Raw genomic sequence first — 144,179 nt, forward strand, 5'->3', positions numbered from 1 at the left:
GTCAGTGACCTTGTATGAGGTGCCTACTTAAGGACCTCTTTCTTCTTCATTCTATAAGCAAGTATTCTGAGTTTGTGTCCACTCTACTCTTTCTTTTCAGTATTCCAACACTTGTTAGATCTCAGGAATTAGAATATGGCAATTGGGATTCCGAAGCTATAGTTTCTTGGAAAAGTTTGTGAAGCATGCTATTTCGGCAAACAAAAGTGAACCAACTTTGCCAGAAGTACCTCTTGTGCATGAGGTATTCTTGATTTGATACAAACAAATGTATGGGGTTATGCTCAGACCCGGAGCATCAATGGTTCACTTTACTACTTGACTTTCATCAACGACTACAGTAGATATTGTTGGGTCTATTTTTTGAAAGAAAAATTTGAAGTGTTTTCCAAACTTCAAGAATTCAAAGCCATGGTAGAAAACCAGATAGGCAGAAATATTAAGGTCATGAGATCAGATAGAGGAGGTGAATACATGTCTTCAGCATTCACGAACTTTTGCAGAAATCCTGGCATTCGAAGACAATTCACATGTGCAGATACTCCTCAGCAAAATGCAAGAGCTGAAAGGAAGAATGGGACTTTAGCAGATAGTGCTAGAGCAATGCTTAGTGAAAAGCATCTTCTGTCAGTGTTGGGCAGAAGCAATAGCTATAGCAAACTATTTGCTTAATCGGCTTCCTATCGAACCGATAAAGGATATGACTCCTTATGAAGCATTCACTAGACACAAGCCACACATTGCGCATCTCTGCATATTTGGTTGCATAGCATATAACCGCAAGGTCATTATCTCTAGAGATGTAATCTTTGATGAGGAATCAGAATGGAAAACCTCACCTACACAGGAGATAGAAGCATCGACTTCACAGTCATCTACAGAACATGTTGATGAAGAAGAGCAAGAATTGCCAACAACACCCCAAGCAGCGCCACAGCAGCTCACACGGTCTACTAGGGAAACCAGACCACCAGCCAGATTGACATATGCTCAGAAAGGTAAAGCAATTCAAGTGGAAACCACCAACTATGCTCTTATGACTACCATCATGGCTACAGAAGAGCCAGTGTACTTCGAAGACATAGTAGACAAGCCAGAATGGCAAACTACTATGAATGAAGAAATGGATGCTTTGTATAAGAATAATACTTGGGAATTATGTGACCTTTCACCAGGAAAGAAGGCCATCGCAAACAAATGGGTATACAAAGTGAAGTACAATCTAGATGGAAGTATTCAAAGATACAAAGCCAGACTAGTTGCAAAAGGATTTGCACAGCAATATGGTCAAGACTATGATGAGACTTATGCTCCACTAGCAAAGATGGATTCCATAAGGTTCTTGATATGACTAGCGACACTCAGCAGATGGAATGTGTACCAACTCGATGTCAAGAATGCATTTCTCAATGGTTATCTAGATGAGGAAGTCTACATGCAACAACTAGCAGGTTATGTTGAACCAGGAAAGAAGAATAAGCTTTGCCATCTCAAGAAGAGTCTCTATAGCTTAAAGCAAGCACCCAAAAGTTGGTACAGTAGAATTGACAAGTATTTTGCTGATTTGGGATACATGAAGTCCAATGTAGATCATAATCTCTACTACAAAGTTCAAGGGGAAGACATTACTATTGCACTTTTGTACGTAGATGATCTGATTGTGATAGGAAGCAAGGATAGCTTCATCAGAAAGCTAAAACAAGACTTATCTGCAGAGTTTGACATGAAAGATCTTGGACTTATGCACTATTGTCTTGGAATTGAGTTCTGGAGAGATTCAGATAGCACATTCATGAGTTAGCTTAAGTATGTTGATAGTCTCTTGAAGAAATTTCATATGGCAAATTGCAAGATTGCAGCCACTCCCATGGAACAAATTTTGAAACTTACTAAAGATTCAGAAAAGCCTACAGTCAATGACAGATACTACAAGCAACTCATCGGATCTCTTATATATCTGACTATCACACTTCTAGATATTTGTTATGCAGTAAGCTCACTAGCACAGTTTATGGCAAATCCAAAACAGTCTCACTGGAATGCAGCCAAGTTGGATGCTCTCACCAACTTCGAGCCAACTTCACTAGGTTGGTACAGGAGGTGAATGTGAAGGAGCGACAAATAGTCTATCAAGGTTAGAAGATTACCATCATTGAAAGCATGATTGAATATGCGCTAGGCACTCCTGGAGGCAATTTGCAAGCACACTTCTCTGAGAATCAATGGAAGAGAGAGGATATTCTAGATGTATACCCCAACCCTCAGATTAGTAAAGATGGTGGAGTCAAGCTTTCTAACTTGCTAACAAACCTCTTGGAGGTGCTAAAGAAGACAATGCACTTCTTTCCTGATACGAGAGGAACCATGAAGTTCTGGTAGGTTTAAGCAATAGTAGAGCAACTAAGGACGTGATATCTCTTTCTCAAGGGCGATATCCAAGATCATAATAACCAACTTGAAGAATTGCATGGATGGAAAATCCAAAATCTTCAAAATCCCACATGGAGAATGGAACTAGTGCCATTCTCCTAAGGAAAGATGGACTCACATCATGGAGAATCCATTCTCCACAATCCCACATGGAGAATGGCACTGGTGCCATTCTTCCCCACTACAAGGACATCTTTTTGGGTCTTATGAAATTCTCTACTTGTAGTTTGTTCATAGTAATTTTTTTGTAATCGTAATGAGAGGGGATGGCTATCAGATGTAGGGACAAGGTCATGATGATAGTGGAAACAATTCATGCTTTAGAAAAAGTTTTATCAAATTACCAAAATTTTTAGGGGAATAATTCATCCTTTCATGAAAATTTTGTATAGACCCATTCATGGATTCTGGGGATTGGCACCAATGCCATTCTCTAAAAAACCACTAGGGGATTGGCATCAGTGCCATTTCTCTATTGGGTTTGGGGAGAATGGCACTGATGCCATTCTCCATAAACCCACATGGAGATCGGCACTCGTGCCATTGTCCATAGGAAAGCTAGACTCATATGGAGAATGGCAATGGTGCCATTTTCCCCAAAACCACATAGAGAAATGGAAATATCCCCCAACTACAAGGACATCTTTGTTGGTTTTATGAAATTTTTCACAATCCCACATGGAGAATGGCACTGGTGCCATTCTCCCTAGGAAAGCTGGACTCACATGGAGAATGGCACCAGTGCCATTCGCCACAGTCCCACATGGAGAATGGAATTAGTGCCATTCTCCCCTGCTACTACAAGGACATCTGAAATTCTTTGGTTGTAGTTTTTTCACAATTAATTTCCTATAACTGTAACGAGAGGGGATGGCTATCAGATGCAGGAACAAGGTCATGACGATGGTGAAAATAATTCATGCTTTAGAAAAAAAATTATCAAATTACCAAAATTTGTAGGGAAATAATTCATGCTTTCACAAAAAAATTGTATAGACTCATTCATGGATTCTAGAGATTGGCACCAGTGCCATTCTTCCCCACTATAAGGACATCTTTGTTGGTCTTATGAAATTATGAAATTCGTTGGTTTTAGTTTGTTCATAATTAATTCTTTGTAATCGTAATGATAGGGATGGCTATCAAAAGCAAGGACAAGGTCATGATGATGGATTCAACAAGTATTAACGATTGACATGATGTAAAAAATTTATATTTGTGCAGTGCTCAAAGATGTCTACTATCAAAATAGAAATGCCAAAGATATTAGAAAAAATGTTAGCAACCAATCTAGAGAAATCAGTCGATAAAATAGTAGCTCTCAATTCAGCCAATGTAAGAACAGAAACTAGCTAGGTAATTCCAAGTAATAAAACACAAAAGAGAGGCTTTTGAACTGCAAGTTATAATGATAAAAGAAATAATTCCAAACATGTAGAGAGTCCTACAAGGGCATGTTTTTAAATTGTTATGGAACGTATGATAAAAATAAAAACTCATCGTATCCCAACATAAGAGTAGACTTAACAGGCAAAGATGGTCTCACTCTATGATTACATTGCAACTAGATAAGGACCTCATTGCTAAACATGAGGAATTAATTAGGCCAGGGAGCTACATAAGGATTGAGAATTTTTTGATTTCTAAGAATTAGGCCAAATGGGACAAAGGTTATTGAAGCTCTACCCTAAAAATAACAGGCAACATGCTTATCATGCTATTGCGAGTGTGAGCAATTGAGTTGAGCTTTTATGAAAATGTGTCAATAGCAGAGCTGTTGTAAAATCTGGACCTAACACACCACAACCACGTAGAAAAGCAAGCTATTGACATCTCAATACCCCATGCTCAAAATAGGCTTAAAAAATAAATGCCTACTTCTTTTCAATTCCTACAACCTACAGAAAAGCTAATATCAGAAGAAGAACATTGGTCACAGATATGGTCGCTAAACCCAAAGCAACGGCATATATTTGATGACATAATATGGAAGAAAAAGAACAACCATAACAAGCCAATCTACATATTCCTAAAAGGGGGGCTGTAACTAGAAAAACAAATGTTGTGCATGCTCTCAATCAAGAGCTCCTACATTGGTATAACAAAACTTCAAAAATTGGATCCACTAAAGTCCAAAATATTAAAAATAGCATACATAGGAGAGCTGCATACAACATTAAGCAATGCAACTCTGCATTCAACATTAGGCATACTATTAAACTGCAAAGAAATGCCACAGTTACCCACTGATGAGAGATTAGACAAACTCACAAAATAATACATAGAAGTTCAAACAGTAATTGTCAGCAAAATATCACTAATTGTTGAGAGGATGTTCAGCTTTGTCAACAACACCTACGTGCCATTAAACATGTTGTTCAGTCGCTTGGATGTCATAATAATAGGTGACTTATACCAATTTCCACTTGTGTGTGACAAGTGGGTTTTCCAAGAAGAAAACCCTTTGAAGCAAAGTTTCTGGAAAGAATACCTAAGATGTTACCAGCTCAACACCATTATGCGACATGGTGATTTCTTCTTTACTAGCATTCTAAACACATTCCGAAAAAACATGTAACAACCAGAGGACATTAGCACAATCAACTCTGCATGCTTCCGCAAGGTGCCACTAGCCTTGATATTGCCTTACTTGTTTTGTACAAACAAGTTAGTCTGCGTGCTTGATGAATACATATTCCAGCACATCGATGATGATGTTTACATTTTCCTTGCCATAGACAAGAAAAGTAGCAACTATCCTTATCCAGTGTCTCTCTCATATGATCCCAATAACACTACTTGGCTCCATAAAGTAATAAAACTAAAATACCCAACTCATCATTAAGGCTCTATTCTGAGCCACTGGATTCACCATCCACATAAGAGTGATCTGCATTCACATCAACCATGGTCTGATCTACTTTCTCTTATCCTTTTTGTGATACTTGGATACCACTATCTACATTGCTTTGAGGAGATCCTCTTGATCTCAAAGATTGCAATACTTCCAATTACAAAATAAATTCAAATAGGAAATAATACAAACCGTATTGTGACATGAACACAATATGCAATTCAACCATCCTCAGCAAGAATAGTACATCGTGCACAAGGTTCAACGCTAGTAGGCCATAGCATAGCATCACCTACATAGCACTTTCAAGGGTCCATGCCAAAGAACATCTCTATCTCATAAAACCCTTAAAGAGTACTCACTTTTGCGTAGATCCTACTGTTGTAATAGAAATGCAAAAACTTCTTACAACAGCTGTAGCTTGGCAATTCGATATACCACTCCTTAAAAATTGGACTCAAACACATGTTATCTTACAAACATTGAACACATATTAATTGCAATTACATGCGGCCAATTTAAATGTAGATTATAATCTCCAAGCACGTGATTTGCTTTATCTCACTAAAACTAGAACTGCACATCCAACAAACTACATAGACAAACAAAAGTATGCTGTAATCACCACATTCCAAGGGGTGGGTACATCACTGTTGTACAAGCACAAACTTTTATTGTCCTCACATAGAATGTTCATAGCCCTTGGCCTCGAAATGATTATGAAAAATTTCCAACCAAATCCAAGGAAATCAATGGTTCTTATTTCAATATACTGCACAATGCATGCCACCTCCACACTTTCTTAGATCACTTATCGAAAGCATTATTCACAAAACCCTCGGGTTACCCGACTTTTGTTTTAGGAGATTTCAACATTGACATGCTTGAACGTTCACAAAAGCAAATGCAATTAGCAAATCTCATGGAACAACATCATTTGCACTTAGCAAACAGGGACTTGATAACAATCTAAGGATCTCAAATTGATCATGTTTGTACAAACGCCCCTTACCAATAGCTATATTGGGACAACTCATGCATATTGGACTAACCATAGTCCTGTTTACATTGTGTTTCAATTCCCACCTCACTCACCACCATTTGTAGGACCTTAGAATTTCTGAGGAGAAAAGTTAGCAAGGTTCAAGCAAACACACCAATTTCCTTAATGTGGCTAATGTTTGGGGTGCATGTGTGGATTATAGGCTAGGAATTTCCCAAGCTCACAGTTTATTAAACAAATAAAAAACCCCAAAAAATGCAAATTAATTTTGTTTTTAATCTATTTAAAAACATACTATTCAAGCAAGGCTCTAACTGGAAAAGCTATTTTGCAAAGAGTAGGGAAAACACCACAAAAACAAGGTTGGCAAAAAAAAAAAGGGAGAATACTTTATTTCCCCAAAAACATTTTTGCAAAAGATATTCTATCAATTATCTTACAAACTTGCATATTGACATGCTTGCTGCCATTCCAAGTATTAGCTATTGTTTGTTCTTATTCTTTGCATATTCTCTTGCTTCCCTACAAATATTGGGTTTTAACCTTCTATTTGGAATGTATGCTCCCATGCTTGCAGAAAGTCAAAAAAATGTACAAGCCTGGAATATGCAAAATTTTAATTTCTCAAATTGCAACACAAATATGACTATTTACACTCGTGTTACATACCGGTGTTCTATCTATTCATAATACTAGTTTGTGTTGATCAAAATTCTTACACTTTTCATACATGTTCTCCATACAAAGTGGGATTTAGGATCAAAAAGAGAGATAGCCAAGGAGGATGCAAGATTGAAGGATGACATTTCATATTCTTCTAGCCCACAACACAATATTACATAAGTTACAAGGAGGACAAAGCCCTGATGGACCGTATCATGTTCATGTATTTTCTAATGCCCTTTACAAAAATTTCATTAAACTGTAGGATCCAAGTTCCATTTTAAAGTAGCAAAAACTTTGCACGAGACCATTATAGACTTCATGCAAATTTCCTAAGAGGGTATAGGAAACTTGAGCTTGCTATAGCAATATTTTTCTAGGCCCCAAAACTAAAAAGAAAGAAAATTTTAAAAATAGCTATGCATACCAAATACATAGGCGGTAGATGTTTCTTAGTCCAAGGAATTTCATCTTGTTACATGCATTCAATCGATGCACCCAGCAAGATGAATACTAACAGCAATATATGCTTTTGGCATGCTGAGAAGCAACATGCCATTCCCACAATATCAATCCCTATGTGTACCACATCAAAGCCCATCAACTCTTTAGCTACAAGTTGGATTAAATAAAGAATTTTGCCATGTCACACTTTAGTATAAAAATAAAACACACGATCGAGAGGCGCAATAGCAGCAATGTAGCAACATGACATTTAAACTCACAAAAGAAAATTATATGCTATGGTGGTATAAAGTAACTACTAAATAAATTATTACAGCTTTCTTTTTTCATAAAATCCAGTGCTTATGTGCACTTGTGGTCTCTTGTTATTAATAAAGTTTTGTAGAGTTAGTCACATTAGTTGTCTCTCTCTCTGCCACGATTGTGTATGAGGGAAGGAGAGTGTTTTTTTAAGACTCCAAGTCTCCAACTTTTCTTCTCATAATATCACAGTGACAAAATATGAAGAGGGGAGAGGAGAAGAGTGGAGATGAGGAGAGAGGGCACAGCTAGAGAGCACACCACAAATGACTAACTGTATACTAGAATTAGTTGAAAAAATAGAATATATACAAACCCTTTTAGGGTTAGGGTTAGGGGATCTAACCCTTTTCTTTATAGCACTCTATAAGGTTAGTGCTATGCACATATGATCACGTGATGGTGCTATGCACACATGATCACATGATGTTGAGCGTGAACTCTCAACACCTTCCCTCAATATCAATATCATGAAGTAGGCCTTCCCTCAAGATGATGATTCTGGGGAATCGAAGAAGGACTGAGCATTACATTCCATCACACCCCTTTAATGGGAATGTCCTTTCTCTGCATCAAACCAAGAGCTAGTCGGTGTTTCTCGAATAGCTCTTTACCGAGTGGTTTGGTAAAGATGTCTGCAACATTTTCTTTACTATCACAATGCTGCAGTGTGATGTCACCAAGTAACACTCTTTCTCTGATGAAGTGCTCTCTGACATCAATGTGCTTTGTCCTGGAGTGATATACTGGATTTTTGGCCAATGCTTGAGCCGATTGATTATCACAGTATATTGTTGTTGGCTTTGACTCATCAAAGTAATCTGTCTCTGACAATAGTCTTCTGAGCCATATAGCCTCACATGCACCTGTAGTGAGTGCTCTATATTCTGCTTCAGTCGAAGACAAAGAAACAGTTGGCTGTTTGATTGACAACCATGATATAGCACCTTGACCAAGGAAAAATGCATATCCATGTGTGGATCTCCTGGTCTCATGATCTCTAGCATAGTCACTGTCACAGTATCCATGCAACTGTGGATGACTTCCTCTGTATTCTATCCCAAACTGTCTTGTACCTCTGATGTATCTCAAGACTCTTTTGGCTGCATTCCAGTGAGACTGTTTTGGATTTGCCATAAACTGTGCTAGTGAGCTTACTGCATAACAAATATCTGGCCGTGTGATTGTCAGATATATAAGAGATCCAATGAGTTGCCTGTAGTATCTGTCATTGACTATAGGCTTTTCTGAATCTTTAGTAAGTTTCAAACTCTGTTCCATGGGAGTGGCTACAATCTTGCAATCTGCCATATGAAACTTCTTCAAGAGACTATCAACATACTTGAGCTGACTCATGAATGTGCTATCTGAATCTCTCCATAACTCAATTCCAAGACAATAGTGCATAAGTCCAAGATCTTTCATGTCGAACTCTGCAAATAAGTCTTGTTTTAATTTTTTGATGAAGCTGTCCTTGCTTCCTGTCATAATCAGATCATCTACGTACAAAAGTGCAATAGTAATATCTTCCCCTTGAACTTTGTAGTAGAGAGTATGATCTGCATTGGACTTCATGTATCCTAGATCAGCAAAATACTTGTCAATTCTACTGTACCAACTTCTGTGTGCTTGCTTTAAGCCATAGAGACTTTTCTTGAGATGGCAAACCTTGTTCTCCTTTCCTAGTTCAACATAACCGGCTGGTTGTTGCATGTAGACTTCCTCGTCTAGATAACCATTGAGAAATGCATTCTTGACATCAAGCTGATACACATTCCATTTACTGAGTGTCACTAGTGATATCAAGAACCGTATGGAATCCATCTTTGCTACTGAAACATAAGTCTCATCATAATCTTGGCCATATTGTTGTGCAAATCCTTTTGCAACTAATCTGGCTTTGTATCTCTGAATACTGTCATCTGGATTGTACTTCACTTTGTATACCCATTTGTTGGCTATGGCCTTCTTTCTTGGTGGAAGGTTGCATAATTCCCAAGTGTTATTTTTATACAAAGCATCCATTTCTTCATTCATAGCAGTTTGCCATTCTAGCTTATCTACTACATCTTCGAAGTACACTGGCTCTTCTGTAGCCATGATGGTAGTCATAAGACCATAGTTGGTGGTTTCCACCTGAATTGCTTTGCCTTTCTAAGCATATGTCAATCTGGCTGGTGGTCTGCTTTCCCTAGTAGACCGTTTGAACTACTGTGGCGCTGCTTGGGGTGTTGCTGGCAATTCTTGCTCTTCTTCATCAACCTATTCTGTAGATGACTGTGAAGTCGATGCTTCTATCTCCGGTGTAGGTGAGGTTTTCCATTCTGATTCCTCATCAAAGATTACATCTCTGGAGATAATGTCTTTGCAGTTGATGGGATCATACAATTTGTATGCTTTGCTTTCTTCACTGTAGCCAACCATGATGCATTTGCGTGACTTGGCATCCAATTTCCTACGATGATCATCATGTATGTGGGCATATGCTATGCAACCAAATATGCGGAGATGCCCAATGCGTGGCTTGTGTCCATGAATGCTTCATAAGGAGTCATACCTTGTATCGGTTCGGTAGGAAGCCGATTAAGCAAGTAGTTAGCTGTAGCTATTGCTTCTACCCAATACTGATTCGGAAGATGCTTTTCACTAAGCATTGCTCTAGCACTGTCTACTAAAGTCGCATTCTTCCTTTCAACTCTTGCATTCTGCTGAGGAGTATCTGCACATGTGAACTGTCTTCGAATGCCTTGATTTTGGCAAAAGTTCATGAATGTTGAAGACATGTATTCACCTCCTCTGTCTGATCTCATGACCTTGATCTTTCTACCTGTCTGGTTTTCTACCATGGCTTTGAATTCTTGAAATCTAGAAAACACTTTAGATTTCTCTTTCAGAAAGTAGACCCAACAATATCTGCTGTAGTCGTCGATGAAGGTCAAGTAGTAAAGTGAACCATTGATGCTGCGGGTCTGGGCATAACCCCATACATCTATATGAATCAAATCAAGAATACCTCGTGCACGAGAGGTACTTTTGACAAAGTTGGTTCGCTTTTGTTTGCTGAAGCAGCATGCTTCACAAACTTTTCCAAGAAACTATAGCTTCGGAATCCCAATTGCCATATTTTGATTCCTGAGATCTAACAAGTACTTGAAGTTGACATGACCATATCTCTTGTGCCATTTTGCAGATAGTGGCATCTGTTGCATTTGAGCTGACATGGCATGCTTATCTGGTACTGTAGCTAGCATCCTGTATAAGCGTCCTTCCTTGACACCTTTTGCTACTAGCTGACCTCTTTTGGATTTGTCTCTGATAGTGCATTCATCACCGTCAAAGATGACTTTGTAGTTGTGTTCTGTCATTTGACCTACTGACAAAAGGTTCTTGCTGAGCTTCGGAACATAGAGCACATCTTTGGCTAATCCTTTTATACCAGTGAAATTGTTCATAGGGATAACACCTGTCCCTTGAACCGGATTCGGTGTATTGTCTGCTGTGTAGATGACATTCTTTTGTCCTTCTAATGGCTTCATTTCTTGAACCATTCCTAGTGATTTGTCATATGAGATGATGCACCGCTGTCGATGTACCAAGGATCCTGTTCCACTTAGTCGACTTGATAGCTGAAATCCTCTTTGGGATTGAAATCAGTGTCTAGGTGCATTGTATCAATTTGATGCAATTCCTCACTTGCAAGAAACATATTTCCATGTTCATTTGCAAAATGACTGTGACTAGAATGTCCACCACGATGATTTCCTCTTCCTCGGGAATTCCCTCGATTACTACTGGATTGACCGCCTTGATCGTACTGCTTCTTGTGGCAATCTCTTTCATAGTGTCCAAACTTGTGACAGTAGTTGCATTGAATGTTTGACACATTGGTGGATGCATTCCCTCATCCTTGAAATCTTCCTCGGTTGGAATAAATCCTCTTTGCTGATTTTGATGTTGATTTTGACTTTGATTTTGTTGATGATGACCACTTTTCTGATATGATCTACCTCTATTTCTGCCTTTGCCTCTGTTTCTGCCTTTGCCTCTGCTTCTGTCTGAAGCTATGAATGCCTGATCATTAGAATGACCTTTACGTGCTTCAATGGCCTGAGTCCTGAGTTCTTCACCAAGTAGAACTGACTGAAGTTCTTCCAGTGTTGGAATTTGCCGTTGGATGGCAATACTCTGGACTAGATTCTCATATCCTTCTCCTAGTCCATTTAGGATTACTTGAACCATTTCTGCGGGATTCATAGTCTCTCCTGCTGCTACAAGTTGATTGTTGTAGTCTTTGATGCGGAGTACATAAGCATGACTGGTTTCATTGCTATTGCGGAAACTCTGGTTGATCTGGTTTCTCAAGGTGAGAATCCTGGATATATTATTGGACTCGTAGAGAGCTGCGAACATATCCCATGCTTCTTTTGATGTCTTGACTGTGTTGAGATGTCCTAGCATGACATCTTGCACATTCTGCTTGATCAGGTGATAGGCATACTTGTCTTTCTTATCCCATTTTGCTTGAGCTCGGGCAATGGCAGGATCTGCTACTGGTGCAGAAATTGTTTGTGTAGATGTAGATCCCAATGTAGATCCTGTTGCTGGTGCTGTGACAACAGATGGAGTAGAGCTACTGGTGGCTGGATCAGCCAATGGTCTAGGTATAGATCCATCGGCACACTCCCATTTGTCCTGAAGCACAAGAATGGTCTCCATTCGGTATTTCCATGTACCGTAATTGGAGTTGTCTAACTTAGCAGATGCCTCCAGATTGAGGTTGCTAGTCGACATGGTGCAAACAATGTACTCAAAAAGTGTCCTGAAAAAACTCTATATGAATCAACTGCAAATACACTGAAGATGCCAAGTGAAATCTGTGTACCGTCGGTGAAGATAGAACTGCAGTATATAAAATCCGATCTATGTTACAAGGCTTGTGGCAATGATGCTGGGAATAGCCAAGAGGCTTTACAAGGCTAAAAATGATGTGCACAATGCCATGAGATAGCCGAATAGGCTTTACAATGGTGGCATGTGTGTGTGAAATCAAATGATATCTGCCCACTGAATCAATCTGCAATGCCTCTGAACTCTGAAGTTTGCTCACTGAACTGATGAACGTAAGGTTTCAGGTAATGTAATGATGTGAAATCGGATGTGAGTGTATGGACTGACTCCGAGTAGGTACTAGTCGGGAATTTCGGGCATGGCTTAGATTGGCAACTGGGGGAAATTCAAAGCGTCCCCTCTATGGCGATCTAGTCTACTCTGATCTAGATCTAAACCAACCGTCGATCGATGAAAGAGTAGCAAATAATTCCTTTTCTTTTGTTCTTTTTAAGTGCTGGGTCAGATGCATCGATGTAGAGGCAAATGTGCATGAAGGAAGTGGTTTTGTCGGCAAGGCTCAAATATGAGTGTAACTTGCGCCAAAATGTGCGCATGATGTGACGAGCACCTAGAGCATGAAAAAACGAGCGACTTTCCTTTTTGGAGCACCCTCAAATTCTTCCTAGATCAAGAGATATGACTTGATCTAGGTGGAGGGGCAAAAGGAGTGCAAATGTGCTCAATGATGATGTGTCACTGTGAGTCACATGCAGTGATGATGTGGCACTGTGCCTAGCAAGAGGTGTGCCAGTGAAGCTCTGTGCTGAGGTGGCAGGAGTGTGCACATGCAATGTGTGCACAGTGTGCTTAGCAAGGGACTGTGCCTACAGGGGTTAGTGCTGAGGTGGCACTGTTGATGTGGCAGAGGTGACGTGGCAGTGATGACGTGGTCTGGTGATGTAGATGATGATGTGTCATTGATGACGTGGTAGGTGATGTGGCTAATGACATGTCACTGATGATGTGGTAAGTGACATGGCTGATGACATGTCACTGATGACATGGCAAGTGATGTGGCTGATGATGTGTCACTGATGACATGGCACAAGTGACATGTCTGTCTACGTGGGTTGCTAATGTGGTAGTCGACTGCCACGTGTCAACTGGATGATGTGGTAGATAGGATAAGATGATGACGTGGCAGATGGGCCACGTGTCACTTGGCTGACCACACCTCAATGTGGTGAGGTTGAGGATAAGATATCCTCCCTCGCTGCCACGTGGTGCTAGGAGGGCGATCGGAATCTTTTGAGATTCCGACGGACTCTTTTGAAGATTCCGTCGTCTTGGTCTATTCCGTCGATGTGCAGAGATGGTGAGGCGGTTGACGCGCTCCGTGGGAGTCGTTGGGCATTTCGGGGAGCCACGCGACTTGTCGTTGATGTGCTCTTGGTTGTTGATTGAAGGTGCGATGAAGCTTTCGTTGATGGCAACTAGAGTTGGCACAGAGATGGTTGGCTATGAGGAGATAGACGTCGATGGAGCGGTGTAGAGAGCTATAGCTTCTGCCAGCTCACAGCGTGCAAGCTTGGCTGCTATGTCATATGAAGGCGCTAGGCATTAGAGCCTTAGAGCCTTGGACGAGCTTGTTGTGCAAAGGCTTAGGAGCTCGCTAGCGTTGCGCTGAAGGAGCCGATGAAAGAGGTTCCTCGTGGATGTTGAAGTGAAGGCGCCCCGTATGGATGAGCTATCAATGGAGGTGGCCCGTGTGCTTGGTCGCTGTTGGAGGCGAAGTAGCTTTCTTGGAGAGGCTGTGCGCTGTAGCGCTGTAGAGGCTGCTAGTAGAGTCTCGTATGGTTAGGCAGGTCGCTGTTGATGGCGGAGGCAAGAAGCTCGATGCTACCGGTTGTCAAGTGCCGCTGGAGGTCTACGGACCAGGAGATCTAGAAGCCGTTGATGGACGGGTTGTCATTGCTTGGAGCTCGAAATTGCTTAGAGCTCGGGACAGCTGCTTCGTTTGGCTGTGTGTGTGTGGCTGTCATTTGGAGAGCAGCAGAGAGCTATTAATGGCAGTTGCTAGAGCTTAGCAACGGCTGGAGTAGTGCAATAAGGCCTTAACACAACAAATCGAGAAGTTCGAGCTCCTCACTACAGTTGCCGAGGTAGTGAAGGAAAAACATGAAAGTGAAGACTGTCACAGAGAATTCCTATAGCATGAGCAAGGTCGCTTGCCTCTCAATGGAAATATTTGAAACAAGAAATTTCTCAAGGAACTCTTGACGGAAATCCTCTCTCACTCAGAAAGAAGAAATCTCTCTCTCTCACAATAAGAATCTCTCAATGAAACAATGAATCAAATGGAAGGAGATTAACGGAAATCTCTCATGGAATCTCTCTCTCCATAGACGGAAATTCTTCTCAATGAGAAGGAAATTTCTCTCTTTCAATGAATGGAAATCCTTGAGGAATGGTCGGAATTTTCTCTCAACGGAAGTGAAGGGAAGGATCTCACAATCACTCAAGAGAACTCTCAATCTCACAATCTCTCTCGCACTCTCAAGAATCGCGATGTCTCAGCGGAAGACAAGGGAGCTCTGATACCATGACAAAATATGAAGAGGGGAGAGGAGAAGAGTGGAGATGAGGAGAGAGGGCACAGCTAGAGAGCACACCACAAATGACTAACTGTACACTAGAATTAGCTGAAAAAATAGAATATATACAAACCCTTTTAGGGTTAGGGTTAGGGGATCTAACCCTTTCCTTTATAGCACTCTATAAGGTTAGTGCTATGCACATATGATCACATGATGGTGCTATGCACACATGATCACATGATGTTGAGCGTGAACTCTCAACACACAGCTCTTAAGCTTCCTTGGTTTCCGATCACTTCTTCTTCATATTTTATTCTTATAGAGCGCATCTACCTCTATAAACAACTTGAGAAAGCTCGTGAATTAGAGATTTGAAATTCAAGCTATGGGATTCCAAATCCTTAGTGCTTTTCTAGGCCTTCTCTAAGGTTTGATCATTGTGTGACATACAAATGTCGAGTATTCATATTTTTCTCGTGGAGATCTCAAAGTACCATTTGCAGAATGTGCAATCTTTCTCCATAATTCTACTACTTGCACATAATATACTTCCTCAACAATGTAGAAGATATGGAATCTTAAGCCACAAGCTGGAATAGTTAAGGCTCATTTCAAGGAGGTAAAGGCACATCACCATTTCCATTAGCACAATGCCCAAATGGTATGCCCAAATAGTATGCACAACCAATGTGGTGATTCATGGATGGTAGACAACAGGCTCATCGTCGATGCAATAGTAGAATAGAGATGGGAAAGATGATCCAATGTGTGGAATTATTTTTTGGGACAAAATAGCCACTTGCATCATTTGCAATGATTATTTTGACAGAAACTACATAGTATTGTTTTTGGTAAAAGAGTAAAAGTATCGATAGAAGTATCAACACTAACATCAATGAGGAAGCATCGATAAAAGTATTATGATAATAGTCAATACATCAAGATGTTGACACTTGTATTGATAGATATATCAATGCTATAAAAAGAAAAATTGAGACATTTTTAATGGCTTTATCAACACTAATAAATCATTTTAAAAAGTTAGGGTGGATTAGGGATTAAGATCAGGGGTTACCAAATCATGTAATTATGCAAAATTTGTGTTATTAATTAGTGTGATTATGGGATAACATTAGCAATGGGAAATCACAGCATGTTTGGTGATGACCTAGTGATCAATTTCAATATACACTCAGTAAAAGCTCATATACCAATGATATAACTATAACGTCGATATAAGCCTATATATTAATGGTTTTAACTTAATATACCAATGGTATTGAAGCTTACACCACCGATGATATATAGCTTGGCTAGTATTTTCACCACTAGAGAGCTCATTTGGTAAGTTTCTCTTCACATTGGTTTGGGGCTTCCATTATGGTGTGGCCCTTCTACACAATAATACACCCCCACAATGGCAACTATAATTATAAGACAATTGATCTCCACAAATGAAATCAATCAGAAATAGTCCTATCAACCACACGAAATGTTGCAATGTGCCATAATGCCACAAAAATCTCATTGCATCTCTCACATATAATCTCGGATCAAGATGTTATAAAAAGGGAAAGTGTACCACTCGGCATACCCAATGTGATGATGCTAAAATACCTATCACATCTATCATGCCATAACTATGAAAATGCCCTAAAGATTAAGCTCCAAGCATGTGACTATTCCAAAACTCAAACAATTGGTCAAGCCACTACCATCGCACACCTCCATTCTAATCGTAAGCTAGAGCCTTCAAGATTTTTGGAAAATTAGAAAAAAAAATGCAAAACCTATGCATGCATACTAATCCCAATAGCCCATCCGAGAGAGAGAGAGAGAGAGAGTTTTGTATTGGATCATACTATGTCTCCACATGAGGATGATGATGCTAGGATGGCTACTTAGGTTTATGGTGGACATGTGCTATGATATCACTGACTATGTCATTTCTAGCATGGGTTAGGATGCTCGCTTAGTAGCTCCACCCATTTGCTCACTGTATTAGGTTTTTCTTTAGTCTCATAGACCCATCGGTTTTTAGCATACTTTAATAAACTTTTATTCTCTCTCTCTCTCTCTCTCTCTCTCTCTCTCTCTCTCTCTCTCTCTCTCTCTCTCTCTCTCTCTCTCTCTCTCTCTCTCTCTCTCTCTCTCTCTCTCTCGCACACACACACACACTATGTGCACGTCAATATGCACGCGTGCGTATGTGCGCATGTGCACACACACACAGTCGAGACACAATTTCAAAACGTGCGCACGTGCACACACACACAAATGAGATGCGCTTGTTTTTAAAAAACTTCTAAATTCTTCTTGATCCATATTATTTTTAAAATGGAACCCTACCCTCCCCCCCCCGCCCCCTATCCCATGTATTCTAAATCAAAAATTCGTACAACCCATATAGCACCAGATAGTATACAAGTATCACTTTTCATTTAAAAACCCTTTCCTTACATGCAAGTGATGCATACCAAAATGACATGTGAATCCCTTTGGATCCTACCAAATGTGAAGGATTTTGCAATCTCTTCATGCTTTCAAAATTCCATTCTATTATTCAAAAAATTTTGAGAATCATGTTCTTATCACATATGAATTGCTTATTTGTGAACAGCCCTCCATGGATACTATATCAAATGGTCAAGCATGAATTGTCAAAGTGTTAATATGGGGCATTCATGTGTGAAGTGATCCAACATTAGTTAGCACATTAAAACTCAGGAATAAAGTATGATTACTCTTAGACCTTATCCTAGATGAAACACCTTTTATAAACCAACTTATGGAATTTTAGAAATAAATGGTCTCTACCTGTCAATTTTAAAACAACGCATAAAATTATCCCTACTATAAAAGAAAATTGTAAACTTAAGAATAAAATTACTCTCATGGTATAGTTACATTTCCCAACATGACCACCTTCACACACACACACACAAATTCTTCTTTTAAATACAACTTTAGCCTATTGGTACATTTCCTTTAAAACTAAGTTAATGCATTATTTATTAGTGCTTTCCTTTGTGAAATCATTATACTTTTATACGCTAAAATCTGGAGGGATGTTTTCATTCCTAGGTAAAGAGAGAACAAGCCAAGGGAAATCGGCATTACCTGTCTACCCAACTATACTATTCTAACATATGGTTTATTTGGATGGTGGCAAATAAGTGGACACTGATCTTGGAGCATGGACTACTTGATAGATTCAACACTTATTTACTCATTTTTTGTAACCCTACTGGGGTTTGGTTGTAATAATATATTTGAAATTAAACTGAATTTAAGTATTTGTTCTCTATATCTGAATTATTTCTAGTAAATGTTGTTAAGTTATTCTATGACTGAATCAATTGTATAGTTCATTTATTGATCGGATTATTGAATCTAAACACACACATTCATTTCCCAACTAGCCCCTGGTTGGGCTAGTACCATATAATCAGTTTTCACTTTAATAATGGCTACTCTTTTCTTTGATTTGTAACTATTGGTTTCTTGTGCAAAAACACTGGATCCAACCTCTTGTGAATTTGGAGTATGCAACTATTTATAAAAAAACTTTTCACACTTATCATACGTATCCATTTCTCTTGTACATAAGTCACCTAGCATTCTATTAGGTGGGGAGTAAGTTTTACATGGTGGGCTTACTCCCTGACCATGTGGTCGTACCCTCTAGGTTGGGGGTGAGCCATAAACTCTTATATAAAAAAAATTTTAATAAATTTCTTCTTTCATTAATTTACTCCTTCTCTAGATACAACTTTAGTCTATTGGTACATTTCCTTTAAATTTGAGTTAATGCATTATTTATTAGTGCTTTCCTTTGTGAAATCATTATACTTTTATAGCTAGAATCTAGAGGGATGTTCTTGCTCCTAGGTGAAGTGATAACAAGCTAGGGAAAATAGGCATTACCTGTCTACCCAAATTAAGCTATATTGTTCTAACATATGGTTTATTTGGATGGCAGCAGGTAAGTGGACCTTGACCTTGGAGCTTGGACTACCTAATGGATTCAATACTTATTTACTCATTTTTTTAAACCCTATCAAGGTTTGGTGGTAATAATATATTTGAAAATATACTTAGTTTGATTTCTTTGAGTATTTGTTCTCCATATCTGAATTATTTCTAGTAAATGTTGTTGAGCTATTCAACTGGGGGGGCCCTATTCACTCCTCCAACTTCTAAAATTCACTGCATCTAATCTATTTACAATTTTCTCACTGAATCACTTCCATCGCATTCATAATCTTGCAAACAAAATTTCGTCATGGTTTCGAGGAGTTGTTGCATGCTGAATGATAGGCGCCAGGGAGGACGAAGGAATTATACTTTTCTTTTTTTTTGTGATGCTTGATTAAGCTTAGGGATGAAAATGAAAGGTGCCAGATATGAAATGTATGAGAGGCTAGAGAGAGAGAGAGAGAGAGAGAGAGAGAGAGGCTACGAGAGAGGAAGTGATATAGATGAGGCTAAGGAGCCAGAGGCGGTGAGAGAGCCATCTGGAGGCTTCAAGAATTCCCTTCTGTTTCGCACCACCTTAATTTTTTTCCCTTTCATTTACCTTAATCGTGTCTCAACCCTCCGCACAAATGGTAATACCTATTTTTCGACATCGTGGGCACCTATTGATGGAATTATTGAATCTAAACACACACAAACTCTAAAATATCCTAGATAGAAAGGGCGTGGATTGGAATATGCATGTTTTATGTAATTTAAACTTTTATAAGGATTAAGATACTTAGGACATGTTGTGGGCACATGTACATACACACAAGCTCTAAAATACCCTAGATAGATAATATGTGCATTGGACTATGCATGTTTGGCACCCATAAGAGTCCCAAATGGCAATCACTAGGCTTAAGCATGGGTAGGCTAGAGAGAGCTCCATGTCTCTCGAACAAATGAGAGACAAGAAACCATGAAAAGTAGAGGGAGCATGGAGCTTGAGTCTAGGTGGACTCTTATTTAAAAAGCCTTTTTGCTATTTGCAATCCCTTCCAAGGCAATTCAAATGGAGGATGATTAATAGAGAAGGAGAGAAGATGGAAAAGGGAGGACAAGTAAAGTGAGAGTGAAAGGGTTTAATTGAGGAAGGATGGAGTGAAAGAGAGGATGGAGGTAATGAATATTAGGAGGAAGGATGGTATGAGAAAAAGGAAAAGGAAAATGAACAACTTGAAAGAGACACAAGGTTTGAATATTTGACTGAAACAAAGAGTAATTGAGAAAGGAAAACATGAGTTTTGGGGGGCTGCCATATGTATCACGTGGATTCGAGTATTTTCAAAACCCCTCAACTAAAATTTCCCCCCCAATAAAACCACCCCTCTTTACTTATGAGGTAACGGATTTTTTTCTAAAGTTAAATTTAAAAATCCCTCATGTAATTGTAATCCTGTTGAAATTTTTCCAAAAGATGGATTAAAATATCTCTCCTTTTAAATGCACGAGGTACACTAAAATTCCATGAGGTGAAACCTCCAAGAATATGATTGTGAGGAAAAGACTAAGTACGAGTTAAAAATGATTTAAAAATAGATTAAAAGGTCGAGGGAGGGAATGGCTTATCTTTTCTTCTCCCCCCTCCACAAAGATGATACTTTGCTCAAAAAAGAAGATGACACAATATGTTTTGAATTCAAATAAGTAGGATTTGTATATGTTCAAAATTCGCACTTCCTTTTTTGAAGTGTACATTTAATAGTTTTTTTAATTCTAGTTTTTAAATTTGTCATCAAATTTTAAATGAATGGACAATATTTATACATATGGGGAACTAATAGGAAGTTGGGGATTTGATTTTTCTTTACCCGTTTTACCCATTAGAAGGAGCTAAGTCTTTTTCTTGTGTACGGTCCCTATACAAGTAGGTTTAGCTAATAGGAACTTGGGGATTTCATCTTTCTTAACTTGTTAATAGGACGTAAGACTCCCACTTGTGTAGGATTCTTTTACACAGACCTGGGTAGGGTCCCATTTAAAGGTGAACATTTGAGGCCAAAGTGGGGCTTTTTAGGTTATAAAACATTTATTTTTATTTTTTTTACTATAATAAAGTCTATATGTTATATTATTTTGAATTATATATATATATATATATATATAATTAATATTAGTTATGATTTATTTCAATATTAATAAAGGATATCTGTTATATTGTTATGAGTTATTCTACTTTAAATTTTAATCTATTATGTTATTATAATATATTTTTATTAATATAATTTATCAAATTAATCTTTATATTATTTTTAATACTTGTGTGTGTGTGTGTGTGTTATTTTATGTGTAAAAAGAGGTATTTCTTATAATAAACTTTAAAGGTATATATCTAATGTTTTGAAATTTAAGTCAATCTATCAAATGCTTATTTTAAGTTAATTTAAAACTGAGATTATGTTATTTTTTTATAATACTAAATGACAAAATCAATCAAGTGTTTATTAATTGATTAAATTATGATTTATATTATATATATTATAACGACTTTAAAAAATACATATTTATATTTGTTTGAACTTTTTTGAACATATATTGAGTTTTTAAATTCTGTGTTTATATTATTATATATTATTTTATTATTAAATCAAGGATTTAAATATTTTTAAGTATAACTTGTGAAATACATATTTATACTTTTAAATTTGAGTTCTTTCATTTAGAAAATAATAAACACTTATACATTTAATATTATGTTTAAAGATAATCTATTTGTTTTAATAAGCTTTTTTAATAGTTTAAGAAAATTTTAGAATATTTTAAATGGTCATTTTACCAAAATTTGGCCAAAATCTTTATTGTGTTTTCACATTTCTAGGTTGCACATCACATGGGCATGAAAGCATGGCTTTTGTTATAAAGGTGTAGCATGCTCATCCTCTTATTATTAAAGAATAATGTTGACAAAAATTATTAATTCATTCAATGCTTACTCGTTATACTTTAGAGTTTCATTTTTGCTATGGAACGGATAACTAGTACTTTGAAAGGGAACTTGGATCCATAGTTGAAGAAAATACATGATATTGGATCATTACTAGCTCTCAAAGTAGTAAGTTAATGATTAAAAACTATGAAGTGTGATTAGATAACAATGTACATATATTTTTTGCTAACCATAAACGAATATATGTCAATTATTTCTACCCATATACAAGAAAAGGAATTAAGCATCGTAGTTGTCATTTTTTTCAATGTCATACTAGTATCGGATAGTATAGATATTGAGGAGATCAATAAATATAATGCTTGAACCTGTACCAAATTATGATGAATAATATATTGATATAGTATAATACATTTTATTAGTATAGGATAAGAGGAATAACAATCTCTCATAAGTTTTAAATTGGATATATCTATCAAACAATGAAAGTTTAAGATATCTCAAAAATAGTTTTTTACCTTCTCCACAACAGTCTTCACATCCCTACTTGTTGACTCAAAAAGTCAAATACACAACTTAGATCAATTGCAATCCAAGAAAGAGGAATGTTACGAAAATCATATTTGTTACATCACTTGCTAGGGATATTATTTTACAGTTAGGTTGGCTATGGCAAATTATTCCATAGGATCCCACATCTCTAGTTGATACACAAGAGCCTTCACATCTACTTGTTGACTCAAAAAGTCAGTTATAAAAGTTATATTTCTTACATCATTGCTAGGGATATTATTTTATATTATATTTGTGTTGGCTATGGCAAAGTATTCCATAGGAGTGTGGCAGGAATCCCTAGTGAATAGTTTGCATGGTTCAATTGGGTACGCCTAATTGGACTTCTATTTCGCCAAGCTAGATGGTTGGTATTGTGGTGTTATTTCAACTATTTTTATGTTTGTATATCAATAAGAAAAATTGTGTTACGCTTAGTTGGTGTGATGATTCATCAATTGATTATTGTAACTAACACCATTTGTGGCTTGAGTACACGTGATGAGTTGGATAATGAGGAATGGAGATCGTGAAGATGATTTCAAGTGATCGAACTATGGAATGGTTGATAAAGGCCATGGGCCAATATTGTAAAAATAATGAATAGGAAGCCGTGGGCTGATTCATTTCATCAATGTGGATGAGGGCATATTAAGCCTTGTGATATTTTGAGCTCGAGGAGCTATGCTTCAAAATCCCTTTAATTGTAGACAAGGGATACTTCTGGATGTCCCATTATTGGATATTTTCTTTTTGGAATATATAATTATAAATATACTAGAAAAACAAAAGCCACCATCTAGACAGGATAGATTGCAGCCCATCCTCCTTTCTCCCTTCTAATGTTCTAGATTGGAGCCCATCCTGATCACTCTTTTTTCTCTCCCTCCTTCCTTTCCTTTGTTCATGGTTTTTCATTATTCTTTTGATTGTAGACAAGGGATACTTCTAGATGTTCCATTATTGGCTCCTTTCTTTTTGGAATATATAATTATAAATATACTAGATGGGAAGCAAAAGCCACCATCTAGAGGAGCCAGATTGGAGCCCATCCTGATCACTCTCCTTTCTCTCCGTCTTTGTTCATGGTTTTTCATTATTCCTTTGATCATGGTTTTAGTGGCTCATAAATTTATGAACATGATTAATTTCTGCTTTGGCTGCACAAAATCCGAGAGGTTTGAGACTTATTGTGTCAAACCAAGATGTTAAACACTTTGTGATGCTGCCTCCGAATCCATTACACCTTTGAAGGCTAAGGCTTGTATTTGTTGCTTTTGAACATGTGTAGAACAAATTTTCCACTATGCGTGTAGCAAAATTATGAATCTCAAGCTTTTAGTGTTTGTCACAAATGTCACCTTAACTCACAATGGCAAAGCATACTTAGTAAATGCCTTGAACTTCTCAATTGCACATCATGTGGTCATGAAAAGCATGGTTTTAATTAGAATGGCATAGGAGGCTCATCTTCTTATTGTTAAAGAATAATTTTGACAAAAATTATGATCCACTCTCCAAGAAAAGCATGATGAATGGTGGCATTTTAGTGGGAATGATCTTGGAAAAAAACAAGTGTTTAATGCATATTTATCCAAAAGAATCAAAATCGAAGAGGTTTGAGACTTGTATCAAAACAAGATCTTAAAATAGTTTGTGATGCTGCCTCCATATCCAACACACTGTCCAAGACTAAGGCTTGCATTGGATGCAATTCAACAATTTCTTACTACAAAGGCAAAGCAGATGCTTTCAAAGGTAAGGTTGGAATACTGAGGACATAGGATTAGCTACGAGGATATCTTAAGTTTAGAAGGGATCTTTACTAGCATTAATAAGGCCATCAGAGGCCATCATAAATGTTGGAAGAGAAAATAGATGATGATGCAGTATGGAGATGAAGAAGGACAAGCCTTGAGAAGAAGAAGAATGGTCCATCGCAAAGAAGGTAGGACCCCTTAAAAGCAAACCACGATATGAAATGCAAAAGGCTAGTGCTTCTAGAGTGACAATTCCAGCTATGCTTTCTAGAAAAGAGACCTCGTCTCTTAATAAGGAAAGGATGAAAGGAAGCACAAGAAGTAAAAAAGAAAGATGATGATGTAAAAGAGCAGGTTGACATGAGATCACCTTAATTAAAAATACAAATCTTTGGCTTAATGAGACAATCATAAATTATGACAAAGGGTATCTTTGGAAATAAAAGTTCTACCCTATAAATAGCACTAATGTGAAAACACCAAACATCTTTATCAATAGCATGTTTCTCAATATATCTTATGCAAAGCAAATATTTGAGGCTTTCGTGGATGAAAAGAAACTTGTATCAAATGTGGTGCTGCATCATGAGAAACAAGATTTCACAATCCAATCATGTTTAACGAACCTATAGATTCTGAACTATAATTCACCAAATTCCTCCCAAAAAAAAAAAAATCCACAAGTTATCGACGAGTAAGAAAATCTTAAAAGGATGAATCTCAAGAAATATTTCAAGGAGGAAAGGAGAAAGCTCTTACTTCAATGTAAATTCAAGCCTATTCATGGGGGACAACACTTTGCTTATGCTTGTAATATCATTTCTAAGGTATCAAAATTAGACAAGTATTCTTTTTTCATCCTAACAAAGTCTTTGACCAAATAATAGATCTCTTCATTACATGTGAGAGGAGAGATGTAACATATGAAGCATTTCTTACACAGAAGGCCAAAGTTGAGTTGAGAAAAAAGAGGTGATTGTACAGATTCAGAGACCAATGAAGAGCCTACTAGATACATCTGAAATCATGGCAACGGAAAGCTTCTACAAAAGGAATGCTTTTTTAGCAAGAAATAAATACCTTGCATGGAGAAGTGCATCAATATACAAGTGAAGCATGCTACCATAAATACTATAACCAAGTATCTCTTGACAAAAAAGAGCATCTCGATTAGTCAATGTCATAGTGATAAGAGTGTTATGAAGAAGGGCTTTACCCACTACAAAAGAAAAGGCATGGACACATAAGTGAATACAAATACTAGACACATAAGTGAATACAAATACTAGAAGATGGATCTTAGAATGTTATTGCTACCATTAGATGAGACATCCCACAACAAGTGTTAACATATGTAGAGAACATGGTAATCGAGCACCGAATAAGAATTTCAAGAAAACTAAACAAAAGCTCTCAATACATATTAGAGATATGTTCAAGATCCAATTTAAGCTTGTGAAGTACAAGTAGTTTCACATGAGGACTTACTGCACGATGATACAATATTGGATAAGCCACACCTCTTTTTTATTAACCTAATACTAAATACGTTAGATATATTTTAAATTGATGAATCTAAACTATAAAACTTTATGTTAACACTAACCTAACTATGCACATCAAAGTGCATCTGGAATATGTAACGAACTCAAGAACCAGGATTAAGTGAACCCAAGCTGCAAACTAGACCCAGACCTAGACTTGTACCTAGAATAAGTGGACCTGGAGCTCGGTATTCATAACATGTAAACACGTATTTATGACCCGAAAGCGGAACCAAGAAGTCGAGACCAAATACATCCAGATCAGGTCGACCCAAAACCCAAGTCAAGTAGACCTTACAATGAACCCAAAGTTGCTAACCCTAGAACTTGGAATCGATGTAGTGAATCCAAAACAAGGGACTATTGATACCGAAACTCAATAATAGAGCGAGTCAATTATTAATTGATTCCAAAAGTCGGGACCAGGGACCTGGAACCCTAGAATAAGGGTCTTAGCACATGGGAGGAAAAAGGATGGGAATGGGAAAAAGTGGTCCCAACCATGTTCAAATGTATTTCTATCCTATTCCCTTTCCACCATGTGCTAATAGTCAAAAAGAAATAGGGATGGGTTAGGTGGGAGAGGACGCATGGCATCATATGTGTTTACAGTGGGAACAAGGACACATGTCATCATTCCAAGCGTTCCAACCCTAAGAAAGGGAGTCCCATTCTGGCTCCCAGGGTCAGTCTAGGATGGGAGAAAAAGTGGCTATTCCCACCCTAAACCCTTCCTAGGGGGCTTAGCACATGGGAAGAAATAAGATGGGAATGGAAAAAGGTGGTCCCAAGTGGTTCCATGCATATCTCTATCCTATTCCCATCCCACCATGTGCTAACAAAAAAAGAACTAGGTATGGGTTTAGGAGGAAAGACACATGGCATCATTTCATGTGTTTAAGAGGTGGGGACCTTATGGGGACAAGGACACATGTCATCCTTCCATGTTTTTGAATCCCTAAGAAAGGGGAACCCATTCTGGCTGCCAGGGTCTAGAGGCCATGGTCCAGGATGGGAGAAAAAATGGCTACTCCCATTCTAAATCCATCCTAGACCACTTGGTGTAGGATGGGAATAATGATGACAAAAATATTCCCATCCTAAACCGATGCTAGCCCCATCCATGTGCTAAGGCCCTAGACCACTTGTTTAGAATGGGAGTAATGATCACAAAAAGATTCCCATCCTAAAACCATGCCAGCCCCATCCATGTGCTAATGCCCTAAGTATATCCGAGAACTCGAAAACTAGATGAAGTGCATGTGACAATCAATCCTGGAACCTGGAACCAGTTCATGCTAACCCTGGAACATGAAATTCGGCTGTAGTAAATATGGAACCCGAGACAGTTGATCCCGCAACCTCAAACCAGTGAACCCAGAACATTGAAATAAGTAAATCTGGGAGCTTGGAACCGGATATCCCGAAACTTAAATAAATACACGTGCATCTGAAACTTGATATCCGAAACCCAGGCCCAATGAGCCCGGAATACCAAAAAGGTGAATCCAGTAGCCGGAAAAGACACAATCCAAAACTCATGCATCCAGAATAGGTACACTCAGCTGGCTTATTCTTCTCAGTGAAACTGGAGCCCATTCAAGCATTTTTGTGTGTGTGTGTACGCAAGCCCGCTTATCAGTTTGCAGCATACAAAATATTCCTACTTATTAAGTTTGAAGCATCCAAGATATTCATATGGAGTCCAGTTCGAACACAAGGCACTTGTTAGAACAGGCCAAAAAAGCAATTATATTTTAATGAGGTGAAACAAACTGTAATAACGCTTTAAGAATAGAAGTTCCAAACGTGTCCTGATCTCTACTAAAGTGGGTGTGCCAAGAAATGCCAATCGCAAATTTATTCAGCACAAGGTGAAGTTTCTTTAAATGAATGATGTCTTTTTGCTTGAAAATGTACAACTGGTCATTGTTGTACTTAGCTCCAAGCATTCCATGTCTGATAAATGTAAGAGACCTTTTACAAATTTAATTATCTTGTTGCAAAGGTATCTGACCCAATGGGTTAAGAATTTGTGCCCTTTGATAATAACTTGGCCTATGAGACATTTCTGTCGAACAAAAGGAACCTCAAAAGATCAGCCAACATCTCATGTCAAGATCTGATACAAGCATCCTTTTTACTATTGTAGAGTGCCAGAACAGTCACATGACCTGTAAACCCAGAGCCGTCAACACATCCAAGGAGAGGGGTCCACCGCCTTACCATGAACATGAAGGCCCCTGAATAACCAGCCAATAGAAAAAGTCTTTGAGTACTCGTACGCCAAATGCCACTCACGTACTTTAAATGTTTCTCATCAGATTGCACACTAAATACCTACAAAAGTCAACTCACTGGGAAATTACAAATTAAACATGCTTAAATGCAACATTTATGAAAATGTGCTTTTATTTGGTGTAGAACAAGATAAATTGCATTTTCTTTGACTACTACTTGCAATTTTAAGCATGTTGATAAGCACCACCTCCTCTTTTTAAAATCTCAATTATCCACAATTTACAAAGCCTTGAGCAAACATAAAGATCATCTTGCTTCTTTTAAAATAATGGTCAAAGAATCTTTCAGCAGCTGACAATCTTCAATGTTGAGACAGTAGTAGGAGTCACCTCCCATAAATAATATAAGAAAAAAGTAACTGTGCTAAACTTAAAGAGAGGTAGAATCCTCACCAATGCAGGTGGGGCCCAGTGGCCAAACCTGTGTCCCCCACAGTGCCCACTATATGCCCAGCTTCAATTATTTTTCCTTCCCTGCAAGTCCAAGTTTTACGAATTAATGTTTTGAAATATTAAATAATTCGTTTTTCTATCTTCCAAAGAAGTCCAAGGAGAAATGGGAAAAAGGAAAATACATATATCTTCATAAGAGTAGAATATATCCAAATACATATATCTTCATAAGACTAGAATATATGCAATCTTACAAATAAATTTTTTGAAAACCAAGCAAAGAACAAAGTAGAGAGAAAGAGAAATAAGGAAAGAGGAGGGTGAGTAAGAGACATGAGACAAAAATAAGAAGAAAAGAGATGCGGATGGTATGTTGGTCACAAGCACAAGTGAATAGAAAATTGCAGATTTCAAGAATGATCTTGAAGCTTCATTTGAGATGTCTTATGTAGGCTGTTACAGTACTATCTCGGCATTCAGCTTTGCAATACAAGCCCTCCAAAGCTTTCATCAGTTAGCAAGAAGTTCCAAACAGTCTGAGATGCAATAGGTAAGGACTGCGCCCTTTCATTAAGCTCCCGGGCTTTCACCCTTCTGCCTAATCCAACACAATGACACTTCTCTAGTTCCACGAAGCAATGAATCCTTATCCACACCAGACTAATGCACCCCCGATTCCAGCTTTGTCGCCACTAAAATTTGGTTTTTCTGTACTAAGAAGCAGTAGCTTAACCTACAACTGCACATATTCTGACATAATACTCAGACTGAACCAATCTTGCCACGTCAAATCCTGCCAGTTACATGTTCCAGATAGAGAAGGGATAGAAGAACACCACCTACTGGACACATATAGAGCTGAGATGCATCAATAAACTGGTGACTCCTTGCCCGTGATCAAGGCCCACACAGTTTCCATGCAGCCTAAATCCATCCTTCTCATAACCAATAAGAATGACTCTCCCACAAGCAGGAGCTTTTACAGGCGTTCCTTTATCTGCACCATAGTCAATTCCTTGATGGTAATACCTGCGCATCAAAATGATCTCAGTAACCCAAGTGATTAACGTAATCAGTTCTCTACTAAGCAGACTACTGTTTACAGCGCTCTTAAGTCCCTCAACAAATCCCACCTTATATTCTATTGAAAAAGTGGAAGATACACCCTCCAAGTAAAAACTTAACAAAGAAACCTTTTGTTGAGACTTGAGTCCCGATTATTTGCCATGGGGATAATATGAGTGAATCAAATAATTCATTAATGCTACTTGCTGATATCAAATAACTAAAGTCAATCACAAAGCTAAACTAGCACAGGCAAGAAAGAGGGGGCAATACGACAATTACACCATGCCTGTCAGAAAATCTTCCATTGTAATATCGGCGAACACCATATTGTGTTGTCACTTCTCCTTCGGTTGGCACTAGGAAAGGACCACACCAGTACTGTGCAGCTGTCCTTGTTGATATGCAATCTTCCACTGCATTCAGTTCTTTCCTTGTGCCTACAATATGACACTTATAAGCACATATTGTGAAATGTATGCCTACGTCTGTTAAACAAGCAAGAAGTACCTAACACAAGCCTGATACACAATTGATGTATCGTATTTGTTGCTTTGTGAAAAAACCATAATCCATATACATGCCTGCTATTTCCAAGTCAACATATATCACCCAAAACCCTGCATACAGTGCACAAATATATGAAAAAAAAGATTATTTTATATTTCTGGAAAAAAGGACATGCTTCTCTTATATGCTTCTTATGGATCATCCTGATTGCATATGATAGCGTTTTTCTGTCTGAGGAACCAAAAGGGTTCCAAATGGCCAAAAAGAGACTTTCCCAATGGCCAAATACAGACAAATATCACCCAAAACCCTGCATACATTGCACACATATACCAAAAGAAAAAATCATTTGTATTTCTGGATAAAAGGACATCCTTCACTAATACGCCTCAAGTGGATCATCTTGATTGCATATGAGAGCGTTTTTCTTTCTCAGGAACCAACAGGGTTCCAAATGGCCAAACAGAGACTGATACTTGAGAGAGAAAGAAAGAAAGAAGAAAGTTTATTAAAGTCTTCGGAAGACCGATGGGTCTATGAGACTGAAAAACCTGATACAATGAGCTGTGGTAGTGGAGCTACTAAACAAGCATCCATACCAATGCAGAATGCAAAAAAATGCAAAATGGCAGTACTAAGTCCTAAGTACAACATAGTCATATCCTGACTATATATATATATATATATATATCCATCTCAGCATCATCGTCGGCATCACCATAACCACCATCATCATCATCATCATCATCATCGTCGTCGTCCTCGTCGTCAGGCACAAGATATCAAGATGTATGAGGCTCTGGAAGTGGAGGCATGAGGTCAGCAATAGAACGACGTCGCCCCCTCAAGGGTGCAGTCTTGGTACATCTCCTGGTCGTAGCTCTGCGTCTAACCAAGGCCACTGTGCCCCCCTCGGTCGGGCTATGACTCTAAACAAGGAGGGGATGTCCCCAAGTGTGATCTGTGAGTCAACCCTCTGTCTGAGCTGTCGGGTCACAGGCTCTGGGTCACGGTCGTGTCAGGGTCTCGCCTTGAGGGAGTCTATGTGATCTTGTTGAAAGAACTCCATGATAGAGGTCTGAGAGGTATCAATCGAGGGAGAAGGCTGCTCATGTCTCCGTGCTCGGAGTATCCTATCGCTATGTTTGAGCATCTCATGAATGAAACCAGCCAAGCATCGCTGGTCTGGGTAGGGAAAGGACATGGGCCAACATCCCATAACTATCTCTGAAGAGGCAGTAGAAACGCCCTCGGATCTCATAGTAAATAGGACACCTAAAGATAAAGTGCTCCTCTGTCTCAACCTCCTGCATGTCACACAGTGTGAATATGCGCCTCTCCCTAGATAACCGCTCTGCTCAGCCGCTCTCGATACAAAGTCTATGTGAAGAGACCCGGAACTGCCCAAGGGAGATCCTCAACGAGTGGGGTAGGTGAATCTACGCGTATCCTAGTGGATCAATGAAACCCTCCACTGTGATATGTAGGAAGTGATCTCTGTAAAAGCTCATCTTCACTGGAAGATCACTCCGGCCCAACCAAGTCTGGAATGTGTGTAGCTGAGAGAGAGAGACAGAGAGAGAGAGAGAGAGAGGGGGGGGGGGGGGGAGGGGAGGGTACATCAACACTACCACCTCCTTATTTTGTATTCTCTATGAAAACACAGGAAGGCTTCCATTTCTGACTCTCCATCCCCACATCAAACAATAGTTCTCTTATGACCAAAGACAGAATATTCTTGCAACCTTGTATATGTCCTATTCGTACAAGGATGAAGTTCGTATAGGTCTAGGAGACAGCTGCTCCCTTTCTATTATGTACAAGAATCTGGCATCCAGAACTTAGTCACACAATAAACAAAAAACTATGCTTCACCTTTGGTTCTCACATCATCCTTTTAGGTTCATTCACACTTCCTTTAATTACAAAAAGAAACATGACATCTTGAGAAATTGGTGTATACTTGATTACTTCCTTTGCCTAGACCATTGTGCCACCCTCCCTCCAATTTCCTGACCTCTGCTGAGCATCTTTTCAGCCACCTCAATCTCTCTCTATCTCTTGGGGCTCTAGAGCACTCTTCTGATCCATTTCTGTCAGCCCCTGCTCCTTACTTGTTCCTCTTTTCGGATTCTTCCCATCGTTCCTCCTTGCAGCCCACATTCCTCTTGCATCGCCTCCACTCCCCTTTGTAGTTCTGTTTCCCTCAGCCCTTCTAACACCACTCCGGTGCCTCCTTCCTCTGCTTCATTGATGGCTCCTCAAGGAGCAGCTAGGCTAGAATACTTTTCTTTGGTGAGCCTTATACAGAGACCTTCTCAGAGGGGTTCAAAAGGCATCTCCTACCATTCTCTCGCCATCATGATCCCTCTTTCTCCAATAACAAGTATCAAGTTGAGATCATCACAGGCAGTTATGAGTATGGTTTCAGGCAAGCCTCATTCTTGAGGGTTGAATACCTTAGACTATGCACACGACATGCGGCACGAGTCAGCCCATGATATATATCACAAATCAGCACACGAAACATGTACATTCAGCATTGAACACATGGCACCAGCATTCCTTCACACATTGCAGGACATGTGGCATCACTTGACACATGGCAGGATGGCATGTAACAGTTGGCAGTACACGTATCACTGCTAAAAACTTTACACATGGAAGAATGGCTTTGGACAGTTGGCAGCACGCTTTTGTCACATCCTCAATCACCATTGTCATTCTCCGAACGGTTTCCACCCACTTGACTCACCACAACCTTCCAGGAGAGACCTTGCTAACACTCATTCGATGCTCGTCTCACGAACAATTGGGGATTCAAGACGCAAGCTATTCCACGCCTAGAATGAATGTTCATCTTCAAGGTACGGTGGAGCAGATGACAACTGATCATCCTAGTATTCCGTTTAGGTATTGATCTTTAAAAGGTAGCTGGCTGAATTGCAAATTCTGTTCTATGTATGACAAATCTGTCAAGTGGTAAATTCGTCACACATTTGGCAACAAAATCAAGTAATAGGGTGCCTTTTGCATCAGCATAATGGATAGAAGAAAGAAAGAAAGAAAGAAAATAAATTTTATATTAGTCTTCGGAAGACCGATGGATCTATGAGACTGAAAGAAAACCTGATACAAATCACAATAAGGGTGGAGCTACTAAACGAGCATCATCACCCGTGCTGAGTCCTAAGTCTGATCATACATAATCAAATACATCTGGGTGTGACAATGAAAAGAAAAAAAGACCGGAGCGGAGCGGAGCGGAATCCTCCGCATGTCATGTCGCCTTGGCTAGTGCATAGCTGGTGATGGGATGCTAGCGTCCGTCAAGGGGTGCTGTGCATCTCGATCTCCTGGAGGAGGCTCGACGTAAGACCAGAGCCACCGTGACTCCCGTGGGACGTGTCTCGGGTATAAACAATGATGAGAGGTCCCCCAGAGTGATCTGTGTGTCCCCTCGATGCCTCGTGTGTCGTGCTACGATCGTCGGGTCGGGGTCTCTGTCACATCTGCGGCTAGAGACTGGACGATCAATATCACTCGATGGGAAGAACTCTGTGATCTTGCTCTGAGAGGTGTCTGATGATGTGGCCAAGCCCCGTCACCTGAGTAAGTACTCTTTGTGTCAGACCCCCTCGTGAATGAAGGCCGCGAGGCATCTCTGGCGAGGAATCTGGAAAGGAGCCCGGAGCCATCTCTGAAGAGACAGTGGTAGCGACCTCAGATCTCGTAGTACAATGGGCACCTGAAAATAAAATGCTCCTCCGACTCAACCTCCTGACAGTCGCACAATGTGCATATGCGATGCTCCCTAGGGATCCCCTCTGCTATGCCGCTCTCTATGCGAAGGCGGTGTGATGATACCCGAAACTGTCCGATGGAGATCCGTAGTGAGTGAGGCATATGAAGCTCAGTGTACCCCGGTGGTGTGATGAATCCCTCCTCCGAAATACGAAGACAGTGATCTCTGTAGAAGCTCAGCTTCACTGGAAGCTCCCTCGGCTCCAACCAGGTCTTAAAGGTGTGTAGCTGCAGGAGATCCTCTCGAATGACCTGGTTGGTGTGTGGCCCGATCGGGATGGTGGGTGGGAGTACCGAAGGGGCATCCAAACTGTACTAAAAAGGAGGTATCCTATCGATGTGAAAACCTAGTCTCACAAACCATCTGTGAGTCCATGCATATCAGCATCGCTCGTCTCCCTCTGCTGCCAACCTCATGGAGGAATCGAGAGCCAACCATGGCAACCTCTATCTCCCTGATGTGCAGTCCCATATGACCTAACCCGGTGTAGATATGTGATGGTCTGAAAGGCTGCATAGCTAGAGTGGAGAAGCACCAAACTCGGCCTGAATGATATGATGTGGTACAGATGGTTTCCCCCGGATCTCATCCGTGAGAGCATAAGGATCTGCAGGCGCTCCACCCATGTCCACTCTATCTCTGACATGTCAGGTCCCTAACAAGGGTTGCCATACATACCGGCTGGTCAGACCAAGGAGTCGAAGAGAAGAGCCTTGGTCCGAGGTTCCTGGAAGTGGGAGTGCAAGCACTGTCTCTCTAGCCAAGCCAGTGAGGCATATCCCCTGCTCAGTCTGGCCAGCATCACTGGTCTCATCGTGAAGATCGGGCCGGAGAAGATGACCCCAAGTAAGTGTATGATCTCAACTGGTGACCCACCGAAAGTGAACTGCTTCCGGTGCATGTTTGCTCGAGAGGTGTTAAAGATCATGACCTTGGTCTTGCCAAGGTTGACCTCCAAATCATGGGATAAACAAAAAGCCTACAGTGCATCCAGGTGTCACTGGAGCCCCTCAGGTGTGGACGACAAGAGATATGTGAATCATTTTTATGCTGATTCATGTGCTGGTTGGATGGCTTGTGTGCCTCTGATTGAAAGCGAATTATCTTGTTTCCCATCATGCGAAGAGCTTGACTATTCAACCTTTGTCTACGTCTTAGGGTGAGCATCGGGTACATGCAAGGTGCACACATGGTGCTTGTGTTGAGATCTATCCCTTGAAAGGATGCATGTGAATCCATGCAAAGCTTGAGCTCGATCTAGGAGCCTCTAGAATCTCGACATGATGGAGGGTCCACCTGGCAGGCATGCAACACGTGCACCTGGCCACTATACTAAGAAAATAGTTGAGAATTGCTCTTTCTCTATTTAGTAATAACTCCAAGGACTCTTGTGTTAGAGATAAGTGCACACTAAGTGTACTATTTCCTAGTCTACATTTGTCTAAGTCTAAGTCTAGTCTTTATGTCTTGAGTGTGTGCCATGTGGCACTTCTACAATTATCCCATAAGCACTCTTGCTTTATGTCTTGTACTTTGGCCCATATATTCATGGGTCACATCATTGCAATCTATCAGTCTAGCTTGTGTCTTGTCTACACTCTTCTCAAGGTATTTCTTGTCTTTCAATCTTGTTATTTCATTTCCAGTTTCTAGTTCTAGTTCTTGCTTCCATATTCCAACATGGTATCAGAGCTAGGTTGATCCCTCTTCTCTCCCCTCAGTCTGCCTCTTCTCAGATCTCTCCCCCGCTGCAGATCTGCCCCTCTTCTCAGTTTTCTCCCTCTTTCTGCCCCGCCATTGCGCTCCAGATCTGCGCGCCAGATCTGTGTATTCCCGCTCCAGATCTGCGTCAGATCTGCGCTCCAGATCTGCACACCATTTCTGCCAGATCTGATCGCCAGATCTGCGCAGTTCAGCCACAGATCTGAGCGCCATTTCTGCCAGATCTGAGCGACAGATCTGCACAGTCCTGCTGTCACTTCTGCACCCGCTCCTGCATCAACGTACCTGCTGTCCGTGCGTCGTCCGTACTCCGGCCATACTCCGTACTCCGTACGCCGTCCGTACATCGTCCGTACTCAGCTGTCCGTACAGTCCGTACGACTATACGGACTCCGTACCTGCACAGGCCGACTTCTCCAGCTGCTGTTCGAAATCTGCTCCATCTTCACGGAGATCTGCGCCATCTGTTCGACCTCCTAAACTGCGCCCTTTTTTTGCACCTCTATCTCTGCCTGGGATTAAGGTACTGTGCTTTGCCTCTTTCAGTTTGCTGAGCAGTCTCTTTTTTTTGCTGGTTCCTCCTGCTTCGATGGGCTGTCATATGCTATGGCCTTGACAAAGTGGTGAGAGAACCTCTCATTTATTTCTGCAAATATTGTAAGGAATAGACACTGCCCTTGCATCCTAGCAAGAGGTAAGACCTTCCCACATGGCATCTTCCTCTCATTCTCTCATATCTATTGACAAATTCAATGGGTCCAACTTTCATACTTGGCAAATCAAAATCAAGTGCCATCTTATGAAAGAAGGTCTTTGGGACATTGTTCACCGTGCTGCTCCCGAAGGTCCCTCTGAGCAAGTTGTCACTGCCAAGAACGACAAAGCCTATGCTATCATATTGCTCGGTCTTGGAGATGATTACATTCATCACATCTCCGACATACAGTCTGCTCCTCAAGCATGGATCACTTTGGATACCCTTTTTGGAGCCCAATCTAAAAACTCTAAGATTGCACTTATGATCTCATTCTTTGATCTACATATGCAGGAAGGAGCTACTATAGCCTCTCATGTCAGTATCTTCGCAGTCTTATGGTTCAGCTTGCGTCAGTCAAGTCTCCCATCTCCGAAGACCTTGCTATTGCTGTGCTTCTCAAAAGCTTACCTGACACCTATGCTACTCTTGTCACTACCTTCAAGTATCATAATAATCCTTCTCTTGAGGGTATCATCAATGCTCTCCAAGAGGAAGAAAGAACTCAACAATGAAAGATAACTGACACTGCATTTTTAGCAAAGAAAGGAAGTTCTAAAGTAAGAAAGCCTTGCACCCATTGTGGCAAATGGAGAAGGACTGTTTCAAGGCTCATCCATGCACCATTTGTGGCCGTGATAATCACCGGGAGAGGGACTGCTACTCCAAAACCTCTACATCAGCCCTTGCATCTACCTCAGCCCATGTTGCTGCAACATCTTCATCAGCTGATCCTGTTGTTCCTTCCTCACATGATGAGAAGTGGGCTTTCTGATTACTTCTATGTCTTGTCTACCACCTTGACCACCGATGATGTAGGTCAAGGGGTTCTAGTGTCTTGGTCTTTCTATTTGTCTACAGTCAGTCTTCTGTCTATCTAGTCTTGTCTGTCTGTCTATTTGTCTATCAATCTGACTGTGTTTTGTTTTAGATCCATCTTGTCCCTACCCTTGTGGACCCATATGAGGATATCACTTGAGGAGGGGTGTCTCAGGATCTTTTGTCTGTCATGTTTTCTATCTTGTCTCTCAGTCTATCAGTCTTTATGTCTGTCTTCTAGTCTTGTCTTTCTGTCTTACTCCTAGTGTCCACTTAAGGAGGGTGTTGGAGATAAGTGCACACTAAGTGTACTATTTCCTAGTCTACATTTGTCTAAGTCTAAGTCTAGTCTTTATGTCTTAAGTGTGTGCATGTGGCACTTCTACAATTATCCCATAAGCACTCTTGCTTTATGTCTTGTACTTTGGCCCATATATTCATGGGTCACATCATTGCAATCTATCAGTCTAGCTTGTGTCTTGTCTACACTCTTCTCAAGGTATTTCTTGTCTTTCAATCTTGTTATTTCATTTCCAGTTTCTAGTTCTAGTTCTTGCTTCCATATTCCAACATCTTGGAGGAGGTTCTTGGAACGGCGGACCCGATATCCTAGCCCAATCCTACCAAATTTGCTCAAGGAAGCGATGTGCCTCAGTTTCCCACGCACATGGACCCTCAATACCATCACACGATTCACACCTATTCACAAGGCAAGAGATCCCACGAACCCAGAAAATTAAAGGATCATTATGATTGGGCATGTCATGTCCAAGATATATGCCTCAGTTCTTGACATGGAGGTCGGCCGGTATGCAAAGATGTAAGGACTCAGGGCAGAGGGGCAAGCAGGATTCCGATGTGATCACAAGACCATGGATCACGTACTTACACTCGGGAGTGTCATAGAGGAGGCCAAGGCGCGGAAGCAGAGAATCTATTGTTACTTTGTGGATTTCCGCAAAGCTTTTGATACAATGCCGCGAGCATGCCTCATTAGGCGTTTACAAGAGCTGGGTTATGGCAGGGAGATTACATGGACTGTTATCGCATTATACGAGAGGGTTTCTAATAGAGTTTGGATAGGTGGTCGATGGACAGATGACATCATGAGCACCATTGGGGTCAAACAAGGCTGCCTGCTTTCTCCGACCTTGTTTGGCCTATATATAGATGAGCTTGAGTCTTTCATGAGGACACTCCGGGGAGCTAGTTGCTCTCTTGCCGGTTCCTTGCTCCAGATTTTATTATATGCTAATGATGTGGTGCTCTTATTTGCATCCGTCAAGGGGCTCCAGAGACATCTAGATGCACTGCTGACTTTTTGTGACTTGAAGATCAACCTAGGTAAAACCAAGGTCATGATCTTCAATACCTCTCGAGCAGCTATACACAGGGAGCAGTTTACTTTTGACTGGGAACCGGTTGAGATTGTTTCTTCATATACGAATCTGGGGGTTCTATTTTCTGGCCCTATTCTTATCTTCATCCACTAAGGAGCTCCAGAGACATCTAGATGCACTGCTGACTTTTTGTGATTCACATGACTTGAAGGTCAACCTAGGTAAAACCAAGGTCATGATCTTCAATACCTCTCGAGCAACTGTACATAGGAAGCAGTTTACTTTTGACTGGGCACCGGTTGAGATTCTTTCTTCATATACATATCTGGGGGTTCTATTTTTTTGCCCTATTTTCACGATGAGACCAACGATGCAAGCCTGAGTGAGTAGAGGATACGCCTCCCTTGCCCGATTGGAGAGACAATGCTTCCACTCACATTTCCAAGACCCACGGACCAAGGTTCTTCTCTTCGACTCCTTGGTCCGACCTACAGGCATGTACGATGGCCCTTGTTGGGGGCTAGACCTCTCTGATACGGAGTGGACTCAAGTGGAGAGACTATGGATACTCTTGTTATCACAGATGATCCGCAGTAAGACGTCAATTCCTCATCGGATTATTCAAGGTGAGTTCGAGGCATCTCCATTGCAGTTAGATGGGGCGTTCCAGACTATCACTTATCTATACCGAGTGCGGGACTATGACTCTTGTGTTGCAGGGTGACGCAGGTTACCTTGGTTGGCAATGTCCTTGTCTATGGCATTAGCAGCTCAGGGTGATCTAGATGCTGGTATGCGCACACATGCAGATGGTTCGAGCGGCTGGGTTTCCATATAGACAAGCTACCACCTTTCTAGTGCTCCGTTTGTCCCATTTCGGGGCAACAAGTTCAACCCAATCATCCGGGAGGATCTATTACACCTACACACATTCAGGACCTAGTTGGCACAGACAGGGCTGCTAGTGAAGCTCAGCTTCTATAGGGACCATTGCCTATGCAGTTCTGAGGAGGGGTTCATCGTCCCACCAGGGTACACTCAAATCTACCTACCACACTCTCTTAGGATTGCCATTGGGCAGTTCCATGTTTCATCACACCGACTCCATATCGAAAGTGGACGAACAGTGGGGATACTCAGAGAGAGTCATATCTGCACACTGTGTGATCAGCACGAGGTCGAGTCAGAGGAGCACTTCGCCTTCCGTTGCCCAGTCTACTATGAGATTCATGGACGGTATCACTGCCTTTTCAGAGACGGCTTCAAGACTCCTCTCATACCCAGACCAAACGTGCCTTGCGGCTTTCATCCATGAGGCGGTCCGACATGGAGAGCGTCTCATCAGATCACAGAGACAGGGACATGAGACCTTATTAGACCCATCTCAGAGTGTGATCACAGAGTTCTTCCAACCTCGACACACTCGACATAGGACAGATGCACATATCACACTCATTGACATCTCATCTATGTTTAGACCTAGGATACATCCGACTAGGGTTACTCTGGCACTTGTTAGGCGTAGAGCCGCTACTAGGAGATCACCATCGGCCACACTTCCAAATAGTGGACAACGATCTATCATGGGGGTTTTTGCCTGCACAACCTAGTCCGTCACTAGGCTTGCCTTGACGCTTCATGCCACATGCGTGCTATATGGTATTGCATTTACTATGGTGACAGATGATCATGACATTGACTATGTCCTGCACAGTTCTCTAGCATGGTTATGATGCTCAATTCGTAGCTCCACCCTTTTGCTCCATTGTAACGAGTTTTCTATCAGTCTCATAGACCCATCAGTCTTTAGTAGACTTTGATAAACTTCTTTCTTTCTCTCTTCTCTATTCTTTGACTTTGAATTAGATATTTGCAAAGCTCGTGTTGTGGCTTGAAAATCTTATTTTTTATTGTTTTCTTAGGTTAGCTTGGGATCCATGGATGTATGCAACTATTTCCATGGAATCGTCTTCTTCTCTTGAGATGTCTCAACAACAAACTGGCGTCCCAGCACCATCTATACAAATGGTACAAACTTGGCCGACCTTTTAATGAGGCCTTTCCCAAAGACTTTCACTTGCTAGACTACTAATCCAATCATTCAATCCACAAGACAAGGGATACCACAACTACTGGGCCCTTATGGTTGGTATAACAAGACACAAAAGTGTCAAGAAGCTGAATCGGCATGAGCATGGTGCTCAATAGTGCGAATAGAGAAAGCAAGGAAATGAGATCCTGCCACCCATTCTGACTTACTCAGCTTCTTTATGCCACATGAGCCTAACTAACTAATGACTACTCTCTGACCCCTGAAGTTCCTAACCAAGGCACTCCCCTAGACGTAAATATCACATCACATCACTATTATAGGAACATATCCTCCTAATTTGAACAACAATTGTTGATATTATTGAATCACTACAATTCCTTAAACATTAAGAATACTTTCTAGCTTATGTGAAGCATTGAAGGTCCAATCCAATCTACAAGAATCTCCTCTACTACCAGTCTATCAATTTCAAGTAGCCCTTTCTTTAACCACCAAACTTGAAATATTTGATGTACTCTCTACATCCTTCTCGTAAGGCCATTCCTATGGACTATTGCAAACAGTCCACAATATCTTGAAAACAACTTATGGCATTTGCCAGTCTTTAAAATTTCAGAGGATTCAAGTACTCTCAAATAAAGTCTCACCTTCTTCAAACTGAACTTTTTATCTATGTGGATTCACATAGCTTGTAGTTCTATCTTGAGTCACCTATAAATGGTGGTGCTCTAGACTGAAATTCATTCATCAACATGAGTGGACTATTGCCCATTGTAAAATGCTTTGAACTATTATAGAGAAACTCTAAAATTGAGAGGTACTCTTCACAATTTATCTTCCTTTTACTTCACAAATGAGCATAGCATGCTTCCAAAATCTGATTGGCACGTTCTATCTAACTATCTAACTAGCAATAATCAGGAGTGCTCATATTCAACTTTGTTTTGAACTTATGAAAGACAACCCTCCAAAAATAACTATCAAACTTGCTTTCATCGGTACTAACAGTATCAGGTAGTAAACCATATAACTTGAAGACATATTAGACAAACAATCGTGCAATTCCAAGTTTTTCCTAGCTCAAATAAAATGAGTCATCTTGGTCAATCTACAGAGTATTACCTATACAAAGTCGTGACTTTTGTGCATTCTAGGTAACAATACGATCCATAGAGATACAAGAGTTTTCCAATGGATGAAGCAAGCCACAATTTAAGATGCTCTACTTTATTTACTTGCCACTTTTGGCACTTAACACCATAGCTGTGGACATCAAAATACCAATGCTTTGTTGAAATAAAGAGTCTCCTGGAGTTGTGAACAAATTATATAGAAGAAAGTTTAAACCCAAAGGACATCTTACTACTTTTGTGCACCTTTTCTTTTTCAAATCAAGGTCTTGCTTTTTAGATAGAGTGTAGTAAAATCAAATGTTTTAAGTAAGACTGGAGTATACTTCTCTTCTACACTATGAGAGAGGTTTAAAAGCTGCATGATTAGTATAACTTCCACTAAATCATTCAAAATACATTTTAAATCTACTAGAACCCTCAGCCTCCTAAACAACTTTCTCCAAATTCATGGACAGTTGGTAATATTTCCATTGGCCTTGAAGCAATAACTCAATCACTTTGAGACAGACTTGGGTTGCAAATGAACCCAAAAAACTTACAAAAGTCTTGATGTTTCAAAATCAAATCCTTTTGAGGTATTAAACAATTAGCATACGTCTTTGCCAATGATTTAACCTCTCCTAGTAGAGATTGCAAATAAAACTTTTTATAGCTGAAGACAAAATTATTTGAGCATTTGTCTACATAAGAAATCACAAATTTTTGCTGTAATTTACCCAAGGATATCTCGTCCTCTGAAGAATGAGAGCTACCACTATTAGAGGTGTGAACCAAAGGAGCTTCTAGTAGTTTTGAAGCAACTAGATTCAAAACTATTGATTTCGAATATGATAAGAGACCTTCGACCCCTAAAGATTCTTCTACTTGGATAGAAAATTTCTCTATGGCTTTTAATAGGCATGAATCCTTAGGAGAAGAAAGTCAAAATTTTGTGCTCATTGTTCAATGGTTGATTTCCATTATTGAAGGTGTCATGGACTGCATTACGTTGACATCTTTGACCTTGTTTTATATTTTTCTTCCTATATTCATTCTCATAACGTCCCATTTTTTCCCCAATAAGTACATTTCTCCCTTTTGTAGGACTTAGTTCCACTGCTTAAACTTTGTGCATTATGGCTGGCATATGCATCGCAACCACCCCCTCTTCTTGGATGAGAGGAATGAGAATTTGATGCATTCTTGAAAACCTTACCCTTGCCTTTGCCTTGCCCATGGCCGCAAAATCTTGATCATTGCCATGGCCTCCATCCACGTGTTGCATGGGTTGCTCTTCCTAGTAGAGGCATTTCCTGATATGAAGTTATCTTATCCTACTCAATCAAAATCTCTCACTCCACTGAACTTTTCCTTTACATGAGACACATTATCTCAAGTCATGCCCGCAAATAAATGCTATCCCAAATACTATTAGAGAAGTAACTAAAAATCACAGTAGTACCTCTACAAAAGGTGCAAAAACCAGATGTGAAATTCGCCAAAACCTCAAATGTCACCCTGAATTGCAAAAGCCTTTACCAAACACCTCAAACTACTTTGAGTGTATGTAGTACACAAAATGCAAAAGCTCCTTGTTTTTTACCACAAAATGCCCACAAATGTGAACTCATACAAGCCACTAAGGGCTGCAGGGCTCACTAAGGCCCTTGCTGAAAGCTAAAGTGCTAAGCTAGTGAACAAAGTAGTAGAGTAGCAAAAATCCAGGAGAGTGAGGTGCTCAGAGAGCCCAATAGCGACACCAGGAGAAGAAGTGATCATAGTCCGCCATAGCAGCATGTCAACACACACACACACACATTGACCCAACTCTTTTGGTTAATATGCCAACTCTCACACCACCTTTCACAAACCGCCGTAACTCAAGAGAGATCTGAAGAGGCAGCCCACTCCCCTACAAAGATGGGCGATCCTATTTGTGACTCCACAGAAAATCCCATATGCCTTTTAGGCTGGCTTATGTATGGCTGCCTCACTACCTCTACGAACTTACTATCACTTGGAATTGCAACTAAAAACTTGATAGCAATAAACCACAAATCAAATCTCCACATTAGTAAGAACGCATCTCTAATGATGTGATCTCTTCCAAGATAAAACTTATTGCACCATGTCATATATCATTGCCTTCATATCAAGTAGCATAGCCACCACCACCCCAACGCTTTACCAGTTATGTACAAGGATATACAAGCACTATAGAAGACTACGACAATTTGTTTCATAATATGTCTTATATATAGACACACCACTTCAAGATGGTGGATCGCTTCTATTTTTCCATTCAACCCTAGCAGTATGATCTCAACAGCTTGATCTCACCTGTAGAATGGTTATAGCCAGTAAAGGGATCTCTCTGTGACACCGATCCCCCAAAGGATCTTGATCCCATCAATAGAATTGTTGAGCCAATGCATCTATGAGTTCAGAGTTCTCCATCGTTAGTAGTGGCAGGAGGTGCCAAAACATCATGCTACTTCTTGAAGATAGTCACCAAATGATAGGACATAGGAGTCCCTTGGCTCACTAGGGGTTCCTAGACCAGCTGAGATAGATGTGTACTGCGCCAAGATACCTTAGATGGGCACTTTTGGAAGGAGAAAGACCACTGTAATTCTCATGTAGTTGCCTTGTTAGTCAAAACAAGGACACAAATTCAATGTCAACTATGTTTAACAAGAGGCTCGAACTCACCATTTAAGCATAAAGAATAGTGCAGGTTAATAACCTCACACAAGTCATGCAAGATTTGAAACATCACCTCCATCGTGCATAGAAAGGACTAGCTTTTTCCACATCCACTCTGGCATCATCAATGCCTACTAGTGGGTGCAAAACCCTTGCTTAACTGCTTTCATGTGCAATTTGAACAGTTTTCTGTAGTGCTGGGTTTAAATCTGGGATAACTCACTGCACAAACTCCCAGAGCTCACTGCACAAACCAGTAGCTTGGCGTATTAGCAGACTCACTCATGACTAAAGCTGGTACTTAAGGCTAAGCATACTCGAGTTATCGTCGACATTTTCTGTGTATATGCCCCAGTTGCTTGTAAAAAGAAGATAACCTCATTTTAGGCTCTCCGAAAAAAACATATCCAAGCAAGAAACTTAGAAAGATAGCTAACAGATAAATGTGCTGCTAAAAGAATGCTAACAAGAGATGATTGTCTGTTTGCAACCCCATAATGAGCTTTATCACATCAGCCACAGGAAACTAGAGATTGTCCGTGACATTCTGGACAGTAATTCAGACGACACTGGCAGAGGAGGGTGAGCTAGGGGTTAGCGACCTTTGAAACTTTAAATTCAAACTTGGTCATAGTGCTTTTCTCATGCAGCTAGTACAGAAATCTCTGGTGATAAGTTTAAGTCTACTGCACTAGCTTACCTCAGTAGCAGAAAGATCAAAGAATCTATCACATTTACCTATTACTTTCCTAGTAATGGTTTCTTCAGCCTTCAACTTTCTTTAAATAGACAGAAAAACAGACCTTTTAGGGTGCAAAGATGACCAATTCTGTTTAGAAAAAGCATCAAGCCTCTATAAAGAGGCTTGCAAGTTTTTACTTGAAATGCATTGACCATGTGCATAAAACAAAAAGTGTATATCCCCCCTATACCTGAAATGCTGGACTTTGCTTCACTGAACCACAGTGATTCCACTGGGTAATCTTCTGCCATCACTTCCACAACTCCATGGAATTTCTTATGCCTTGCATCTCTTAACTCTACCTGCCACAATGGACCCTGAACATAGTTAGAAAGGCAGAAGAGAAGAACATGGAAACCTGTCTGTTCAGATCCGGTGTTCAAAGACATAGTTGAGCTAGTTTTCCACAGTAAATCATTAAACATACACAGAGATTTAACTTTACTTCTTACAAGACGCAAACAAGGCGGGGTCCCACTTTAGAATGTGTAAAAACCCAATGATGCTCCACTTGATAATACCAGGAATAAGATCTCGTTCCATTATTATATTTATTTACACGTGTAGTAACGAGAGAGAGAGAGGGGGGGGCCGGGGGGGGGCAGGGGGGGAGAGACAGAGACAGAGACAGAGAGAGACTGTGTGTGTTTGTGCGCACGCACATGTGTTAACCCTTGTGTATGAGACAAGATTCACATGTGGTGGCCACCTCCTCATCCATACATAACATGTATGCATACATATACCATCTAATGGGATGATTAGATCTGTCTTATCTAAGTCCATAATCCCATAAACCATGAAGATACCTGCAAAGTCTTCTAGCTGCATACATAGCGTGTATGCATACATATACCATCTAATGGGATGATTAGATCTGTCTGATCTAAGTTGATAATCCCATAAACCATGAAGATACCTGCAAACTTTTCTAGCTACATCTAGAATGAGCCTTTTTTAGATTCTGCGTAGATTGACTTAGAACACCAACTGAATAGGACATGTCAGGTCTAGTAATATCAAATAAATCGAACTGCTGTACACTAAATTTTAGTTTGTGTAAAAGGGCGTTATGGAGTCCAGAGGAAGAGGGAGAGCCTTGTGAACTTCGGGGTGTGATCAAAATCTGGGAAATAGCGTAAGTTGCTGGGGAGTTATGTTATTAAATGTGGGGTACAATGGTTAGGTGATATAGGGGATTAAGGCATGATGTAAATGAAATCAAAAGAAAACGTCTAGATAATAAGGTGATGGGGAGGAGGATTCGACAGGGGAAGAGAAGTTGTGGGAAGAAAAGGACACTTGAGGGAATGTAGAAAGGGGAGTTTTTTTGCTTAATGTAAAAAAAGGTGTCAGGACATTTCGGTCAAAGGGGCTCTCTTTTTCCTTCATCCTTGCTTTTGATGATCAGAGAATACAGCTCTAAGCTGAAAATAAAATTCTGTTACACCACCAATGGGTTGTCTGTATTGCTGAGAATCTATATCTGATGATTTCTCATAAGCTGAAGGCTTAATGTTTGACTCCGTAGGATAGGCAAGGATTTGCAATCATCCATGTAAAACGTTCTCGACCTTTTGGGTGTACTTGCCTTGAGTCAACATAATACCATGTGTATCTGTCCGTATTTCTATGCCGAGAAAATAATGGAGGTCTCTCCTGTCCTTCATGTCAAACTGTGATGTGAGCGACCTTCCACTTCTAAAATGAGCTTGCCAGAGCAATGATTGTTCTGACAGTTGTCATTTTTGCAACTAATACAAAAATGTCTTCATAGTCCATGCCGTATTCTTATGCATAACATTTAGCAGCAAGTCTGCTTTGCACTTGTCAATGGTACAATGTCGATTCAATTTCACTTTGCAAACCCACTTGCATCTAATGGGCTTCTTTGTCGAAGATCCCAAGATTAAATCTTGATGAAAGCATTGTATTCCTCATCCATGACACGTTGTCATTCATGTACTTGAATTGCTTCTGGAAAAATGCAAGTTCGTCAATTTCTTTTGTGATGAAAAGCAAAATTAGTTATATAGGTCTATCTTTCAGATTCTCTCAACTAGCAAGAAGATCTCCTAGTATTTGAACTTTCTGGTATGTCAACAATAACTATGGTGGCTGCAGTGTCAACAATTTTCAGCATTTTCTGCTTGCCTTCACTATGTGTGGTCACTGTAGAGTGAGCAATGTCTAACTATGTTGGTGAGATTATTTTTTAAATTGCTTGAATTGAAGACAAAGTAGCCGATGAAACTGTTTACAGGTTGATCAAAGTATCATGAAGTTTCATCAATGATGACATATCTAGAGAGTATCATCCTTTTTATCAATAGATCGTACAATATGCTTTGTATTCTTTTGAATATCCTGTGAAGGCACATTGATGGACTTAACATCACTTTTATTCTGAAGTTGATCATAAGCTAGTGAGCCAAATATTCTTAAATGATCAACTAAGGAGTAAATACGTGAAACTGCCTCTTCTAGTGTCATGTTCTGTAAACTAGCAATAGGACTCTATTTGTCAGATATACAACTGTTTCTTATACTTCTGGCCTGGAATGTTCTTTTCATCAAGTATACACCGTGTTGATTTGCAATCACTCTATTTTTCCTTTTTGCTACTCCATTTTTCTACCAAGACACGTGACAGACCCACCAATGTGTTGATGCAGAGATGAGGATTGGGGATCTTTCCTTCATGTTAGCCAAAACAGGGACAACCAAGTGGGATGACAATAGCACTTGTTTGACGAAGAGCTATTGCGAGGAGACTACAGCAGACCACACAGATTTATCATGGTTTTCATTCATCCACAACACCGATCACCATTGGAGCCTTTGTCGACCGAGACCCTCTTAACCATTCTCAGCTGCCCAGTGGACGTGGTTCCTCAAACAGCATTTAAAGGACAATCACAGTGATAACGCATTGCAGATTTATCTCCATGGGTTCAGATGTTTAGTACTTGTATTTGCATTTGTCTTATGTCACATGTGCAGATGCCCGCTTAGGGGCTCCACCCCTTCAACTCATTCTATCCGGTTTTTCCAGTCACATAGACCCTTGGGTCTTTCGAAGACTTTTAATGAACTCTCTCAGCTCATACAAGCACAAAGGAGAGCACATGAGGGACAAGCCAAGCCCAGTCAGAGCACCATCATGGATTTTTTCTTTGGGATCAAATGCAGGAGAGAGCCAGAGGACACGACTCACCAGATTGGACCCCGAGTGGACATCACATGAGGGCTGCAAACATATCCTCTATTTTCGATGTAGGAGACAAACCACTAGAGTGACGATAGAACTTGTCAAACAACGAGCCACATCACAAGGCTACAGAGGAGGCGGGATAGACCCAGACGGGCTGAGAGCAACAGTTGCCTTCTATCATTGATTTTCTTTCTCGACACAAGCCCTTGCCAGATCCTCAACCACTATTAGACGAGCTCCTCTTGTCTCTCCTCAATCGTCTAGTCATGTTGGTCCCAAAGACAGCATACACAAGTCCAACCACTTAGAAACACATGAGCAGTTGATAGACGACCAGGGATTCACCTTGGTGTTTGCTCCCCCTTTGTGGGTTTCTCTCTCAGCAATAGCATGATGCACTACTTTCAGCATTGGGTAAGGGTGCCCATTTTAGTGGCCCCACCCTTAGGTTTCATTGTATCTAGTTTCTTTTCAATCTCGTACCCTTTGGTCTTTCATAGACGTTAATAAACTCTCTCTCTCTCTTTCTCTCTTTCTCTCTCACAGCTTCTTTAAAATGCCTCTCATAGCCCTGTTTGGAGTCATTTTGGCTCCCTCTTGAAGCCTCTTCATCGATCTTTCTCCTGAGCTTCTCCATCGGCCTTTTCCATGGTTCTACACACTATATCAGGAAGCATTTGAGAAAAAAACAGGAGCTCACTTCAGTCCAAATGGCAAAGGGAGACAAAGGAGATAAGGAAAGAGAGAGACCCAACAACAAAAAAGAGGATATACATCAAAGGCAACAACTCACGCTTGAGGATGTCAATAAACGCAGCAATCTGAGTGGCCTACAAGTGGACAACTCTACCATACAAAAGGCAACCACCAAGATTTCCACGCAAGCAATCTCCACATCAGCCTCTACATCAACTTCCACCTCCATATCAGCTCCCGCCTCCACATCAGCTCCCACTTCGACCCTCACATCATCATCACCATCGTTGACAGCAGCTTCTTTCTCGCTATCCACTCCATCCATGGGGGGGTCAGATTGGATCAAGGGGTCAGGTCTTACAACAGCATCATCATTAGGGACTGCTTATGGTGCCTCAACTGAGTACGTTCTTGGGTGTTGGAAGCAATGGAAGCACAATGGAGAAAAACGAGATGCTCTAAAAAACTGAAGTGTGAAGGCTCAAGGGTGAGCCAACATAACAAAACCCTAGAGCTAACTGTCCTAACTGACCTAGATGGTACATAAACTAACTGTACCAATAGTCCTAACTGACTATAACTAGGCCTACAAGGCTCATCCTAAGGTATAAGTGGCATCTATGGATAGCCCATGAGATAGCCTACAAACCCCCCTCCATGGTATGGGCTGAAGTATCCTGGACATGGCTCGGGATACCTAAATATTTAGTGTCATGGTTGCACATGTTCGTCCCGTATGACTGTACAGAGTACAACAGATCAAGTTACAAAAGGTACTAAGTTTAAAGCTTGCCAAAAAGCCTCAAACTTAGGTCGAGGTAGAGCCTTCGTAAAAAGATCTGCCAAGTTGTCTTCAATGGTAACATAAGATAACTCAATATCACCTGCTAATAATCGCTCTCTGACATAGTGATAGTAAACCTCAGTGTGCTTTGTGCGAGCATGGAAAACTGGATTCCATGCGACAGCCAAAGCACTTTGACTATCAATGAAGATGACAGTAGGAGCAGTCTGACATGCACAAAGATCTGCAAGTAGCTTCCGAAGCCAAACACACTCTACTGTAGCTGTAAAAGCTGCTCTGTACTCAACTTCACAGCTAGAAGTAGCAATTGTACTCTGCTTCTTGCTGAACCAAGTAACACATGAAGTACTAAGCATAAAACAATTGCCACTATGTGACACACGAGTGTCAGAACAACCAGCCCAATCACTATCAGTGAACCCATGCATGACAAGTGAAGTATCAGTCCCATAAAGAAAACCTAAACGTTGAGTGCCTTTAAGATATCTGAAAGCAAGCTTCACGGCATGCCAATGGTGCATAGATGGGCTGTGCATATATCTGCTCAACTGTGAGACAGCATACTGTAGATCAAGTCTCGTATGGCATAGGTAAATCAAACAACCAACTACTTGCTAATAGAGAGTGACATCACATGTACCGCTACCATCCTCAAAAGAAAAGTGAAAACTAGTCTCTAATGGTGTGGATACTGGCTTGCAATCCTCAAACTGAAAACGCTGCAAAAGCTGTCCAATGTACTTGGATTGTGACATCAAAATGCCCCCCTCACTGCTAGCAAATTGAATGCCCAGATAGTAGTGCACAAGACCAAGATCAGACATAGCAAATGTCTGCTGCAAATCAATTTTAAAATCTACAATTTGCTGAGCATGTGTCCCAGTTACAAGCATATCATCCACATAAAGGACTAAAATCAGCAAATCTGTCCCACGCTTGCGGATGTAAAGGGTAGCCTCTATAGGGCTGTTCTGAAAGCCAAGTGTGAGCAAATGAGAATGAATTCTCGAATACCAAGCCCGAGGTGCCTGCTTCAATTCATAGAGGACCTTTTTCAAGCAGCATACCTTGCTTTCAGAACCTTCAACCTCAAAGCCAGGAGGTTGGGAAACATAGACCTCTTCCTGCAAATGCCCATGAAGGAAAGCTGTCTTAATATCAAGCTGATGTATCTATCAATGAAAGTGGGCAGCAAAGGCAATAACAATGCGAATGGTAGTGATCCTAGATGTGGGAGCAAAAGTCTCCTCAAAGTCAATGCCATGCTGCTGAGCATAGCCCTTAGCAACAAGACGGGCTTTGTAACGGTCCACTAAACCATCAGCTTTCTGTTTGATCTTATAAACCCACTTAGTTCCAATGACATTCTTGCCATAAGGCAAATCACACAACTCCCAAGTGTCATTCTAATAAAAACAATCCAATCCAGCTTGCATTGGCCTTCATCCAACAATCATTCTGAAAGGCATCTTGATAACATAATGACTCTTCATTGCATGCTGTAGCAACCAAATCATAAGCAACAAAACTAGCATGCTCTTTCCAGACAGCTGCTCTCGTATGGGCTGGCAACGGAGTGTCTTGTTTGCTATCTTTTAATGTGTCAAGGAGCCAACGCGGTACCTTTTTATACTCCTGAATTTTTGCTCTTTCTTGATCAAGAGCCCGGTGCAAATGATCCTGATCAATGATAGGCATATCAGGCTCATTTTTTGCATGCACATGGGGCTGTAAATGACCAACAGATTGCAACATGACACGCTCATGGAACCTGCAAATCCTTGAAAAACACAGCAACACTCTTCGAAAATACACAGAAACTCTCAAAACTCACAAACGGAAGAGACAGAACAAGCGTGCTTGGTACAATCTCCCCCCATAGGAGTGGTGCTCTCCTTCCACCTCCTATGAATTATGTATATTCCCCAAAAAGCTTCTAAGTAAAAATCATACAAAAGCCCCTGTGCTTTCCTCCATACACCCTTTTTACAAAAAGCCCATCCACCTTCTAGAATAGCTAGCTTTTTTCTAAAAATAAAGCTTTTTCTAACTTCAGTTTCTACACTTAGCCTAGCCACTAATATTCCAAAATTCAATTACGTACATAAGCTTTTGTAATATCAAAAATTAGGCATAAGCCTTATTCATCCCCGCATCACTGGAGTTGCGCCTACGCGCCCAAAATATGGCGGATCATGCTTGCCAGATGCCATCGCCCAATCAATTACTCTTCCCCTGGATTCACACGATCATTAGTAATATAATATTTCAAGCATAAGATAACCTTCGAATTAATCACCACAATCAATCAACCTTTCAGTATTATAGCAACGCGAAATTAATAAATCACAAATGAATGGTGCACACATGCGACACATACCATCTCATGGTGCACCTGATGCTATACATGAATAAAATCGTACGGATTGTGCATACATGCTACACCTACCGTCATCGTGTAAGTGGTGCACACAATGCTACACACTCATATAGTCACAGCCGTATATCCAACCATGTAGAAGCACACATACGTCACTACGGAACAACGAGCACACATGCATCAGCTGCACGACAAAAATGCTGGATCTCACTAAACTAAATACTGAAGGATTAAATTAATGGGATAATTCAAATTCTCGTAACATCCCTCTTGCTTGAAATCGCAATTGCTCTCAATTGCACGACAAAAAAGTAGTCAATAAATCAATGTAGTGGCGAAAATCTCGCTCGGGCATCCACTTAGCATCCTCAACGGGGTGGTTCTTAAATGTAAGAAGATAAATTGGATACGAGTTTCCACATCTCGTTTGAGTGATTTGTTGATCAATGATCTAATCTCGCTCTAAGAGCTGGGTCTCTCCTTGAAGCAACGGTACATCGTTTAAAATAGGTCGAACTGGTGGGTCTCCATGGAAAGGTTTCAAGAGGTGCACATGAAAAGAATTATGAATTTTCCAATCGGGTGGTAAATCGAGCCAATAGGCATTGTCATTAATGCGCTCCAAAACTTTAAAGGAACCATAGGATTTAGGGGCAAACTTTTTTTTTTCCCCCCAAAAAGAGACTTCTATTAAGTATTAAAGAAAACCGTTAGAGCAAGCTCCAAACGGGATTTAGGGGCAAACTTAACTACAGGGTGTGTCTCAATACTCTTAAGTCTACACTTCTCAATACATAACATGACCTTCAGCAAAGACAACTTTCTTTCTACCCTTGTTTGCACGTGCAGTATACACAGCTTGAGCATGCTCGATATTCTTTTTGACACTAGTCAAAATGCTAGAGAAATCTTCAGTAAATCGATCCATAGCCTCTACTTGGTGCTTAAGATGGGTCAATAGAGTAGGAATGGTCTTTCCATAGACAATTTGGAATGGAGATTTGCCTGTAGCTGAGTGCTTAGTGTTGTAAGCAAATTGTAATATGTGTATAAATTTGTCCCATTTGCCTGGCTGAGCACACACGTAAGTACATAACATGTCACAAATAGTATTTTGTGTGACCTCGGTTTGGCCATTAGACTCGGGATGAAAAGCAGTGGCAAAATCTAACTTTGTCCCAAGATTGTTAAAGAGTGTGGTCCAGAAGTTACTACAAAATTTACTATCCCGGTCTGACACGATTACTTTTGGAAGGCCATGGTGTATAAAGATGTGCTTGATGAACAAATGAGCAGCTTGAACTGCGGTACACCCTCCTGCTCTAAGTATGAAGTATGCATCTTCGCTCGAGGGGTGCGAGTAGCAAGGCTTCTTCCCTGCTTTCTTTCTGACTCTAATGCCAAATCCATAGCATTAGAAGCTGTAGATGGTTGAAGCATACGTACATCAGCACGAATAGTAGGACGTAAACTCTCAACAAAGATACGACATTGCTCCTTTCGGGACACTTTCTCGATAGTTTGCAATTGAAGAAGAGAGGAAAGATATTTCTTGGTGTATGCGTCCACACTCTCATTACCCAACTGCCTCAATCTTCGCCATTGCCTACGAGTATCCTCTTCAAACTGTGTAGGTAGGAAGCGCTTCTTAATATTATCTTTAAATGCTTCTCATGTCTTAGGAACATGAGTGCTTTCGGCAACCACACTCCACCATAATTGTGCACTGCTTGTCATGTGACTCGCAGCAAGTTTTATCTTCTCGATCTCTTCGTACCGTTCTCCCAAAAAGTATTGATTGAAAGAACTAATCCACGCAAGTAAAGCTTGTCCATCTCTTTTACCATCATATATTGGAAAAGAAAAAGTTTTGCAATTAATCTTACCAGACTTCTTCTTATCACGAAGCTTGAGTGCTTTCAAGATGGCTTTTCCCACGTTGTCTTCATCGCTAGACTCATGTGAAGGAGTAGTGTCATGATGTCATAGTAGTGAAGTCTTCACATGTCACTTCTTCTCCCTTTGATGTCTCGTCTTGCTTCTTCCACGCTCACTATCACTCGTGTCCGATGATTTACTGCTTTCACTTTTTTCATCATCTCTGTCCTTCATACGCTTCTTTGTGACTTCAGTCATCTCTTTTAACACTCAATTTGTGCATTCTTCGGTAGCTTTATGCGTGTCGCACATGTTGCGCATGTACTTAAGTTCCTGCTCAGATCTCGTGCATGATGTTTCCATGCATCCAGTGAATCTTATGCATGCTTTGCTTTGTACCTTGCAATGTGGATTCACTTGTTGGAATTGTGTGAGTTCGAGAGCCCACAGAGATACTATTTGACAAATAGCCGCTTTCAAAGCTTGGAAACCGAATTGAGATAAGTCTTGTGTTTGTGTGTATTTCCTTTCATAGTGATTTCTTCTTTGCACCGTGCACATACTTAACTATGTCTGGAAGGCATATTCCATCAGAGATAGGTTATCATGAAGATCTACATCATCATGAGGATGTGGAAAACCATCACCATCTCATGTTCCAAAGACATGGGAAGCGTTCAAAGATAAAATCAAGAAGCACTTCCTACCTACACATTTTGAAGAGGATACTCGCAATTAATGTCGAAGATTGAGACAGTTGGATAATGAGAGTGTGGACGCATACACCAAGAAATATCTTTCCTCTCCTTCAATTGCAAACTATTGAGAAAGTGTCCCGAAAGGAGCAATGTCGTACCTTTGTTGAGGGTTTACGCCCTACTATTCGTGCTGATGTACGTATGCTTCGACCATCTACAGCTTCTGATGCTATGGATATTGAGGCTAGCCCTGAGACTAAGAAAACTAAGCAAGAGCCTTTGGATCCTTTTCTAGCTACCTATGATGACTGCTTTATGGAAGACTTACCCCCTGGCCTATCTCAATCTAGACCTGAGGATCATAAGATTCACCTGATTCCAGATAGCACACCATCATGTAAATCACCATATAGACACAATCCTACTGAGCAGCAAGAGATTCAATCCCAAATAGAAGACCTTTTAGCTAGAGGCCTAATTCAACCTAGTAGCTCACCATTTGGGACACCCATTCTCCTTGTCAAGAAGAAAAATGGAACTTTCGGAATGTGCATCAATTATCGTGCCTTAAATAAAATCATAGTGAAAAATCGATTCCGAGAGTTGATGATCTACTCGACAAGTTGAAAGGATCCACAATCTTTAGCAAGATCGATCTTAAGTCAAGATATCATCAAGTGAGAGTGATCGAGCCCGATATTTTTAAGACTGCTTTTAGAACCCAAACTGGTCACTATGAGGTTCTTGTTATGCCTTTTGGATTGACCAATGCACCTGCCACATTTAGTCGAATGATGAATCGTATCTTCCTACCCTATCAAGACTTTGTGATAGTTTTCTTTGACGATATCATGATTTATAGCAAGAGTCGAGAGGAACATGAGAAACACTTGAATCTTGTTTTCTCTCTCTTACGTGAGAACCAACTGTATGCAAACCCAAAGAAAAGTTCTTTTTTCCAGCCTGAAATTGAATATCTTGGACACATTGTTTCAGCTGAAGGCATTCGAGTAGATCCCAAGAAGGTAGAAGTGATAGTAAACTGGCCACAGTCTAAAGATATCCATGAGTTACGAGCTTTTCTAGGTCTGTGTAGTTTCTATTGCAGATTTCTTAGAAACTTTGCACACAAGGCACATCCATTGACCGAACTACTGCGTAAGACTCGTGCTTTCTCTTGGGGTGAGCAGCACACTTTAGCTTTTCAACGACTTAAGGGTGCAATGGCACACACACAAGTTTTGATCATGCCGGACTTTACGAGACCCTTCTTTGTCATGGTTACTGAAGCTAGTGGACGGGGTTTTGGGGTTGTGCTCGTGCAAGATAACCATCCAATTGCATTCGAGTCACGTAAATTAAAACCAGCAGAGCTATTCCACGTATGATAAAGAATTAGCCGCTGTGGTGCTGCCCTTAAACTCTGGAAACACTATCTTATGGGTTCCGAATTACTCATTAAGACTGATCACCAGAGTCTTAGACATCTCCTTACTCAGCCGATGATCTCGGATCGGCACATTAAATGGGCTGCCTTTATTGGCAGCTTTAAACCGATGATCCAATATCAACCAAGCAAAGACAATGTAGTTGTCGATGCACTGAGCCATCGACCTAGCATTAATAATATCTCAGTCATCGAGGGAGACCCTTTCAAGCCTATGAAGACGGACTATCCTACTGATCGAGACTTTTCAGAAATTTGGCATAAGATTGAGCAAGCTAATAGCACCCCTATGGCCTCGTATTCCATTCATGATGACTATCTCCTCTACAAAAGCGCTTGTGTGTCACTGCACCATTTCGACGCTTGGTACTAGAAGAGGTACATCAGCCACCCTACATGGGACATAGAGGCGTCGCTGCTACGTATCATACTGTAATTCAAGATTTTTTCTGGCCTAATCTTAAAGTTGATGTTGCAACTTTTGTAGCACAATGTCTTATTTTTCAAAAAGTCGAGAGCTACAAGCGCAAATATCAAGGTTTACTTACGCCTTTACCAATTCCTGATGGCCCATGGGAGCAGATTTCTACGGACTTTAAAACTGGATTTCCTACAACTAGCTTAGGTTTTGATATGATTTGGACTATCATTGATAGATTTAGCAAGCAGGCTGACTTTATTCCTTGTAAGAAGACCTTGATCGCAGTTCAAGCTGCTCATTTGTTCATCAAGCACATCTTTATACACCATGGCCTTCCAAAAGTAATCGTGTCAGACCGGGATAGTAAATTTGTAGTAACTTATGGACCACACTCTTTGACAATCTTAGTACGAAGTTAGATTTTTCCACTGCTTTTCATCCCGAGTCTAATGGCCAAACCGAGGTCACACAAAATACTATTTGTGACATGTTACGTGCTTACGTGTCTGCTCAGCCAGGCAAATGGGACAAATTTATACACAGATTACAATTTGCCTACAACAACACTAAGCACTCTGCTACAGGCAAATCTCCATTCCAAATTGTCTATGGGAAGACCATTCCTACTCCATTGACCCGTCTTAGCACCAAGTAGAGGCTGCTGATTAATTTACTGAAGATTTCTCTAGCATTTTGACTACTGTCAAAAAGAATATCGAGCATGCTCAAGCTGTGTATATTGCACGTGCAAACAAGGGTAGGAAGAAAGTTGTATTTGCTGAAGGTGACCTAGTCATGTTACCTATTGAGAAGCGCAGACTTAAGAGTATTGAGACACACCCTGTAGTTAAGTTTGCCCCTAAATCCTATGGTCCCTTTAAAGTTTTGAAGCGCATTAATGACAATGCCTATCGGCTCGATTTACCACCCGATTGGAAATTTCATAATTCTTTTCATGTGCACCTCCTGAAATCTTTCCATAAAGACCCACCAATTCGACCTATTTTAAACGATGCACCGTTGCTTCAAGGACAGACCCAGTTCTTAGAGCCAAACCAGATCATTGATCAGAAAATCACTTAAACGAGACGTGGAAACTCGTATCCAATTTATCTTCTTACATTTAAGAACCACCCCGTCGAGGATGCTAAGTGGATGCCCGAGCGATATTTTCGCCACTACCCTGATTTATTGATTACTTTTTTGTCGCGCAATTGAGGGCAATTGTGATTTCAAGCAAGAGGGATGTTACGAGATTTGGAATCATCCCATTAATTTAATCCTTCAGTATTTAGTTTAGTGAGATCCAGCATTTTTATCGCGCAGCTGATGCATGTGTGCTCGCTGTTCCGTAGTGACGCATGTGTGCTCCTACATGGTTGGATATACGGCTGCGGCTGTATGAGTGTGTAGCATTGTGTGCACCACTTACGCGATGACGGGGTGTGTAGCATGTGTGTACCATCCGTACGATTTTATTCATGTGTAGCATCAGGTGCACCATGAGATGGTATGTGTCGCATGTGTGCACCATTCATCTGTGATTTATTGATTTCGCGTTGCTATGATACTGAAAGGTTGATTGATTGTGGTGATTAATTTCAAGGTTATCTTATGCTTGAAATATTTCATTCTCCCTTTATGAAGGCAAACTTTGAATCAAGACATTGCATTGGGAGACTGGCACTCGTGCCATTTTCCCTTTGCAAAGCCAAGATTCTGAATCGTGACATTGCAATGGGAGAATGGCACTAGTGCCATACTGTCTTTGTGAAGTAGAAATTTTGAATCACGACATTACATGGGGAGAATGGCACAGCCAAAGTTTTGAATCGGGACATTGCAACGGGAGAATGGCAGTGGTGCAAATTTAAAATTTAAAATTTTTGGCTTTGTAATAGGAAAGTGGAGAATGGCACTAGTGCCATTCTCCCATTGGAATGTCCTGATTCAAAATTTTGGCTTCACAAAGGTAGAAGGGCACCGGTGCCATTCTCACATTGGAATTAGTGGAATGTCAATCTATAGGTTTAGTTTGTCTAGATTACTACTAGCGGAGAATGGCAGTGATGCCAATCTCATGCTAGCAACTACATAATGACACTGAGATCATCAAACTCACATGTGGAATGGAATCGGACACCACTCTCCTATGATATCGTGTGAATCCAGGGGAAGAGTAATTGATCGGGCGATGGCATCTGGCAAGCATGATCCGCCATATTTTGGACGCGTAGGCGCAACTCCAGTGATGCGGGGATGAATAAGACTTAGGCCTAATTTTTTATATTACAAAAGCTTATGTACATAATTGAATTTTGGAATATTAGTGGCTAAGTGTATAAACTAAAGTTAGAAAAAGCTTTATTTTTAGAAAAAAGCCAGCTATTCTAGAAGGTGGATGGGCTTTTTGTAAAAAGAGTGTATGGAGGAAAGCACAGGGGCTTTTGAATGATTTTTGCTCGGAAGCTTTTTGGGGAATATACATAAATACATAGCGTGATGACGGTATGTGTAGCATGTATGCACCATCCGTATGATTTTATTCATGTGTAGCATCAGATGTACCATGAGATGGTATGTGTCGCATGTGTGCACCATTCATCTGTGATTTTATTGATTTCGCATTGCTATAATACTGAAAGGTTGATTAAATTAATGGGATAATTCCAATTCTCGTAACACAGATGGAGGAGGGACAACCTTAGATGGAACATCGTCCCGAGCATCGGATGATAACAAAGGCATCAAGCTGTCAAATATGTCTGGGGCATCAACAACGGGCTGTTTTTGACAGTCCAGCAAAGGCATAGTGGAAGATTCATCAAACACAACATCTTGACTGACAAAACACTTGCCCGTGCGGGGCTGATATAGCTTATAGCCCCTACTCTCTGAACTATACCCAAGAAAAATGCATTTAATAGCTTTATCATCCAACTTAGTGCGTCTCTGTGAAGGCACATGAGCATAAGCTAAGCATCCAAAAGTACTCATGTAGGGAATGTGTCCAAGCCTCATAAGGTGTGATAGTCTGCAATGCCTTTGTAGGACATCTATTCAAGATGTAATTTGCACACATGACGACATCCAACCACAACTTGTTAGGCAAATGTTTGCCTTTCAACATGCATCTGGCCATTTCCATCGTTGATCTATTCTTCCGCTCAACCACAGGATTCTGTTGAGGAGTATAAGGCACCGTGCATCGATGATTAATGCCACGGGAAGCCAAAAAAACAGCAAACTCCTTCGACATGTATTCACCCCCCCTGTCTGTATTAATGTGAGCAATGTGCAGCCCACTCTCATTCTCAGCCAAGGCAATAAAGTGCTTGAAGCATGAAGAAACATCAGCCTTGGATTTCAATGCGAAAATATGTCGATCTTCTACACTAGAAGAAAACCAAATACTGCAAGACCAAACTCTTTCTTTTTCTTTTCGGATGCTATGCGCTTCCTGCATTCAGAAATATCATGCCCAGGTTTCCTACAATAGTTACATCTCTTCTTCTTTTTGTTATCCCCTGAAGAAGAGGCACCATGTGAATGATCAGCATGGGAATGAGAGCGCTTTCCAGCTGAAACCTTGCCTTTACCTTTGTGTTTATGATAGGCAGCAAATGCTTGATCACTAGCCATAGTAGCATTGCAATTCACACGACTTTGCTCCTCCTGAAGAAGAAGAGCGACAAGCTGGTCAAATGAAAAATGATTGGCATCACCCCCTGCAACCAACCTCAATGTAGTAGCAAAGCCTTGATATGAATCAAGCAACCCATGAAGGGTATTACTGAGAATCAGGCATAATCTCATCAATGTTGGGCAACTGCTCTTTCAAATCCTTCACATTAGTAAGATAGGCATCCATGTTGCCACCCTCATCAAGCTTTAAATCTTTCAATTGCCTGCGGAGATAGGCACTCGCCTCATTCCGCACCTGATACAAAGATGCAAGCTGATCCCATGCTTGCTTAGCTGTCTTGCAAGACCGTATATGAGGGATAATAACCCGTTTCACTGAAAGAGCAATCAAGGCATGTGCTTTGGCATCACAACCATACCACTGAATTTGCTCCTGTGAAGGAGGCAAAGCACCTGGAGCAGGAGGTGCAAGAGTCCTAGCTGTAGCAGTAGAACTATCACCTGAAGAAGCAGAGGTTGCACGTGTAGCACCAGTAACAGTGCATGTAGGCATAGCCTTAGAACCTGAAACAATATGCCATAGATTCTTGGCAGCCAAAACATGTTCCATCATGTATGACCACGTGGGGTAATTGGTGCCATCAAGCTTGTCATCGGCGGCCCCAATCAGCCCAAACAAATCATCTTTGCCACCAGACATGGTGCTGAAATACAAGGCAAATGCACCAACTGGCAAAGCAAATGAGAAAGGCAACCTCTCAGAATCAAGTGCGAAAAAAATCTGCCCAAGCTTCAAAGCTTATGTCTGCAAAAGACTCTTTGTCCCAAGGTGTACCTGTTGCAAGAAAAATCCCCAAAGGCAACACAAGGCCTTTCCAAAATGCAAATTAAAAAAAATTTGGAAAAAGCCAATGCAACAACGGTTTACCCAATGATGAACAGCAGTGCCAGGCTCTGAAAGCGAGCAAATGAGGGCTGGAAATGAGAATTACAGAAAAGAAGTGCTCCCACGAGGAGGAGAGCACGTAGAAATGGAGTGAAAGAGATCCAATGGAGAGAAGCTCGCAGCGCGAGGCAAAGGGATGCCAAATGAGGAGGGAAGGGCTCAAAGAGAAGTCTCCGGATCAATTCAGCAGCTCCGAATGGCTCCAAACGCTGGCACGCAGCTCGAGGCAGCTCCGAAATGCTCAGAAACCTGAGAAATGACTGGCGCACACCCCAAGGCAGCCTGTACTGCAGTGAATGTACTGAATTTCTGACAAACCGGACAGAATGTACGAAATTTTCTGACAATGTACAGATTTCCGTACAATTTCTGACATGTGTATGGATTTCCGTACGATTTCTGACGGGTGTACGGATTCTGACATGTGTACGGGTTTCCGTACGGATTTTTCCTGGCCAGTACAGAATTCCGTACGGATGTAAATGCTCGCATGTGGTCATTTTTTGTTGCAGCAGGATGAAAAATGCACCGAAAAACAGTTCCCTTCGCGAGAGTTGCTCCAAAGTGCGGTCTTCTCGCACAAAACGAGGCTTTTCATGATAGAAGTGCTTGGAAAGGTCTCAAACACTCGTGGGAGTGTGAAAACCAGCAAGACCAGCAGGAATGAGAGATCCAGAGGCTGCCAAACAGCTTGGGAAAGCTATCAATGGCTGAGCGAATGGATTCCCGACCTGCTCTAATACCAGTGTTGGGTGTTGGAAGCAATCGAATCTCAAAAATGGAAGCACAATGGAGAAAACGAGATGCTGTAATAGATTGCTGCGAAACTGAAGTGTGGAGGCTCAAGGGTGAGCCAACATAACAAAACCCTAGGGCTAACTGCCCTAACTGGACTAAGTATCCTAACTGACCTAGATGGTACATAAACTAACTGTACCAATATTCCTAGCTGACTATAACTAGGCCTACAAGGCTCATACCAAAGTATAAGTGGCATCTATGGATAGCCCATGAGATAGCCTACATATACCTCATTCCTGTCACCATTACCCCTAAGCCAGCCACCCTTCTTTGCTTCATCTGGCCTCACCACACCCGCGCTCCACAACTACTCTTCGCCTTCATCTCCCACTCAGCCCACTCTAGCTTCGCCCATCCTCCTTCATTTGTACTAGCTCCCTTCGATCCACAAGGACTGGGCTTTCCTAGGGCCCACCCCATGTTATGCTCTAGCCGAGATAGCATGACCTCGGAAAGATCGATGGGCATTTTCTCTTAGAGGACCAACTTTTGTAATAGTTAATGTGCGTAAATGAAATGGTCAAGAGAAGTAACTGCCAAGGTCCTAGGTGAGGGTGAAATGGCATTGACTAGGTAGTTCTGAGTGCTAAGGCCTAGGTGCACCTAAATGTGCAATAATGCCAAGGGGCAAGCGGTTTTAAATGTGCCCAAGAGAGGGGTAAAAAGGTGCACCAAGTGGAGAGGCTAAAATGATGACATTTGGCAAGGGGAACTATCTAGGGAATTGAGGGTCTCGTGGATAAGCATGAAAAAACAAAGGAACGTATGAATCAGAAGATCTGTGATCCATGAGAGTTAGGCTGGGTGGAACAATTGAATGCCATCGCCCGTGATCTGCGTGAACGTAGAAATAGAGATTCAGGAAGAAAGATAATGTTGATGACAGTTGGTATCAGAGCAACGTTGAGAGAGCAAGGGACAAGAGATGGAAGCTGTGCGTGAAGGTGGACGGCCAATTTTTGTTTGGTGTTCTGCGGTGACGGAGCTGTTGGCCTGGGAGAAGAGATCGATAGGAAGTTGCTAATTGACGTTTTCTCTCTTGACGACGTTTTCTCAATTGGTCGGATGAGCGAAGGAGATGCCCAGTGAAATTGTGACGAACCGGTCAAGCTGTCGAGCTGGATGTGAGCTTGGGCTCTGTTGACGAAAAGAAAAGCATCGATGGCGTTTCGGACTGTCAACGGAGAAGGCTAGTTGGTGACCTGGGGGTCCCGTAACGCGCTGACGCGCAATTGGCTTACGAAGGTCCGTGGGCGCTGGATTACTTCGATGGAGGTCGTCAACAATTGACGACGTTTTTTCAATTGGGCTTGGGGTAGCGCAGTTGGACGAGGATCGACGGGAAGTGAGGCATGTGAAAATTTTGGGCTACGGTTTGCGAGCCCACCTACAACTAGCAGGCGCTAAGCTCATTGCTGGAGCCTAGCTGCACCTAAGAGCCGAGTTGAGCCGCACCTACGAATAGCTGGAGCATGAAGCCGAGCCGCCCCTAAGAGCCTACAAGCTTTGGCAGATAGAAATTTCCAAGGCGGAACTTCCAAGGCTTAGGATGTTGTGCGACTGAATTGGGGTCTGCAGTAGCCGAGCTTAGGGGATCGGCGAATTAGTCAACAGGCCTGTCAGCACAAAATTGAGTATGCTGTGAACGATTAAGGCTGAGCAGCCGGGATTGTTGCGAACATCCTTCGAAGACAACCAGGGAGCATCTTTTCTCTTGTATATATATGTTTCAGGTTTTCAGTTTGCAGTTGTTTATACCTGTACAGCAAAAGGGGTACAGCAAAAGGGGATTTGAAGTGTTATATACCTTCGGAGTTTTCGTGTGAAAAAAAAAAAAAAAAAACCATTTTCCATTTTGAACCTATGGAGGCAGAAGGGCAGAATTCTAGGGTGAATCCTAGTGAGTCTAGAGTACAGTCTACACAACAGATGTCACATCATGCAACACCTACTTTGATCGGTAGGATTTCGATATTAGAAGATGCTTTACAGCAGATTATGAACCAGCAGCTTCAAGTGAATGCTGGTCAAAATGAGATTAGGGAAATGGTACAAGCCTTGTCGGCTAGACCGTCGAGAATTGACAAGGGAAAAGCTCCAGCAGAGTCAGAGCCCAGTATACATTCATTAGAGCGCGCAAGGGTCAAAGTATCTAATAGCGCTAATTATAGACCGGAGAAGTACGCTGGTCGGATGACCGAGCGCAGCTCTGATGTGATCGAGGTTTGGTTACACAAGTGGGAAGAAGCCTTCGCCATTTGTGAAATTAGATCTGATCTAAAGAAAATCCGTGAGGCCACACACCTGTTTATTGAGGCAGCGGATAGATGGTGGATAAAGCAACAGAAGGATCAAGTTGCTCCAACCACCTGGGAAGGGTTTAAAGCTGAATTCAAGAAACACTTTCTCCCACCTGATGAAGAGTCCCGAGCTTGGGACGCTTATAGAAATCTTCGTCAAAGGAGTCTGTCGGTGGCAGAGTACACCGACAAATTCAGGGAATGTGTCATGAAAATAACAGACCCTCTCCCTATGTCGGTTCAGTTAAAAGACTATATCTATGGACTGAACGACAAGATCAAAATGGAAGTTCGGGCTAAATATGTGACTACATTAGATGAATCTATTGCAGTAGCCCTGAACTATGAGGATGCCAGAGGCAGATCTGGTGGATTTGTGCAGGCAGGGACTCAGTATGAGTACCCGAAAAAAGGGGGATTTCAGAGGAAATGGATTTCAAAGACAAGTGTCTCGCAGCCAAGTGGCCAAACCAAGCAGGTGAAGCCGGTTGAGGGACCAGCAAAAACAAGTACCACCGTTGGGGTGAAAAGGAAAATAACTCCAATGGCAGCCCGGGCTTGGTCAAAGTCCTCGTTGACCCCTGAACAAAAAGAGAAAGCTAGAAAAGAAGGATTGTGCTTCGGCTGCCTTCAGCGACATCAGTGGAAGGATCTTTTGGCTTTCACAACTAAGAAGAGGAAAACTGTTTTCAACCTCCACCTTTGTGTGTATTCCACCATTGTGTATGTGAGAAAGCCGCAAGTGAGACTCCTTCCTTCTCTTCCACTATCTTCACATGGTATCAGAGCCTGGTTCGTGGTAAGGAGCTCAAGAAAGCAAACCAAGTTCGTGGTTTCCTGGTAAGAGGACCAGTGTTGCTTTCCTTTTTCGAGTTTGAGAGCAAATCTCTGCAGGTAGCACAGCCGGAAAGTGCAAGAGTGCATTGTCTCAGATTAGACGCCCTTCGTGGTGTGGCGAGAGGGCAGTATATGTTGCAGGCGAGAGCAAAGGCCTTGGTGACTTTATTTTTCTGATTCGAGGCCATTTCAGGGCCCGTTTTAGAGGCAGAAGTTCTCCGCAAGCACTGAGAAAAAGGCCCTGTTTTTGCTGTGCAACTACTGCTCCGCAGGTCGGTGAAAAGTTGCCGCAGAAATTGCATCGTATGCCTGTGCGCAGAGATATTGGAAGTTACAGAATCATCCTTATTGCCTGTTCATGCAAAATCGTCACTAGGAAGTGACTGTGTGGTCAAATACCACTTTCGTCAGTTTTGCAGATTTGCCCTTGTGAGGCAGAAGCTATGTTTTTTGCAGTGACAGAATATTTTGCAGTGTTCTGTAATGGCGTCTAATTCTCTTTCACAGATTGTCACTGAAAAGCTTGACAAGAACAACTTCCAAGCATGGAAGTTTAGAATGACGAATTTTCTTATGGGAAAAGGCTATTGGGAGTTCATTACAGGAAATGAAGAAGAACCAGTTCTTCCTAATGTTCCCAATCAACAGAAAATGCAGGCATTTAAAGGATGGCATGAGAGAGCCAGAAAAGTTATGTACTGGCTGTCTATCAGTATTTGAGATTCTATGATTGTGCATATTCAAGATGCAAGTACGCCAAAGGAGGCATGGGATACTTTGGCAAAAATGTACAGCACAAATACGCAAGCCAGGAAAATGCAGCTCAAGCAGGAGTTGCACAATGTGCAAAGAGAAAATATGAGCATCAATGACTACCACATGAAGATGAAGAAAATTACAGATGCACTTGCTTCCATTGGGTCGCCAGTGGAAGATGATGATTTAGTTTCTGTGACCTTGAATGGTCTAGGAAAGGATTATGCACAGTTCCGGACATCCATTGCCGTCCGTGAAAAATTTCCTGATTTTGAGGAGTTGTTTGCTCTTCTAATTTCTAAAGAGCAGAGAAATGGTGGTGCATCTTCTTTACGAGGAACTTCAAAAGAAACTGTCTTCTACTCAAATGCTGGATGAGGTAGAGACAGAGGTAGAGCAGGCCGATCTGGAGGCCGTGGTAGAAATCAGAATATGCAGCAAACTCAAGAAAACCAGTCCTATGGAGAAGGACGTGGTAACTTTAGAGACAGGGGGAGCCAAAGAGGTCGTGGTGGATGGCAGAGAGGCCAAAATGCAAACAGCAATGTTGAATGCTACTACTGTGGTAAAATGGGTCGTATGGCTAAAGACTGCTATAAAAAGCAGAATGACATCATGAATGGAAAATTGCAGCAAGGGAATTATGCATCTTCTAGTAGACACGGTGATGACAGAAATGAGCATCTATTTATGGTGCAGCACATGACCAATTCTGTGACAAGTGCAGAAGAAAGCAATGATGTGTGGTATGTTGACTCAGGGGCGTCAAACCACATGACAGGTCATGCAGAATGGATGCAGGATGCAAGGAAAATGGAAAGACCAGGATTTGTGGAGACTGGTGATGATACTGCACATCCTATTGTGCAGATTGGTAAAATTCATTTATCTATGCAAGATGGGAAAAAGAAATACCTGTCTGATGTATTTCATGTCCCGAATATCACCAAGAACCTGGTTTCTGTTAGTCAAATGGTTGAGCAGGGTTTGCAGGTCAGATTTAATCCTCATGGATCAAATACATCTGGGCGTAGCAATGAAAATAAAAAGACTGGAGCGGAGCGGAATCCTCCGTATGTCATGTCGCCCTGGCTGGTGCATAGCCGGTGATGGGACGTTGGTGCCCGTCAAGGGGTGCCGTGCGTCTCGGTCTTTAAGACGAGGCTCGACGCAAGACCAAAGCCACCATGACTCCTGTGGGACGTATCCCAGGTCTAAACAATGACGGGAGGTCCTCACAGAGGCAGTGTTGCAGACTTGGGTATCTCACATGCACGATGGGCAGCTTTTCTTCTCCTGCCTATAAAAACCCCTGATAGGGCACTCCTTTTGAGGGCTGGCTCGCACTTCAGTATAGCACTTGTCACAGTGTGACCTTTTTCCGAACTTCAAAGCTCTTATCGCCTTCAGTACGATCTGTTGCCCTCAGCGCGACCAATCACCTTCAGTGTGATGCACCACCTTCAGTATGGTCTTTCTCTGCCATCTTCAGCATGGCCATGGATCTTCGGTATTCCATCAGTCACATTCAGTGACAGGATGTCGGAAGCTAGTGCATGGGGTGGACTTCACATAAGTGAAGTTATGAGTACCTTACCGGATCACCCTCTACCTCGTATTAAATTACCAACATGCCATACGAGACTGATGACACTTCGCACATCCACAAGGGTTCTCCATACCCAACCATTCTTCCCTAACACCTTCAACGGCCTTGGGTGTGAGCCTTGGCGTGTTAGGCTATGATACTTAGTCAATGAGGACAGATCTAGATCGCATAGCTTAGTGAGTTGGGAGCAACCTCAAAACCAAGTCCTTGAGTATCTAGTTTCGAGATCCTTTCGAGAGCTAAAAGATGGACTCATTTAGTAGAATTCTGAGTTGTCCATAGTTAGATACAAGTTGTCTAGGTTCCAGGGTTGATTGAGTCCTAGGCCTCTATATTAATTAATCTTGGTAAATGGGTATAATTATTATTATTATTATTATTATTATAACCATATTCATAAAGTTATTGAAAAATGTTTTCAATGTATGGGGGACACGCTCAACTTTATTTTCTTCCTGTTTGTTTTGAACCATGGAGGCTAATTAACTTATGTTTGTCTATGGATTAATTAATTTATTTGGGTTAATTTATTTATATAAGCTATGTTTAAGAGGAGTGCACATTATTCAAGAGGGTAGGATTGGAACCCACAATGTTGTCTTTCCCACATGTGAGCCCTACCACTAAGCTATAGAGTGGAAGAGCATACCTAGTGCTTTGTGTGGAAAAAGATTTGGAGGGCAGCCTCGTGGAGTGTGCGACTAATCAAGGCAGCACGGTCCTCTATGAGTGGTATGTGATCGATGTAGGTTACGAGTCTGTTTAGGCGTCCAGAGTAGGTTGGTGAGAGGCTGTGATCAAAGTATATGTCGTGGTAGGTGTCGTGCTTCCTATGTGGTGTGTGTGGTGTGGCTAAGCGTGGGGTGGCGATAGTGAATAATAGGTATGTGTGATCAGCTCCTGGGGGAGTGGTGCTACGGTGAAGTTGGTGATACATGAAGTGAAGGTAGGGGATCCCATGATGTAATCTACTACACTAGTGTCCCCCCCGTGTGGGAAGTAAGTAAAGCCACCTGAGGAGGGCCATAGGTCAAGCCCGTTGTAGATGATGAGATCATGCATCCTGCCCAGATCAAGGAGCGCGTGTCCATATGGTGTAATAGGCCCGTGTCGGTCCGATGAGGTCCTGGTCATACCTGCTCCGTCTAGGTCCATGTTTGGTAGCATGCTCGAAAGTCCAGGAGTGGTGCCTGGCGCGTGCTCGTCCTGGCGTTGAAGTCCCCAACAAGGAGAACTTCCCCGCGGGCTGAAATGTCGGGGACATCCTAATGTAAGGGTGCATATGGTGATGTCTCACCCTCCTCTCGTGCCACTCTGGCGAAGTGGGATGTGTCTGACAGGAAGTAGCATATTGCTATGAAAAGGTCACAGGTGTCTGTGCGTCGGATCCGGATGCACATGAATCGGGAGTGTGCGTCCTTCCTCTCAATGGAGATGGCTCCAGCGAGGGAAGACATGTACAATACTGCGACCCCGCCTGATCCTCGAACTCCTCTTGTGTCCCTCGTCTCATCCCTTAAGGTTGACTCCCATGTGTAGCCATTGACTATCGGTAGTGGACGCTCTGTGCTCTCGTGTCTCCGTGTAAAAGACTATGTCTCGTCCTGTATAAGACTCCAAGAAGTTCCCTGGGTCTAACCATAAGGTACCATTACAGTTCCAAATGGTGCAATCTAGGGTCTTGGAAACCTGAGTCTCATAGGCCCCGTCCCCCTAGGAGGTACAGGTGGGAGCCCAACGGGTGGCGAGAGAGTGGTTTTGATATGGCAAGGTACGCACGGATATCCACATGGTTTGGTAGTCACGGGATTCAAATGGACAGACTTCCCCCCCTTTCAGTACAGCCTGGGCGCACCACCCGAGATGATTCCACAAGATGAGATCAACCGTATCATACGGTTGGACCTCCTCCAACTCCATACATCTAGGGCTTGGGAGGGAGAGGATCTCTCCACCAAGCTCCAGTTCTACCATGATCACTTCCTAAGGGTCTAAAAGCACGGTCTTGTCATCAGACCTTAGTATCTTGAGGATGGGAGAGTTCACATGCACTGAGGATCGCCATTGGTCAGGTACGAGTCTCATCACATCAGCTGCGGATTGAGACAGGGAGAGCTACAGGCATACCCAAAGAGCAGAGGACTTGCACACTATGCCAGATGGGGTAGACCGAGACGGAGGAGCATTTTCTATGTGTCTGTCTAGTCTACTATGAGATCCGAGGACGATATCACTACCTCTTTCAAGAGGGGCATGGCTTTGGTCCACTCACGCGGTTGATACATTTTCATGATCAGGTCTGTGTTAGGCTCTACCTGCTTGAGATGCGCCGACAGAGAGACACACCTGATGCAACACACCAGAGAGCAGAATGGACTGATGCCACAGGTCACCATTGACAAATCACTAACTTTTGTCACAGACTTCTATGCATCTGAGTCACCTGCCAGTGTAGCTCAGGGAGAGGAGCTTGATGAGATGAGAGCATCATCGATCAGTAGCCGGCCTGTCCACCAGGATGCGGTCAAACGAAGGACACACTCCACGTACCACATGGAGAGAGCCTAGAGTACGCACGCTCGAGGTTCGGCCTATCTCTTCCCTTCTCAAAGGCGACCGCTAGAGATGAGGCATCACCCTTGACGTAGCCCATCGGATCCAGAGATCGAGGAGACCACGCCCTCCCCCACGTCGCGAGACACCTCAACAAACACAAATACGAGAGCTTCTCACATCTCATCAGAGTGCCACCAGGTTACCTGGATATATGGAGCCTGAGCATGTACTAGGAGTGCTAGCCCTGAGCGCCTGACACGCTTCTATTACTTTGCTACTCTAGTATTTTGTTCACTAGCTGAGCATGTTAGCGTTTTAGCTTTTGCTTTCAGTTCTCAGCAAGGGTCTTAGTGAACCCTTTGCTTCAGTCCTTAGTGGCTTGTATGAGGTACTTCTTGGATTCGCACTTTGTCTCATAGGCCCGCGAGGCCTCTTGCAGACAGTCATAGATCTTTCTTTCTTTCTCTCTCTCTGTGTGCAGGTTAATCCACAGGTCGTCTACACCTCCAACAGCTAGCTCAATGACTTCACCTCCAGCAAATACTTTGACACAGCTCCCGATCACCCGCACCCCTAGCAACAGGCGCAGGATCAACTACGCCTTCAACAGCAGCAACTCTCAAGTCAACCACGTCACGAGCAGTATCCCTAGGGGGTCACTAAGAGATATGTAAGATAGCATGTGCGATCAATAGAAGGGGTTTTATATTTTTGTGGAGTTACAGAAACTATGCATACATAAGGGGTTTTTTAATTCAAAAAGTGAAAACTTTCATACATAAGGGATACTTTAATCATCTCAAAACTTACAGAAGGGGTGTATATAGGTTTAAAAAATCCATAGGTAGGGGTTTTTTTCAATACCCCTTGATTGCACATGCTATTTGGGTTCTTACATAGTGGCCACTCGAGGCAGTATCCTACTCGTTGCTATTACGCCCACGCCTCAACTCAGTTCGTCCTTATCTCGTATCAATTCGCAGGTCAATTCGCTCAAGGTCCATGCAACCTCAGCTCACAACAATAGGTTTAGGCTTTTAACCCCACTCCGGGTTGGGCTGAAACCCCTAGCCCAGCTTGAATGTTAGCCTCAACTAGGGGTTCTTCATATATGGCCAACATAGAGTGGCCTAGCCTCTCTTTGAAATCCCCGCCAAAATCTCCCTATACCCACCCCGATGACTCCAGCCAACATGACTCTATGCTACAGTTGCAGCTAGGACATCATCTCCATATGCACATATATTCTATCGAGGAGGTCTGAAGACATTCATCCTGGAAAGACATGCACTCACGTGTCTAGGCCCTCTAGGACAACAAAAGGTCATTAGGATGCGTCAAATGGGAGGCGTGTGAGTCATAGGCTAAGGGTTGAGTAGAAGGAGGTCCTCGAGTGCACTCAAGGGTCACAAATCATGGGGTATACCAACTCTTGTGTCAACATGCATTCTTTCTCATCCACCTTGCATGCATGTGTATGATTCTCTCTCGCACATCTTGAATGTAGGCATCAACGTAGCAACAATTTCACTAAGAGAGCACTCTCCCTCATTGGAGAGCCGATTCGGTAATCTCTTTTTCACTTGCAATGAGCCAACTTTAAAAAAACACAGCCTGTATCAAAGCTTTTCGAACGTTAAAAAACGGACTTTTGACTCACAGTGAGAGGCCAAGCTCCAGGACTTTCTAAAGGTGTCGTTGGGAAGAGCGCTCTCCAGACGTTTGTATCTTCAGCAATGGGATAAACTGGAGCGATCCATCCGTTCAATGCAACTTCCACTAACGGTGTTTTCAAAACTTGTTTCCTACAAAGTTCATAGTGCGGATTTTTAGAAGCGTGAAGACTAAGAGCAAAGCTAATGCAGATTTTCAGAGTGCCTTTCGATCAGCTTATTTCTCCGTTTATTATTTGATTATTCCCTCGATCCCAATGAGGCTTTGGTCGGATGCAAGCTTTATCTTCTCGAGCACTCCCCATTAAAGATCAACGAATACTAGTAAAAAAGCCAGATTTCTCTATTGTAGACTTTGTAGCGTGCAATGCAGGGGCAAGCAAAGGCAATCTGAAACCTCACTGCTAGAAGAACCGTCTCAATAAAACTCTGAGCTGAAGGAACCGTCACAAGAACCGTCAAAGTGTCTCCTTGACGGAGCTGTCGTTTGGAAACCGACACATTGATTGGCTCGCGTTCACCCAAAAGCGAACCGAAGGCTATGAGGACGGAGGAAGTAGATTTAATGAATTCATTTCTGAGGTGATACAGACTTCCCAGCTCTTCTCTTTCCGTAAAAACTCGAGTCCGAAGAGTGTCAAAAAAAATTGTAAGCTGCGCAGGGGAAATCAGGGGAAGCCTCATTGCAAGCAAGAGCTACAAGAGAGGGTCTCGCTAGCCTTCCAAAACTAAGGGTCTTTATAGCCGCCCCATCTCCTACGTGGCTCGTCCATGATCTGAGGCCGGTCCCAAGTTCTAATCCTAATGGGATGCATATGTATCATTCAATAGGCCTGCCCAAGAGGACGAAGAAAGAGAGAGAAAGGAAGAGAGGGACACGTACCCGCGATTGGACGCCCACGTGGTGCTGAGCTTCTTCAAAAGCCTGTCGCCTTCACTTAGTCTACCACATATGGCAGGCCAAAAAGCAAGGCTTTTGGCTCTCAAATCCTAGAGGTACCAAAAAGGCTTCCATATGAGCCAAAGCAAGTGGTATTATTGTCATTTAGAGGACTTTATATTATTGTCATTTAGAGGACTTTTTTGGCCTGCCCTTGGGGTAGGCTGTACACTATTGATTTGGGCCGTTTGCCAAAGGGAAAATTATCATTTTTAAAAATTTTATGAAATTGGCATTCTGTCTATTGTTGATTGGCATCGTATTTAAGCAGGTATATTTACTAGTGTCATTGCATGGAGTTTTCCAATTGCGGTATTCATTGCTTCTGTATTGTGTCTTCAATTTCTCTATTCTTCCACTCCCGTTGTTTGTTTCAGTCTTTTGTCCTTCGATGTCAATGGCAGCTTCAAATCATTACATGGATACTGAAAGCTCTGCCTTCAAAAGGGGTTCGTTTTGCTGGCGTTTTGTATTATGTTGTCAATCATTTGTTTCTCTTTCTTCCTTCCTTCCCTTCGAATACTTTGCCTTCTTTCCTTCTTGATCATTCATTCGATTTGTTTTCCTTGTAGAACTTCCGAATACCTATGCTGAAGACTTTGACAAACCTCTGCGTGCAAAGGTGCACACAATTCAAGTGATCCAGTGAGCATAAAGATTTTTTTCAAAGCGTTCAAATTGAGTCGTTATGTTCCTTCTCTCTAACAAGGATGTGTTTCAATGCTCTTTTGGCATACTATTTGGATTTGCAGGCACCGAGAAAGTAAATCATCGAATGTTATTGGAGGTTTTGTTTTAATTTCTTTGCCGTTGTTTGAAGTAAGAATTTGTGCGGGGAAATTGAAGTACACAGTGAGTTGTGCGATGCAAGAATTTTCTAAGGAGTAATTGACCCAAGATTAATTAGTAGTCATTTTAGTACTCTTTTGGCATACTATTTGTATGTGCATGCAAACTAAATAATTGAATGTTGTTGGAGTTTTGGTTTTTATTTCTTTGTCGCTGTTTGAACTTGTGTAGGGAAATTTAATTACACATTGAGCTGTGCGACGAAAGGATTTCCTAAATTTTTGTGTGGAATTCGTTGTGCTATGAGATGGGACATTATTGCACTACTTTGAACCTTTTCTCTGTTCACTTGACCCCCAAACGTAGAAGTTTCCTCCTGTAACCTCCTTTTGGCTAGGCTATTGGTACAAGCATTCACAATTGTGTGGTGTAGCCTTTTAGAGGTGTCTGTAGATTTTGTGATACGCTATTGAAGTAAGTGTCGACCACAACTTTGGCTAATGTGTTTTGTAGCTCTCCATTGCTTATTGTGTTCTGCTTCCTTCATTGGCAATCGCTAGTTCTGCATGGAGTGGGTTCGCTTAACAAAGTTAAGGGTTATTGCAAATTTATGTATGTATTCGCAGCTAGAGACCATGTAATCACGTTGTCCCAAAATGAAATTTACTCTGTCATGGATTGAAGTTCTGTGATTTTTTGTTAATATTGAAGTGAGAATAGAAAAGAATTGTCCTATTGACACAGTACCTGTTTTTATATTTTAGCAAGCAAGAAATCTATTCTAAGGAACGAATGCAGTGATGAAACGTCTTCATATGGCCCATTAAATGACAATTAGCTTGTACCGTCGCTATTGGTAGCACCACAACACAATCAGCATGTACCGCCACCATAGTTGGTAGCACCACAACACAACACCACTGCTATAATATCATTTGGGGACAGCTTTATTCTAGGGGGCAATGCGTTGCCAATTCTTTGTATTGGTAGCATTTGTGAGTACATTCGCTATCATTTTGCATTTGAAGGCGAAGTATGGCACTTTTAAAGCAAGAGGTGCATCTTGCCCCACTTGCTTAAGGGCAAATTTCACGAATTGTTTCAATTTCCAAACCGTCACGTTGGTTGTACCCCATGCATATGTTTGGTAGTTTAGGGATAGAGGGTCCTTCTATCGGATTGATGGTGTTTCAATAGTTTCAAAAGCCAATGGTGAAGGGGTTTCTTGCAATGTGTCTCTTCATGTGAATGCAAGAATAGCCATTGTTCGGGGTGAGCCATTCGAGGGCACGATCACCTTCTTACACGAGACTACTATTGTGTCTTATGTCTCGTGGTGGGCTTCAGTAGTAGTTAATGGGAATCAGGACATCATATATCCACTCATGCATACAATTTCTTTTGTGGTCATCAAAGTTGGTATGGAGGGAGGGCCAAGTGATCAAGTAATCATAGCGGATGGTCCCAGGAACGAGGATAGAGCAACGGTATGATTATCCATATTTGTTTCAATTTTTAGATATTTATGCTATTTAGGTAGAATCCGTTCTATTTTTGGCATTTGAGAATGGAATCCATGTAATTTTTTGTCTACCCACAGCTTTCTTTTGTGAACGAACGCAAGAATATATAGGCTCGACTTATGCAGGAATACAAGGACAAAGGCATAGTCATATACACACTTAGAAACGTCTCCTTCATGAAAGCATGCAACACTTTAGGAGTTTTTGACTTCACCATTTTAGCGGAGCTTCCCAAGGCAAGTCAGTGGGAGGAGTTAAAGGACGCATTTATTAGCCAAGCATCAACACTTGGCTATGGTCGCAAGGTATGATGCTCTGTACTTGGAGTGCTGTGACATCAGATAGGATGTCACACAAACACATACTAACCTTAATTTGCAAGTGTCTGGAATCTTGCACTTCACCAACCTCAATGGCTAGCTAATTCAGTACAAATGCTGCACTTGTGGAGGTCTTCGAGTCACACATGATCTAGCAAACCCATATTGTTATGCTTGCAACACAGTCAGAGTTGTTTGTTGAGTTCCATCTCTTTATGGCCGAATTTTGATCCATGATGGCGGGGACGTTTCGATCTAGGTGAAAGGAGTGCATGTGGACCCCATTCTTGTGTTGGACACACCTTTCCTCGATATTCATTGTGACAATGTCCTTCGAGCTTGCTCCATTTTGTTGGACACGAAGCTTGTTGGTAGCTTCACAAAATTAACAGTGTTTGATATGTTATAGACTTTGATGTAGACATGTGATGTGCTTTCATTCCTTCAACATAGTGTGTGGCATTTGAATTTTAATAAAGGTACACTGGTCCATTTTGGTTGTGCATGTAGACTCCAATGCAGGGATGTGATTTGATGTAACTCCTTAGCCATGGGCTACTACATTTGATCTTGAATAAAGGACCATTGGTCCATTTTGGTTCTGCATATATCTTTTTGTGGCTGAAAGCTTGTAGAAAGTGTCTTTGATGCTTAAATTAAAAAGTATATTCATAAGCTTTACATGAACTTGTATTGGGATCTTCAAAAAGTTTGGTAAATACAAATACTACTAAACAATAATAAGGTCAAAGCCATGAGTGAATTTCCAACAATCAATCTCAAAGAATATGACATGATGCTTACAGATGCTTTTAAAAGAGCATGTCCTAGAAACAAGAACATATTAAATTGCTTGGTTTACATCCTCGAAGTAGAAACTTATGAGAGCCTTTTTGAAGCACTATGCCATTCAATTTCAATGTCTAAAATAGTGAATGCTATGCCACTGTTTGCACTAACAAATCCACTGAATATGAATGAAATGTGCATCTGACGCGTGCACAAGTACAATAGCAGTTGGACGTTTCTTTGTCTTCCCACAGTTGGAGTGTTTCTTAGTTCTTTAAGGTTCTATCCTTTGATGGACATTACTGTAGAGAGGCATTCACAATACCAAATCATAATGTGAATGAATTCACTTGGATGTGACTAGATGAGAGAAACACACCAATAGAGGTTCTCCCAATCTACAAAAGAATAAAGAGGAGAATGTACATGGCTTAGACAAATGATCACGAGAACGAGTTAAGAACAATCATAAGTGGAAATCCAAACCTGTTTCCCAAAGATATTGCCACAATTTACACTATAAGAGATATACACTTCAATTAATAGTAAAGAAAATCTATAGAAAGCATGAGAGAGGAGTGATTACAAACACATTAACACATCCTAGCAACCTACAAATAGATGTTAAAGTACCACAATGTGACAATAGCACTAGTGATCGAGGGAAATGTGAAGGAACCATGACACAAAGAAAAAACAAGCATGAAATTCCAAGGAAAAGATAACAACGGAAGGAAAGATTCATACATCAAAAGTACGAAGACAAGATAAATGACACACTGCCATTTCTTTCCATTAGTTGTAACACCCTAACATTTGAGAAGAAGCTAAAACGACTTTCAAAGAAGATATCGACATTCTTTAACGAGTTCAAAATGGACATCGCCGAGGACAAAGTTGGATGAAGGCTCCTATGTGAACAATGCTTCAAAGTGGCAAACAATCAAAAATTACCATTATTCTTCCAAAGAACAGGTTCCTTCCAACACAAAAAAATATCACAACCAAATTAAATGACATTGAGGCACGCTTGATCTCCATCATAATTCCTTTTGCTTAAATTGGCGAATTGTCACATGATGGATAGTATGGCCTACAAGGGAGTGTAGTGAATGCATTTGTAGATGTGGATAGAGCACAATAAGTTCTACTGAGATTTCTCATAGATAATAGCACGGTACAACCATAATTTACATGAGTGGCACTATAAGATCAACACTAACAATGAAAGCATTAAATGAGTTGCTACAAACACAAATTTATAAGGATAACAAACTAACTTTACAAGCATTAAATGACTTGCTACAAACACAACTTTATAAGGACAACAACGTGAGGTTAAATGAAACATGGGTTCAACATATTATGAACAACAAGAGGAGGATATAGATATGACCATCAATGGCAATTTCAACAATGAAGAGGATGTATACAGACACATTAGTACATGGAGGGGACGAAGAAAGTCTGTGGGTGCTTGTTTGAGCTGCCCAGGTGGTATTGGAATCTTGTAGAAGCCTGCAAAAGTGGTTTTTGGAAGTCTCTTAGTGGTTTTTGCAAGCCTGCAGGTGCTTTTTGGAGCAAAAAGACGTTTTTTAATGATTCCCCTGTTCCTTTTGACGAGACTGAGAGTCTGGAATGACCTGCAGATGCAACCATTGCCTACTTTTGGTGTCCATTGCACTTCGGGAGTTTGAAAACCTCTTCATTTTTGAATTTGGATCATTTCATCGGATTTCTGGCTCATTGTCTCTGCTTCAACGTTTTTATGCCAGTGTGTTGGAACTCAAGTTTGAAGCAACCATTCGCAGATCTAACATCATTTCGGCAAACCAAAATTAGTTGTTAAAGCAAAACCGACAAATGGTTGGGGGTGAGGCCTACAAGCCAGCTCTCATTTACATGATAGTTTCCATTGCCTTCATCATCGCTACCCTTGCCTTCACAAACAGCTGCAGATGTTGCCAGCTCAGCCAACTGATGGAGGGTTATCTCTTTCTGAAGTGTGTTTCGTGCCTCACATGCCATTTCTCTCAGTTTATTCATCCGAGTCGTGTACGTATTTCAATAGCTAGGTATAAGTCTAGACCCTGAAAACCCCTCCACAAATGTAGTCAATGCCTCAGTTTTAGTGGACTCAAGAGGTCCTAAAACTTTTGTGTTGCTCATCATTCGCACTTCGGTGGAGTTTATAAATAGATAAGTTTGTAAAAACGTTTTTCAATCTGCGTGTTGGACCCAGTGATTGGGACCATGGTTTCCAAAATCGTCTACTCCATTGCATTTCAGAGGGCCTAAAGCCCCTATTAGTCATAGCTCTTGTGCAATTCCATGGAGATTTGGAGAAATTATGTCTCTCTTGGACATCGAATCGTCTTTTTCTCTATCAAAAATCCATTCAAAGGTTCAAAACTTTGATTTTTTTATTACAAGTCAATTGCAAGGGTTGACTCCAAGATTTCCATTCATTGGTTGGGATTTTGGAGTTACAGCAGCAGAAGAGGGATATTTGCAGATTGTCTTACTAAGTCAAGAATCTCAGGTCTTGTTTTTAGTAGTGATTATTGCCGTGGGTCCGTGATTTTTAGGGGACACCTTATGTAGATCACCCTGGTTGCAATTTGAGTCGTGCAATGATTCTTGATTTGTATTGAGTTACAGTGGATTCTTTATTGGCCATTTGGATGCATTGTGATCCTTATTGGATGCACTAATAGGCCCAAATTGCCTTGTGGGATGCTATTTTGATAGACGTTTAGCACACAAATGCTATTTTATGATGAGGGATAGCTTTGACACATTGCAGTTGATGCATTGATAGTGCTATGCTCTCTTGGATGAGACATTATTGATGCTTATGCCCATGGATGGTGTTTATGCTTGAGGCATTTGGTTCTTATTTTGGCATTGGGTTTGCCATTGTTTTGTCATTGCAGGTTGGCATTTTCTTTTGGGCTAGATTTGCTCATATGGATGCATAGTGCATGCACATGAGTCAGATGCATTTTGATGCTTGGAGCTTTGAGTTTTTGGTGATATTACCCTCCATTGTGGCAGACATATTTGAGGGCACCTGGTATTTGGTGTGATTCTTTCTTGCAACCACTAGCATTTGGGATTTTGCTTTATTTGCATCGTGGCATCCTCTTCCATGTCTAAAAATGAGTTTTTCAGCATTAAAAAGTTTGATGGGACAAACTTTTCTTTGTGGAAAGAGCAGATAATGGATGTGCTTATTCAAAAGAAGTAAACCCTTGGAAGTGATCGCAACTATGTTTGAGGATGATTGGAATGAGTTGAATGCATTAGCAAAGTCTACTATTGTGGTGGGTCTCAGCGGTGACTCGTGTTGTGGGGTAGTTGAACATATGCCAACGGAGCTTCCACTCTTGGATACTCCTTGTGGGAGTAATGCATAGCACGAGCCATCTGCAAGTGTCACTCAAGTGGCCTCGGATTGTTGCAATGTGGTTTCACACGAGGAAGAGGGAAGAGGAAGAGGGGAGGGGAGAGGGAGAAGGAGGGAGAGGGAGGGGGAGGAAGGGAAGAAGGAGAAGGGAGTGAAGGGGGATAGAGTGACAACCACAAAGGCACTATAATGGAAACAAGAGAACACCCAAAACACTCTCTTGGAAGAGAAGAGGGAGCTTGTATTCAAACTTGTGCAAACAACAATGAAGACCAAAGTCAAACATTTGGCCTTTTATACAAGTCACCTTTTGAAGGGAGGGCCAACCCTTTTCCTTTTTAGCACTCTCCCTCACTTTACAACCATGGGCTCTTGGGCTCGTAGGGCACCAAGGCATATTGCTATGCTTACCAACTCTCTTACTAGCAAAAATAGCACTTGTGTTAACCATATTAAAGCGGTTAGGACAAATCAGGTATTAGGAGGTGGTCCTAACCAGTTCGCAAATAGCGCTCGTGTTAGGAGGCATCAGATGAGTGCTCGGGTAGTGTTATCTGAGGGAGAGGAGGTTGGGTAGCTTGTTGGGTGGTTTGGGTGGGATCTAGTGGAGGCTAAAATGGAATATCTTGAGGGGTGATGGTGGTATAAAAGAGGTGATTGCATTTTGTTCCTCGTCCTCGGTTATTTCCTCAGGATATACTACATGAATTGTTTTAAAATTGCTCACCAAGGACTCAAGTGAGTCTTGGAGAGCTTGTAGCACCACCCGATTAAAGAGTATTATTAGTCTAAGGGGTTGGTAGGTAGTGGACTGGTAGGCCGCAAGCTGTCCTTGAGCTTGGACTACTGAGGCTCAGCCATAGGTCTGCATCCAAGTTATGTCTACATGCAGACTTTCTGTGGGGGTTAAAGGTCACTGTGCCTTTACCTTGATTATGTACAATACTTAAACACATATATAAATGAATGAAAAAGAAGATTAGGGTGTTCTACACCCACCAAAACTTGTGTGGCTCTCTGTTTCTCTCTCTCCCTCTTCTATTCTTGCTTCCGTTGAGAGCACTCTCAACTGGTATTAGAGCCCGGGTGATCTAACTGAGCGTGCGTGAATGCTTGAAGCTCAGCAGCTCTGTGGGAGGAAGGAGAAGCTCTGTGGGAAGCTTTGTGGGTGACTTTACTTGCATCCGAGTGTGTAGAGACCTTGGAGGAACCTTTGGAAAAGTCACTTTGGTTTTGCAAAGTGGTTTTGAGAGCCTGTTAAGTGTTTTCAAAGAAAAAGTCATTTTTTGAGCTTTTCCCTGTTCCGTTCGATGATAGAGACTCTGTATTGACTTGTAGAGGCAACTATTGCTTGCTTTTAGTGTCCACTTCACTTCAGGAGCTTGGAAACACCTTCATTCTTGAATTTGGGATCATTTCATTGGATTTCTGACTCACTGAGTCTGCGTTTTTTTGCCCGGGTGTTAGAACTCAAGTTTGGAGCAACCATTTGCAGATCTGTCAGTTTTGGTGGACTCAAGAGGTCTAAAACTTCTATATTACTCATCATTTGTACTCCGGTGGAGTTTATAAATAGCTCTGTTTCCAAAAACGTTTTTCAGTCCGTGTGTTGGACCCAGTGATTGAGACCACAGTTTCCAAAACCGTTTGTCCCATTGCATTTCGGACGCCCAAAAACCCCTACCTGTCAGTTCTTATACGATTTGGTGGAGGATTTTCAGAGTTATAGATTTCTGTGTATTTCGTCTCTCTGTTATGCACTTTTCATTCTAAGGTTTTGAAACCTTAGATTTATGCCACATGGCAGTGGATAAGTGTTGACTCCCATTTCTCACTCATCGGTTGGAATTTTGGAGTTCTGGCAGAAGAGAGATATTTGCAGATTTTCTTGTTGAGTCCGATTATGCAATGGCACCCATGTTTTGAGGCATCTCAGGCTCTATTTTTAGTAGCGGTCATTATCGTGGGACTATGATTTCTTGAGCATACCTTATGCAGATCACTCTGGTTGCAGTTTGAGCAATGTGCGCTCATTCATGGAGTGCATTAGGTTGTAGTGGATGATTTATAGGCAATTTGGATGCATTGCGGTCCTTATTGGATGCAGTGATAGGCCCAAATTGCCTTGTGGGATGCTATTTTTATGGACGCTTTGCACATGGATGCTATTTTATGCTGAGGGACAGCTTTGACATATTGCAGGTGATGCACTGATAGTGCTATGCTCTCTTGGATGAGATATTATTAATGCATATGCCAGTGGACGGTGTTTATGCTTGAGTCATTTGGCACTTATTGGCATTTTGGATTGCCATTGCAGTTGGCATTTTCTTTTGGGCCAGATTTGCTCATATGGATGCATAGTATATGCACATGAGTTAGATGCTTTGAGACATGAGTTTTGGTGATAATTCACTCTATTGTGGCCTACACATTTAGGTGCACCTTGTATTTGGTGTGATTCTCTCTTGTAGGCACTAGCATTTGGGATTTTTGCTTCATTTGCATCATGGCATCCTCTTCCATGTCTGAAAAGGAGTTTTTCAACATTAAAAAGTTTAATGGGACAAACTTTTCTTTGTGGAAAGAACAAATAAGGATGTGCTTATTCAAAAGAAGTAGATTAAACCCTTGGCAGGGATAGAAGCTAAGACTGCAAATATGTCTGAGGATGATTGGAATGAGTTGGATGCATTAGCAAAATCTACTATTAGACTTCATCTTGCAGATTCAGTTTATTTCACAGTAGTAAATGAGCACACTACAGAAGATTTGTGGAAGAAATTGTGTGCCACTTATGAGAAGGAAACTGCCTCTAATAAAGTTTGGTTGAAATGATGAGCCAAATGTGGCTGATATGCAGGTGGGACAGCAAGCTGACATGCCTTTGAGAAGATCATCTAGAGTGTCTAGACCGCCTGATAGGTTTGTTCCAGGGGTAGACTATGTGATGCTTACTGATTGCGGGGAGCCTTCTTGCTACAAAGAGGCTATGATGCACGAGGATCAATGCAAGTGGGAGTATGCTATGCAATCAGAGATGAGTTCACTTATGAAGAATAAGACTTGGGACTTGGTTTCTTTGCGACATGGAAAGAAAGCATTGCCATGTAAATGGGTCTACAAAATGAAGGTCACAGGTGATGATGTGCCTAGGTACAAGGCCCGTTTGGTCGCTAAAGGGTTCAAGCAAGAGAAGGGTGTGGACTTTGATGAGATATTCTCTCTGGTTGTGAAGATGACCACACTTAGATGCATTCTTGGACTAGTGCAATCATAGGATATGGAGCTTATGCAGATGGATGTCAAGACAACTTTCTTGCATGGGGATTTGCATGAGGAAATTTACATGGTGTAGCCGGAAGGCTTTGAAGAAAAGGGCAAAGAGCATTTGGTTTGCAAGCTGAAGAAGAGTCTCTATGGTCTTAAGCAAGCTCCTAGAGAATGGTATCAGAAGTTTGATGCTTTCATTCGGTCCCAGGGTTTTAGAAAGAGTGAAATTGATCATTGCCTCTACACTAAAAGGGCTAAGGATAATAGCCTAATAATCTTGGCACTATATGTGGATGATATGCTATTGGCTAGCAAGAATACTTATGAGCTAGATGCATTAAAGGCCAAGTTGCATGAGGCCTTTGATATGAAGGATTTGGGACTTGCAGGTCATATTCTTGGTATGCGCATCACACATGATCGGAGTAGGAAACTCCTTTGGCTTTCACAAAAAGAGTATATTACAAAAGTATTACAACGTTTCAATATGGAGGGGGGGAAGGCAATGAGTACTCCATTGCCTCCATATGTGAAACTGAGTCATACATAAAGTCCCAAATCAGATGAGGAAAGGGCCATGATGGCCAAGGTGTGAAGATAGTGGGAGAGAGGGAAGGAGTCTCACTTGTAGCTTTCTCACATGCACAAATGGGGGAATACACACAAAGGTGGAGGCTGAAAATAGTTTTCCTCTTCTTAGTTGTGAAAGCCAAAAGAACTCTAGTACAAAGAAATAGAAGAACCCTATATGTGGGTCTCAAACCAAACTCAAGTAACTAAGGTGGCATACTAACTGAGCCACAAACTAGAGTAGATAAGGATAGCTGTCATCTAGCTATTATTCGTGGGCGGTGTACCAACTGCATCTCCAGCTAACAAGTCGGTGACATAAATACACAACGGTCACCCTGGCATATCGCGAGTGGAGCTCGATATCTCAACACTCCCCCTCGAGCTCAATCCCAATTCCTGCACACCAAGCAGGTCTCTGAACTTGCGCAGCTTCTCTGCGCCCAATGCTTTTGTAAATATGTCAGCTACCTGATCCTCTGTGCTGACATAAACTAGATCAATAAGACCTAGTAAAACCTTCTCCCGCACATAGTGATAATGCACCTCAATGTGCTTTGTTCTAGCATGAAAGACTGGGTTCTTTGCCAAGTGTATGCTGCTCATGTTGTCACAATAAATGACAACTGGCCCATCTGTAGACTGATGCATATCATAGAGTAGCTTATGCAACCAAGATACCTCACATGCAGCTACTGCTGCACCCCTGTACTCAGCCTTTGTGCTCGACAAGGCAACTGTAGGCTGTTTCTTGCTGCTCCAAGTGACTGCAGCACTCCAAAAGAGAACACATACCCACTGGTAGATCGTCTATCAGAAATACTACCAGCCCAATCAGCATCAGTGTATCCATGCAACTGTATCTGAACCCCAGCCTCATAAAATAGTTCATACTGCAATGTGGATTTCACATACCTGAGTATGCGTCTAGCCGCATCCAAATGCGGTTTCCTTGGAGCCTGCATAAACTGACTTACCAATCCAACAGCATAGCTCAAATCTGGCTTGGTAATAGTCATGTAAATCAAACTTCCTACTATGCGTCTGTACATAGTAGGGTCTTCCAGAAGCTCACCTGCATCTACGCTCAGCTTCACATTCTGCTCTAAAGGAACTGAAATAGGCTTACAGCCTGTCATCCCATATTTGGACAGCATGTCCAATCCATACTGCCTCTGCAAGAGCTATATCCCACTTGGTGATCTAATCACCTCAATGCCCAAGAAATAACGCAGCTCTCCCAAATCCTTCATCTCAAACTTCTGCCTCAATAGCATTTTCACATGAAGGATATCTTCATCACTATCACCTGTGATGATCAAATCATCAACATAAATAACCAGCAGCATAATCCCTTTCTCTGTTTTTCTCACATAGAGTGAGAAATCTGCCTTGGAAATCTGAAAGCCAATAATGACAAGATACTGTCCTATCTTGTCATACCATGCTCTAGGTGCTTGCTTCAAGCCATACAAGGCTTTCTTCAACCTGCAAACAAATTCAGGATGAATAGCATGAACATAACCTGCTGGCTGCTCCATAAAGACCTCTTCTTGCAAATCACCATGCAAGAAGACATTCTTTACATCCATCTGATGTAAAGACCATCCCTTTGATGCAGCCATAGCAATGGCTGCTCTTACGGTTGCCATCCTTGCAATCGGGCTGAAAGTTTCTTCATAATCAATGCCATATGTCTGTGCATACCCCTTGACAACTAATCTTGCCTTGTATCTATTCACAGAACCATCTGCATTGTGCTTGTTCTTATAAACCCATTTACAGCCAATTGCATTCTTGCCTTTAGGTAAAGGCACCAATTCCCATGTAGCATTAGCATCCAAGGCATCCATTTCTTCATCCATGGCTTTCTCCCATTTTTCATTTCCCATGGCTTGCTCAACAGAAGTGGGTTCTCGTTCCTGTATCACTTTGACCATATAGGCATAGTGAATGGCTGTAAATCCATCATATTTCAGCCTATCCACAGGATACCTAACCCTGGTAGACCTGCGCAAAATAGGCTCACTTCTAGGTGCTCTCAAATCATCCCTGGTCTTCCTTACTCCAGGTGTAACAACAGAAAGAATACCCAACTCATCATCAATGCTCTGTTCTAAGCCACTGGATTCACCATCCACATAAGAGTGACCTGCATTCACATCAAACATGGGCTGATCTACCTTCTCTTTTCCTTTTCGTGATACCTGCATACCACTCTCTGCATTGCTTTGAGGAGATTCTCTTGATCTCAATCTGCCTGTCCATGGCGAAGTATGTGAACCACTGCTAGAGGACACTCCAGGTCCACTGATATTTTGTGATTGCTACTGTGAATTCTGTGCAGCATTACCATTTTGTGCATCTACATCAATCATCACACTTGCTGGTTTATACCAGCTGCTCATCTCATCAAAAACAACATCTCTGCTCACTGTAAACTTACGAGTAGAAGGGTTATAGCATCTATACCCTTTCTGCTGCAGAGAATAACCAATAAAGACGCACTTCTCAGCTTTTGGATCCAACTTGGACCTCAACTCATCTGGCACATGGACATAGGCAATGCAACCAAAAATTTTCAAATGAGAAATATCTGGTTTCCTACCAGTATACATCTCCTCTGGCGTCATGCCATGTATTGCTGTAGTGGGAGTCCTGTTCATTATATAAACTACTGTAGCAACTGCTTCAGCCCAATAATAATCTGGTAGATCTTTTTCATTTAGCATAGCCCGAGATACCTCTCCAATATGCCTATTTTTTCTTTCTGCAATTCCATTTTGCTGTGGGGTATGACTGCATGAATATTGTTGCTTTATACCATGCTCCTGCAAGAACCTTGCAAACTCATTTGAGAGGTACTCTCCCCCTCCATCTGACCTTAGGCATTTTATTTGTAGGCCTGTTTCTTTTTCAACCATAGCTTTGAAAGCTTTGAAGTGCCCAAACACTTCACTTTTCTTTTTCATAAAATACACCCACAGTTTTCTGCTGAAGTCATCAATAAATGTGACAAAATAGTGACAGCCTCCAATAGATACAGCTTTTGTAGTCCACACATCAGAGTGGATTAATTCTAATGGTTTTTTACTCTCTTGAACATGCCTAGGAAAAGGTTTCCTTGCCTGTTTCCCAAATTTACAGGCTTCACAAACCTTGTGCATTTCTGCAACCTTGAATTTAGGCAATCCTGCAACAATATTTTGGGCTTGCATTGATTTAAGTCACTGTATATTAACATGACCAATGCGTTTGTGCCAGATATCAATATCTGCAACTACACCGGTCCCATGTCCAAACATTGCTGCACTCAATTCAGGCATGTCTGCATCCAACGTAAACATCCTGCCCTTCTTCTTTCCTTTTGCTATCAAGCGACCGTTATTTTTCATATCCTCAACAAAGCATCCATGAGGATTAAATCTAACCTGCAAGCCCTGCTCAACCATTTGACCAACAGAAACCAGGTTCTTGGTGATGTTCGGAACATGAAATACATCAGACAAGTATTTCTTTTTCCCATCCTACATAGACAAAGGAATTTTGCCAATCTGCACAATAGGATGTGCAGTATCATCACCAGTCTCCACAAATCCTGGTTTTTCCATTTTTCTTGCATCTTGCATCGATTCTGCATGACCTGTCATGTGGTTTGACGCACCTGAGTCAACATACCACACATCATTTCGTTCTTCTGCACTTGTCACAGAATTGGTCATATGCTGCACCATAAATAGATGCTCATTTCTATCATCACCCTGCCTGCTAGAAGATGCATAATTGCCTTGCTGCAATTTTCCATTCATAATGTCATTCTGCTTTTTGTAGCAGTCCTTAGCCATATGACCCATTTTGCCACAATAGTAGCATTCAACATTGTTGTTTGCATTTTGGCTTCTCTGCCATCCACCACGGCCTCTTTGGCTCCCCGTGCCTCTAGAGTTACCACGTCCTCCTGCATAGGACTGGTTTTCTTGCGTTTGCTGCATATTCTGATTTCTATCACGGCCTGCAGATCGGCCTCCTCTACCTCTGCCTCTACCTCTGCCAGCATTTGAGTAGAAGACAGTTTCTTTTGAAGTTCCTGCTGAAGAAGATGCACCACCATTTCTCTGCTCTTCGGAAATTAGAAGAGCAATCAACTCCTCAAAATCAGGAAATTTTTCACGGACAGCAATGGATGTCCGGAACTGTGCATAATCCTTTCCTAGACCATTCAAGGTCACAGAGACCAAATCGTCATCATCCACTGGCGACCCAATGGAAGCAAGTGCATCTGCAATTTTCTTCACTTTCATGTGGTAGTCATTTATGCTCAAATTTTCTCTCTGCACATTGTGCAACTCCTGTTTGAGTTGCATTTTCATGGCTTAGCATAGCGAGTAAGGAGCCATGTAGAGTATGTGCCCAGCTTGTTTTTTACCTTGGATGCCAAAGGCACCTTTGTGTTGGACTTTATTGTTGTCAGGCTTCGATAGTGAGTGTCTGTCCCCAAGGCGAGGTTCTTGTGTAACTCTTTGTGGGGTGGAACTCGGTCCTTTTGGAGTTTCTCAACTGATAGTTGCGATACTTGTGTTGAGTTGGACCGCCGCCCGTGGCACCATTGGCCTGTTATGTCCAAATCATTGGCAGGTTCTTGTGGTACTATATCCTGGGAGGACACAGGTTCTTGTGGTGCTGCCTTCATCGCCTTTGGGGTTTGTAATGTCTTCTTCTAGATCCAAGTGACTTGGTTGCCTCGGTCACCCAAGCGGGTGGTGTTGCACAAACTGTTGGTGATGCATGGTAGTGGATGAGGCGTGAGCATTGGGCGTGACTTTCTCTGGGTAGTGAATGTGTGTGGGGGAAGCGATCTTGAGGTGACTGGAGCTGTTGTTGCTGTGTTACCATTTTTTGAGTGTCGGTTTTGATCGAAGTGACATTGGGCACACAGGATAGCATATTGTACTTGCAGCTCATAGATTTCTTGGGTAGAGGATGGTAGTGTTGGTTGAGTGTGCGATGGCATTGGTTTACCACTACGGTGAGCTTTGTGCTCCTTTCAATCTGTGCCTTTGGGTGGTGTGTTGGTGGAAGCTGGGGAGTCTGGTTGGCTTTGTTGCATTGCTTCATTGTCCTGAATTGGTGAGGTCGAGGCCGAAGAGGAGGGGCTTGGTCTGCACAGTAGGACTATTGCCATTTGACCAGCATTGGTAAGTGAAGCAGTTCGGGCACGCTAGTCAACTTGGCAATTGACGGCTTAGCACCAACTTCTTCCTAGAATAATCTACTCTTCAGTGGCTTCTATAGGGAGAACATAAAAGCGTATATCCACAGCTTGGCGAACAATCATTAGACTTAGATTTACATAACCCAAGGTTTGCAGAAGTTGGCCGTTTATAGCTCTTATTGAGGCAATAGTGAGGGCTAGGGGTACCTGTAGCCTTTCCCATACCTCTCAGGAGATGAAATTGTGGCTCACTCCTGGGTCCATGAGTTCTTTGATGCACATGCACGGTACCTATAAGCTAAACAAGCAACCTGGCTGGCTCTATTGTTAGCTCATCCGTTAGTTGCATCTATTCAGTTGGGTACCTTAGCATTATTGTTAGCTCATCCATTTGTCTACATTGTTGGATCTTAGCATTATTGATTCTGGCTTCCTCGATGGCCTACTACTACATCCTGGCCACCTGTACCTTGAGTTCTTTTTCTCTATGCACAGCTTGAAGGGTAGGGATAGTGAGTGGTCCATAGTATCTTTTCAATTTACTTCCGTTTAGGTAGCCATCCAATTCTGTCCCATCAAGGGTGGCTATTTAGCACACCCCCTGGGGGGTGATCTCAACTACATGGTAAGGACCCATACCTCGGTACTTAAGCTTACGTTTGGTGTTGTGGACACTATACAAGAGCACCAAGTCTCCTTTTGCTAGGTCCTTGTTCTTAAGGCAAGACAGAGGCTAGGCACTACATACTCCATTGCATCACTGCCTCTACCCCAAAGGCTAATTTGAAGGGGGTACAATGTGTTGCCACCTTGTAGGAGATCCTGTAGGCCCATAATTCTGCTATGAGCTTATGCGCCTAGTCGGTACAATTGGCTTCTACAACTGTACATGTGATAATCTTACAGCAAGTTTTGTTGGAGCTTTCGGCCAAGCCATTTGCTCTGGGGTAATATGGTGTTGAATTTCTATGAATGATCATAAACTCGCTTGTCAGGATTGCTATGGTTTCGTTGAGGAAGTGAGTTCCTCGGTCACTAGCTAACTCTAATGGGCATCTGAACCGCGTGATGACTTGTTCATATAAGGACTTGGCAGTGGATCTTGTACCAACCTTTATCGTGGCTCTTCCTTCTACCCACTTGGTGAAGTAGTTGGTGGCTAGGATGATGTATCGAGCCCCGGTCCCCTTAGCAGCTGGGCTTATGGGACCAATGAAATCGATGCCCCACTTCTCAAAGGGTTGGTCAGCCAGGATCCTGGTCAGGGGCATCATGTTTGCCCTATGTGGGATTTGGATGCGCTGGTAGGGGTCGCATCATTTGATGCATTCGACCATGTCTCCGAAGAGCATTGGCCACCAAAGACCAGCTTGCAGCACTTTACATGCTATAACATTAGTAGCGAAATGGCCTCCTGTGATTCCTGAGTAGGCTTCTTCAAGCACCTCGATGTATTCGTGTTCACATACGCATCTTCGCAGTATGCCATCCTTACCCATGTGGTAGAGCTGGCTTGCTATCAACTGATATGGCACTACATCCTTAATGAGTTTACGAGGGCTCTATCCTTCTTAAGGTCTTGGCCTAGGGGTAGTTCGTTGGCCAAGTAGTGGCCAATTTTGGCGGCCCATTTTGGAATGACGTCAAGGAAAAAGAGGGAAGCATCGGGGAGATCATCTTCTACTCCAGTTGGAGCTTCACTGTCATTAGGGATCCTTGATAGGTGGTCGGTTAGAATGTGGGTTTTGCCTTTATGTACAACGACTGTAAAGTGGAATTCTAGCAGGATCAGCATCCACCTAGTGATGCATCCCCTCATGTAGGGTTTGTTGACCAAGTACAACAATGCTTGATAGTCCATGAAGAAGACAAACTTGTTAGCTAACAAGTAGTGCTTGAATTTCTTGACTGCATAGACCATGGCGAGACCCTCTCTCTCGGTGGTGGTGTGGTTAACTTCAGCCTCGTTTAGTTGATGGCTCACAAAGTATACCAGGTAATCCAGATTATGCTCCCCGGGCTGAGCTAACACACATCCAATGGCAAAGTTAGAGGCTTCAATGTGGACATGGAATATAATTTCAAGTCAGGAGGCCTTAGTACTGGGGCGGTGGCTAGTGCTAGCTTGAGGGTTTCAAAAGATGTTTGGCATTCTTTGGTCCAGTCAAAGGATACTAGCAGTTTGTATAACGGGTGGGCTATGTTGGCTAGAACAAAATAAATCTCCAATAATAGCTCATATGGCCAATAAATCATTGGACTCCCTTGGCATTGGTGGGGGCGGTAACTCCAAAATGAGTTTGATTTTATTGTTATCTGTAGAGATTCCATTCCGGGACACTATGTTTCCTAGGATGACACCATGTTTGACCCAAAACTAGCACTTAAGGGGATTGAGGGATATGTGCTATGAGTGGCACTTCTCGAGGATGAGCCTGAGATACTTCAGGTGGTCATCCCATTTCGAGTTCATTCAAATATTGTCCAAAAAGACTTCCACAAAATCCCTCAGGTATTCCTTGAATACCGTGATCATCATACATTGGAAAGTAGCTGGGGTATTGGTTAAACCAAATATCATATCCCTAGCTACATATACTCCCCTTTCGGTTGTGAAGGTGGCCTTATGTTGATCTTGGGGGCGATTGAGACTTGATTGTAACCCGAAAATCCATCTAAGAAGCTATAAGCTTCCTTTCCGGCTACCCTTTCTAAAACATGTTCCACAAGGGGTAGTGGTCACGTCTCATGGCCGCATGAACCTTCTTCAAATCCACGCATACTCTGATTTTTCATTCTTCTTCAGGACTATCACAATGGGTGATACCCACTCTGTATGCTCGATCTCATAGATGAATCCTGCATGAGTGCATATTTAGGATTCATAGGATAGGGGCGTTGCCATACTAGCTTGGCATCATCCATCATGGGGATTGTATGCTACACTACTGTGACCAGTACTCCTTTCATGTCCATGTACTTCCAGGCCATGCAATCCTTATATTCCTGTAGGAGAGTTATTAAGGCATTCTCCTCACTGGGAGTGAGGTCATCGATGACAAATATAGGTTGTGAGTTCTAGCCTTTCGGGGCTAAGTCTACTTCCTTGATTGGGGCCAGTCCATCATATCCTTGAGATCAACCATCCTCTTGGGTTATTTTGGCCTGTTGGTATAAGATCTTGTGATTCTAAATAGTATAGGCCTTGTAGTGGGATGGCACCTGTCGTAGGACTTCTTTATCCTCAATCTCCTTCTCATTTTTTGTCGGGGCCGTGGACTTTTTGGCCTTAGCCTTGCCTTTGGATGTAGGGGATTTGGGATCTAAAGGGGGCTTTTTCCTTGTACTTTTAGAGCCGGTGGGCGTGGTTACCTTACTTACCCTGTTTCCCCAGTTAGAGGAGAACTCGTGGTGGGTGGTCATGGTCCCTATGTAGGTCAGCCTCAGTGAAGATCTGATTTTACCCTTATTGTTCCCTTGCTTACCTCCCAACATTTGAGCATATTGGACATCCTTAGGGGAACCACTGGGGTGAGTCGAGCTCTGGGGTGGTGATCTAAAACCCTACTTTTTTAGAGACATCTATGTTGGCTAAGATGTGCATCCAGTTCTGCGAGAATTATGGCTCAAGGAGAGGTGCATACCAAAATTCATTAGACTCCTTCTCATCCTCTTCCTTGTCACAGAGTTGGAATGGCTTCATGGAGGTGGTTTGGGCGGTGGTGTTAGACTCTGCAACAAAGAGGTGTCCTGACAACGGGTGGGCCTTATAGGTATGCAGGTCCACTCTCATGGTTTGCTCCTCGTGCCGCAAGTAGATATTATCATTACGCCAATCATGCACAAGTCCGAACATTCGTAAGAAGGGTCTGCCTAGGATAGCTTCATATTCAGGCTGTCAAGTGAAGTCCATGACCACAAACCTAATAGGGTACGTGAATCAAACACCTTAATGTTTATGCTAGTCAGTACTCCCAAGATTCAGCGACTACTCCATTTGCTAGCTTTACTACTAGATGGGTTTGCTCGAGTGTAGGTTTTCCCCATTTTTCCCAGCATTCTTTGGTGCAGACACTCACTCCTACTCCCCCATCTAGGATGGCTTTCACCTTCTGGTTTTGGTAGACTATGGGGATTGAGGCGTTTGTGTCATCACCCTCGAAATACTGGCCTAGCTTGTTGATGGGAATCTTGGGTAGGTTCCACCCCTTATCTAGCATTGATTGGTTGGACCTAGAGTTGGCAGGGGCTGGAGGTAGAAACGGCCTATTCATCCAATTGGATAGATCATGCCATAGGATGGGATTTCCTTTTTTTAGAGATGCAATCGGCATTTTAACTTCTGTAGATAGGAAGGCAGCCAACCTAACACTGTCGTCGGGTTCTGGTGAAGCTTCTTCCTCCATGGACAACATGTCATCGAAGCTGTACAGGTTTCCTTCATCTCAGAGGTTCTGCAACATTGGGTCTTCTTGGAACATCTTCTGCATCAGATCCAGAGCTTTCGAGATGTTCTTCTTCCTCCACTCTTTTTGGGACCTTGAGTGATAACATCCCTTGATGCCCCATCATGTGGGTTGGATGTATAGTATCTGATCCCCTATTGGACTTTAGTTGATGCTCAAACTTATCTTGGCACTCACGCAACAAGTTATAGGCATCCTTTACGTATTGCTTCTCTAAGACTATAGGTCAGGGTAGGCCTCTTTATAGGTGGGTGCCGGTGCCAGGCTCAAGCAATGCCAGGCCCTGAGCCTACATTGGTTTGTTTGCTTTTGGAATCGGGTACCTCTAGGTCACCCTGGATGGAAGACTGTTTGCAAGCAGAGGAGGTGGCAAGGGTAGTTGTCTACTCATTGGAACCATCCTGGGGGATGAACACTTGATCGGAACCATCACCTACTTGAATGGCCTTCTTGGAATGAGTTAGAGGTTGTAGAGGAATCTCGGGACCAAGCAACGTGGATGCCTTACCGTTCTTGGTGAGCTTCTTCATGGCCTTGCCAAGTGCTTTGGCTTGCATCCTTGTAATGACTTGTAGATGCATTGTGGCCACATGGCCTTGTTGGATGCTAAGCAGATTGAGGCTAGTGCTCTTTGGCGGGGTGAGTGGAGTGGTTGATCTTCTCATGGGATAGTTCTAGAATAGATGCCCCCTGCCACATCCCGTGCACAAGGGAGTGGGGGTGCGGTTGGGGTGGTGGGCGTATGATCCCTGTATGGATAGTCCTTCAAGAAGTGTGGGCCCTGGCATTTGACATAGGACACCAGTGGGTTTGAAGTGCCTCGATAGGGGCATTCACTTGCTCTATGGTGACCTTGGCAAGTATAACATTGGAGCAAGGGCCTCCGATCAATTGAGTTCAGATCTCTCGCCCTTGGATTTACGGGGGTAGTCTGGAATATAGAGACTTGTTGATCTTTTGGCGGGAGGTAGTGAGCCAGGGCTCCACTCCCCTCCTCATAAGGGTAATAACCATGAGGTCCATGATCAATATCCATTTCCTCCCAATTGTTGGGCAACTCTTCAACCAACACTTGATTGATTGGGGCGATGCGAGGTAGCAGGGGTTGTGGACCTAGTATGGGTGGAGGTAACAGAGCTAGTTAGGCATGGTACTATGGCTAGAGCTAGCTACAGGGCCACCTTGTAGAATTTGGGGGTTGGGTGGGGCAGGGGTTGCATTTGATACATTGATTGGGGAAGGGACCTCAGAAAATGACATTGGGAGGTATCATGGTTTCCCCAACTATGGCAATGTGCACAGTAGAGTGCTGGCCTTGCCCTTAGGTGCAAGCACTCATTAGAGGGGTGGTTGCCATTGCATACCTCACACCAGACATTGTCTCTTCATGGAAACAAGTGGGGGTTGCTCGGCGCCTCCTTGGAGGTTTTTGCTCCATTACTGACCTAGCTGCTCCAATAAATTGGAGGCTAGCTCACTCACATCCAAGCTTTTAGGCTCGTTAGCCTCCTTCTTTGCTTAACTCTACACTGGAGGACCTAACTGATGGGGCTACTTTGGAGGGAATGAGGCCTTGTTCGAATACACTTTGTCCATCATATTGTCACACATATGGATGGCCACCTTGTTGCATAGATCAAAGGAGGTGGGATTCATCACCATGAGATGGTTGTGCAGCTTTGGGTTTGCTAACCCGATAAGGAAGCATGGCAACAGTCGTTCGTTGCTCATTCGCTCATAGGGTTCATAGTGGGCATTGAGGTGCTTAATCCTCACAATGTAATCCCTCAGGGATTCTTTGTCGTTTTGTTTTACCCTAGACAACTAGTTGATCGAGCTCCATTTATGGCCACTGGGAGCGAATCCCATAATAAAAGCCTTTCTCAATGTCTCCCAGTTGATCTTTTCCTCTGGGGTGAGAGCCCTATACCATTGACCTGCCCTGCCATCTAGACTAAGGCCAAATGCATTGGCCATTTCAAGGTCACTTGGTGCACCAAAGGCTTCACAAATCTACTCAAACCTTTCCATGTGAGAGACCAGGTCTCCTTCTCCAAGGAACTTGGTCATCAGCTTGGAAATGGCTATGGGATGGCTTCTCGAGGGATTTCCCATCCTTGCAGGGAACACTGGGGCGGGGGGTGGTGGTGTTGCCCCCATTCTTAAGGCATTCACTAAAATACACATTGCCTCATTAGTCAACACCATTTGAGGAGCTAGCGGAGGTGGCGTTCCTGTGGGCCTGATGGGTCGCAAGGCTGGCCTTAGGCCTTGTCCAGGTGGTGGTGTCCATGTAGTTGCCGGGGTCAGCATTGGGATAGAAGTACCCATACCTACATTCATTGGCACAACCGATATAGATGGAAAGGGATGGACTCTTGGAGGTGGTGGGTCTTGGGACATGGTAATATTCATCCCATGCTGCGGGCGGTAGGGTGGGAACTGCGGTGTCCCAAAGTTGATGAAGGTTGGCAGGGCCGGGGCAGTTAGAGGGTCGTAAGGCATTCCATCTTAGAAGTTCCTAGTATCCCCTCGACTTGGGTCTTGTCTATGGAGTCCCCTCATCCATGGATTTTCATCATCCATGTTCTCCCATTGGGGGGGTTTTAGTGTAAGCGGAGGAACTTGGATTGGTGAAAGTAGTTTTTGTCCCGGTCTATGGCTCGGGAACTGTATGTTGTTGGCCTTCTCTTCCTGCGAACATGCCAGTGAAGGGGTTCTCCATGTCTACTGACTCTGTTCTTCCTAAGCGGCTAAACATGTTAGAGAATGTACCTCTAAGCCTGGATGCAATCGAAGGTGTAGTAGAGTTGGGAGAGGCTACACTCGTGAAAGGGGCTTCTGATGCCCTTGGACCCATGGGGTCTAGCATCACTCCTTCAAGACTCTCTGTCTCGTCTGAACTAGCTGGAGTTTTTGGATAGGGTCCTACAAATGAGTGGTTGCTTGGAATCGAGTGCCAGGACCCCAACTAGGACAGAGGGTGGGCTGAGCGTAGCTTGAAGCGCTTTCTTCTGGTATTAGACCCTTTGTCAAAGTCCTTCCGAACCTCAAGTGCATGTGGGATGCCTCTAGCTAGGGACACCCAAGCTGAACTGAGGTTCTGGAATTATTGGTTTATTCCTTAGCTACCCCAAAGGTATCGCACTAGTCAGTGGGTTAACTCTACAGCACCGGTCGGTGGGCTACGGGTATAGTGATGGATGGTGTAGTACAATTTTGGTGATGGGGGTCGGCATAACATTTCAACAGACAATCGACAAAATAAGAAAATAGCACCGGTTGGTGTGATGGATGTATCGCGATATCGACGGGGAATCAATTACCACATGGTCGGTGCAATTGGATAGACGGGATATCCCCATGAGCATAGGCATATAGTATGAGACATGCGTGTACTTGGGTACACAGATTTAGGCTATGCAGGGCATGTGGATAGTAGGAGATCCACTTCTGGTTATGTGTTCACCTTTGCAGGTGGTGCAGTGTCGTGGATGTCTCGCGCACAAAAGTGCATTGCTTTGTCTACCACAGAGGCTGAGTATGTTGCAGCCACAGAGGGTTGCAAGGAGGCTATATGGCGTGATCGGCTAGTGGGAGATTTGGGGATTCATATAGGTGTACCGACATTGCATAGTGATTCCATGAGTGCTATTCAGCTAGCACAGAATCCAGTCTTTCATGCAAAGACCAAACACATTGAGGTCAGGTACCATTTCATCAGGGAGGTACTTGAGGACAAGCGCATAGAGCTTGTCAAGGTTCATACAGATGATAACCCTGCAGATATGCTGACGAAGAGTCTACCTAGTCAGCGGTTTGAGTATTGTCGTGTATTGATGGGCATTGGATAGTATACTCACTAGTTGTTCTCTCTTAAAGGCACATTGTCCTTTAAGTGGGAGGTTGTGGGGGTTAAAGGTCACTGTGCCTTAACCCCGGTTATGTACAATACTCAAACACACATATAAATGAATGAAAAAGAAGATTAGGGTGGTTATGCACCCACCAAAACTAGTGTGGCTCTCTGTCTCTCTCTCTCGCTCTCTCTCCTTCTTCCGTTCTTGCTTCCGTTGAGAGCACTCTCAATATCATCATCACCACCATTGTTTTGACAGTAGCTTCTTTCTCGCTATCCACTCCATCCATGCAAGGTCAGGTTGGATGGACGGGTCAAGTCTTACAGCAACACCATCATTAGGGATAACTGATGGTGCCTCAACTGAGTATGCCTCATTCTTGTCACCATTGCCTCTAAGCCAGCCACCCTTCTTTGCTTCATCTAGCCTCACCATACCCATGCTCCATAGGTACTCTTTGCCATCATCCCCCACTCAGCCCACTCTAGCTTTGCCCATCATCCATTCCAATCCTCCTTCATTTGTACTAGCCCCCTTCGATCCACAAGGACCGAGCTTTCCTAGGCCACCCCACCTGATGCCTGGGAGTCCCTCTTGATGGAGGTACATAGCATTCAAGTACGAGAGGAGGAGTTGACCCACTTTGCACAAGAGCAGACCCGCTTTGCTCAGGAAAAGGCTTGTATCATCAACGAGTAGGGTACCCTTATACGAGGGCTTAGACAGGACATTTCAAACCTTTGACAGAGGTCACAGTCATACACACAGTCCCAGGGAATACCCCAATAGTTGAGGCACAAATTGTGAGCATGCAATCTATAATGAGGGAGACTTCTAGATGGGTTGATGTGGCCAAACAGGAACCTATGAAGGCAACCATTTTGGCTATGCTTGTGGAGTAGTAGTAGAGATCCAATAAGGCTCTCAACATCAGAGTCCATGGCATCCAATGCATTGAGGCTACACTGATGAGTGATGCGACTGCATTTGTGGCCACTACTCTCGAGGTAGTTGAGCAAAGGATTGAGAGGGCATGGCAGGTGGGGAGAGACCCCAACCGAGAGCAGCCCCTTATCATACAATTCCATGATGGTCAAGCACGACTTTAAGCTCTACGGCTTAGGTCAATTTTACAGGATGCGATGGGCTTGCAATCTAAATGGATGAGGATCTCAGGTTGAGGAGAGGAGCACGCTGCTTACAGCAATCGGATCAGGATCACAAGGATGGGAAGTGGGTGGTGGTTTGAGATGGACAACTACTTACAGGCCCCCATCAGGCATCCACCTCCCCCCCCACATAGGGAGGCCCTATCCTACACCATTTAGACCTACAATGGTACCTTATGGTCAAAACTAGGAAAATTCTTGGAATCCTATATAGGTCATGACATAGTCTTTTATACAGAGACATATCAGAGTCCAGAGCACCCACTACTTATAGAGATGAGATGAGGGGGATAGGGGGAGTGAGGGTCAAGAGAAGTAGCAATCCTTTACAAGTCCACCCTTTTGGGAACCATCTCAGTTTAGCAAAGAGGTTCTTTGGATCAAATCCAACCCATCGACAGGTAGGATTTGTTCGTTGCAGTATGCTACTTCCCTCTCGAGTCCTCCCACTTTGCTTGAGATATCTGAGAGGAGGCTGAGACATCACCATATGTAGCTCTTTATCAGTCCATTGTCGACTTCTGAAGTCATGGGGAAGTCCTCCTAGTTAAGGACTTCAACGCAAGGACATCGAATTCCACTCCTCACTTCAGGGATAATTCCATTCTACTTCAAGACATTGACCTCGAGGGAGGAGGTATGCTGTGTGTTTCGGCTAATAGCGGAGCACTGATCACATCTTATGGACAGGCCTTATTAGATCTAGGTAGGATGCATGATCTCATTATCTATAATAGTCTTGATAGATGGCCCGCTTCAGGTGACCTCACATGCTTCATACATAGGGGGGGCTCTAGTGTTGTCAATTACATCATGGGATCCCCTGCCTTCACATCTTGTATCATAGATTTTATTGTTGCACCTCCTCCCCCAAGGGCTGATCATACATACATCTTCTTTAGCATCTCTACACCCTGCCTCATAGCATCTCCCACTACACATATTGCCTACACCACCTATCATGGCATATGCTTCGACCGAGGTCTTTCACCTATATACTTAGCCCGCCTTTACATACTTCTCACATATATTGACTTCATTCCGCTACTAGATGACCGTGCTGCCCTGATCAACTGCTCACTACATGAGGTTGCGATTCATGCCTTCCCTCACACCACTCGCTCCACCCATCCATCACCACCTGGGATCGTACATTGTAATAGTTGGTACGATGATGAGTGCAAGGCTTTACATCATCAGCTTAGATTTGAAACCAAAAATAACCTTCCGAATGAACCAGAGATGCTATGCGAGCATCATCAATTGGTATGTAGGAAGAAGATTTCATTCGCCAAAACGAGGAGGAACTACTGAACATTCTATTTAGTAACAACTCTAAGGACTTTTGGTGGAGATTTCTAGAGGGGCGGTCCCCCTCACTACTCACAGACACTCAGATTTAGTATAACTATGCGTGCACACTTTATGATATCCCAAATCAGCTAGTTCTTGACCTCTCACATATACCCCACCCTACCTCCTTCACACTCTTCACTAAGGGGGGGGTGAAGGATGCCATAATGAAACTTCATAATGGCCGAGCGAAAGATCATGAGGCCTATGCACTAAATACATTACATATGGGATTAATCTCCTAGCCCCGATCTTAGCGAAGCTCTTTAATGAAGCTGTTTGTTTGGGGTTTCCATAAATGTGGACTGTTAGCACTATCTCACCCATCCACAAGGCAGGGGGTTCCATGAGCCCAGAGAACTACAGGACCATTATGATCAAACATGTCATGACCAAGTTTTATGCATCAGTGCTTGATTCTTAGGTCATTCGATTTGCAGAGTGCCGGAGACTTAGAGCAACCAGATAGGCTGGATTCTGATGTGATCATGGGACCATGGATCTCATTCTCACACTCAGGTGTATCATTGAGGAGGCGAGGGCATGGAAGCTGAGGGTATATTGTAGCTTTGTGGATTTTCACAAATCTTTTAATACGGTTTTGAGAGCCTACCTCCTCTGACACCTACACAATTTGGGCTATGAACAGGAGATCATTTGAGCTGTCATAGGACTTTATGAGAGAGTCTCAGGCAGAGTCGGGCAGGGTCGGGGTGGATAGATGAGATCATGAGCACTATTGGGATCAAACAAGGGTGTCCTTTATCACCCACCCTATTTGGCCTCTAAATTGACAAGCTAGAGACATTTATGTAGACACTAGGGGAAGGTGGATGCTCTCTAATTGGCACGCTGATCTAGATATTGCTATATGCACATGACGTGACACTTTTTTCTTCATTAGCATAAGGCCTCCAGAGACACCTTGATGCACTACAAACCTTTTGTGAGTCCCATGATTTGAAGCTCAACCTTGGCATAACCAAGGTCATGTAAGTATATATAGAATATGCGTGTAAGGATATATAAAAAACTATGTATATGTCTATAAGAGATTCAGAGGGAAAATAAAATTCTAGTATATTGAAGGTTTAGGATTATCTAAATAAATGACTAAACACAATTAAATGCAACAATTAATTATATCAATTAATTTAGTAAAGGAAAAAGTAAGCAATTATTTTTCTAAAGGGGAAAGAAATTTAATTAAAGACTACGGGGGGTTTGGGCAAACCTAAATAAAAAAAGAGTGTGTGTGTGTGTGTTTTAATAAAATTACTTGGGGGCAATAAGGTAGCTTGGGGTATTGAGGTTAAGAATTAAAAAATAAAGTAAGCTAAAAAATAAGGAAGGGACATTTTTTTAAACAACACTAACTATTGAGGGGGCGAGAAAGTTTGGCCACTATAAAAGTAGTGATTCAATTGGGGGGAAAAGGAAACGTGGAGGGAGGGTGGTTTAAAAGTAAGTAAATGAAGAAAATGAAATTGCGCGTGTGAGTTTAATAACCAAAAAATAAAAAATAAAGGATTTGAAAAAGTTTAATCTTGTGTATGTATGGGGGGAAATTTTCCATGACTTCAAAGAGATAATTGTGTTGTCAAGCTGTTATGCATCGGTAGCAATTCACGTTTGATGAGTCGCCTGTGGAGATTGTTTCATCAGACACATACCTTAGGGTTATCTTCTCCGGACCTATCTTCACTATGAAACCTGCAATGCAGGCCCGGGCATATGCTTGATTGACCAAATTAGAGAGGAAGTGCTTCCACTTGCACTTTCATGACCTGTGGACCAAGGGATTGTTGTTTATGATTGTTTCATTATCGGACTCAGTTTGTTAGTGACTAGACTACCATCGATAGAAAGAGAGAGAGAGAGAGAGAGAGAGAGAGAGAGAGAGAGAGAGAGAGAGAGAGAGAGAGAGAGAGAGAGGGGGATGTACGACAGCCCTTGTTGGGGGTGAGATCTGTCAGATATAGAATGGGCTCGTGTGGAGCGAGTAGGTTCTCATGCTATTGCAGCAGATGATCTATGGTAAGTGTCCATCCCTATCTAGATCATTTAGGATGAGTTTGGGTCATCCCCACTACAATTGGATGTAGTATTTTAGGTTATCACCTACCTATACCGGGTCAAGGGGTACAAGGATTGCAATTCTAGGCACATCAGATTACCATTGCTATAGCATTGTCCTCTTCTATGGCACTATCAGTAGTGGGTGACCAGAGATGGTGGTATGCATGCACAGAGATATGGTTTGAGTGACTGAGACTTGACATGGATAGACTCCCTCCCTCCTAGTATAGCGTTGATGCGTCGTTCTCTCCTCTCCTGTCACACGAGGTCAACTATGTCATCTGTGAGGATCTTTTACAACTACACACATTTTGGACCTGGTTTGGGACCAAGTGAGCTTCAAGTGAAGCTCAACTTCTACAAAAACCATTGTTTACATATCGCAAAGGAGGGCTTCATTGACCCACCAGGGTATATGCAGTTCCACTTACCCCACTCACTGAGGATCTCTATTCTGCAGTTTCAGGTCTCTTCACATAGACTATGCATTGAGAGTGGCACGATAGAGGGTTTACCTTGGGAGAGGTGCATATGCACATTATGTGACATACAGGAGGTCAAGTCGGAGGAGCATTTCATTTTCAGGTGCCCAGTTTACTATGAGATCTGAGGACGCTTCTACTGCCTCTTCAGAGATAATTCTGGGGTGTTATCCCAATTTTTCTCCTATCTAGACCAAAGATGCTTGGTGGCTTTCATCCATGAGGCAGTTAGGCACCGCCAGCGTCCATTTCGATTACGGAGACATGAGAAGACCTCCTCCTTGGTAGACCCTTCTCAAAGCTCGATCACCAAGTTCTTCCAGCCAGAGCATGTGGACCCCCAAACTATGAGGCCTTGACATGATCGAGATCCAGAGCCAGCGACACAATATCTCAAACAGAGTGTTGACACACATATTACACTTGGGGATATCCCCTCTTTGTTTAGAGTCAGGGCTCATCTCATAGGGGTCACTGTAGCCCTTTTTAGGCACAGAGCTATGACCAAGAATGACACAAGACCACATCCATGAGTAGCCGACAACTCTATCGCCAAGTTCATGCTTCCGCTGTCTCATCCACATGGATGACCTAATGATGATGATGGTGATGATGATGCTACTGATGTGTAGTCGATCACTCTTACATGACTATGTAGTACCTAGCACTAGCTTTTTGCATTCTGCATTGGCGTGGATGCTCATTTAGTAGCTCCACCCTCACAGTTTGTTTGTATCAAGATTCTCACAATCTCATAGACCCATCGGTCTTTGGAAGATTTTAATAAAGTGCGTGTGTGTGTGTGTGTGCACGTGCGCCCCTTAGGCACAATTTTAGACTTAGGCATAACCTTAGGCTGTGCTGCCTTAGGCATAGCTAGGCCTCATTGCCTTAGGCACAGGACCATGAGTGATGACAGCAACACCCGTTCCCTCTCTCCCTTCCCTCTTGTGTCATGTAGCAACAACGATAGAGAGCCCACGCAAAGAACTTGCGCTTCTAGAAGTACCAGCAACCCATTCACTCCAGTCTTCAGTTCACAGCTACAACTTTCAATTCACACCTAGTTCCGAGTTGGGTTGGACCCCCAACCCAACTTAGGGGGTTAGTTTCAAAAGGAGGTGCCATATCCATGCAAGCCACTATGAATTTTCCCAAAATCAAGACATTTGCCTCAATCCTGACCAGAGCATCCTACTCCTACATCGTAGTCCTCCCATCGCCCCCCCACACGTGTTTGCAAAGATGCCTTCTTTGTATGCAAAGACATATCAACAAGACAACAAAATAGTGAGCATGATAGACACGCAAGAGCATATTTATTATTTACAATAGGAAATTTGTGAGCTCAAGCTTAAAATTGCAGCTCTAGAAAGGAAAAACACTGATCCAAAGGGGGAAGGAAAGTAGGAAATTATTCATAATGTCCCTAATAATTACATGCAAAGGTGTTCCACTATGGAATCAAACTTCTTAACTTGTGTGTACTTTACAATCATAGATGTGTGTGCATGCCAGTAAATACACAGTGCATCGAAGAAAAATATAGAAGCCACAATTATATATTTCCATCCATCCAAAACTGGACACAATACAAAAGGGATGCGAAGTCCCACCAAACCATGGTATTCCGGATCTTATCAAAAGTTCTCCATCCTATCTGCCTAGCCCCTCTAGATATCTAAGCCCATGTGCTCATCTGAGATTATGTAGACTCTCTGTCCAATGATCCCTCCACCTTACTGCCTAGGTAGTCGACCTAAGTGGACAGCACATAAGGCTTAGTCTACAGCACCTTTGTCCCTCCACCTCCTCTTGAATATAGGCCCAAGTGAGGGTCTCCTACTACTCCTATTTGATCTTTGAAGGCTGCTCTAGGTGATGCCAATGGAGGCCCCAAGGGCCCCCTTTATGGGGCCAAACCACCCCTCCAAAATAGCCAACTGGTAGGGGGCAAATTGGCTTACCCAATCAGCACCCTATCTTCTCTACCAGGTCGGGTAAGGCTTTTCATCTGGCTTCTTCCTCTCGCCAATGAGGATTGTTAGTTGGAATATTTAGGGCCTCGGAGGTGTACCTCACTGTCGCCGTAGGCAACAAATTCATAACCAACTTTATCGAGGTGTTACTGGGGGCCCCATTGATATTCTTATGATTCAAGAACACAAACTGGATGTCCGATATTGTGGCAAGTCAAGTAAGCTTCTCTCATACCATACTTTTTGGTCCCCCGCCTTGGGCACCAAGGGAGGTACTTGCATTTATGTTTCTTCTTCAATGCTCCCCTTGGTGATTGGACATGGGATCATAGTTACCTCTAGAGCTTACTGGATCATTCTTTTGATTGATGGATGTAAGGTTGGTTTCTTAGACCTCTATGCCCCCAATTCAAGAGGGGATCATGTGGGTATATGGAAGGAGCTGCTTTCTTGGTCATGCACTGTAGATTTTTGGATCATTGGAGGTGATTTCAACATGGTTGAAATGCCAATAGACAAAAGAGGAGGTAGGGAAGGTAGTATCCATCCCCTAGAGAGAGCATCCTAGGATGCCTTCCTTTTTTGGTACAGTGGTAGAGATGCTTGGCATGATGATGCTTTCCACACTCAACCACAGTCACTCCTATTTTCTTGGTCGAACAGGAGATTATAAATGCCTAGGATTGATAGATTTCATGTGGATGATTGAGAGGTGGGACAATATGCATTACACTTGGGGTGTCCACTTCAGATCATTTTCCAGTTGTTTTGCTTGTTTCAGATCCTCAGGTGAGGAGTCGCTCTGCCAATATCAGGATTCCGGATAAAATTGTGCTCCTAAACAAGGAAACAAATTAGTAAGTACTATGTGAAATTACATCTCAATATACCAAATTACATAATACCATGTACTGTGTGAAATGATTCTTTCCCCAAGCAATCTCCATATTTTGGCTAAAGTCATTTATAGCATTGATGAAACACTGTGATCAACTCCATGCAATGAAGAGTCTCTTTATGCAATATGAAGATGTGTTTGCTTGGAGCTACACATATTTATGACATCAATTATTCTAGCAATAGCATGAAGGGCACAAATGTGTATTTCAAGAATTGCACTCCAAACTAGATCTTTCCTTAGAACATTGTGATTTGGTGTAATAGTTTGATTGAGATCTCTGCAAGTTTAAAAGCCCTTTGCTTTTGGTTTTTTTAACTTGCCTGCAATGGTATTCTCTTTTTCATGCATAATGGACAAGGACGATTTGTATTTGCTCCATATGCCACTTTAAACATACATTCTACATGGTAGGATCCATATCCCTCAATTTGAAGCAGCCCACCATTGTTATGACTTTTGACCAAACTTGGGACATCATTTTGGCCAAAGAATCACTTCAAAATTGAATGTCACTACTTTGGCACTTGCAAAACCAACATATATTATTTTTTCAAAAATTAATCACATTTTCATTACCAAACCAGAATTCAAATTTCCTTGCCACCGCAAATGCAACCAGCCATCAAATCTCTTATTCTAATTGCACGATGAACTGACTTGCATCATCGAGCTCAACTTGAAGGTCCATGTATTAATCAATGTCAAACTGAGTCTTTCAAAATTTTGAACTTTGGCCACCTCACTTTCATAAAGCTTTAGTACAATCTTTTGTTCACCATTGCATTCTACTATAGGCATATCGTCAAACTTCACCATGGCCTATAGAACTCTTCCAACATTCATCACAAAGCTGTTGTTGACTATGAATTCCAGTTCTTAGACTCCCCAACCATCCCTTTGAGAGTTATGTACTGCATACATGTTGAGGCTTTCTGACTAAATCAAGTATGCCCAAATTGAGAGCATGTCTTGCCTTATCTACATTAGTTGGTTTTTGGAGCAGGGATTTAACTTTTGTTCCCATAGATAGATAAGATATTTTAAAGCTCTTAAATATGAGCCAATATGCCCTTGTACTTATCCCTGGAGCATCTCAAACTCCCTGTGCATTAGTTTTATTGAATTGCTCCACAACTTTGCTCATTGACTCAGATCTTATCTCTGATTTTAGAGTTTTAAATTTAGGATATTATATAGCAGACTCTAGCATTTTCTTCGTAAACACTTTACCCATAGCACCAAATTGTTCATCATGAATATACATGAGTTCTAAAATAGTCCTACAAACCCTCCCTTGATATTTTCAATGACCACTTTTCTTGGATATTTCATATATTGGATACGATTTTCTCTTATGAAGTCTTGAACCCATAGGAGTATCTTTCATGAATGCCATTGTTTTTTCCAATTTCCCAATCTCATCTTTCAAATTTGTATTTTTTCTAATTTTTCAATCTCATCTTTCATGAATGCTAGCGTTTTTTCCAATTTCCCAATCTCATCTTTCAAAGACGTGTCTAACATTGCCATCCTTTTGTCTCTTTCATTAAGCGAAGATTGATATGGGTGTAAAGCTTACTTGCTCCATGATCAATCAGCCTTTAACAATATCCTACAAAACCATTCTCACCTTTATACAAAGACTTTATTAAGCTGGTCAACCCATGGAATTGAGGAGCTTAACAAGTTTGTGGATCTACTTGATATATCTTTCCCTCTAACCACAAATCCGTATGTGTTTTTCCTTGATTTCAAAGAGTTGCTAAATCACTTTCACTTGCTAAGCAAGATTCATTCCTCTTTAGAAATGGTGCATTCTTTGCATCAGTTTGAAAATGGTGTCCACCTTTTTCTTATTCCTAAGGACCTCCATGGTTTCATACACTTTCCACATAATATAACATAACATTGACATCAACAAACAACATACAAACATGCTAAAATAAATTATGAATGCCAATAACATCAACACGTATACAATAGAAAACAAAACTAATCTCACATACAAACATATCACACAAACAATAATAAATTGATTTGCATTTAGCAAAATTTAGATTCACACTTGACTTAGTAAACTAAAATAAAACTACAAAAATCACATTTGAAAACTGTAAACATTGCTAAACTATCAATTGTAAACAAAACCAAAAACTTGTGAATGAATAATACCAAATTCTTAGAGCAAGGATCTTTGAAAGAAGAATGCGATCAAACTTGTCCTCCCTAGAGGACCCTCTTATATTCCAAGTTGCTAAAGTTGATGGATCTTGCTTGAAAACAAATTATATGCTCCCAAACATCTCGAAATGTATTCCAAGCAATATTTTGTAAAAATCTAAGAGTATGTGTTTGAAACTATTAACTTTTCATAACTTTTCTTATAAGATAAACAAACCTTCCAACGTTTTCAAACCATGTAGTGAAAGAGAATAACATAACTATGAACATACTTTTTCTTCTATAGGGAATGCTCTTGTGCTTTAGGCTGAACGGCTCCTTGTGTTTGCATTCACGTAATAAAGTTGGAATCTTCATTGATTGGTGTATGCAGGCATCCACAAATAGATGACTTGATGGTGCTGCGAACACCCCCGCATGCCCCGCCCCCTGTGCCCTTCAACACACACACACACACACACACAAAGAATCCCTTTAGCGCCTCTCAGTTTGAGCCTGCATGTGTGTGGTCTGTGTGAATAATGTAGACAAAATCAAAATACTTAATGGATGGAAATAAGCTTTGGGCTCGGAACTATGGATGGAATGCACATGTGGAGAGAGGATTTGTTTTAATCGTGCAATGCTCTTGCCTTCCAAATGGATGAAATGGTAGAACGAGGGGTGCAGCCTGCGTCTTGCAGGGCATGTGGATGTATGTAGTTAGCCCTTATGGTTGCCAAGCACGGGACTGGCACCCTTAATGTTTTTGTCGCACTATGTTTTTTCTCGTGTCCTATAATGAGGACTTGAGCCAAAACGCAAGACAAGACATTCCTCTAGCCTCCTCTTCTCCAACTGAAAGATTTGAGAAGCAAGCAGTAAATAACAGCATTCCCTATAACAAAAGCAAGATAAGAAATTTCCTCTAGCTCCGTCTTCTATAACTGAAAGATTTGACAGGAAGCAGGTCCCTTTGATGAAGTCCTATGAAAAAGTGAAGCGGAGCTATGACTCCATCAACACAACTTACAACAGACGACAGAGAAACTGCCACTAAATCAGGATGATCACAAAGTGTTTATTCTGTAAGCAAAAGTTCAGTACGAAAAAAAATTGCTAGTAAGGGCAACATAACATCATAAAGACTTCAGATTTGCATTGAAATTATTAAGCATGAATCACTCATAGAAAAATGGAATACTTTAAACCGCAAGATGTTTCAAGAGAAGTCAGAACCAAAAAATAATATGACACCAATGTCGATTTACACCGATTCAATCTCGTTTCTTTGAATGGAAGTAAGATGATCCTGCGATGTGAATTTGAAACCTGCACAGACCCTTCAGCTCAATGTGATACGGCAAGATTGCCTCTCTAATGAATGTGGATCTGCTTTGCAGAATGCATTTAATAATACAAAAGCCGTTCAACAGTGCCCTCATGATGCTGGATCATCTTGGTTTAACCTTCTGTCTTAGGGGGCGTGTCATAATACTGCAGGAATGGCACATCCTTCCATGGACCTGCATCAGAATTCTCACATCCCTCCAAACATTGGCAGCAGCCTCCAAGAAAGTCAGGCAAGTTTTCAGCTTCTACCAGTTCTAATAGTTTGGAGGTAAAATTTGATCCATGAACCTCAATTTTCCTTTGAGTTCGCTTATCAAGCCAAGGCTTTATCATAGACCAAATTGCCTTAAATGCAGTTGGGGCATTCACAATGAACATTTTCCCTAGGTACTCTGGATAATAGTCTTGATCTATTTTGGTGACCTTCTGAATAAACGAGCGAACTTGCCTGTTCATCATCTTCATAGTCTGGATAAAAAGACATGCACAGAAGTCAGCCATGCACTCCACACAACCTAATCTCTCCCTGCCTCTCCTGTTATGTAGCTGAACTCAGATGAAGATTGACACACGAAAAGACACAAAGTGTTAATTACAGAAATAATGACAAAATCCACTGCACTGAATTTAATGCCATCTAGCTCAGGTTAAGCGTGCTTTGTCTGGGTGGGTAGTTTTCTTCTACTTCAAAGCCCCCCTGCCCCGCCCCCCCCCCCCCCCGCCCCCCCGCCCTAAAAAAAGAAAAGAAAAGAAAAACAAAAGAAATCCATTGCACACAATTAATGCACCCTTAAATCTAATAGATACGTCTGTCCATTTGAAGACACTAAGTAGTTGATTTTCATCCACGGTTAGAACCCAAAAAAACCCTCAATGATGAGTACTCTCTCTCATGCAACTTTTCCTCACTGTGAGTTGCCAAAACATTCCCAGAAGTAAATCCAATGCACTTAAATTACTCAACCCTCAAATTTAATATACTAGCATACCAATTTAAACGTGCTTTGATTGGAAGTGAATGATCTTTTTCTATCATTAGTACTCACCCCCCCCCCCCCCACACCCCCCAAGAAAAAGAAAAGAAAAAACTCAACACACCGCCAGGCTCCCGATGGATTCTAGATGTGTTCTCAAATATAACAAGGCATATACCTTCAGATGCCTAGAATATATCCAATCTTGCAACTTAATATTTTTATAGGACAAGCAAAAAAACGAAGGGAAGGGAATTTGTAAGTGACTTTAGACAGGTTTGCACACCATGGGCAGCACCCATGGATCATGGACGGGCAGATTGCCTGGTAAATGAGATTAATAAACAATAATGAGGCAGGCTATTCTAAATGTGTTCTCAAATATAACAAGGCAGGCTATTGTCCCATAGCCACATGCAAGTGGAACAGAAGAGGGCAACCAAACACATGAATGGAGCAACAACCATGTCACGCCGGTTTGCCTACACAGTAAACAAGACATGGATAGAACTTGCACAAGAGAAATCAAAATAGAGTTATAGATGTTGATTCGAGAAATGCAATAGGACATAATGGACCTGCAAGCAGGGCCTTCAAATGCTGAAAAAGCTACAAGAGGGAATGTTGGGAGAGAAAGAGGGGCATTCTTTATTAAGCAAGCTATTTGACTGTCAGATAAATCAGTGATGACTTTCTGCGGAGTGGATTCAAGAAAAACATACTTGACTCTAATCAAAAGTGATGACTTTCTACTAAATATAATAAATTTCAAGAATTAAGAAAAACATATCCTTGACTTTGGTTAAAGTAAGTCAACCTGGCTAAAACAGGTTAAATCAACTCAATCTTCAAAATAAGCTTGGTTAAACATGGACAATCTCAGTCGACTCTGATGAACATGGTCAAAGAGGTCAAGCTAGTCTTTGCCTAGTTCTCCGAAGTAAAGGGGAGCCCCCATATGATGTTTTCCTATTGTCCAGGCTAAACAAGGTGCCCTAGGTCGTATAAGGGCCATAGTTGCTCATTAAGAGCAATGTATTAGAATTTAAGGTAACCAAAGCACACAAATTTTTTCTCTCAATGCTAGAACTAAATCACACCAAGTTTCCGAGACCTAAAGCACAAGAAAGGTAACAAAAAGCTTTGGAGGATTGTCCACTCACCACATATGGAGTCAAAGCTAACCCAAGGTTAACCAAATGATGAAACCAAGTTGAATTGAACATAACTTGTGTGTACTGCTTACTAACCTGTATCCTCACAAATGACCAGAGCAAAAGGATTAACCATATACATGACTTGGAGATTTCTCCTTAGACTCACGTTTCTTCTTCCTAAGACCACCATCTTGGGCATGGAGCATGAGTGGACTTGTCAATGTTTTTTAGGAAGCTTCTATTTCAATCATGCCCGGAGCTAGACCCTGGAGAAATCGTCACTAAGCAATATCATGTGTTACCTTTACAAGAAAGAAGCCACCCTCAACAACTTGAGGACACAACAAATTCAAAGAACCCACAAACCCCAACAATTGATCTTTCCAATTTACACTCTTGAAAGACATGTACTTAAAAAACACGGCACCTTTGAGCGATGAAGACACCACCAATTAGAACATTAAAATGTACAACAAGACCACATCACTTCAAATGAAAGGGCTGTACCTCCGAAGGGCAAAACAGACTCCAACAAAAGGGGGGATTGGCAAACCACATTTAAAATAGACTCCAAAGGGCAAAACACAGTCCAACAAAAGGGCCCCAATGATTAACAGACTTACATAATCCCCCTGCAGATGGACTTTTATCCACTGTTCATTATAATGAGACAAAATTGGGATTTGGAAAAGGGGAGTTGAACAACCCTTCATCCAGCCTACAGCCTACCTACACCTTACTCCCGTGCACCAAGCTTCCCCCAGCCTACTCGCGTGAATGCTTCCATCCCCCTGCATGCACCGAGCTCCCCCTGCCCCACAAATACCCTTCATCCAGCCTGCAGCGTACTCCCATGAATGCTTCCACTCCTCCACATGCACCGAGCTTTCCCCGCCCAAACCCTGCCCTCCACAAGCAGTGCAGTCCATTCACAGCAGTTGCCACAAGTGTGCCTTTCGTGCTAGCATAACCCCATCCCAAGCAGTCCACTTCCATTCTTGTGCAGAAGGACCTGCAACAGGAATCGCTAGAAGTGCAGTGCACCTTTTGTTCAGCGCCCCACATGTGACTCTGAAAAGGTGTTTCACCCAGCCCCCAGTCTGCGCCTCTTTATCCAAATTGCCAGCTCCAATACTTTGCTGGAGCCTTCATCCCGTGAACTGCCCTCCCAAATCTGTATTATCAGTCACCTTGCTATTGCACCCACTGCCATCCAAGAAGCCCTAAACTTCTAACACACTTTGAGCTGCAGACAATTCTAATACACAGAGAAGACTTCAGCCCAAGCAGTCCAACCCAAGGGTAAGAGCAGTTTTCCTCTATTGGAAGAAAACCTCTCTTAGATACAATCATGCAAGTCCCGTAAAGGGTGGGGTCCCCCACATCCTCCCCACGGTAAATTCTGTTACTAACTGCCTCGTTCAATTGTAGTTCAAACTCAATCGTGGTAGGCTAGCACTAAAGGAGAAGGCTTAGGCAAGAAACCTTAGAAAAGATAATTGATATAGAAAGAAATAAAAGTAATATCATTAAGGCTGCAATTTAGGGACGAAAACGTCACACGGTGAAACTTGCATGTCCCCAAATGGTCAAAAGCATATACCTTGACGAATCAAGGAGCATGCCTAAACCCATCCTCTGAACAGCAACTAGCCACAAATTTGAAAACACCAAGGAAGAAGATGTTACTACATTAGAGACCGTAAGTGCCGCATGATTTAAACGGAAAAATAATCGCTGTGCTGTGTGAAAGCGAGCCCCAAACCAAGCCACACGATATAAAACATTAGAAATTGGTCTGCTGTGAATCTGTGTAACATGGAGTATGCCCATTCAATTCCCACACTTTCCAAACCGAGCCAAGCACAAAACAAGGTAACTATATATGCGATCGTATATACTGTTTTAAGACGAGTTAAAATGACAACGGATCTTGACCCAGACAAAATCACGTGAGAACATTGAGAAGTCTCTAACATTACCACGCCCTTTAGATCCAGAATTGTCAGAGATTGTGAAATCGTTTGACCCGCCTTTTTTGAACAAGCAGGAAATTTCCAGTCGATCAAGATCTCCCATTCCTTGATGTGATATAAGAGCATGCGGTCCATAGTCGTGACTTTCAAGATCTCTTCGAGTTGCAGCTGCCCTAGCCTTTCAATGTAGACGGGACGTCCAAATTTGTCTGTTTTGTGATGGAAGTGCGGGTACAACTCTTTGATGGCTTTTCTCTCTGGAAATTGAAAAGTCTGCGGAACCCACAAGCAATGCCCATGAACACGGTTCGAAAGAATCCTAAATTTGGAGTAAATGTGCGCACATATCGAAAACCTACGTGAGAGGAAAAAACCGTTTTGGATCCAAGCGGTACGTCAGCGAGAAATAACATCTGAGTAACACTAATTCTATTCGAATAGTTGTGAAATTCACGAGTAAAGAGAATGTGTTGAGGACCTCCTTGATAGTATCAGCTCCTATTTCCTTTCGCCACTCCAACATGGCCTCATACATGGCTTTCGCTTTCGGGACGTCGAACGAGCGAGCTCGCAAGAATCGCAAGAGGTCTGCATCGGAACTGCCTTTGCAGGGGAGCCCCTTCTCCTCCAAACATTCCCGAAATTTGCACAGAGCCTCCTCCTGCGAAGGGGTGAGCAAGTCGTCGGGGAGGCAGTTACCGGAGTCGGCGGTTCGTACTGCTGAAGGGGGGTGGGAGCTACTTTCGCCCTTGGAGGAAGCACAGTGGCAGAGATCAAGCACGGGGCGGGTCAATGTGGAAGGGACGAAGTGGGCGTCTCTGAGCTTGGAAAACATGCTTGGGGAGAGGATTCTGTGACCGTAACAAAGGAGGCAGACAATGTGGGCACAGATCAGAAAGCAAGATCTACAGACAGAGCACAACCACAAGAAGAAGAAGAAAAAGAAGAAGAGGAAGAAGAAGAAGGAGAGCCTCGGGTGAAGAAGAAGAAGAAGAAGAGCGTGCAGACATAAAATGATAGTGCCCACTCCCTCTCTCTTTTTAAAAGGCAGGCTCAAAGAATCGGGACACACGTCACACACACACACTCCAACACCCCACACTTTTTTTTTTGTGTGGAGCCCACACCACACACACACACACACACATACCACTCCACAATGGCATTTTGGGATTGTTCTATGTGTGTGTGTGTGTGTGTGAGAGAGAGAGAGAGAGTAGAGAGAGAAAGAGTGTATGTGTGTGAAAATGCAATTGTGTGTGTGTGTGTGTGGGGGGAGAGAGAGAGAGAGAGAGAATGCCATTATTCTTTGCACGCATGCACTTGTGTTTGGCCCCAATCACCCACCCATTTTTAACCCGACCATAACGGCCCTCATCACTTTTTACATCTCTTCATATCCAACCTAGGTTCTCTTAGGGCTGGATGGACATGCCTAGCACCACCCCATCACACATGATGATAAGAACAGAGCTAGGAAGCAGGTCCCTCCAACGAGCTCTCATTGCCACAAACAAAGCTAGGAAGCGGGGCAAAAACAAAGCTTGGAAGCAAGTCTCTCCAACGACCTCTCATTGGTTTGTTTACAAGAGCACACATATTTGGGCAAGCAAGACTCCCTAGCGACAGACGGGATGTGGTCTTTAGGTTGGCAAAATTTGAGTAGTAGTCTCTAGCGGTATCGGTCCACCTCATTCTCTCATGAAAGGAAGAATTTGATGTGTGGCTTAACTCTCCCATGGCTTACGTTCAAACATCGTGACTCATAGACCCCAAAGTGCATTAAGAGGGGAACCATTTTGTGTTGCATGTAGCATAAATTACTGGGAAGTGTGCCAATACCAATAGTCCACACTCTCACGAGTCACTACTAGCTTTCACAAGTCATGGCCCACCTTGAAAAACTTGCCCCTCTCTGCATCACATTCTTATAGCTAGTAGCGTATACCTTTCAAAAAGTTTATCGTATCAAACCATTTTCCCTATCATAAACCCTTAAAAAAAGGGTTTCAGAATACATCCCACACATACCTTTTAGGTGATATACAATAATTAAAACAAGCGGACGTCTCACCTCACCCTTGAAGATGTTTGGTTTTCTTAAAATCAGTCAATAGCTCATTAAAATTCATGGTCTAATTTTTAGTTTGACCATCAAGCTTTTCCCTACACAAATGTAAGACCAAAATAACACAACATGATTAGTCATAACTTTTCAAAAACAAACTTCAACACAAATAATATTCACACTTTGCGCATAAAGGTCCATTCAGAGAGAGAGAGAGAGAGAGAGAGAGAGAGTATTGATTTTAACACAGATGTGTCACTATTCCATGATACCACATGGTTAATGGAGTTCCAATTACCTATGAAATGAAATAGTGCTCCTAAGGGCGTTTCTCGGTTGTACAAGCATGGCTTTGATTCTCTGTGTAGTGCTTTGCATTGTGTTCATGCAAGGGTGAGGTGTCCATACGTTTTTTTGATAATGAAAAATTTTATATACATATTAAAAATCACAAGCAAATCATGTCCACATGTTTGTAAAGATTGCATAGAAGTGGCTCATAAGTTGCTTCATCAAAACGCGAACCTAAAAGTGTATAAGAGGCTATTCAAAAGATACATGCTAATGGAAGTGCACACTACTCGAAGAAAGATCATCATGGTGATCATCGAAAAAGGCATCCATTTGGAAGCTTTGCAAGTGCTCTTAAATTTACGTGAAAATAAAAGGAAATATGAACGTTTGGTTGCCTAATCATTTTCGTCATGATCTCCAACCCCATCTTCAGTACAGTTGCCTCCTTTGAGGCACATTTTTTTGTTCAATATACTATTTGTACGTAGTGAGCAAATAATGACAGTTTTTGTGCTAGTTTCATACAAAAATATCAATTATATAGAATTTGTATTGACCTTGAGTTAATCAAGATAACGCCTTGGACACCTTAGGTAATATGCCAAAATCTAGTCACAATGCATGATTTTTAGAAACTATGTTTCTATTGAAGAGCCTCTTTCACTTTATCTAATAAGTATGGATCCCCTTCTCTTTTCTCATATAACCCCTTGTTTCCATAGGAGAGCCTCTTTCACTTTATCTCATACAACCCCTTGTTTCCATAGAAGAGCCTCTTTCACTTTATCTAATAAGTATGCATCCCCTTCATATAACCCCTTAGGGTGGGTGGACAATAGCGGCCCCTAACGTTCCCACAAATAAAATCCCAATGAATGGGAGGGTGGCACAATCGATTAAAGTGGCGCGAGTGCAAAATTGAAGTGTTCAGAGCCTTCCTGCATCTCTCGTGAGCCTGTCTTCTCTAGAAGATTCCAAGCGCCGCCCTTGATAGCTATAAAGAGCATCCCCCCAGAGCAGCAAGGCAGGAGCAAGAGGGGGGCAAGGGTAGAGAAGAAGCCTTGTCAGGCCTACCCCAAGAGGAAGAGGGTAGAGAGGGTGAGCAAGGCGAGGGCAGCAGCCTGCGAATAGAAGGCCTACGAAGGCTTTATTCTGAAATAGAGCGGCCTGAGAAGGCCTACGAATTAAGGCTTTAATCTAAAATATGCCTTCCGTGCAAGAGGGTAAGGCAAACTAATTAATGAATTTTGAGAGGAGAGTGAAATAGAGAGAGTATGGAGCAAATATGGAGCAGAAGTAGTTGCCTATGAACAACAACTTCCATGACTTTGGTTGGCCATTAGTTAATAGCACAACTATTTTGATAACTTTGTATTCTTCCTCACATTAAAGCAAATGCTTATCTTCCATGGGTGGGTTTGCCTACAACTTGTACAATTTATCAGATATTTGTATATGGGCATACAAAAAAAGAGGCAGATGATTCCTAATATCACATCAATGTCTCATTGGTGGGTTGTTCTACAATGCACAATGTCAAGATCATCCTTCATAGCTGCATAGTCGAAGTGTGTATACTGTCTTTATGGGTACTTTAGCACTCACTCCATCTTTACCACTCAAGCTACCCTTAGGCCTACCAAGATGATATTTGTCTTTGACAACCAAAAAGGACCCCCCATATGAAGGAGCCCCACAAGGCTTAATATCCTCATTCCTTTTAAAAGTGAATAATAAAAATAAGAGGTAGAGTATCTCTACCATATGACTACAAATTTTCAAAGTGCCTTATTAATTAGCTAGGTAGCATCAGCAAAGGGTGAAAACAATGAGTTGAAAAGCATCATCAACTAAAGTGAAGGTAGGGGGAGAGGAGAGGTAAACATTATGTGTGTGATGGGAGAATGAAAGGGAGAGGGAAGGTGGGCTCCCCAATATATTGAGTCTCAAATTAAATGTCTTTTCTCCCTCATGAATACAACAAATGTCTCATTTAAATTAAATGTCTCTTCTCCATCATGAATACAACAAATGTCTCATTCAAATTAAATGTCTCTTCTCCCTCATGGATATAACAAATGTCTTTTAGCTTAGTCATTTGGATGTTGGTTTGGGGAAGAGCAAGTTATTAATCTAAAATTTATTGCCAACTTAGGTCTATTAAAGTGCATCTCAAAGTACATTACCACATGCATCCAATAGGTTAATCTTCTAATAAGTGGGTGAGACAAATTTTATTAATGAAATATGATTGGTAAGGATGCTATTGTATTCCCACAATCACAATCATAACCATAATCATAAGCTTATAGTAAATGAAGCGAGAGTAGCTAAGCAAATGAGGAGAGTATAGTAAATGAAGAGAGAGTAACTAATCATAATCATAAACTTATAGTAAATGAAGAGAGAGTAACTAATCATAATCATAAGCTTATAGTAAATGAAGAGAGAGTAATCATAATCATAAGCTTATAGTAAATGAAGAGAGAGTAGCTAAGCAAATTGCTATTATGTCTATTAAGGTGAAATGTACCTCAGAAAAAGAAGTGCACATCATAACAAGACAATAGGGCAACGTAGAATTGGGTCTCAAAAGCAAGGAGGAAGTGCAAGGAAAAAGTTCGATAAGATCTGTGGCTAACGATATGTATACAGAGGATTGAAGGGAAGTTACAAGAGCTTTTCCATAAAGATCAAGCCAATGGTGGCAGTGGGAACGGTCAAGCCATGAAGGTATAGAAGGGGTATTTGGATTAAAATCAATCAAATAAAGCTATTCTATAAAATCACTTAAAGGATTTATTAACAATCCAAACTCATGTAGTCATGCAGGATAGTTGTCTAGTTTTCACTTCTAGTGGTTGCACGATACAGAGGAATATTGGTCTAGTAACTATGTTGCTAGTAGGGTCTTTCCAAGGGAAAGGAGTTTACAATTTACATACAATTAGCAGATGGCCACCTAGCTAAAATAGATCATAGGTCTGTATAGAAAAATTGATCACGGAAGAGAAATGCCATCATCATGAGCTTGTGAAGTGCAGGTAGCTTATTAGAAGCATTCAACTAATTTCAAATCTGAGCCTCATCTAGCTAGCATACATTGTGCTTGCTTCCACTGTAGCACAAAGGCACGCGGTTCCTAACATTGTAGTGGACCAAACTACTACAGGCTAGTCAACGCAGTGAGCAATTCATTAATCTATAGAGACCCCTGCTTCTGTCGTCCAGCTTATAATAGACGAAACAAAGTGGAAAGGGTAAATAGGAGTAACTGAAGGGAGTGGGATGCTCCATAAAGCAATTGCAAGAGTCCCCACACTGTCCATCACCCCTATAGGATCAGGCTGGAATGAAGGCAATGAGCCAAGGCCAAGCAGTTTCGGCTCTTGGGGAGTTGCCACTGTTGGCTCTACGAATAACTGTCTAGGGAGCTCCCGACTATATGCAGTGCCTTAGAGGGCTCAGAGAGCTTGAAGAGGCATTTTTGTGTAGTGATGAGACAAATATGAGATAAAACCACTATTGCTAAGCACCAAGATAGCCAACGCGGAACGTAAGGGGATAGAAAGGTCGGAGACAGGAGGTGGGACTAGCCATTTGGCGTAGCATCAGGTGCTTTCGCCGTATCATATGTGCATTCCTATGAAACATAGACAACGTCGGAGCCTTTGTAAACTTTCAATACAAAAAACAAAAGGCGAGCTTGCAAACTGCTAGAGAGCTTATCAAAGGCTAACTAATGTTCAGTGGATAAAAAATATATAGAGGGCATCATAACGTTTTCTCGTGCAGATGAAACGTAATGGTTGGGCATGAAACCCTCTAGAATTCATATACAGGGAGCTGGTAGCGATTTTGGCATGGATTCCACTAGCGTTGGCCACTTACAAACGATCAGTAGAGCTTTGTATTGCATAAATAATATCCATCTCCAAGGCATTTCGTATGCACGGAGGAGTGTGAACCTCTGAGATAGCCAAGCATAACACTAAAAATTGGATTGCGCTGTCGCATTGTCGACTCCTAGCATGGGAATCTCAAAAAGCTCAAAGGATAATGTTGTAGCTCCAAGTCACAAGCCTTTTTGGCTTGACCATCTAAAGTGTTTCGATTTGGCCTCTATTATGTGTGTAACAAAGACAGAGGCAGCCGTATCGAGTCATTTGCTGCCTTCGTGGTATCAAGGTCTACACCTTGATGCGAAAGAGGAGGTCTATACTATAACAAATCATGGGTTGACTTAAACATGCAATGTCACAACTGTGTGTCTCCCAAAGTAAGGAGGGAGCTCTTACTTGGGTGGGATCGTAGTGAGGAGCTTTTCCACCATCAAGCTTTGAGGGTACTCGTGCCAGTTCTGACTGTTTTTCAAGGAGGGTTCTAATTGTGGTGATCAACTCCTCAAACGCCAGAGCTTCGAGCATGGAAGAGGAGAGTTTCTGGATCAAGAGAGCTGAAGGGCTTAGAGGTTGGAGGATGGAGGGGTGAGGCAATGGGATGATGGAGGGAATTATCTCCATGGTTCATGCATAACTACTTCACATTCTCCATTGATTTTCCATCATCCCACCACATTATTACATTACCACCCGATGCACATGCCCTCCAAAAGTGGTGGTCCTTCAAAAATGGCAAGCCATTATCTGTCCTTTTCTATTATTACCATAACATGTATAATCAGCACCCGTCTTCACATCTTAAACCTTAGTTCTCAACACATTGTGGTGCCTTAGTCACAAGGGCTACAAGTGGTAATGGGGAGCATTATATTTAAGGGTCCCACATTGTTCCGAACATGGGATTGTCACTCTTATCTTCTGTTAGCACATGGAGAGGATTTGCCCCAAATGGTATCAATAATTAGCAGCTCTAAGTAGCACAATTGACTAACTCCTAAATTATCAGAATTATAATAACAACCCATATGGCCATGGGGAAAATCCAAATATCATCATGGCTCTCAAAGGGCAATGTGTACGTGTGTGTGTGACATGTTGTGGCCACAAGGTTACCGGAATGAGAGTCTACCAGTTATAGGTGTATCCATAGGTTTACCATGGTCTCCATGAGGATGGATGCGTGTGTGTGCGTGGCCTATGTATAGCCATGTGACTACTAGTAGCCCATTAGATGAACTTCGTGGTCCTTGTATACCCTAGGATCATAAGGGTCCCCAAGGGAAGGAGTGTGTGTGTGTGTGTTTCCCACCAACCGCATTCCCACAGGTCCAACACACAATCCAAGTGAGGATAGGAGTCCTCCCATCATAGTGGATTGGGTTGGACTACTGCCCTCAATAAAATCAAATCAATTATATAGAATAAGGGTAATTTGTTAATGAAATCCACACCCCACTAGTAATGTGATGAATATGAATGGGTCTTGGAAGTGCCCTGAAAGTAGGGTCATGGATTTTGAAGGGTCCTATCCCATATGGCAACGAATAAGACTCAATGTATGCAAGGTAATTAGAGGTATTGGCCCTCTCCCACTAGTCGGCAAAGGGCCGCAAAGCTATCATAATCATGACCGAGTCCCATCAACTAGTCCATCAAGGACATCCATAGAGTGTATTAAGTGATGATCCCACGACCAATTGGTCGAGGTAATGATCAAAAGGACTTCAAATGGTCCCAAAATTCTATCCATGCTAGCTATACCTTCATGGATCCTTCCATCGAACATCATCTTGAAAACCTGGTACGCCAATGAGGGGGGCGGTAATGGATCCTCGTAGCCGAGTCTGGCGAGGTCCTCAAACCAAGAATGGACCTGCAGGAGATGATGCAAATCCACCAAGTTAGGATCTTTGAAATCCAAGTGAACTTGCGTCGGTGTGTGTTACCTATATTATTTCAATGAATCTAAATCTCCACTAATCCATGCTCTTAGTCAACGCTTTAAAAGAACCATGGCGGGCCATTGTTTTATCAAGACTATGTTCACATTTACTTTATTACTAAAGGGTGCAGTAGAGTCTAGAGATAATCCTCAAGAAAAGAGAAATCCATTTAATTACTCTAGCTGAATTTCAAATTGTGAATCCAAGAAAATAACGTTTTGTCAATTATTCCCATGGTGAAAGCCATAAGACAATTCTCCAATTAAGCAAGTCGCAAGGCAGTTCACTTCCAAGTTCTTAAATTGTAAATACATATAATTGTGTAAGTGTGCATAATAGGGTCGAGAGCACTATATCTCTCTCTCAAGTGTATTCCTCCAGGTTGCCAACATCTTCTTCTGTGATATCATGCCCAAGATTCTACTTGCAAATCCAATGGACAGGTGTGCCAACTCACCTACATCCATCCACAAGCATAGCATGTTAAAACAAGAATACAATGCACTATGGGACTGCAGGCTTCAATGCCGGCACACAGTTGTTATCCATGCCACTCTGTCTAGACTAGCAATATCAAATCTTGGCATTCTAGTATTCGAAAAAGATCAGAGGTTGGCATTTAAAGAGTTAAAGCAATGTTTATATAATGTTAAAGTAATTCTCAAGGGAATATATGGAATAATCATAGGCCCTGTTGTCCTTTATTTTCAATTCTTATCCAACCACACTACTAAATCATCTTAGACCTGCAAACAAGAGCCTTGAAAAATGATGCATAGAAACCTACGTATAGAACACAAGGGTAAAATCTATCTTGACCCAGTTCATGTCCAAGACAATTCCATGTTTCACTTACCAATCATATCCATGAAGTTCTGAAGGGAAGCCCAACAGTAGATGAATCCCAATGGGCTGATGAAATCCCACAAGCTTGAGATCAAGTCAAGATTAGCATTAATCATATCTTGGGATTCTCATACTCCAAAAATCAATGCCAAGTCCAAGGGAAGTAATGAAAGTAGACCTTGCATACAAGTACCTAATACGAGATTCCAATATGGAGGGCATTTAGAAAGAATTCAAATGGAAACACCTTATCTTCTTTTGGTGATTATACTTACCTCCAATGCTTGTGGTAGCCGGGCTTCAGATAAAAAATTTTCCTTCCTTGGTACTCTAAATGACTAAAGAAAAGGATCTAGGGGAAAGTTAGAAAATTCTAAAGACTTTCCATCTTGCCATCTTTCTTCATCCATTACCTTTATTAGTCCAAGATAAAACATTTAATGGAATTGTAAATAAATATGCCTCTCTAAGGTAGGGGTTCAAGGCATTTCTATCTCTCCAAGGCCCAAAGAGTCAAGTCCCTCAATTAGCCAACTCAGTCTTCCAAAGCTTAGTTTATTTTCATCTATATTCCTGCCATACAATGATTCCACCAAGTTTTCATTGCACAAAGCTTCCAACTAAGAAGCATACAAAACCGAGAGCTATAAAGAAACACTACCCTTCCTCTCTAGTTTTCACTTCTAGTGGTCGCACTCTGTCTCCACTCTCTAGTTTTCACTTCTAGTGGTCACACGATAGAGAGGACTATTGGTCTAGTAATTGCGTTGCTAGTAAGGTCTTTCCAAGTGAAAGGAGTTTACATACAATTAGTAGATGGCCACCTAGCTAAAATAGATCATAGGTCTCTATAGAAAAATTGATCACGGAAGAGAAATGCCATCATCATGAGCTTGTGAAGTGTAGGTAGCTTATTAGAAGCATTCGGCTCATTTCAAATCTGAGCCTCATCTGGCTAGCCTACATTGTGCTCGCTTCCATTGTAGCACAAAGGCACACGGTGCCTGATGTTGTAGTGGACCAAACTACTATGGGCTAGTCAAGGCAAAAAGCTTGGGTGTTAAGCTACTAGCTCAACATAGTGAGCAATTCATTAATCTAGAGAGACCCCGCTTTTGTCGTCTAGATTATAATAGGCGAAACAAAGTGGAAAGGGTAAATAGGAGTAACCAAAGGGAGCGGGCTATAAAGGCATGCTCCATAAAGCAATTGCAAGACTCCCCGCATTGTTCGTCACCCCTACAGGATCAGGATGGAATGAAGGCAATGAGCCAGGGCCAAGCAATTTCGGCTCTTGGAGAGTTGCCACTATTGACTCTACCAATAACCGTCTGGGGAGCTCCCGACTATTTGCGGTGCCTTAGAGGGCTCAGAGAGCTTGAAGATGCATTTCTGTGGTCATGAGACAAATATGAGATAAAACCACTGCTGCTGCTAAGCATCAGGTTAGCCAACGCAGAACGTAAGGGGATAGAAAGGTCGCAGTAGATAGGAGGTGGGACTGGCCATTTGGCATAGCATTAGGTGCTTTTGCCATATTATATGTGCATTCCTACGACACACAGACAACTTCAGGGCAGAGCCTTTGTAAACTTTCAATACAAAAAAACAAAAGGCGAGCTTGCAAACTGCTAGAGAGCTTATCAAAGGCTAACTAATGTTTAGTGGATAAAAAATATATAGAGGGCATCATAACGTTTTCTTGTGCAGATGAAACGTAATGGTTGGGCATGAAACCCTTTGGAATTCACATACACGGTGCTGGTAGCAATTTTGGCATGGATTCCACTATTGTCGGCTACTTACAAGCGATCAGTAGAGCTTTGTATTACATAAATAATATCCATCTCCAAGGCATTTCATATGCATAGAGGAGTGTGAACCTTTGAGATAACCAACCATAACACTAAAGGCTGGATTGAGCTATTGAATCCTCGACTCCTGGCATGGGAATCTCAAAAAGCTCAAAGGATAACATTGTAGCTCCAAGTCACAAGCCTTTTTGGCTTGACCATCTAAAGTGTTTTGATTTGGCCTCTATTATGTGTGTAACAAAGACAGAGGCAGCCGTATCGAGCCGTTTGCTGCCTTCACGATATCAAGGTCTAACCTTGATGCGAAAGGGGAGGTCTATCCTATAACAAATCATGGGTTGACTTAAACATGCAGTGCCACAACTGTGTGTCTCCCAAAGCAAGGAGGGAGCTCTTACTTGGGCGGGATCGTAGTGAGGAGCTTTTCCACCATCAAGCTTTGAGGGTACTCGTGCCAGTTCTGACTGTTTTTCAAGGAGGGTTCTAGTTGTGGTGATCAATTGCTCAAACGCCAGAGCTTCGAGCATGGAAGAGGAGAGTTTCTGGATCAAGAGAGCTGAAGGCCTTAGAGGTTGGAGGATGGAGGGGTGAGGCAGCGGGATGATGGAGGGAATTATCTCCATGGTTCATGCATAACTACTCCACATTCTCCACCGATTTTGCATCATCCCACCACATCATTACATTACCACCTAATGCAAATGCCCTCCAAAAGTGGTGGTCCTTCAAAAATGGCAAGCCATTATCCATCCTTTTCTATTGTTACCATAAAATGCATAATTAGCAACCCTCTTCACATCTTAAATCTCAGTTCTCAATACATTGTGGTGCCTTGATCACAAGGGTCCCCGAGGGGAGGAGTGTGTGTATGTGCGCGTGTGCACGTGCACTCCCGCGCGCACGTGTGTGTGTGTTTGTTGAGGATGAAAAGATGGCCAATGGGTGGTGACCCATGGGGTTAGGTAAGCATGGAAACTTGTTGTGATTGGTTAGGCTGAGGTTGGATTAGGGAGGAGACTAAAAGGGGATTGGGGGGGAAATAGTTTCAAGAATAGCCATGATAGAAAAAGAAGTGCACATCATAGCAAGACAATAGGGCAACGTAGAATTGGGTGTCAAAAGCAGGAAGGAAGTGCAAGGAAAAAGCTCCATAAGGTATGTGGCTAATGGTATGTATACAGAGGATTAAAGGGAAGTTACAAGTGCTTTCCCATAAAGCTCAATCCAATGGTGGCAGTGGAAACGGTCAAGCCATGAAGGTATAGAGGGGGTATTTGGATTAAAATCAATCAAATATTCTATAAAAACACTTAAAGGATTTATTAACACTCCAATCTCGTATAGTCATACGGGATAGTTGTGAGTTAATGCCATATGATCATGTATCATATAAGCAAAGTAAATTAACGATTAAAACATTGTCATGTAAGCATGGGTAAAAAATGACTACAAGTGATGGTTAAAAGCAAAGACGTGTGTGTGTGTGTGCATAAGTGTGTGTTGTGTGTCTGAATAAGATAAAAAGGGTTTAATTTATGTGTGTGTGTCTGTGCACCATCTGATCATGTATCATATAAGAAAAGTAAATTAACAATTAAAACATTGTCATGTAAGCATGGGTAAAAAATGAGTACAAGTGATGGTTAAAAGCAAAGATGTGTGTGTGTGCATAAGTGTGTGTTGTGTGTATGAATAAGATAAAAGGGGTTTGATTTGTGTGTGTGTGTGTGTGTGTGTTTCGATTAGTTGGGGAAATTAGGGGGGGAAAAGATAATTAAGGGACAAGTAGGGGAGGTTGACAATTAAAGCTAGCAGAGTTTTAACAAAAAATGCTAATAAGTGCAAAGTAATAAGTCAATTAAGAGAGGCAAAAAAGAATGGACAACAGTTCCAGGAGAGAATCTACAACTATTTCTCAACTGTGGGGGGAGTGAAATCCAATATATAAATCCATTAATGGTGGAGTAGAGAACACTAGAGTGGGGTGTCCAAGTTGAGTGTTGGGGGAGGGGACAATGAAGGTCAGCAATATTATGTGTATGGGTGGGCCCAGTAAGTGTGAGAGTACAAATAAGAAGGAAAGCTTAATCAAGAGCACCAAATCAAGGCCGAGAGGGGGGTTAACATAAGTATGAGTAAATAGGGGATAAATAATTAATGGTAAATAATACAATAATACTCAAAATGCTAGGTTTTTAAAAAAAAGACCAATTTACAAGATTGTTCGAGTAAATAGGGGATAAAGAATTAATGGTAAATAATACAATAATACTTAAAATGCTAGGGGTTTTTTTATAAAGGCCAAATTACTCATATAGTCATATGGGATAGTTGTTAGTTAATGCCATATGATCATGTATCATATAAGCAAAGTAAATTAACGATTAAAACATTGTCATGTAAGCATGGGTAAAAAATGAACACAAGTGATGGTTAAAAGCAAAGACGTGTGTGTGTGTGCATAAGTGTGTGTTGTCTGTATGAATAAGATAAAAAGGGTTTAATTTATGTGTGTGTGTCTCTACACACCATCTGATCATGTATCATATAAGAAAAGTAAATTAATGATTAAAACATTGTCATGTAAGCATGGGTAAAAAATGAGTACAAGTGATGGTTAAAAGCAAAGATGTGTGTGTGTGCATAAGTGTGTGCTGTGTGTATGAATAAAATAAAAGGGGTTTGATTTGTGTGCGTGCGTGTGTGTGTGTGTGTGTGTGTGTGTGTGTGTGTGTGTGTGTGTGTGTTTAGATTAGGGGGGAAATTAGGGGGGGAAAAGATAATTAAGGGATAAATTGGGGAGGTTAACAATTAAAGCTAGTAGAGTTTTAACAAAAAATGCTAATAAGTGCAAAGTAATTAGTCAATTAAGAAAGGGAAAAAAGAATGGACAACAGATCCAGGAGAGAATCTACAACTATTTCCCAAATGTGGGGGAAGTGAAATCCAATATATAAATCCGTTAATGGTGGAGTAGAGAACGCTTTCGTTGTATCATTTAAGCTATTAGACTGGGGCGTCCAAGTTGAGTGTTGGGGAGGGGACAATGAAGGTAGCAATATTATGTGTATGGGAGGGCCAAATAAGTGTGAGAGTACAAATAAGAAGGAAAGCTTAATCAAGAGCGCCAAATCAAGGGCCGGGAGGGGGGTTAACATAAGTATGAGTAATTAGGGGATAAAGAATTAATGGTAAATAATACAATAATACTCAAAATGCTAGGGGTTTTTTATAAAGGCCAAATTACAAGATCATATTAGCAATTATTAGTGTAACGGGAATATAATAAACTCCATAAATTACAAGATTATTATATTTATTAATAAATTGTGTGCTCAAAAAGAGAAAGTGGGCCAAAGTGTGCAATTTGTGTGTGTGTGTGTGTGTGTGTGCGTTAACAAAACTAAACTACACTCCAAGCTTGACATTGCTACACTTAAGAGTTTTCCATCAATCTACCAATCCTTCGGCCAACCATACTAGTTCATGCATGAATATTTATTTGGAATTTTCAAAAGAGATCATCTACTTATGCCAATCGTCAAAGAATAACCTTCAGCAATCCATCTTTGGATTTGAACTAAGCAACTCCAAAATCCAGAGAATAACCCTCTGCAATTTATCTTTGGATTTGAAGGGTTTTGACATTCTACGAATAAGTTTATGAGAGTTTTGCGAGTATTTACTAAATGTTCTTTATAGCTCATGGTATGCCATATCTTCTTTGCGCTCTAATCATGAGCTTCATAATTATGAAGTTTCTTAAACATTTTACTGTATATTTTAATCATGGTCATGTAATGAGTTTCAAGGAGTGATAGACCAAAAGCACGACTATAAAATACACATTCATCTCAAGCTACTATGACTAAGCATTGTAAAATTTTGTCCTTTCAAACTTTGAAGAACTAATTAGATGTATTTCAAGTTGCTGGAATCAAATTTTACTCAACAATACATATAATCTTTCTTTAAAAAAATTTTCATGCTAATCCAAATGAAGCCCTATAATCTCTTGTACTTTTAAGTAGAATAAAAAACCCTTTAATAATGCCATATATTTAAAAAAATTGAAAGACAAAATCTTGGCTAAGCAAGGAGTTTCCATGGAGCAACAATAATCCAATATGGTATCCCAGTACGTCAAATGATTGGATAGTGTCTTGGACAGTTAAGGATCTAAAACAAATCAGTCACTGTAAGTCGTGGCTGGTGAATACACATGTTTGTATCCATATCAAGATCCAACACAACCTCATAATAGAAGTACATGTGTTCGCATGGTGTAAATTTTCCCTTGTTAGCTCTTTTTGTGAAGTCTTGACATGAACAATGTGGGCTGTTAGAGATATGCACTTGGTACTCCTCATCCTCTGGGTTTGTGTCCAAGCTCCTAAGATGGAATATTACATATCTTTCTGGTATTTTGATCTCCTTCCATAGCAAAACTGCCTTAAGATCCAAAGCTCATTTAATCCTTTCATTTGCTTCCTTGGATACCGATCTTTGACGCCTTGTTTTGCCATTTGATTTCCCCCCTTCTTGCTCATCCTCAAGTGTATAGCTGGATTGGCCCACTAACGGCTCTGTCGATGCATCAATTTGTGTGCAATCTAACTCCAGCAAGTAGCCACCTTTATTGAGGTTGTCAACCTCAACTTGACTCAAACTAGTGCCATGTGCAACACACCAATGTTGAAGAGGCAAAGATGGCAGGTTAACAATAGCTTTGTTCAAGTGCCATGTGTGAGTGATGTCATCTGGACAAAACCATATAAATTGCATGCTTTGGCCTGCACTATGATCCCTTTTAGCAAAAAAGCTTGTAGCCACTACACTCTCCGAGCTAATTCCCCTAGATATCAATTTACCACACTTCTTCCTTCCACATTAATCATTCCCATGCAAATGATTTTACTTCCTGTAGGAATGCATTGTATTGCCCATATTGTTTTATGAACATTGGATTCAACAACCATGCTTGCTAACTGTGAATGCCTTGTCACATGATGTTGTTTATGAGGAGTATCCTTATCCAATCTTCCCTTCCTTTGAATGTTTTTGTACTCAATATTTGGCCTATGTGAGACCGAAGCTGTCTCTTTCAACCATTCCACATGAGGCCTTTTCCTCCCAACAGTAACCTCATCTCCATCTAGCCCAACACTTGGTGTGGTTAATGATGGAAAACCAACTGCATCATGGACAATATTCCCAAAGGCTGTCCCTCTTATAGCATCCTTCCTATTAGATGTCACTCTCTTGAGCAAACATTCCATACTTGGTTCCATACCAATGTGGCACCCTTTTACATAGGATGCATACCTTGTAATCTGCATTATGGCAGTCAACATGTCCTCAACACAAGCATCATACAAGGAAATTTGTGACTCGTATGATTCTGATGCCAACCAACTAGCATGTTTTGACTTAGAAAGATTTGTAGTTGGCAAAACAGCAAGCTCCTCATCACCAGCCACCTACATAGAGCAACACTTATTAATCAAGCAACCTACAATTTCACTAGGTGTGCCACAAATTCAACAAATTTACAAAGGCACACACAATGAAAGAGACACTCACAGAGTTCATGTATCTCCCCCAGTGAGAGTACAGTACATGCCACCATGTCAACCAACACTCCAATGATTGGATTTGGTTCAGATATGCTGCACTTAATCTCCAAAATGACTTTATCTTATTGTATTTTATAGTAGCGTCATTATTATCCTCTGCATTTCTCCATTCTTCACAAAGTTCTAGGTGTCTATGACGACAATTCTTGGTAATGAATTGGTTGGTATGCTTTGTCAAGCTATCTTTGAAGTGGAACAAACATGTTCTCTCCCTTCCTTGTAGTGAAATTTCCTCTCCCTTTCCATATATTGCTCTCACAGCATGCCAATTTGCAACTGCTTCATCTGCCATGAACCCATGGAACTCCACACCATCAAGTCCATGTGTTTTCATCACATGGTTTAGCATCTCCCAAATTTTTTTATGAGCCACTGTGTCCTCCACCTTCATCTCACATACTGCAATGCTCTGCAAGGTTTGAATACTAGAAGACATATAACCTTTGTTAATTTTTTGTATTAGTGCATTGAATCCGATTACCACATATTCCTAAGCTAGAAATTGGAACATACCTTGGATCATAGACATGAGCTGCCATTGTAGTCCAATCATGCACCCTTTTGACATGGTCGAAGCAAACCCATGCATGATGCAAGTGACCACCACTCTACATGCATTTCACCAAGTCTACCCGTGATGTAAGTCCAACTGTTGACATCTTGAAAATGTAGCATCTCTCTTTTGAGCAGTCAACTAGTTGTCTCGGGAAAAGGGAACCTTGAAAATAGTCATACTGGCATATTTCTTTCAACCTCAAAATGGAGTCCAATGAATCAAGTCTTTCATTGTTGGAAGCTCTAGATTCTTTAATCCTTAGTCTGTAGGTTAAAAAGACATAGAGAAATGTGAATGTTCACAAGAAGAAAACTTATGAAAAAGTGAAATAAAGATTTTGAGATCTACCTTCTTTGATGTGTCAATGGTTGCAAAGCGTCAAGCATGGAGTTAAATTTTTCCGTTGTTAGAAGCTCCAAGCTTGCATTGTCCTTTTTTTGAAAAGATAAGACATGATGATATCCTTAGCCACATCTTTCTCAAATTTTTTTTGAGTAGCTCTCGGCGATTTTAGCAACATTCATCTACAACATTTCTCACGATGGCAATAGCCTCTTCGGATACTCCCTCAGACACCACATGAGTCTGTTCCCCAAGATGTATCACCATCCTTGTGTATCGAATGTCTGAAGGAATAATGAAATATATTTTGCATGGACAATGGTGCAAATAAAAAGGCTTTTGTGTGCAATGGAAGCATGAGAATCCACCATGTGTCTTATCCATTTATCCCAAAGGACAATGTTTGGAAAGACGTCCTTTCCATTGTGTAGTGTTTGCAATCAAGGTACCCACAACTTGTATTCTTACATACAAATGACCCACTATAGATTGATACTCTCACATCACCCTTAAAACAAGCAATTGTTGTTGCTGAATATCTAACCCAAGGATGCCCATCCTTACTTTGCTCCATTCCTTTCATCAAGTTTTCTTTCTCATCCACACTAGGCAACTCAAATAAATGATCACCATCGTATTTTACAGGCAACTCGGTGACGTATTCGTGCTTGTCAACCTTTTCAAATAATCTTCTCAGTTTGCTACTTCCTGGCAAGGCAAGAATCAAGTCCTGAACACGAAGCAATGGGTCATCACCCATTCTACTTTCGGTCACATGGCCTCTAGCATTACCAAAGAGTGCTCTTCTTCCCTTGTAATTTGCGTGATAGGGAAAGAGAGGCTACAAATCCCTACAGCTCTGATACCATGACAAAATATGAAGACGGGAGAGGAGAAGAGTGGAGATGAGGAGAGAGGGCACAGCTAAAGAGCACACCACAAAGGACTAACTGTACACTAAATTTAGTTGAAAAAATAGGATATATACAAACCCATTTAGGATTAAGGTTAGGGTATCTAACCCTTTCCTTTATAGTACTCTATAAGGTTAGTGCTATGCACATATGATCAAGTGATGGTGCTACGCACACATGATCACATGATGTTGAGGGTGAACTCTCAACATGAAAGGTCAAGCTAGTGGAGGTGCCAGTAATGGTGGTGAGCCATCTCTTGGTGAGCCATGAGGACCATAATGAGCAAAGGAAGTACAAAAAAACCTATTTTGATGGCACGCCGGTGTGCCATCAAACTCGCCTTTCTTCTTCTCTTGTTTCCAGGGTCTGCTGGCTAAGAGGTTACCAGGGACCATGGTTGGGGCCGATGGAGAGCTCGATATCTTCTCAGGTTTGGCCAGCAGCTTCTCAGGTGACGCCAAGCTGAGGGAAGAGCAAGAATTATCCTGATGCACTCTACTCGATGACTCAGGAGAACTGTTGGAGAACTGCTGCCGCATAGTGGAAGCGCACGAAGCACGGAGTGAAGGAGCAGTACAGTAAGGTGGACCTGGTAGCTCGCCAACCGATGAGAAGCTCTCAATCGAAGAGGTTTACCGTCACTGCACAAAAGTGGATAAGAATTGAGATAGGAAGGTCAATAGGATGGTTGATGTTTTGTAGACAGTTGTCTGTTTGTCAGAGATGGTGGAGCGTAGGCGTGATGCAAAAAGGCAAGGGGAGAGAGATTGCGTCTATAGGTAGCAAGCTTCCCCAAGGATGCAAAAAGGCAAGGGGAGAGAGATTGCGTCTGTAGGTAGCAGAAATGGAAACGGGCAGAAATGGAAGAGCGAACACTGAGGTAAGAGAAGATTCGTCAGAGCCGTCAGACGTCAAATGTTGCCAGGACGTCAGATATGGTGCGCTTCTAACTTTGCCAGTTTTGAAATGAGGACAACAAAAGACAGAGAGCCGATGCAATCTCAGGCGAATGAGATTTCGAAGCAAGCGAGATTTTGAAGCAAACGAAATCAAGACAGCAAACAGAAAATAGCCAAGCAAACAAGATTTCGAAGCAAACAAAATCAAGACAGCAAACTGGCCGTTGGACGGGAAATTGGCCATTTGACGAGAAGTCGACCAACGTGTGAGGCAAAGGTAGAGTAATGTTAGAATCCAAAGTAACACAGAGTAACGTTAGAATCCAAAGTAATGCAGAAGTGGAACTGTCTACGAGTAGCTATCGCGATTGAGATTTGAATTAAGTAGTTGTCTTACAAGGAGGAAGAAAAGAGAGTTCCTTGAGAAGTGTTGTTCATCTTGGGCATCACTAAAAGAACTTGAATGGTGAATTCATGCTCAAAACTTTCAAGCCCATGTGCGGTGCAGCTTGATCGATCCGTGAACGGATCTGAAGGAAAATTTAGTGCACAGCAAAACGGCGGGGAATGAGATCGATCTGTGAATGGATTTGAAAGAAAATTTGGTGAGAAGTGCAATGAAATCAATTATGAGGGCACAGGATAGAATTGAGCGGTGGAGATAAGAGGGTTTAGAAAATGAAATTTTGAGAAACAGGGAGAAGCGAACCGTCCGGAAAGCAGGACGAGGACGAGCAGGCAGCGATGGGAAATAGCAGGAGCTGAGAAAACTGTCCCTATTTCAGGTAAGCGATTGAGATTTGAATCAAAGAAAAGGGAATTCGACAGAAGTTCAAGAGAGTCTGGATTGCCTATTCAAATTTCTGGACTGTGTAGCAAAAGAGATGAAGCATGAGTTCACATTTCTGGTAAGACAAGCGTTCTCAAAACGAGCTCACAGGATAGTGACTCACGTGCCAAGGTTGAGGCAATGGTTGAGTATGGAAAAGGGATTTCGAACGAGCCGATAACTCTGCATGTCAGTAGCATAAGGTCTATAACGCAGAGTAAGGTCTATAACGTAGATAACATAACGTTGGAATAACATAACATTGGAGGCATTTGATTTCTTTATAGAAGAGCCTGGTACCAACATACACTGCACTGCATACACAGAAGAGCCGGGTACCAACATACACAGTTGACTTTCTTGCCCCTGCACTGCACCATTCTTTCAATGCTCTCTACCTTTGCACACCAACATCCCAGCCCCTTTCCATCATCATACAGATTGTCTTCCTTCAACGCGTCACAATTCCGGCTTAACGCCAGTGAAGCGGCCATCAGGAAACAGAAAGAAGGAAGGAGCAACAGAAAGAAGGAAGAAAGAAGGAAGGAAGGAGGAGGAGGATGTGGAGGAGGAGAGACAGAAACAGACAAGGGAACTGTTTTGCTTGCTTGCCCAACATAAGGGCAGTTGGCAATTTGGGCAATGTAGTAGCAAGAATGCTCCTCTGATAAATGGCGGCCACCTGATTATGGAGAAAAATCTGCGAATGGCATTGCTTGAGCTAGATACTTTTCACTCAAAAGCGACAAGCTCAGATTTGCAACTGTGAGTGACTTTTCAGTGCATGACAAGATGAGTACGGTGACCTACACTGCAAAGAAAAAAGGCTGAGGCGCAACTGCAGCAAGATGCTCGTCCTGGAAGCAACATCCAAAGTTGAATGTTGAGCTCGTGGAGATGGGGAAGACCAGGAAAACTCAAATTCAAATGCTAAAGTCATCAAAATCAAAATCAAAATCAAATTAAAAAGAGTGTACAAGAGTGGTTCAGTCAGACATTCTAACCAATGCAGGGGCAGTGATTGCAATGTAGATGCACAGGCAAGTACAAAACTAAAATAAGATCCAAACCAGTCTTCTAATCACACACGATACTCTCGTTTCTCCAATCACAGATGATCCTCCTATATATCACACACGATCGTCTCGATTCTCCAATATAATCCTCTCGATTTGAATTCACGGCCTTTTTTGGGAAAATAAATCTCTCTTGGCATTTTTTGGGAGGTAGGGAGCCCAACTTGCACACCTCTTTGCCAAATGGAATCAATGGCCTACTAAACATTTGTGTTGTTGGAGCATTCGAATCCTGAACCCACTCTACCTAAACACTATTTTCCCTTTCCTACTTCTCCATTTCCATCAACATCCTAGCTTCCACTGCTTTCATCTTGCATTCCCTCTCCTTCTCGCTTCTGTTGTCCATCATTTGTGCCTTCTTTCAATGCACTCATGGATTGAGGGCTACATTCCTTGACTATTTTTGTCCCGCACTTCAGGTTCTGCAATAGATTATTGTTTCCCAACTTTGCTCATTTCACTTAATCGACACTGTTAGAGTTATAAATGGAGACCTTGTCAGTATCTTGCAATGGGAAAGAGTTGATCTGGGAGTGTTCTCACACTAATGTGATAGAGATTCTAGAGGAGTCCATTCGTGATTTCTTTTCACTTGGAAATGAAGCTATCCATCTAAGTTATCAGGTACTTCAAGAATGCGCGTGTGCTCTAGTACACATACCTTGTGCAAAAAAGCATGTCTTGGAGGGATTCATTTATGTAATACAGCCTACAATAGGAAGGCACATTGTGGTTAAAGTACAAAATAAAGAAACTCATTGGCTCAATGATGCATGGGATGTATAAATACTGGACAACAATAGATCTCTCAAGAAACAATGAATGGAATGGAATGGAAGGAGATTAACAAAAATCTCTCAATCACTCATGGACGGAAATTTCTCTATCACTCAATGGAAGTGAAAGAACACTTAATCTCTCTCGATCTCTCAATCTCTCTCACAATGATCTCGATGCCTCAGGGGAAGGCAAGGGAGCTCTGATACCATTAGATGCTTAGTCCTTCTTCGATTCCCCAGAATCATCATCTTGAGGGAAGGCCTACTTCATGATGTTGATCTTGAGGGAAGGTGTTGAGAGTTCACGCTCAACATCATGTGATCATGTGTGCATAGCACCATCACGTGATCATATGTGCATAGCACTAACCTTATAGAGTGCTATAAAGGAAAGGGTTAGATTCCTCAACCCTAACCCTAAAAGGGTTTGTATATATTCTATTTTTTCAAGTAAATCTAGTGTACAGTTAGTCATTTGTGGTGTGCTCTCTAGCTGTGCCCTCTCTCCTCATCTCCACTCTTCTCCTCTCCCCTCTTCATATTTTGTCATTTCACGTCCCTCATCTTTTTTGAACAAGAGGATTAAAAAGAGCAACTTTGATAGCACGCCGACGTGCCTTAAGACTTCATTTTTTTGTTCCTTTGATTTTCAACTATTGCCTAGGTTTGTTCGTGGTTAGTTTTTCAACCAAGGCCTATTCCTTCTTTTATAATCCTAGAATTGATCTTTCAAGTTGTGTAGATAGCAAGAATGAAAGGAGGGCACTTGAACTATGTCCTAATCCAAGACTTGCACTTTTTAGGTCTGGCCTAGATGATTTGCACTCTTTACGTCTTCAAACCCTATGTCGTTAGTTTGATATCTTGGTGCTATGTTTGGCGGAGTTTAAATTCTATTAGAAAAGAGAGACTGTATTGACTCTCCCATCCATCCCCCTAATTTCTCTCATCTATAAAACCCTTCCAAGTTACAATTTAGGTGGTTCTTATAGTAGATCCAATTGAACAATCAGAATGAAAAAAGGCAAGATTGATGGCATGTCGACATGCCATCAAACTTGCATTATTTGTTCCAACTTACAAGACATTAGTAGGTAAATGTTTTGTTATGTGTGTCATGCTTGTGTTTCTACTTTAATTGGAAGATCTGTTCAAGTTCTAAATAAGTTGGAATATTATCTATAAGATGGATTACCAATACTAACTGTAACTATAGTGAATGGTGATGACAAGGTCGCAGTGTAAGCAATGTTGAAGTACTGATTACTCACTTGGGGCATCAAGTTCAGTTCAACATGATACCTCCCAATGTCGATTTCCAAGGTCCCTTCCCCAACCTATGTATCGATTACATAGGGTGGTCCTATGGCTAGTTCAAGCCAGTACAAAACTCAGCCAGCTCTATTATCACCACCCATATTCGGCCCACAACCCCCACTACCTCGTATAACCCCAGTCAATAACCCCAGTCAATCAGGTGTTGGTAGAGGAAGTGCCCAATGACTGGGAGGAGACGGATCTAAATCATGGACCTCACAATTACTACCCCTACGAGGAGGGAAGTGGCACCCTGAGCCACTACCTCCCCTACTAGAGGATCAACAGGTCCCTGTGTTCCACATTGCTCCCCTTAATGCAATGCAAGGGCAAGAGACCTAAACTCAATCGCTCAGCCCATGCTCCAATGTTAAACTTGACAGGGTCCCCATAGAGTAAGTGAATGCCCCTATCGAGGTACTTCAAACCCTCTGGTGTCCTGCTTCAAATGCCAGGGGCCACATTTCTTGAAGGAATGCCCCTATAGGGATCGTACCACCATCGCTCCACCCATTACCAACCCCAACCCCTTGTGTGCAGGGTGTGGGATCTATTCTAGGACTACCCCATGAGGAGACCGACAACCCCAATCATCCCGCCAAAGAGCACTAGGCTTAATCTACTTAGCATAGAACAAGGCCGCATGGTTGCTATGCCCCTACAAGTCATCACAAGGATGCAAGCCAAGGCATTAGGCAAGGCAATGAGGAAGCTGGCAACAAAAGATAAAGGGTCCCTGTCGCCAGGCCCCAAGATCCCCTAGCATCCCCTAACCTGGTCCAAGAAGGCCATTCGAGTAGGTGACGGCTCCGACCAGGTGCTTATCCAGGATGGCTCTGATGAGGAGACAGCTACTCTTACCACCTCCTCCACTTCTGAACATACTAGCTACTCTTACCACCTCCTCCACTTCTGAACATACTTCCACCTAGGGTGACCCCGAGGTACCGCCGAGTCCAGGGATAAACAATTCGGTGCAAGCCCAAGGCCTAGCACCCTCACCCTCCTATAGGGAGACCTACCCTAACCCGGTCTTGGAAAAGCAATACGTAAAAGATGCCCAAAACTTGGTATGGGACTACCAAGAGAAGTTTGAGCATCGACTCAAGGCAAGTAGAGGGTCAGAGACTATTCATCCAACCCACTTGATGGGCCACTGAGGGGGAAAATTGCTCAAGGTGCCAGAAAGAATTGAGGAAGAGGAACACCTCATCTTCGATTAGTTAGAAGCTTCAGATCTGATGCAGAAAATGTTCCAGGAAGACCCAAAACTGCAAAACCTCTAGGAGGAAGGAGACCTATATGGCTTTGAGGACCTGATATCCATGGAAGGACAGGCTTCACAAGAACCCTGCGATAGTGCCAGGTTGGCTGCCTTCCTGTCGACAGAGGTAAAAATGCCAATCACTTCCCTGCAAAGAGGAGATCCCATCCTGTGGCGTGATCTATCCAATTGGATGAACAAACCGCTCATGCCCCTAGTTCTTGCCGGCCCTAAGCCTAGGCCCTAAGCCCAACCAATCATTGTCGAAAAAGGGGTAGAACCTACCCAAGGTTACCATCAACAAGCTAGGCCAATACTTTGAGGGTGATGACACGAACGCCGCTATCCCCATACACCAAACGTTGATGTCATCCTGGATGGGGAGTGTCTATACCAAGGAATGTTGGGTGAAATGGGAAAAACCCATACTTGAGCAAACCATCTGGTAGTAAAGTTAGCCGATGGGGGAACTACTGAGCACTTGGTAGTGCTTACCGGCATAAACATTAAGGTATTTGAATTCACCTACCCTGTCAGGTTCGTAGTCATGGACTTCACCCGGCAGTCGAGATATGAAGCTATCCTAGGTAGGCCCTTCTTGCAAATGTCCGGGCTCGGCACACTGATAATATCTACTTGTGGCATGAGGAGCAAATCATGCGCATGGACTTGCACACCCATAAGGCCCACCCATTGTTAGGACACCTTTTTGCCACAAAATCCAACACCACCTCCGTAAAGCCATTCCAACCCTATGACAGGGAAGAGGATGAGAAGGAGTCTGATGAAATCTGGTATGCACCTCTCCCCAAGCCAGAATTCTCACAAAACTTGATGCACATCTTAGCCAATAAAGATGTCCTAGAGAGGATGGGGTTTCAGATCACCACTTGAGAACTCGAGGGTCTGACCCCGATGGTTCCCCTAAGAATGTTTAACATGCTCAAACCCCGAGACGTAAGCAAGGGAACCATGAGGGTAAAATTAGATCTCCACTGGGTGTCATACATGGGTGCCACAACCGCTCACCAGGAATTCTCCTCCAATTGGGGAACCAAGGTGTGTAGGATAACCTCCCCCGTCGGCCCTATCAATACAATGGAAGAGCCCCTTCAGGTCCAAAACCCCCCTTTATCCAAAAGCACGGCTAAGGCCAAAAGGACCACTACTCTGGAAGAAATAAAGGAGGAAACTGAAGAAAAAGAGGACCTATGGAAGGGACCAGCCCATTACAAGACCTACACGATTGAGGATCGCAAGATTTTATACCAATAGGCCAAAATGCCTTGGGAAGATGGGATGCTCCCAAGGGTATGACGGGCCAACCTGGGTCAAGGAGGTAAACCTAGCCCCGGAAGGGCAGGACCCTCGACCCGTATTCATTGCCGATGATCTCACCTCCAATGAGGAGAATGCCTTAATTGCTCTTCTACAAGAGTACAAGGACCTGCCTGGCCTGGAAGTACACCGACATGAAAGGGGTCCCTGCCAAAGTAGTGTAGAATGCAATCCCCATGCTAGACGATGGTACGTCAATGCCCCTACCCTATGAATCCCAAATACACACTCATAGTGAGAGAAGAAATTCAGAAACTCATAGATGCGGGATTAATCTATGAGATTGAGCATACGGATTGGGTATCACCCATCGTAATAGTCCTAAAGAAAAGTGAAAAAATTAGAGTATGCATGGATTTGAAAAAGGTTAATGCTACCACTAGACATGACCACTACCTCTTGCCATTCACAGAACATGTTCTGGAAAGGGTAGCCAGGAAGGAAGCCTATAGCTTCCTAGATAGATTCCTGGGTTACAACCAAGTGTCTATCACCCCACAAGATCAACATAAAACCGCCTTCACAACTAAGTGGGGTGTGTATGTGACAAGGGTAATGATATTCAGATTGACCAATGCCCCTGCCACCTTCCAACGGCGGATGATGATCACGATAGTCAAAGAATATATGAGAGACTTTGTGGATGTCTTCTTGGACGACATCTGCGTGAACTCAATGTGGGATGACCACCTGAAGTACCTCAAGCTCATCCTCGAGATGTGCTGCTTATATTGCATATCCTTGAATCCCCTCAAGTGCTAATTCTGGGTCAAACATGGTGTCATTCTTGGCCACATAGTGTCCTGGAATGGAATCTCTATGGACCACAATAAAATCAAACTCATCTTGGAGTTACCACCCCCCACAAACGCCAAGGGAGTCCAATGATTTACTGGCCACACAGGCTATTACAAGAGGTTCATCTTGTTCTACGTGAACATAGACCGCCCATTATACAAACTGCTATCCTTTGAGTGGACTGAGGAATGCTAGAAGTCCTTCGACACCCTCAAACTAGCTCTAGTCACCGGACCGGTGTTGAGGTCACCTGACTGGAATTTAATATTTCACGTCCATATCCTTTGCCATCGGGTGTGTGTTAGCCCACCCAGGGAGCATAATATGGATTACTCGGTATACTTTGTGAGCCACCAACTAAACGAGGCTAAGGTAAACTATACCACAACCGAGAGGGAAGGTCTGGCCATGGTTTATGTAATCAAGAAGTTCAGGCACTACTTGTCGGCGGCTAACAATTTTGTCTTCTTCATGAACCACCAACAATTACATCATATGCCTGTGCACAGAGATATTGGGAGTGACAAAATCATTCTTATTGTGTGTTGATGCATAATCGTCACTAGGAAGTGACTATGTGGTCAAATACCACTTTTGTCAATTTTGCAGATTTGCCCTTGTGAGGCAGAAGTTATGCTTTTTTGTAGTGACAGAATATTTTGCAGTGTTCTCTAATGGCGTCTGATGCTCTTTCACAGATTGTCATTAAAAAACTTCACAAGAACAACTTCCAAGCATGGAAGTTTATAATGACGAATTTCCTTAAGGGAAAAGGCTATTGGGAGTTCATTACTGGAGCTGAACAAGAACCAGTTGAAAAGGCTATTGGAAATTCATTACTGGAGCTGAACAAGAACCAGTTATTCCTAATGTTCCCAATCAACATGAGTTGCAAGCATTTAAAGGCAGGCATGAGAGAGCCAAAAAAGTTATGTACTGGCTGTCTATCAGTATTTCAGATTCTATGATTGTGCATATTCAGGATGCAAGCATGCCAAAGGAGGCGTGGGATACTTTGACAAAAATGTATAGCACAAATACGCAAGCCAGAAAAATGCAGCCTCAAGCAGGAGTTGCATAATGTGCAGAGAGAAAATATGAGCATCAATGACTGAAGAAGATTGCAGATGCACTTGCTTCCATTGGGTCGCCAGTGGAAGATGATGATTTAGTTTCTATGACCTTGAATGGTCTAGGAAAAAATTATGCACAATTCTAGACATCCATTGCCATATGTGAGAATTTTCTTGATTTTGAGGAGTTGATTGCTCTTCTAAAGTTTGAAGAGCAGAGAAATGGTGGTGCATCTTCTTCAGGAGGAACTTCAAAAGAAGTCTTCTTCTACTCAAATGGTGGAAGAGGTAGAGGCAGAGGTAGAGCAGGCCGATTTGGAGGCTGTGGTAGAAATCCAAATATGCAGCAAATTCAAGAAAACCAATCCTATGGAGGAGGACGTGGTAACTTTAGAGGCAGGGGGAGCCAAAGAGGTCATTGTGGATGGCCAAGAGGCCAAAATGCAAACAACAATGTTGAATGCTACTACTGTGGTAAAATGGGTCATATGGTTAAAGACTGCTATAAAAAGCAGAATGACATCATGACTGGAAAATTGCAGCAAGGCAATTATGCATCCTCTAGTAGACAGGGTGATGACAGAAATGAGCATCTATTTATGGTGCAGCACATGACCAATTTTGTGACAAGTGCAGAAGAAAGCAATGATGTGTGGTATGTTGACTCAGGTGCGTCAAACCACATGACAGGTCATGCAGAATGGATGCAGGATGTAAGGAAAAAGGAAAGACTAGGATTTGTGGAGACTGGTGATGATACTGCACATCCTATTGTACAGATTGGTAAAATTCCTTTGTCTATGCAGGATGGAAAAAAGAAGTACCTGTCTGATGTATTTCATGTCCCGAATATCACCAAGATTCTGGTTTCTGTTGGCGAAATGGTTGAGCACGGCCTGTAGGTCAGATTTAATCCTCATGGATGCTTTGTTGAGGATATGAAAAATAAAGGTTGCTTGATAGCAAAAGGGAAGAAGAAGGGCAGTATGTTTATATTGGATGCGGACATGCCTGAATTGAGTGCAGTAATGTTTGCACATGGGACCGGTGTAGTTGCAGATATTGATATCTTGCATAAACGCATTGGTTATGTTAATTTACGACGACTTAAATTAATGCAGGCCCAAAATGTTATTGCAGGATTGCCTAAGTTCAAGGTTGCAGAAATTCATAAGGTATGTGAAGCCTGTCAATTTGGAAAACAGGCAAGGAAACCATTTCCTAGACATGTTCAAGAGAGTAAGAGGCCATTGGAATTAATCCACTCTGATGTGTGGACTACTAAAGCTGCATCTATTGGAGGCTGTCATTATTTTGTCACTTTTATTGATGACTACAACAGAAAAGTTTGGGTGTATTTTAAGAAAAAGAAAAGTGAAGTGTTTGGGCATTTCAAAGCTTTTAAAGCTATGGTTGAAAAAGAAACAGGCCTACAAATAAAATGCCTAAGGTCAGATGGAGGGGGAGAGTACCTCTCAAATGAGTTTGCAAGTTTTCGGCAGGAGCATGGCATAAAGTAGCAATATTCATGCAGTCATACCCCACAGCAAAATGGACTTGCAGAAAGGAAAAATAGGCATATTGGAGAGGTATCTCGTGCCATGCTCAACAAAAAAGATATGCCAGATTATTATTAGGCTGAAGCAGTTGCTACAGCAGTCTACATAATGAACATGACTCCACTGCAGCAATACATGGCATGACACCAGAGGAGAGGTATACTCGTAGGAAACCAGATATTTTTCATTTGAAAGTTTTTGGTTGCATTGCCTATGTTCATGTGCCAGATGAGTTGCGATCCAAGTTGGATCCAAAAGCTGAGAAGTGCATCTTTATTGGTTATTCTCTACAGTAGAAAGGGTATAGATGCTATAATCCTTCTATCATAAGTTTACAGTGAGCAGAGATGTTGTTTTTGATGCGATGAGCAGTTGGTATAAACTAGTAAATGTGATTCATGATGTAGATGCACAAAATGGTAATGTTGCACAGAATTCATACCAGCAATGACAAAATATTAGTGGACCTATGGTGTCCTCTAGCAGTGGTTCACATACTTCGCCATGGACAGGCAGATTGAGATCAGGAGGATCTCCTCAAAGCAATGCAGATAGTGTTATGCAAGTATCACAAAAAGGAAAAGAGAAAGTAGATTAGCCCACGGTTGATGTGAATGCAGGTCACTCTTATGTGGATGGTGAATCTAGTGTCTCAAAACAAAGCCTTGATGATGAGTTGGATATTCCTTTTGTTGTTACACCAAGAGTAAGGAAGACGATGGATGTTTTGAGAGCACTTGATAGTGAGCCTATATTGCACAAGTCTATGAGAGCTAGGTATCTTGTAGATAGGTTGAAATATGATGGATTTACAGCCATTCACTATGCCTATATGGTCAAAGTGATACATGAACCAAAACCCACTTCTTTTGAGCAAGCCATGGGATAAGACAAATGGGAGAAAGCCATGGATGAAGAAATGGATGCCTTGGAAGCACATGCTACATGGAAATTGGTGCCTTTGCCTAAAGACAAGAATGTAATTGGCTGCAAGTGGGTTTAGAAGGTGAAGCACAATGTAGATGGTTCTATGAATAGATACAAGGCAAGATTAGTTGTCAAGGGGTATGCACAGACATATGGCATTGATTATGAAGAAATATTCAGTCCGATTGCAAGGATGGCAACCGTAAGAGCATTCAATTTGATGGCTGCATCAAAGGGATGGTCTTTACATCAGATGGATGTAAAGAATGCTTTCTTGCATGGTGATTTGCAAGGAGAGGTCTATATGGAGTAGCCACCAGGTTATGTTCATGCTATTCATTTGCAGGTTGAAGAAAGCCTTGTATGGCTTGAAGCAAGCACCCAGAGCATGGTTTGACAAGATAGGACATTATCTTGTCAGTATTGGCTTTCAGATTTCCAAGGCAGATTTCTCACTTTATGTGAGAAAAATAGAGAAAGGCATTATGCTGCTTGTCATTTATGTTGATGATTTGATCATCACAGGTGATAGTGATGAAGATAACCTTCATGTGAAAATGCTATTGAAGCAGAAGTTTGAGATGAAGGATTTGGGAGAGTTGCATTACTTCTTGGGCATTGAGGTGATTAGATCCACAAGTGGGATATGGCTCTGCAGAGGCAATATGGATTGGAAATGCTGTCCAAATATGGGATGACAGGCTGTAAGCCTATTTCAGTTCCTTTGGAGTAGAAGACCCTACTATGTATAGATGCATGGTAGGTAGTTTGATTTATATGACTATTATCAAGCCAAATTTGAGTTATGCTATTGGGTTGGTAAGTCAGTTTATGCAGGCTCTAAGGAAACTGCATTTGGATGCAGCTAGACGCATACTGAGGTATGTGAAGTCCACATTGCAGTATGGACTATTTTATGAGACTGGGGTTCGGATACAGTTGCATGGATACACTGATGTTGATTGGGCTGGTAGTATTTCTGATAGACGATATACTAGTGGATATGTGCTCTCTTTTGGGAGTGCTGCAGTCACTTGGAGCAGCAAGAAACAGCCTACAGTTGCCTTGTTGAGCACAAAGGCTGAGTACAGGGGTGCAACAATGGCTGCATGTGAGGTAGCTTGGTTGCATAAGCTACTTTATGATATGCATCAGTCTACAGATGGGCCAGTTCTCATTTATTGTGAGAACATGAGCAGTGTACACTTGGCAAATAACCTAGTCTATCATGCTAGAACAAAGCACATTGAGGTGCATTATCACTACTAGTAGGCTTTATTGATCTAGTTTATGTCAGCACAGAGGATTAGGTAGCTGACATATTCATGAAGGCATTGGGCAGAGAGAAGCTATGCAAGTTTAAAGATCTGCTTG

General features: G+C 41.9%; 2 protein-coding genes across 6 annotated transcripts; both read right to left on the reverse strand.

Moving 5' to 3' along the window:
- Window positions 1-27,811: 27,811 nt before the first annotated feature.
- On the reverse strand, window positions 27,812-72,590 carry LOC147881547 (uncharacterized). 4 transcript variants are annotated; one of them, XM_087370100.1, is made up of 7 exons: window positions 72,289-72,590; window positions 71,879-72,023; window positions 45,420-45,531; window positions 29,956-30,106; window positions 29,445-29,630; window positions 28,602-28,682; window positions 27,812-28,151 (listed from the first exon to the last, which is right to left on the reverse strand). In XM_087370100.1, exons 1-7 carry the CDS (start codon window positions 72,573-72,575, stop codon window positions 28,100-28,102), a joined length of 1,014 nt encoding a protein of 337 aa, XP_087226226.1. In that variant the 5' UTR covers window positions 72,576-72,590; the 3' UTR covers window positions 27,812-28,099. The 4 variants fall into 4 exon arrangements, with proteins under 4 accessions (XP_087226226.1, XP_087226225.1, XP_087226228.1 ...); XM_087370099.1 differs by having other exon boundaries at window positions 45,420-45,546; XM_087370102.1 differs by lacking the exon at window positions 71,879-72,023 and having other exon boundaries at window positions 72,294-72,590.
- Window positions 72,591-108,382: 35,792 nt separating this feature from the next.
- On the reverse strand, window positions 108,383-113,645 carry LOC147881548 (sec14 cytosolic factor-like). Of its 2 annotated transcripts, none has more exons than XM_087369825.1 (3): window positions 113,104-113,645; window positions 112,632-112,898; window positions 108,383-108,986 (listed from the first exon to the last, which is right to left on the reverse strand). In XM_087369825.1, the coding sequence occupies exons 1-3, from the start codon at window positions 113,458-113,460 to the stop codon at window positions 108,630-108,632; spliced, it is 981 nt and encodes a 326-aa protein (XP_087225951.1). In that variant the 5' UTR covers window positions 113,461-113,645; the 3' UTR covers window positions 108,383-108,629. The 2 variants fall into 2 exon arrangements, with proteins under 2 accessions (XP_087225951.1, XP_087225952.1); XM_087369826.1 differs by lacking the exon at window positions 108,383-108,986 and adding an exon at window positions 110,780-110,915.
- Window positions 113,646-144,179: the final 30,534 nt, after the last annotated feature.

Source organism: Dipteris shenzhenensis, chromosome 31 (assembly GCF_047967505.1).
Source record: "Dipteris shenzhenensis isolate YYH24624 ecotype China chromosome 31, Dip_SZ_1.0, whole genome shotgun sequence".
Classification (NCBI taxonomy): domain Eukaryota; kingdom Viridiplantae; phylum Streptophyta; class Polypodiopsida; order Gleicheniales; family Dipteridaceae; genus Dipteris; species Dipteris shenzhenensis.

Bases quoted from the DNA above. Each gene is read 5' to 3' on its own strand.
- LOC147881548 (XM_087369825.1), bottom strand. From the start codon at position 113,460: ATGTTTTCCAAGCTCAGAGACGCCCACTTCGTCCCTTCCACATTGACC. The intron at 112,899-113,103 runs GTCCTCAACACA...TGGGTTCCGCAG, and splicing joins GAGCTGATACTATCAAGGAG to ACTTTTCAATTTCCAGAGAG. The intron at 108,987-112,631 runs GTAATGTTAGAG...CTTTTTATCCAG, and splicing joins TTCTGGATCTAAAGGGCGTG to ACTATGAAGATGATGAACAG.
- LOC147881547 (XM_087370099.1), bottom strand. From the start codon at position 72,575: ATGAGGCTTCCCCTGATTTCCCCTGCGCAGCTTACAATTTTTTTTGAC. The intron at 72,024-72,288 runs GTTTCAGATTGC...TGAACTTTGTAG, and splicing joins ACGGTTCTTCTAGCAGTGAG to GAAACAAGTTTTGAAAACAC. The intron at 45,547-71,878 runs GTGAGTCAAAAG...AACTATGTTCAG, and splicing joins CTGGAGCTTGGCCTCTCACT to GGTCCATTGTGGCAGGTAGA.